The following is a 122,069-nucleotide window of genomic DNA, read 5'->3' as shown; positions in this document are numbered from 1 at the left end:
GCTGGGATCAATCACTGCACTGGGCTGGGATCCCTCACTGCACTGGGCTGGGATCTCCCTCTCTGCACTGGGCTGGGATCTCCCTCACTGCACTGGGCTGGGATCTCCCTCAGTGCACTGGGCTGGGATCTCCCTCTCTGCACTGGGCTGGGATCTCCCTCACTGCACTGGGCTGGGATCTCCCTCACTGCACTGGGCTGGGATCTCTCTCACTGCACTGGGCTGGGATCTCCCTCACTGGGCTGGGATCCCCCTCACTGCACTGGGCTGGGATCAATCACTGCACTGGGCTGGGATCTCCCTCACTGCACTGGGCTGGGATCTCCCTCACTGCACTGGGCTGGGATCTCCCTCACTGCACTGGGCTGGGATCTCCCTCACTGCACTGGGCTGGGATCCCCCTCACTGCACTGGGCTTGGATCAATCACTGCACTGGGCTGGGATCTCCCTCACTGCACTGGGCTGGGATCTCCCTCACTGCACTGGGCTGGGATCTCCCTCACTGCACTGGGCTGGGATCTCCCTCACTGCACTGGGCTGGGATCCCCCTCACTGCACTGGGCTTGGATCAATCACTGCACTGGGCTGGGATCTCCCACACTGCACTGGGCTGGGATCTCCCTCACTGCACTGGGCTGGGATCTCCCTCACTGCACTGGGCTGGGATCCCCCTCACTGCACTGGGCTGGGATCCCCCTCACTGCACTGGGCTTGGATCAATCACTGCACTGGGCTGGGATCTCCCTCACTGCACTGGGCTGGGATCCCCCTCACTGCACTGGGCTGGGATCCCCCTCACTGCACTGGGCTGGGATCCCCCTCACTGCATTGGGCTGGGATCAATCACTGCACTGGGCTGGGATCTCCCTCTCTGCACTGGGCTGGGATCCCCCTCACTGCATTGGGCTGGGATCAATCACTGCACTGGGCTGGGATCTCCCTCACTGCACTGGGCTGGGATCCCCCTCACTGCACTGGGCTGGGATCAATCACTGCACTGGGCTGGGATCTCCCTCACTGCACTGGGCTGGGATCTCCCTCTCTGCACTGGGCTGGGATCTCCCTCACTGCACTGGGCTGGGATCCACCTCACTGCACTGGGCTGGGATCCCCCTCACTGCACTGGGCTGGGATCAATCACTGCACTGGGCTGGGATCCCCCTCACTGCACTGGGCTGGGATCTCCCTCACTGCACTGGGCTGGGATCCACCTCACTGCACTGGGCTGGGATCCACCTCACTGCACTAGGCTGGGTTCTCCCTCACTGCACTGGGCTGGGATCCCTCACTGCACTGGGCTGGGATCTCCCTCACTGCACTGGGCTGGGATCTCCCTCACTGCACTGGGCTGGGATCTCCCTCACTGCACTGGGCTGGGATCTCCCTCACTGCACTGGGCTGGGATCTCCCTCACTGCACTGTGCTGGGATCTCCCTCACTGCACTGGGCTGGGATCCCCCTCATTGCACTGGGCTGGGATCCCCCTCACTGCACTGGGCTGGGATCTCTCTCACTGCACTGGGCTGGGATCCCCCTCATTGCACTGGGCTGGGATCCCCCTCACTGCACTGGGCTGGGATCCTCCTCACTGCACTGGGCTGGGATCTCCCTCACTGCACTGGGCTGGGATCTCCCTCACTGCACTGGGCTGGGATCCCCCTCACTGCACTGGGCTGGGATCCCGCTCACTGCACTGGGCTGGGATCCCCCTCACTGCACTGGGCTGGGATCTCCCTCACTGCACTGGGCTGGGATCACTCACTGCACTGGGCTGGGATCTCCCTCACTGCACTGGGCTGGGATCTCTCACTGCACTGGGCTGGGATCTCCCTCACTGCACTGGGCTGGGATCTCCATCACTGCACTGGGCTGGGAACTCCCTCACTGCACTGGGCTGGGATCTCTCACTGCACTGGGCTGGGATCTCCCTCACTGCACTGGGCTGGGATCTCACTCACTGCACTGGGCTGGGATCTCCCTCACTGCACTGGGCTGGGATCCTCCTCACTGCACTGGGCTGGGATCCCTCACTGCACTGGGCTGGGATCTTCCTCACTGCACTGGGCTGGGATCCCCCTCACTGCACTGGGCTGGGATCCCTCACTGCACTGGGCTGGGATCTCCCTCACTGCACTGGGCTGGGATCTCTCACTGCACCGTGCTGGGATCTCTCACTGCACTGGGCTGGGATCTCTCACTGCACTGGGCTGGGATCCCCCTCACTGCACTGGGCTGGGATCTCACTCACTGCACTGGGCTGGGATCCTCCTCACTGCACTGGGCTGGGATCTCCCTCACTGCACTGGGCTGGGATCTCCCTCACTGCACTGGGCTGGGATCTCCCTCACTGCACTGGGCTGGGATCTCCCTCACTGCACTGGGCTGGGATCTCCCTCACTGCACTGGGCTGGGATCAATCACTGCACTGGGCTGGGATCCCTCACTGCACTGGGCTGGGATCTCCCTCTCTGCACTGGGCTGGGATCTCCCTCACTGCACTGGGCTGGGATCTCCCTCTGCACTGGGCTGGGATCTCTCTCACTGCACTGGGCTGGGATCTCCCTCACTGGGCTGGGATCCCCCTCACTGCACTGGGCTGGGATCAATCACTGCACTGGGCTGGGATCTCCCTCACTGCACTGGGCTGGGATCAATCACTGCACTGGGCTGGGATCTCCCTCACTGCACTGGGCTGGGATCCCCCTCACTGCACTGGGCTGGGATCCCCCTCACTGCACTGGGCTGGGATCCCCCTCACTGCACTGGGCTGGGATCAATCACTGCACTGGGCTGGGATATCTCACTGCACTGGGCTGGGATCTCCCTCTCTGCACTGGGCTGGGATCCCCCTCACTGCATTGGGCTGGGATCAATCACTGCACTGGGCTGGGATCTCCCTCACTGCACTGGGCTGGGATCCCCCTCACTGCACTGGGCTGGGATCAATCACTGCACTGGGCTGGGATCTCCCTCACTGCACTGGGCTGGGATCTCCCTCACTGCACTGGGCTGGGATCTCCCTCACTGCACTGGGCTGGGATCTCCCTCACTGCACTGGGCTGGGATCTCCCTCTGCACTGGGCTGGGATCCCCCTCACTGCACTGGGCTGGGATCCCTCACTGCACTGGGCTGGGATCCCTCACTGCACTGGGCTGGGATCTCCCTCACTGCACTGGGCTGGGATCCCTCACTGCACTGGGCTGGGATCTCCCTCACTGCACTGGGCTGGGATCTCCCTCACTGCACTGGGCTGGTATCTCCCTCACTACACTGGGCTGGGATCCCCCTCACTGCACTGGGCTGGGATATCTCACTGCACTGGGCTGGGATCTCCCTCACTGCACTGGGCTTGGATCTCCCTCACTGCACTGGGCTGGGATCTCCCTCACTGCACTGGGCTGGGATCTCCCTCACTGCACTGGGCTGGGATCCCTCACTGCACTGGCCTGGGATATCTCACTGCACTGGGCTGGGATCTCCCTCACTGCACTGGGCTGGGATCACTCACTGCACTGGGCTGGGATCTCCCTCACTGCACTGGGCTGGGATCCCCCTCACTGCACTGGGCTGGGATCCCCCTCACTGCACTGGGCTGGGATCCCCCTCACTGCACTGAGCTGTGATCCCCCTCACTGCACTGGGCTGGGATCTCTCACTGCACTGGGCTGGGATCTCCCTCACTGCACTGGGCTGGGATCTCTCACTGGGTTGGGATCTCTCACTGCACTGGGATCTCACTGCACTGGGATCTCACTGCACTGGGATCTCACTGCACTGGGCTGGGATCCTCACTGCACTGGGCTGGGATCTCCCTCACTGCACTGGGCTGGGATCTCTCACTGCACTGGGCTGGGATTTCTCTCACTGCACTGGGCTGGGTTCTCCCTCACTGCACTGGGCTGGGATCTCTCTCACTGCACTGGGCTGGGATCTCTCACTGCACTGGGCTGGGATTTCTCTCACTGCACTGGGCTGGGATCTCCCTCACTGCACTCGGCTGGGATCTCTCACTGCAATGGGCTGGGATCTCCCTCTGCACTGGGCTGGGATCTCCCTCACTGCACTGGGCTGGGATCTCACTGCACTGGGCTGGGATCTCCCTCACTGCACTGGGCTGGGATCTCACTGCACTGGGCTGGGATCTCTCTCACTGCACTGGGCTGGGATCTCCCTCACTGCACTCGGCTGGGATCTCTCACTGCACTGGGCTGGGATCTCCCTCTGCACTGGGCTGGGATCTCCCTCACTGCACTGGGCTGGGATCTCCCTCACTGCACTGGGCTGGGATCCCTCACTGCCCTGGGCTGGGATCCCTCACTGCACTGGACTGAATATCTCACTGCACTGGGCTGGGATCTCTCTCACTGCACTGTGCTGGGATCTCCCTCACTGCACTGGGCTGGGATCCCCCTCAGTGCACCTGGCTTGGATCCCTCACTGCACTGGGCTGGGATCTCACTGCACTGGGCTGGGATCCCCCTCATTGCACTGGGCTGGGATCCCCCTCACTGCACTGGGCTGGGATCTCTCACTGCACTGGGCTGGGATCTCCCTCACTGCACTGGGCTGGGATCTCTCACTGCACTGAGCTGGGATCCCTCACTGCACTGGGCTGGGATCTCCCTCACTGCACTGGGCTGGGATCTCCCTCACTGCACTGGGCTGGGATCTCCCTCACTGCACTGGGCTGGGATCCCTCACTGCACTGGGCTGGGATCCCCCTCACTGCATTTGGCTGGGATCTCTCTCACTGCGCTGGGCTGGGATCTCTCTCACTGCACTGGGCTGGGATCTCCCTCACTGCACTGGGCTGGGATCCACCTCACTGCACTGGGCTGGGATCCCCCTCACTGCACTGGGCTGGGATCTCCCTCACTGCACTGGGCTGGGATCTCCCTCACTGCACTGGGCTGGGATCTCCCTCACTGCACTGGGCTGGGATCTCCCTCACTGCACTGGGCTGGGATCTCCCTCACTGCACTGGGCTGGGATCTCCCTCACTGAACTGGGCTGGGATCCTCCTCACTGCACTGGGCTGGGATCCCCCTCACTGCACTGGGCTGGGATCTCTCTCACTGCATTTGGCTGGGATCTCCCTCACTGCACTGGGCTGGGATCTCCCTCACTGGGCTGGGATCTCCCTCACTGCACTGGGCTGGGATCTCCCTCACTGCACTGGGCTGGGATCTCCCTCACTGCACCGGGATGGGATCTCCATCACTGCACTGGGCTGGGATCTCTCACTGCGCTGGGCTGGGATCCCCCTCACTGCACTGGGCTGGGATCTCCCTCACTGCACTGGGCTGGGATCTCCCTCACTGCACTGGGCTGGGATCCACCTCACTGCACTGGGCTGGGATCTCCCTCACTGCACTGGGCTGGGATCTCTCACTGAACTGGGCTGGGATCCTCCTCACTGCACTGGGCTGGGATCCCTCACTGCACTGGGCTGGGATCTCTCACTGAACTGGGCTGGGATCCTCCTCACTGCACTGGGCTGGGATCCCTCACTGCACTGGGCTGGGATCTCTCACTGAACTGGGCTGGGATCCTCCTCACTGCACTGGGCTGGGATCCCTCACTGCACTGGGCTGGGATCTCCCTCACTGCACTGGGCTGGGATCTCACTCACTGCACTGGGCTGGGATCTCCCTCACTGCACTGGGCTGGGATCTCTCACTGAACTGGGCTGGGATCTCCCTCACTGCACTGGGCTGGGATCCCCCTCACTGCACTGGGCTGGGATTCCCCTCACTGCACTGGGCTGGGATCTCCCTCTGCACTGGGCTGGGGTCTATCTCAGTTTGATCTCTCTCACACGTGTCGCTCACTCTCTGTCTTACAGTCGGCTCATGGTCTATCTCAAGCTCCGCTGCGATTTGCCTCCTAAGAGGTGAGTAGATGATCTCCAATCGGGCCCCCGGGCAGGAACACGAAATGTCAGCACCAACACGCTGGGGGCTGACTGATCGAAGACTGAAGTTTATCCTTGTCTGTGTCACTAAACTGTTTTTTCTTTTGATTATAGTCAGGCTTTGAACGTCACTGTGCATGTCCCCGTGCCCAAGGCAACAACCAGGTTAGAAAGTACATCTTTACTCAGTTAGCATATCTTGGTCAATTGTACAATTTACACAGGATGTGGGAGTCGCTGATAAACACAGCATTTGATGCTCATCCCGAATTGCCCCTGGGTGATGAGACGCCTTCTTGAGCCGCTGTGGTGTAGGTACATCCTCAGTGCTGTTAGGGTGGGTGCTGAGGAAGCGCCGCACTGTCAGAGAGTCAGTACTGAGGGAGTGCCGCACTGTCAGAGGGTCAGTACTGAGGGAGTGCTGCAATGTCAGAGGGTCAGTACTGAGGGAGCTCCGCACTGTCAGAGAGTCAGTACTGAGGGCGCGCCGCACTGTCAGAGGGTCAGTACTGAGGGAGCATCGCACTGTCAGAGGGTCAGTACTGAGGGAGTGACGTACTGTCAGAGAGTCAGTACTGAGGGAATGCCGCACTGTCAGAGAGTCAGTACTGAGGGAGTGCCGCACTGTCAGAGGGTCAGTACTGAGGGAGCACTGCACTGTCAGAGGGTCAGTACTGAGGGAGTGCCGCACTGTCAGAGGGTCAGTACTGAGGGAGCGCCGCACTGTCAGAGGGTCAGTACTGAGGGAGCGCCGCACTATCAGAGGGTCAGTACTGAGGGAGCGCCGCACTGTCAGAGGGGCAGTACTGAGGGAGCGCCGCACTGTCAGAGAGTCAGTACTGAGGGAGTGACGTACTGTCAGAGAGTCAGTACTGAGGGAATGCTGCACTGTCAGAGAGTCAGTACTGAGAGAGTGCCGCACTGTCAGAGGGTCAGTACTGAGGGATTGCCGCACTGTCAGAGGGTCAGTACTGAGGGAATGCCGCACTGTCAGAGGGTCAGTACCGAGGGAGTGCTGCACTGTCAGAGGGTCAGTACTGAGGGAGCGCCGCACTGTCAGAGGGTCAGTACTGAGGGAGTGCCGCACTGTCAGAGAGTCAGTACTGAGGGAGTGCCGCACTGTCAGAGGGTCAGTACTGAGGGAGTGCCGCACTGTCAGAGGGTCAGTACTGTGGGAATGCTGCACTGTCAGAGGGTCAGTACTGAGGGAGTGCTGCACTGTCAGAGGGTCAGTACTGAGGGAGTGCTGCACTGTCAGAGGGCCAGTACTGAGGGAGTGCCGCACTGTCAGAGGGTCAGTACTGAGGGAGTGCCGCACTGTCAGGATCCAGTCTGGGGCCGGGTCGATCCCTGATTGGGATCCAGTCTTGTTCGCCTAAGAGTTTGTGTGTTGACTGTCGCTAATTGTCCATTTTTCCCCCAGCCTGTCCCAGGAACTGAGCAGTCCGGATCAGAGTGCCGAGCTGGACGCCAACACTCGGTCTGTGCACTGGGTGATCCCGCGATTCCACGGAGGCTCTCAGCTCTCTGCCCTGTTCAAGGTGAGAGTGGTCCCCGTCGGGGGGGGGGCGGCGCCGCGGTGACAGGCGGCAGAGGACTGGGGTCAGTGAGATTGGGGGCGAAGCGTTGACAATGTGAATGAGCTGGTCGGAGTGAGTGCTGCTGGGGTGAATTCAGCTGGATCGGGGAACAGCGGGGTGGGGGAGGTGGGCCGGGAGGAGACACTGCCGGCGATTGACAGTAAAAAAAATTTGAGAAAGGAGAAAATGCTGGATAAACTCAGGGGTCTGGCAGCAGAGAAACAATTAACGTTTTGAATCCCTAATGTGATCGATTATATAGTTGGAGAAGGAAGGGGGAGAGGAATAGGAGATCGAGAAAGATGTCACGGACATACTATAGAGACAGTATTAAGGACTAAAGAAGGTGCTAATGGTGGCAAAAAGATAAGAAAGATACAGATAAGGAGAATGTGTTATTTGGGGCAGCACGGTAGCATGGTGGTTAGCATAAATGCTTCACAGCTCCAGGGTCCCAGGTTCGATTCCGGCTTGGGTCACTGTCTGTGCGGAGTCTGCACGTCCTCCCCGTGTGTGCGTGGGTTTCCTCCGGGTGCTCCGGTTTCCTCCCACAGTCCAAAGATGTGCGGGTTAGGTGGATTGGCCGTGTTAAATTGCCCGTGGTGTCCTAAAAAGTAAGGTTAAGGGGGGGTTGTTGGGTTACGGGTATAGGGTGGATACGTGGGTTTGAGTAGGGTGATCATTGCTCGGCACAACATCGAGGGCCGAAGGGCCTGTTCTGTGCTGTACTGTTCTATGTTATTGGGACAACAGCTCTCAGTGAATACAAAGGTGAAGGAGGCCGTGATAGATTGGCCTTGTTAAACATTTTCTGGGATGGGAGTTGAGGATTACTTGGGCTGGGGGGGGATATTCTTGGCAGAATAAGAAATTTAAATGGTGGGAGCTGAGTGCCCAGGAGAAATTTGGCTGTTCTCGCACACTCAGGGTACAGGAATCATTGTGTTACACACCGATATGTTTGGGGGGATGATGCAGGGAGTTGGGGTGGGCCTCGTCCTGTTGCTGGGATGTGGGCGGGACGTTAACGTGTCGCCGTCTCCCTTCCAGCTGGATGTCCCCGGACTGAATGCCTCGTCCCTGCTGGAGCTGGGACCAGTCTGCATGCAGTTCGAGCTGCCCATGACCACCTGCTCGGGGCTGCTGGTCCGCTTCCTGCGCGTCTCCACCCAGCATTCTCCGCTGCCTCACCGCTGGGTGCGGTACGTCACGCACAGCGACTCCTACGTCGTCCGCATCTGAAGACCGCGGCGGGCGCCAGCTTTGCGTCAACGCAGCCCGTGGCCGGGAACCGCGGCGGCCCGCCACGAACCAGTCCGGGTGAAGATTACCCCGGGGTCGAAGACAGGGTCACAGCACCCAGTCACAGGAACCCGGTCATGGTACACGGACTTGGCAACGTGGGGAAGCCCTTCAACTCCCATCCCCCTGCCCCCCCCCCCCCCCTCCAGTCTGCTCTGCCCTTGACTCAGATTAAGGCTGATCTGTATGTTAACTCCACTGTGACTATTAAGAGCGGTTCAGGGGTGACTCCATTTCCATTATCAAAATATATCAATAAAAACCTTCAACAAAATGGACAGCAGGGTGCGTGTCGAGAGTTTAAACAAACATTCTTTCACGTTGTTGTCAATACGGCCTCTGGCAACATTTATTACCCTTCCCCTATTGGCCTTGAGGGCAGGAAAGAGTCGGCCATGTTGCTGTGGGTCAGGGGTCAGATGTAGGCCAGACTGGGTCAGGGTGGCAGATTTCCTTCCCTAAAGGACATTAGGGAACCAGGTGGGTTTTACGGTTTCTATTTCTGAGACTAGCTTTCATTTCCAGAATTATTTTTTTAAATTGATGAATTAATTGAAGTTAAATCCTGCGGAGGGGTTTGTACCAAGCTGAGGCTCCTCCCATTAATGACATCATCATACCCAGCTGAAGCTCCTCCCATTAATGACATCATAACAAGCTGATGCTCCTCCCATTAATGACGTACCAAGCTGAGGCTCCTCCCATTAATGACATCATTGTACCAAGCTGAGGCTCCTCCCATTAATGACGTACCAAGCTGAGGCTCCTCCTATTAATGACATCATCACACCAAGCTGAGGCTCCTCCCATTAATTACATCATCGCACAAAGCTGAGGCTCCTCCTATTAATAACATCATCACACCAAGCTGAGGCTCCTCCCATTAATTACATCATCACACCAAGCTGAGGCTCCTCCCATTGACTACATCATTGCACCAAGCTGAGGCTCCTCCCATTAACTACATCATCGCACCAAGCTGAGGCTCCTCCCATTAATTACATCATCGCACCAAGCTGAGGCTCCTCCCATTAATTACATCATCGCACCAAGCTGAGGCTCCTCCCATTAATTACATCATCGCACCAAGCTGAGGCTCCTCCCATTAATTACATCATTATAACAAGCTGAGGTTCCTCCCGGCTGGGAAAGTTTTGGAATTGTGATAATGGGAGTGAAGGGTCTCAACCCGCAGTCAGCGAATCGCCGGGAGGGGAGGTGCCGAGATAAAGTGAAAGTGCTCACCGACCATGGCCGCCAGGCATACGGGGTGGTTGACCCGGTGCTGGGATCACCTTGTACATTAGAAGGAGGCCACTCGGCCCCTCGTGTCTGTTCTGCCATTCAATACCAACTTGGCTGATTTGTTGAAACTTCAACCCCACATAACCTTCTCACCCCCTCGTTAATCGGGATTCTATCCAGCTCAGCCTTAAAAATATCCAAAGATTCTGCTCCCGTCGCCTTTTGAGGAAAAGATAATTCCAGAGACTCCGCCCTCTGAGCGAAAATATTTCCACCCCCCCCAGGTTCTAGATTCTCCCACAAGAGGAAACATCCCCTTCACATCCACCCTGTCAACACCCCCTCAGAGTGATTGTAAAAGTTTCCATCAAGTTGCCTCTCACTCTTCTAAACTCAACCTCTCCTCCCAAGACAACCCGCCCATTGCTGGTATTAGTCTGATATACATTCTCTGAACTGCTGCCAACACATTGACATCGTTCTTTAAACCAGGAGACCGATTCTCCAGCTGTGGTCTCACCATTGCCCAGTACATCAGAAGCCTAAACCTCCGCCCTCCTCCTGTAATTACTCACATTAAAACAGTTTCTCTGGTGGAAAGCCCGAGAGAGTGACGTGGCAAGCGTATTTTTTAAATGTATTTTATTACCAACATGTATCAAAACAGGTAACAACACAGAAACACCCCAGGAAACACACTTCCCAGCAATCAACTCTACAGTCTGTACAGATTTTCCCACCTTTTCAACTCTTCATCCCCCCCCTTTCCCGGCGACGAACAACCCCTCAAACACGGTCACAAACATCCCCCACCTTTTCTCAAACTCCCCTGCTCAGCCCCTTAACTTATACTTTATCTTCTCTAACCTCACCCAGCCATGCTGCTACCCCCGGTGGCGATGCCGACCGCCACTCCAGCAAAATTCGCCGCCGTGCAATCAGAGAGGCGAAGGCCACAACATCAGCCGTCCTCCTCTCCATGAGCTCCGGCTTCTCTGAAACCCCAAATATCGCCATAAGGTCCGGGTCCACCTCCTCCTCCACTATCCTGGCTAAGACTACGAACACTCCCGCCCAGAATCTTCCCAACTTTCCGCAACCCCAAAACATGTTTGCGTGATTCGCTGGCCCCCGCCCACACCTCTCACACTCATCTGCTACCCCCTGAAAGAACCCACTCACTCTCACCCGAGTCGTATGACCCTGTGCACCACCTTAAACTGTATCAGGCTCATCCTTGCACAAGAGGAGGTCCCGTTTACCCTTCGCAGTGCCTCACTCCACACTCCATTCCCAACTCTGCTTCCCATTTCTCCTTGATCTTCATCAACCGCTCATCTCCCTGCTCCCCCAGCCACTTATACATATCCCCAATTCTTCCCTCCCCTTCCACATCCGGAAGCAGCAGTCGCTCCAGCAGGGTGTATCCCGGCAATCTAGGGAACCCCCTCCAGACCTTTCGTGCAAAGTCCCTAACCTGTAGATACCTGAATTCACTCCCCCTCGGCAGCTCTATCCTCTCCCTTAGCTCCTCCAGACTGGCGAACCCTTCCTCCAAATACAGATCCCTCACCTTGACCAGCCCCACTTCCCTCCACCTCCTGTATACACTATCCATCTCCCCCCCCCCGGGCTCAAACTTATGATTCTCGCACAGTGGCGTTAGCACCGACATCCCTTCCACCCTAAAATGCCTCCTCAGCTGATTCCATATCTTCACCGTGGCCTGCACCACTGGGCTCCCTGAATACCTACTCGGAGCCATTGGCAACGATGCCGCTACCATAGCCCTCAAACTAAATTCCTTAGAAGATTCCTCCTCCACCCTCACCCACTCTACCCCTTTTTTTAATAATCTTTATTGTCACAAGGAGGCTCGCATTAACAGTGCAATTAAGTTACTGTGAAAATCCCCTCGTTGCCACATTCCGGCGCCTGTTCGGGTACACAGAGGGAGAATTCAGAATGTCCAATTCACCTAATAGCACGTCTTTCGGGACTTGTGGGAGGAAACCGGAGCACCTGGAGAAAACCCACGCAGACACGGGGAGAACGTGCAGACTCTGCACAGACAGTGACCCAAACTGGGAATCGAACCTGGGACCCTGCCGCTGTGAAGCCACAGTGCTAACCACCGTGCCGCCCTCCTCCTTCCATGTGGCAATGATATTCACAGCCTCCTGTGTTGGTTCACGCACTCGGAGAGACAGGGAAGTTGTCCAGCTGGTGTCGGAGACTTGTGATGAATTTTGTTTGGATTAAAGGGGATTCCCCGTGGAGTTAATTAGATTTCAGTTTGGTAAAATTATGTAATTACTGGGAGGAGCTAGGGTATTAGGCATTTTGCAGAAAAGCAGTTTGTTGAGTTTTCGATGGAGATGTGAGCAGAAGTCAAGAATCTGCTCTCAGTACAGCTCAGTTGTACAGATGTCTGTAGACAGATCAGCAATTTCTTTCCCAACAGTTCAGAATTGTCTGTTTGGAAGATGAGCTGAAACAAGCTGGTAAGCAGCTTCTGAAGAAACAGCCAGAGTTTCTGCATGGTTCTGAACAGGATTCAGGACTTTTCTTTAAAGAATGTCTCAAAGAACAAAGTGAGCCTGAGTCTGCTAATTGCATTTGAAAGTGGATTGAGAGCGGAAATGGTTTTGTTGTTTGAATGGGAATAAAGAGAGCAGTCGGGGGTCATTGTAAGCTATTTTCTTGTGTGATGTTAAAGATGTTTTGATCCTGTGTCAGTAATAAAGTTTGTTTTAATGAACCGCATCCCTGTTTTGTGTGAAATCCCGCCTGAAGCAAGGAATCCTTTCCTCACCCTCTTGCAAAATTACAATAAAATCTTGGGGTTTCTGTCCAGGATCCTGATACTACCCTTCAGCCAGGGGGTGAGTGTGATGCAATGATGCAGCTTTACTAGACAGAGTCAATCAAATTAAAGTTCTGTAGAAGGGACTTTAGTTAGTGGATTAGTTGCCTTAATACTCTGTATTCATTTTAACCAGCTGCTTGACTATATTTCATGGAAATAGGCACTTGGCAAAGCATGATGGATGTTTAGCCTTATTTTTAGTCAAGAAGTTCCGTATGAAACAGTCAGAAGGTCATACAATGTGAACAACCGTACAGCTGCACATTGTTTTGCTGACAGCAGACAATTATTATTTTTGTTAGGTGAGGAACTCGAGGCCTGTTATTAAACTCTAACTAAGGGCAGCACGGTGGCGCAGTGGGTTAGCCCTGCTGCCTCACAGCACCGAGGTCCCAGGTTCGATCCCGGCTCTGGGTCCCTGTCCGTGTGGAGTTTGCACATTCTCCCCGTGTTTGTGTGGGTTTCGCCCTCACAACCCAAAGATGTGCAGGGTCGGTGGATTGAACACGCTAAATTGCCCCTTAATTGGAAAAAATTAATTGGGTACTCTAAAAAAAATTTTTTTAATTAAACTCTTAACTTCAGCCTGCTCGCTTTTCAGTCTTTTTGCAAATCGAAAGAATGCCTTTTGTCCAAGATATTGCTTACAGGATCATATAAATTGTTTGCCTTACTTTTGTAAAGTGGGGACATTTGGAATGACTGTGGTCTCTCTAATCCCCCCACGAACTTCGTGTTAATAAAGGACCTTTGGCGAAAACTCAAAGTGCTGACTTATAATTTCTTCAACAAGTTCGAATGACACAAAACACTGAGAAATATCAGCGTTCGGGTCTGGCAGCAGCGGGGGTTGTGGTGGGGGGGGGGGGGGGGGGGGGGGGGTCGTAGTAGTCCGGGAATAGATTATAGTCCGTACGATTCTATTTCAGCGTTCGAGATCCAAGAGGGTAGATATTGAAAGGATGTTCCCCCCCTTTTACGGGAGAGTGACCAGAAGGAGGGTGACAATAAGGGGGTCGCTCGTTTCAGACAGATCTGATGGCGGAGCTCTCTTCAGGGGAGAGGCAGGGTGGTTGGACGTGAGGCAGAGGTGGACGAACTCCCTCGTTCGTCAAGAATGTAAAGTGATCGGGGGTTAGGCCGAACGTGGAGGAGACGTGAGGGGCCGAGTCCACTCCTGCTCCGGATTCGTATGTCCGCGTGGCTGTGCCCCAGAGAAACCAGGAGCGGTGAGACTTTTAAAAGGACATTGAAGAGTCCTCGCCAAATGACGAACACTAAAAGGCAGACGTTGCCATGGCAAGCAGCCACATCAGAGATCAGTCAGTAAATATCCCTGTTCACTGAAATACTCTCCACACTTAGCACTTCAGCAAGAGGATTAGATAATAATAAATAATCTTTGTTGTCACAAGTAGACTTACGTTAACACTGCAATGAAGTTACTGGATGTCAAGACAGAGAGCACAGAGATACTCGAGGGGTAGTGGTGAGGCAGGGTCAGTCATCGTCAGCCTCATCAACACCTCCGCTTGCTGACTGCCATGTCGAGGGAAGATCCCAGGCCACGCTGGAGGAGGCGTCTGAAATTTCTCATCCAGTTTCCTTCATTAGCCGAGGCATAGACTATAAGAGCGGGGAGGTTATGATGGAGCTGTATAAAACGCTGGTTAGGCCACAGCTGGAGTACTGTGTGCAGTTCTGGTCACCACACTGCAGGAAGGATGTGATTGCACTGGAGAGGGTGCAGAGGAGATTCCCCAGGACGGAGCGCTTCCTCAGTACATAGGAACAGGAGGAGGTCAGTGGTTAGCACTGCTGCCTCACGGTGCCGAGGACCTGGGTTCAATCCCGGCTCTGGGTCACTGTCCGTGTGGAGTTTGCACATTCCCCCCCTCTGCCTGCGTAGGTCTCACTCCCACAACCCAAAGATGTGCAGGGTAGGTGGATTGGCCATGCTAAATTGCCCCTTAATTGGAAAGAAACTGCATATACCTACCTTTGGCCCAGATCCCTTTATACCTTTGCTGAACAAAGATTAATCTATCTCAGATTTAAAATTAACAACAGATCTAGCATCAATTGCTGTTTGTGGAAGAGATTCTTCCCGATACCAATTCTGGCCCTCATTTCTCAGACCACGTCCTCTAGTTCTAGAATCTCCAACCAGTGGAAACAGTTTATCTACCTTGACTTTGCCTGTTAATATCCTGATCAGATCTCCCCATAACCTTCAGGGTGAGCACGTTAGAGTGAAGGGTAAGGCTGGGAGAAGGATGGAATCCTGGATGACTCGGGATATTGAGGCCACGGTCAAAAGGTAGGAGGCATCTGACCTGCATAGGCAGCTGGGATCAAGTGGATCCCTTGAAGGGTATCGAGCTTGTCGGAGTAGAGTTGAGAGAGAAATCAGGAGGGCAAAAAGGGGACATGAGATTGTCTTGCTTTTACAGATACATAAAGGGTGACTAGGGAGAGAGGGCCTCTTAAGGATAAACAAGATCATCTATGTGCAGATCCACAAGGGATAGGAGAGGTCCTAAATGAATATTTCTTGTCAGTTTTTTTTTTCTGGGCTGAGAGGTGGCAAATGGAGTTTAATACAGAAAAGTGTGAGGTGATTCATTTTGGAAGGAATAACAGGAAGACAGAGTACTGGGCTAATGGTGAGATTCTTGGTAGTGTAGATGAGCAGAGAGATCTTGGTGTCCATGTACATAGATCCCTGAAAGCTGCCACCCAGGTTGAGAGGGTTGTTAAGAAGGCGTACGGTGTGTTAGCTTTTATTGGTAGAGGGATTGAGTTTCGGAGCCATGAGGTCATGTTGCAGCTGTACAAAACTCTGGTGCGGCCGCATTTGGAGTATTGCGTGCAATTCTGGTCGCTGCATTATAGGAAGGATGTGGAAGCATTGGAAAGGGTGCAGAGGAGATTTACCAGAATGTTGCCTGGTATGGAGGGAAGATCTTATGAGGGAAGGCTGAGGGACTTGAGGCTATTTTCGTTAGAGAGAAGAAGGTTAAGAGGTGACTTAATTGAGGCATTCAAGATGATCAGAGGATTAGATAGGGTGGACAGTGAGAGCCTTTTTCCTCGGATGGTGATGGCTAGCACGAGGGGACATAGGCGCAACATCGAGGGCTGGAGGGCCTGTACTGCGCTGTTATGTTCTATGTTTTTGCTGTTGCGAAGGGCACGAATGTTAGGGAAATAAAAAGTGATGTTTGAGGAGTGTACATATTTTTACATAGATACATAGAATTTACAGTGCAGAAGGAGGCCATTCGGCCCATCGAGTCTGCACCGGCTCCTGGAAAGAGCACCCTACCCAAGATCAACACCCAATCCACAAACTGAGTAACCCCACCCAACACTAAGGCAATTTTGGACACTAAGGGCAATTTATCACGGCCAATCCACCTAACCTGCACATCTTTGGACTGTGGGAGGAAACCGGAGCACCCGGAGGAAACCCACGCACACACGGGGAGGATGTGCAGACTCCGCACAGACAGTGACCCAAGCCGGAATCGAACCTGGGACCCTGGAGCTGTGAAGCGATTGTGCTATCCACAATGCTACCGTGTTGCCCCAGAGAAGGAGGTGCTGGAAGTATTAAAGCGCATCAAGATAGATAAATCCCTGGGACCTGATTAAATGTATCCCAGGACGTTGTGGGAGGCGAGGGAGGCAAATTGCCGGCCCCCCTAGCTGAGATATTTAAATCATCGACAGAGAGGTTCCTGAAGATTGGAGGGTAGCAAATGTTGTGCCCTTGTTGAAGAAGGACTGTAAAGGCAGCACGGTGGCGCAGTGGGTTAGCCCTGCTGCCTCACAGCGCCGAGGTCCCAGGTTCGATCCCAGCTCTGGGTCACTGTCCATGTGGAGTTGCACATTCTCCCCCTGTCTGCGTGGGTTTCGCCCCCACAACCCAAAGATGTGCAGGGCAGGTCAATTGGCCACATTAAATTGCCCCTTAATTGGAGAAAATGAATTGGGTATTCTAAATTTATTTTAAAAAAGAACTGTAGGTATAAGCCTGGGAACTACAGACCGATTAGCCTTACTTCTGTAGTGAGTAAATTGTTTTATTTGCCTTATCTCTCGCTCATAGATAAGTCAGTCCAGTTGAATGAATTTCAGTCATGTTTATTTCTTTAAGAACACATTTTGGTACATTCACATGAAATTAACTGGAAAATACTTTTTTCCTGGTCTCTCGAAATGTCCTCGAGATATCAACGAGTGGAAGCAAAAAACTTCAAGATAGAAGTGACTTCAGATTCACAAAATTAAAAGTCATTTCAACAAGGCCTTTAAAAGTATTTTTTACCAGTGCCTCAAGGATTCTCCAACGGCTATAATTTCTCTGCTAATCAGTTAAACGGATCACATTCTTAAGGGAATCCTTATCTGGGTTTAGCCCCTTCTTAGTTTCATTGGTTCTCATTCTCAGCTGAGACCCCCTAGATTTGTTCAGGAAAGTGTCACTCACTTAACAGGTGATTGGTCAATTAGACATTAATCAATTACTCCAAATTTATTAATTAACTGCCCCACGACTTTTCTCCCACGTTCAAACTCCCTACGTCATGTCTGGTCTCAGCTACCATATTGTTTCAAGTTTGTTGAATGTGCCTTCATATCAATACTTGTAGTACATTATTTGTCTCCTTACCTGAGAAAGGACGTACTGGTGCTGGAGGGTGTGCAGAGGAGATTCACTGGGTTAATCCCAGAGCTGAAAGGGTTGGATTATGAGGAGAGGTTGAGTAGACTGGGACTGTACTCGTTGGAATTTAGAAGGATGAGGGGGGACCTTACAGAAACATATAAAATTATGAAGGGAATAGATAGGATAGATGCGGGCAGGTTGTTTCCACTGGCGGGTGAAAGCAGAACTAGGGGGCATAGCCTCAAAAAAAGGGGAAGTAGATTTAGGACTGAGTTTAGGAGGAACTTCTTCACCCAAAGGGTTGTGAATCTATGGAATTCCTTGCCCAGTGAAGCAGTTGAGGCTCCTTCATTACATGTTTTTAAGGTAAAGATAGATAGTTTTTTGAAGAATAAAAGGACTAAGGGTTATGGTGTTCGGGCCGGAAAGTGGAGCTGAGTCCACAAAAGATCAGCCATGATCTCATTGAATGGCGGAGCAGGCTCGAGGGGCCAGATGGCCTACTCCTGCTCCTAGTTCTTATGTTCTTATGTAACATTTGAGACAGTCATGGACAGTCTTCAAATAATTATAACTTACTCATATTTCTACAAATTCAGTAATTTTCAAGAATCATTTTAGCTGATATTTTAAAGAACCTCCCCTCTATAATTGTTGAATCTAACAGAAGGTATTCTGAGGGACTGGCTCTACAGGCATTTAGACAGGCAAGGGCTAATTAGGGAAAGTCAGCAAGACTTTGTAAGGGGAAAGTCATGTCTCACGAATTTGATTGAGTTTTTTGAAGGGGTAACCAAGAAGGTCGACGTTGTCTACATGGACTTTAGCAAGGCCTTTGACAAGGTATTGCATGGTAGGTTGTTGCAAAAGGTTAAATCTCACGGAATCAGGATGGGGTAGCCAATTGGATACAGAATTGGCTTGGCGACCGAAGCCAAAGGAAGGTGTGGAGGGTTGTTTTTCAAACTGGAGGCCTGTGACCAGCGGTGTGCCTCAGGGATCGGTGCTGGGTCCACTGTTACTTGTTACATATATTGATGATTTGTGTGAGAATGTAGGAGGCATGGTTAGTAAGTTTTCAGATGACACCAAGATTGGTGGCATCGTGGCTATATAAGATTGCAACAGGATCTATTTTTAAATAAATTTAGAGTAGCCAATTATTTTTTTTCCCCAATTAAGGGGCAATTTAGCGTGGCCAATCCACCTAACTTACAGATATTTGGGTTGTGGGAGTGAAACCCACGCAGACATGGGGAGAATGTGCAAACTCCACACGGATAGTGACCCAGGGCAGGGTTTCAAACCTCGGTCCTCAGCGGCGTAGTCCCAGTGCTAACCATTGCGCCACATGTGGCCCCTTGCAATAGGATCTTGACTAGTTGGGCCAGTGAGCCGATGAATGGCAGATGGAGTTTGATTTGGACAAATGTGAGGTGATGCATTTTGGAAGATCAAATCAGGGCAAGACCAGTTTCTGATTCAGTTAAGATTCAGTTAATCGTAGGGAGTTAGGGAGAGTTACAGAACAAAGAGATCTCGGGGTACAGGTTCAGAGCTCCTTGAAGGTGGAGCTGCAGGTGGACAGGGTGGTGAAGGCGGCTGGGTTTTATAGGTCAGAATATTGAATACAGCAGTTGGGAAGTCTTGTTGAAGTTGTACAAGACATTGGTAAGACCACACATGGAATACTGTGTTCAGTTTTGGTCACCCTATTATATGAAGGATATTGTTAAACTAGAAAGAGTGCAGAAGAGATTTACGAGGATGCTACCAGGACTTGATGGTCTGGGTTATAAGGAGAGGCTGGATAGGCTGGGACTTTTTTCCCTGGAGTGTAGGAGGCTTAGGGGTGATCTTATGGAGGTCTATAAAATAATGAGGAGCACAGATAAAGTAGATAGTAGGCATCTTTCCCCAAAGGTAGAGGAGTCTAGAACTTGAGGGTATAGGTTGAATTTGATTTGATTTGATTTATTATTGTCACATGTATTAGCGTACAGTGAAAGGTATTGTTTCTTGCATGCTGTACAAACAATGTATACCGTACATAGGGAAGGAAGGTGTTGCACGTTTTACTTGAGTGTAATTCGCGTTTATTGGAGTGTATTAACACGCCTCCGTTTAAAGGCCGTGTGCTTAACACTGCTAGGCTCTATGTATGTATTTTCAGCTCGGGAGTCGCCAGGTGCCGTATCTAGACACCTCACAAATATTCCAAGGTCAGGTTCAAAGTAATAAAACGATACACCGATTAGTAAGTTCCAAACGATCAATATTTATTATACAAATATAATAAATACGCATGCACACGCTAAAGGACTAAGCTATAACTAAACTAAGCGATCAGAATACTTAACTAAACAGGAACAGGCAAGGTCAGGGAGCGAGGCCTTCGTTCCGATCTTGGTCTGTAACCTTCAGAGAGTGTGCGGGTCGCTGGGGGTCTAGTGGGCCTGGTTCGCGTAGCGAGCGTCGTATTGTCACTTACGGTTCGGCGGCTGGTGCTCAACGGCTGGAGTCAGGATACAATTCGAAGTTCTTGGTCGAAGTCAAAGCCGGAGCACGAAACAACAGACAGGACCATGTGTGGGGGTCTATCTTTATAGGGCCCCAATGTCCGTGCCTCTTTTGGGGCGGGCTTTACCTTCCATGCATTGATTGGATCGATTCTCAATCGATGTCTCATTAATTCCCCAATCTGAGGGTCTCTCCTCGATGGAGGGGCGGTCTCTATGGTCTTTTGTGGTGGATACCTCTGGTGCCGCTCTGTCTGGACATCCACTTAAAGTATCTATTCAAACCTGAATGTTGCCATTGTGTGTGCCCAGATCTGGATTGCCTCATTAATATGCAAAGCGTTTTGCTATTAACACCTTTGGTTTGAGATCTTGCACCTGGCCAGAAACTGGTTTTGCTGCTTGCAAAATGCTAATCAGCCTTTGCAGACTGCTGTCTTGGCTAAACTGCTTTTTCCCTGCAGTCTTAGCAATTCTCCATCTTGTTAGTCCAGTGTCCATTTTAGGTGGCTACATTCCCTCCTTGTGATCCTCACAATCAAAATATTGTGAAGGATCACCTATGCACGTTGCTTCGAGTGCTTCTGGGTGCCTTCTTTGTGTTCCCTGACCTCGGCAAGCTCCTGAGCGTCTACTCTGTCCTTGACTATGGGAAGAAAAATTTTTACCTGACATCTCTACTTGGCGCTATGTCAAAAGGGGACATGCATTACCAAAAAAACCGGGAACCTCTACCTATCACAACTATCCTTATCTTACCTTAAACATTTCATTACAGACTAAACCTCATCCATTCATACCACATTACATAACATTTCCTGACTCGGCAGTCGAGTTCAGGACAATATAATACATGGGTATATTTTATTTTATTCACACAGTGCTTTATTATTCATTGAGGGGCTGGGGGGATTGGTGGAAACCGAAGATAGGAGATTGAACTCCATAGACGGTTGAGGGGCAGGAACGGGAGGCTCTCCTCTTCCACTTCCTCAACCTGAGGGTCTGTACGATGATGACGAGGATTGCAATCACTAGCAGTGATTCAATCACATATGACATGGAGTACCATGTCATAAATTTTGTGCACCAGGTCTGAACCTCACTGATCAAAGCTGAGCACGGGGGGGTTGTTGTGAGTGAAACATTTACGGCGGGGGTTGTGGGGGAAACGTGTCTTGCTTGGACATAAACAAATACAACATTTAAGAGCAATAAGTAGGCTTCCATCATCTTCTCTTTGTTCTTTTTCTCTTCCTCCTGTACGGCTGATCCTTGCTGTGACCCCTTTTTCGTCCTTCGAAAGCTATGGGATCAAGCACAGTATCTGTCAATACAGCTTAATATCCGTATTTGTTATTGTATCTGTCCTCTAATTCCAATTGACCCATTAAAATGACTGGCCAAGTCACACCCTGTGACTCCCCTCATTTTTTTTTTCAAAAGCGAATTTAATGAACACAATACACCTAACAACTCTCCTCCTGCGAGCCGTCTCGCAGGCTTTGCTCATTTACCATCCAAATGTTCCTGGATGTAAATAGCATGTGGGATGGCGGCCTAAGGGCTGCCTAACGAAAAATGAAAACAAATTTGAAAGGAAAGGTCGAATGGGTTGCGTATGGGCCGCTATGGGTACGATGTGAATGGGATCCCCGGGTAGGGCGTGCTGTGCCATACCCGAGCTTGGCTGACCAAAGTGGGTTCTCAGACAGGGCGGGTCCTCAGTGCCGTTTGTCCACTGCCTGAGTAACCTGGAGTAAACGGGCAAGAATGTGTTTACCGTGGATTTGCAGCCTCTATTCGCCGAATAGAGGGGCACCTAAAAACCAAGGGAGGAGCCAAGATGCTCCTTTTGAAAAATGAGCTGGGCTTCAGACATTTTAACTGATAAGGTGAGCTGCTCACCATAGAAAGTTCTCAGAGGTATCTGCAGACAAACTAAAGAGCGTGCGAGGTGGTCACAATCTTTTCGGCTGAAAAGAAGGTGTCCAGCCTCCAACTGAATCAATAACATTGAAACAAACAAACAAACTGACAAACAAAAACATGCGTGCAGGTCCCATCAGAGTCGCCACTAAATGTTGCACGTTTTACTTGAGTGTAATTCGCGTTTATTGGAGTGTATTAACACGCCTCCGTTTAAAGGCCGTGTGCTTAACACTGCTAGGCTCTATGTATGTATTTTCAGCTCGGGAGTCGCCAGGTGCCGTATCTAGACACCTTACAAATATTCCAAGGTCAGGTTCAAAGTAATAAAACGATACACAGATTAGTAAGTTCCAAACGATCAATATTTATTATACAAATATAATAAATACGCATGCACACGCTAAAGGACTAAGCTATAACTAAACTAAGCGATCAGAATACTTAACTAAACAGGAACAGGCAAGGTCAGGGAGCGAGGCTTTCGTTCCGATCTTGGTCTGCAACCTTCAGAGAGTGTGCGGGTCGCTGGGGGTCTAGTGGGCCTGGTTCGCGTAGCGAGCGTCGTATTGTCACTTACGGTTCGGCGGCTGGTGCTCAACGGCTGGAGTCAGGATACAATTCGAAGTTCTTGGTCGAAGTCAAAGCCGGAGCATGAAACAACAGACAGGACCATGTGTGGGGGTCTATCTTTATAGGGCCCCAATGTCCGTGCCTCTTTTGGGGCGGGCTTTACCTTCCATGCATTGATTGGATCGATTCTCAATCGATGTCTCATTAATTCCCCAATCTGAGGGTCTCTCCTCGATGGAGGGGGCGGTCTCTATGGTCTTTTGTGGTGGATACCTCTGGTGCCGCTCTGTCTGGACATCCACTTAAAGTATCTATTCAAAACCCAAATGTTGCCATTGTGTGTGCCCAGATCTGGATTGCCTCATTAGTATGCAAAGCGTTTTGCTATTAACACCTTTGGTTTGAGATCTTGCACCTGGCCAGAAACTGGTTTTGCTGCTTGCAAAATGCTAATCAGTCTTTGCAGACTGCTGTCTTGGCTAAACTGCTTTTTCCCTGCAGTCTTAGCAATTCTCCATCTTGTTAGTCCAGTGTCCATTTTAGGTGACTACATTGGAGAGACTGCAGAATATAATGTTACAGTTATAGCAAGGTGTCGGGGAAAGATCAACTTAATACGAGGTAGGTCCATTCAAATGTCTGATGGCAGCAGAGGAGAGGTTCTTGAGTCAGTTGGCACCTTTTAGAAACCCCTCCCCTGTCAGCGGTTTCCCCCTCCCCCCCCCCCCCCCACAAACCAATAACCCTAACCCTCATCAACACCTGCGCACCCCCCACTGCGCTTCCATGGACTAGCCCGCCCAGCTAGCCTGGCAGTCCCTGCCCATGGAATCTAGCATCCAACCCCCCCCCCCACTGATTCCCCTCCCTCCCCCCACTCAACCATCCTCCCAATGCAACCGTAACAACCTCCCACCAAACACACAGAAAAGATCCCTCCACCATCAAGAAAAAACAAACCCAAAACTAAAACAATGGCCCCAAACACAGTGCAAAAGTGACCCAAACAAACCACAAAGGAACATCTCCCCCAAAGTTCGATGTCCTCCTTCACCTGCCCAGTTCATTGTCTCTGACAAACTCCATCACCTCCTCTGGCGTCCCGAAATGGAGTGCTGGTGTTTTCCACAGGAGATGCCAATAATGTTGCTCTGTTTTGATCCCAACAGCATCGCCAATACTGTGGGTATTTCTATTTATCTTGGTGAACCACAAGCTTTCCCTTATATTGATCAAAGGACCACACAACCAGTTAGTTAGTTCAAAAGGTGGTTTAATTACACACACAAGAGTTATCTCAACATGCAAACACAATATCTACTACGAGTTAAACTGCACCTATCCGCTACAATAACCTATACTTAACTTCAGGGCGACCAGCACTGTGCAAATGGATACGGCCTTTATCTGGATTCCACTCGGCTGGTTCGAAGAAATTGGCTCTGTCTCTGCTGGGCTAATCCGTCAGGTGGCGATCGTTAATCTTGAACTTGGCTGGCTGTTCCTGCTGCAATTGGGTTGGCGCAGGCCGGATCCAAAAGAGACAGAACACATGGCTGCGCTCTCTTTTATCCCCCGGGATTTTGCACTCTTTGGGGCGGTCCTTAACCTTGGGCCCAATAGTTCGACAGGGCTCTGATCACTCTCTTCGATTTCGGCCAATAAATGGGCGGGTGCCTTGGTAGCTGGGCGGGTCCGTAGCGGCCATTGACCTGGGCAGTTGTGCTTTCTGAGTAAGGGGAGTAGCGCCGATCAGTCTGTGGCTGTACCGGTTGCTTGATTGGAGTTTGGAGTCCTGGGAAAATGGGCCATTGAAATGTAAACGAGCGGGGGTTTCGGTCAGGTCTGGTTACCTGTGTTTTAGATACACACAGGCTGTGTATCTGTCTGAGTCCTGGGTTGGCCATAATTCCCATGGTCCTTTGCAGGTGGCCATCTTAGATGGCTACAGGAGCTCTCGCCCGTTGTAGGTCACCCACAGGCGCACCACGTACAACATTCCAAATTATATCCCCTTCTTAAAGAGGCTGGCCTTTACCTGATTAAAACTCGCTCAGCTCTTGGCCAGCTCAGCACCCAGGTCCCGATAAACGCACAGCTCACTACCTTCCCAGGTGCAGAGCCTCGTCTGCCTGACCCCCCTCAAGGTCTACTCTTTATCCAAATATTGGTGCAGCCGCACCACTAGCGCCCTCTGCGGCTCGTTCTCCTGTGACTTCCTCATCAGCGCCCTGTGCGCCCGGTCCACTTCCAAGGGCCGTGCAAATGCCTCCTCTCCCAGCAGCTTCTCGAACACCCGCGCCACATACGCGCCGGCGTCCGCTACCTCACTTCCCTCTGGCAGGCCCACGATCCTTAAGATCTGCCTACGCGACCGATTCTCCAGATCGTCCACTTGCCCCTGCAGCCGCCTCCGTTGATCCCGCATCAGCCCCATCTCCGCTGCCATCGAGGCAAACTGCTCCTTGTGCTCCCCCACCACCTCCTCCACCTTCTTGATCGCCCGGGCCTCCAACCTCGACTCCATGCAGTCGATTGGTCCCTTTATCGGGGCCACCACCCTGGCCAGGTCCTCCAAGTTCTCTTTCCTCTGCTGGGTGAACTTCTTGTTCAGGAGGCCCACCAGCTGCTCCGTTGACCACTGAGAGGGTAGGATCGGTCCCTGACCCTCCGCCATCTTCACACGTGTCGCAGGCTCCACACCAGCTATCACCGACTGCTCCCTTCTTTTTCGACCACTTCTGGTCCACAAATCCATGCACCGGTGGGACACTCTCTCCCTCCACCCCTCCTGCACCTTTTTCAATCACACAATCCACCCGTTAGCCGGGAAAAAGGTCCGAAAGGTCCACCACAAGCGGGAGCTACTGTGGTGATATGATCTGCATACTCGTCTGCCATTGGGCCAGAACGTCGGCTTACCATTGGCCCTGGTCGGTCATGTGCCTCTCGACCGATTGGCCGAGAGGCTGAGTTAACCACGCCTCTATTAACGAGGTATAAATGCTCAGACGCCTGACGATCGTCCCTTTCCACTGTAGACGATCGCAGAGCTGTGTTCTAGTCAATTAAAGCCAGACTTTGGTAAATCACTCGCCTCGCGTGCAATCGATGGTACATCAGCTACCAAATGTGCGACCAGCATGGCCGCCACTGGAAGTGGGGGCTGACACGGTTGAAGGTGGTGCACCGGGTGCACTTAACTAGGGCTTGGATGAGTCGGTTCGTTGAGGGGATGGAAGATAAGTGTGAGCGTTGTGGGAGGCGCCCGGTGAATCATGTTCTGGGCATGTCCTGAGCTGGAGAGATTTTGGGTCCTCTTCTTCGGCACCGTGTTCCCGATTCTACAGATGGATTTAGAACATAGAACACACAGTGCAGAAGGAGGCCATTCGGCCCATCGAGTCTGCACCAACCCACTTAAGCCCTCACTTCCACCCTATGCCCGTAACCCAATAACCCCTCCTAACCTTTTTGGACACTACGGGGCAATTTATCACGGCCAATCCACCCTAACCTGCACAACTTTGGTCTGTGGGAGGAATCCGGAGCGCCCGGAGGAAACCCACGCAGACACTGGGAGAACGTGCAGACACCGCACAGACAGTGACCCAGCCGGGAATCGAACGTGGGACCCTGGCGCGGTGAAGCCACAGTGCTAGTCACTTGTGCCACCGTGCTGCCCACGAATTGGAGCATGGTTTGCTGGTGGCCATATTTGGGGTGCCGCAACTGCAGGCGGGGGGCGGATGTCTGAGCCTTCGCCTCGCTGACATTTGCTGTTGGGGGTAGACGTCAACCTCTCCCCCCAGTGCCTCGGTGTGGGTGGGGTGGGGTCGACCTTATCGATCTTTGCATCTTGATTTGTTTTATTTTATTGTTTTGCAGTGACTAGAAAATGTTCAATAAAAATATTGTTAAAAAAATTGCAAGGGTCATAGATCATAGAATTTACAGTGCAGAAGGAGGCCATTCAGCCCATCGAGTCTGCACCGGCTCTTGGAAAGAGCACCCTACTCAAGGTCAAAAACTCCACCCTAGCCCCATAACCCAGTAACCCCACCCAACACTAAGGGCAATTTTGGACACTAAGGGCAATTTATCACGGCCAATCCACCTAACCTGCACATCTTTGGACTGTGGGAGGAAACCGGAGCACCCGGAGGAAACCCACGCACACACGGGGAGGATGTGCAGACTCCGCACAGACAGTGACCCAAGCTGGAATCAAATCTGGGACCCTGGAGCTGTGAAGCGATTGTGCTATCCACAATGCTACCGTGCTGCCCCACGATGCTGAGGTCCAAGGTTCGATCCCGGCTCTGGGTCACTGTCCGTGTGGAGTTTGCACATTCTCCCCGTGTTTGCGTGGGTTTCGCCCCCACAACCCAAAGATGTGCAGGTTAGGTGCATTAACTAGGCTAAATTGCCCCTTAATTGGAACAAAATGAATTGGGTACTCTGAATTTATTTTTAAAAAATTTCAAGTGTGGTTGCACTAAGTGGATGGTGAAGGATTTCAATCCTCAAGAACCTGAGGCACTGGCCAGTCACAAAGATGGCGGAGGCCGCCCAGTGTCGGAGTGCCGGCCAGTCAGAAAGATGGCGGCGGCCGCGGCGGACGCGGGGGCCAAGCAGAGAAGCCGACCACTCACAAAGATGGCGGCGGCCAGGCCCGAGTGCAGTTACCGCCCCTCACAAAGATGGCGTCAGAGGGCGGGACCGGCATCAAGGGGAGGTGACATCGCCGTTGGATCATCTGGCGCCAAATTCGGAGCGCGGGAAAGAGAAAAACATCGGAAGCAGAGAAGCAGGTAAAAATACTGAGAGAGAAACTGAGGGAAAAATACTGAGAGAGAGAAACTGAGGGAAACATACTGAGAGAGAGAAACTGAGGGAAAAATACTGAGAGAGAGAAACTGAGGTAAAAATACTGAGAGAGAAACTTAGGGAAAATACAGAGAGAAACTGAGGTAAAAATACTGAGAGAGAGAGACTGAGGTAAAATACTGAGAGAGAAACTGAGGGAAAAATACTGAGAGATAAACTGAGGGAAAAATACTGAGAGAGAGAAACTGAGGGAAAAATACTGAGAGAGAGAAACTGAGGGAAAAATACTGAGAGAGAGAAACTGAGGGAAAATACTGAGAGAGAGAAACTGAGGGAAAAATACTGAGAGAGAAACTGAGGGAAAATACTGAGAGAGAGAAACTGAGGGAAAAATACTGAGAGAGAGAAACTAAGGGAAAATACTGAGAGAGAAACTGAGGGAAAAATACTGAGGGAGAAACTGAGGGAAAAATACTGAGAGAGAAACTGAGGGAAAAATACTGAGAGAGAAACTGAGGGGAAAAATACTGAGAGAGAGAGACTGAGGGAAAAATACTGAAAGAGAGAGAAACTGAGGGAAAAATACTGAGAGAGAGACTGAGGGAAAAATACTGAGAGAGAAACTGAGGGAAAAATACTGAGAGAGAAACTGAGGGAAAAATACTGAGAGAGAAACTGAGGGAAAAATACTGAGAGAGAGACTGAGGGAAAAATACTGAGAGAGACTGAGGGAAAAATACAGAGAGAGAAACTGAGGGAAAAATACAGAGAGAAACGGAGGGAAAAATACTGAGAGCGAGACTGAGGGAAAAATACTGAGAGAGAAACTGAGGGAAAAATACTGAGAGAGAGAGAGACTGAGGGAAAAATACTGAGAGAGAGAAACTGAGGGAAAATACTGAGAGAGAGAGAAACTGAGGGAAAATACAGAGAGAAACTGAGGGGAAAATACTGTGAGAGAGAAACTGAGGGGAAAATACTGAGAGAGAGAAACTGAGGTAAAAATACTGAGAGAGAGAAACTGAGGGAAAAATACTGAGAGAGAGAAACTGAGGGAAAAATACTGAGAGAGAGAAACTGAGGGAAAAATACTGAGAGAAACTGAGGGAAAAATACTGAGAGAGAGACTGAGGGAAAAATACTGAGAGAGAAACTGAGGGAAAAATACTGAGAGAGAGAGACTGAGGGAAAAATACTGAGAGAGAAACTGAGGGAAAAATACTGAGAGAGAGAAACTGAGGGAAAAATACTGAGAGAGAGAAACTGAGGGAAAAATACTGAGAGAGAGAAACTGAGGTAAAAATACTGAGAGAGAGAGACTGAGGGAAAAATACTGAGAGAAACTGAGGGAAAAATACTGAGAGAGAGAAACTGAGGGAAAAATACTGAGAGAGAGACTGAGGGAAAAATACTGAGAGAGAAACGGAGGGACAAATACTGAGAGAGAAACTGAGGGAAAAATACTTAGAGAGAGACTGAGGGAAAAATACTGAGAGAGAAACTGAGGGAAAAATACTGAGAGAGAGAAACTGAGGGAAAAGTACTGAGAGAGAGAAACTGAGGGAAAATACTGAGAGACTGAGGGAAAAATACTGAGAGAGAGAAACTGAGGGAAAAATACTGAGAGAGAAACTGAGGGGAAAATACTGAGAGAGAGAAACTGAGGGAAAAATACTGAGAGAGAGAGACAGGGAAAAATACTGAGAGAGAGAGACTGAGGGAAAAATACAGAGAGAGAGAAACTGAGGGAAAAACACTGAGAGAAACTGAGGGAAAAATACTGAGAGAGAGAAACTGAGGGAAAAATACTGAGAGAGAGAAACTGAGGGGAAAATACTGAGAGAGAGAGACTGAGGGAAAAATACTGAGAGAGAGAAACTGAGGGAAAATACTGAGAGAGAGAAACTGAGGGAAAAATACTGAGAGAGAGAAACTGAGGGAAAAATACTGAGAGAGAGAAACTGAGGGAAAAACACAGAGAAACTGAGGGAAAAATACAGAGAGAGAGAAACTGAGGGAAAAATACTGAGAGAGAGAAACTGAGGGAAAAATACTGAGAGAGAGAAACTGAGGGAAAATACTGAGAGAGAGAAACTGAGGGAAAAATACTGAGAGAGAGAAACTGAGGGAAAATACTGAGAGAGAGAGAAACTGAGGGAAAATACAGAGAGAGAGACTGAGGGAAAAATACTGAGAGAGAAACTGAGGGAAAAATACTGAGAGAAACTGAGGGAAAAATACTGAGAGAGAGAAACTGAGGGAAAATACTGAGAGAGAGAAACTGAGGGAAAAATACTGAGAGAGAGAAACTGAGGGAAAAATACTGAGGGAGAAAATGAGTGAAAAATACTGAGAGAGAAACTGAGGGAAAAATACTGAGAGAGAGAAACTGAGGGAAAAATACTGAGAGAGAAACTGAGGGAAAAATACTGAGAGAGAGAAACTGAGGGAAAATACTGAGGGAGAAAATGAGTGAAAAATATGGAGGGGGAGAGGGAGAGACGGGGGAGAGAGAGAGAGACTGGGGGGGAGAGAGAGAGAGAGATGGGCGGGTAGGGGGAGTGACGGCGGGGGACGAGTGGGAGAGACGGCGGGGAGGAGAGCGAGAGCCGGGTGGGGGAGGAGAGACCCGGGGAGGGGGGGGGAAGAGGGAGAGACGGGGAGGGGTGGGGCAGAGGGAGAGACGGGGGAGCAGAGGGAGAGACTGGGAGGGGGGGGGGAGAGAGAAAGAGACGGGGTGGGGAGGGGAGAAGGAGACTCGGAGAGAGAAGGTGGGGTGGGGAGAGTGAGATTGAGGGGGGCTGCGCGATGAATGGTGAGAGAAGGAAAGGAGGGGGCGAGGGGTGGGATTGGCCGGGGGGGGGGGGGGGGGGGGGGTGTTGTGGGGAGAGGTAGAGAGCGTGGGTGAGTATGTCGGCAGGCGGGAGAGGAAGGTGGGCTTGCGGGAGATGAGTTGAGGAGAGGGCGTTGGCAATCTGGGAGAGGGTGTAGGCAGATGGTACGGGAGAGAAGAAGAGAGGGTAGTGCAAGAGACGCATAGAAGGGGAGTGTGGAAGGGAGAGAGAGAGGGACAAGATGTGACAGACATAGAGTCTGACCACCTCCCATTCTCATCCCCGTATCTGTGAATCTGCGTTTCTCCTTATTTTCCAGCTTTCGCAAGTATGCCGGTGCTGAGGTCAATGAAAGCCTCCCCCAGCTCTGAGAGGGTGGCGTCAACGTCTCCGTCAAGTGGTTCCGGACTCCCGAGATCGCAGTATTCCAGCCCAACCTATTTCCGTGGGGAGCAGGTGGCGGAATTGCTGGTTGGACAGGATTCGGATACTGAGTAAGTAGCGTTAGTGTTTGGGAAAGTAGTATATGGTATGTTAAAACAATCTCCTATTACTAACACAGGATTAAACCAACTTTTACACCCTACAAGAAATAGTTTCAAGTTAATCATTTCTGCAGAGAATAATGTATTAGAGTCTTTGGAGGAAGTAACACAGAAGGTGGATAAATTAAAGGGGAATCTGTGGATGTGTTGCACTTGGATTTCCAAAAGGCAGTTGATAAGGTGCCACAGGGTGAAAGCACATGGTGCTGGGGTTAACATGATAGCACGGATAACAGCATTGGTGGATCTATCAGGAAGCAGAGAGCGACGATCGGTGCTGAGGGTCTTGACAATGTGCAATCCAAGTCAAAGACTTGGCCGAAGGAACCAAATAAACGTGTTGCCGACAGCGGGGTTAGGTGGGAAAGTAAGTAGTCAGGGGGCGATGCATATGGTCTTCCTGGGGCATGCATCGCAAAACAATAGTGTCCAGCTGCGGCGAGTGATTTCAGAGGGAACGTGGGTGACCCACCAGTTCCCACCTTTCCCAGCACCCCGCCCCCTGGTCTCTGCACCTTGTCCTCCATTTGGAACGGGAATGTCGAATCCTGTCCCTCGGGATCTAACGCCCCACGCACCTTTGACAAAAGAGTCAGCCACAGTGAAAACGTCAGCTGCTTCTCTCTCCTGTTAAGGGCCAGGGTTTAGAGAACCCCAAAGTGTATCATGGAGTTCACCTGACCCACAACTTTTAATAGATTGTGGTATGGGGAGCAAACGGCCCACTCTGCAGGTGTGGTACAGCAGAAATGGAAAAGTATTTTTTAAAGCAAAACAATGTGTATTCTATGAACTCAAGTGAACCTTTCAAAAACATACAGTGACCATCTTAGCAACCATTAATTCAAATACAACCCCCAAAGACTATAACATCAAGTAATCCTTTAAGCTTTCCTTTTAGCATCCATAAGACTTAAAAACCAAAACCTTTAACAGAAGCACATCAGGTTAAATTCACGACTGAGAGCAGTTATTAGTTTTAAATCTTCAAAGGATCGATTTACCGTTTTTAGATTACAGAGAGAGACGAATACCCCTTCTGGCTGTGACTGCAGCTATCCAGCTCTGAAAACAAAACTAAAATACACCCTGCAGCAACAGCCTAAAACAAAAGTAAAAAGCTGACACAGCTCAGCTCCACCCACTCTCTGACATCGCTGACATCTACCATGTGGAGTTAGTGGCACTTGCATACACTAAAACTCAGAAGAAATTTGAGTTAACACTTCTCAGGTCTAACACTTGTCCATTTTGGAAGGACAAATATGAATGCGGAATACAGGGTTAGCGTTAGGGTTCTTGGCAATGTGGAGGAGCAGAGAGATCTTGGGGTCTATGTTCTTAGACCGTTGAAAGCTGCCACTCAAGTGGATAGAGCTGTGAAGAAGGCCTATGGTGTGCTAGCGTTCATTAGCAGAGGGATTGAATTTAAGGGCCGTGAGGTGATGATGCAGCTGTACAAAACCTTGGTATGGCCACATTTGGAGTACTGTGTGCAGTTCTGGACGCCTCATTTTAGGAAGGATATGGAAGCTTTGGAAAAGGTGCAAAAGAGATTTACCAGGATGTTGCCTGGAATGGAGAGTAGGCCTTACAAGGAAAGGTTGAGGGTGCTAAGCCTTTTCTCATTAGAACGGAGAAGGATGAGGGGGGAGTTCATAGAAGTTTATAAGATGATCAGGGGAATAGATAGAGTAGACAGTCAGAGACTTTTTCCCGGGTGGAACAAACCATTACAAAGGGACATAAATTTAAGGTGAATGGTGGAAGATATAGGGTGGATGTCAGAGGTAGGTTCTTCACCCAGAGAGTAATGGGGGCATGGAATGCACTGCCTGTGGAAGTAGTTGAGTCAGAAACATTCGGGACCTTCAAGCGGCTATTGGATAGGTACATGGATTACGGTAGAATAATGGAGTGTAGATTAATTTGTTCTTAAGGGCAGCACGGTAGCATTGTGGATAGCACAATTGCTTCACAGGTCCAGGGTCCCAGGTTCGATTCCGGCTTGGGTCACTGTCTGTGCGGAGTCCGCACATCCTCCCCGTGTGTGCGTGAGTTTCCTCCCACAGTCCAAAGATGTGCAGGTTAGGTGGATTTGCCATGATAAATTGCCCTTAGTGTCCAAAATTGCCCTTAGTGTTGGGTGGGGTTACTGGGTTATGGGGATACGGGTGGAGGTGTTGACCTTGGGTAGGGTGCTCTTTCCAAGAGCCAGTGCAGACTATCAGTCTTTAGCCATTTAGCTATACCCCTGTGTAATAAGAACATAAGAACTAGGAGCAGGAGTAGACCATCTGGCCCCTCGAGCCTGCTCCACCACTCAACGAGATCATGGCTGATCTTTTGTGGACTCAGCTCCACTTTCCAGCTCGAACACCATAACCCTTAATCCCTTTCTTCTTCAAAAAACTATCTATCTTTATCTTAAAAACATTTAATGAAGGAGTCTCAACTGCTTCACTGGGCAAGGAATTCCATAGATTCACAACCCTTTGGGTGAAGAAGTTCCTCCTAAACTCAGTCCTAAATCTACTTCCCCTTATTTTGAGGCTATGTCCCCTAGTTCTGCTGTCACCCGCCAGTGGAAACAACCTGCCCGCATCTATCCTATCTATTCCCTTCATAATTTTAAATGTTTCTATAAGATCCCCCCTCATCCTTCTAAATTCCAACGAGTACAGTCCCAGTCTACTCAACCTCTCCTCATAATCCAACCCCTTCAGCTCTGGGGTTAACCTAGTGAATCTCCTCTGCACACCCTCCAGTGCCAGTACGTCCGTTCTCAAGTAAGGAGACCAAAACTGAACACAATACTCCAGGTGTGGCCTCACTAACAATTTATACAATTGCAGCATAACCTCCCTAGTGTTAAACTCCATCCCTCTAGCAAGAAGGACAAAATTCCATTTACCTTCTTAATCACCTGTTGCACCTTCAAACCAACTTTCTGTGACTCATGCACTAGCACACCCAGGTCTCTCTGCATAGCAGCATGATTTAATATTTTATCGTATTAAATAATAATCCCGTTGGTTTGGGTTAGAATCAAATAAGTTTGATTCGACGTTTAGCTGTCTGTCTGTAATGTGCAACATTAACTTGAATGTATTCTTGTATGAGCTATGGAATGCGATTCGTCTTCCTTCTCGCATACAGCTTGAACCAGTTTCTTGCTGACTTGCTTGTTAGGACAATGGTCTCTATGCTGTTGCCATGGAGCTTGCTTTGTCCTTGGGTTACTTTATCTTGTCAGCTGCACAGGAATGTGGTTTTTAATCTATAATGCTGTGGTCTGTTGAAGCAATGTTTTGAAATGCTGAATGTGTGTTTTGAAATGACCTGAGGTTATGAGTGAGATTTAAAATGGGTATTTAATAGACTGGGGCTTAATGCTGAATAGTTATCTTTTACCGATCACTTTTACCTATAGAAAATAGCTGGCTTCTACAGTCACTGCAGTAATAAACACCCATTTCTTAAAGGTACTCTCACTACAGATAGTTATATGCACACCCATTTATAAACACCCATTTCTCACATGACACCTCCCCCCAAGAAAAAAATAAACCATCAACTTGAAGATGGTTTCATTTTTCACCACTCTTTAAGAAATGCACACAGTAAATATACTTTCTCGTTTTAAAAAAAAAACAACACATGCAAACAGGTACACCAATATAGTTCAGTTTTGTTCTTTTTCCTCCAACTGGAATCCTTCTCAATTGAGTCTCTTTGAACAAGAAGGTCTATGCACGATCCGACCATTTCTCCCTGCCTCGGCATTTCTCTTTAAAGTCAGATTCTTTAGTTCAATCTGATCACAGAGTCCCTTGTAATTCTCCAACACAGGAGCATTGGTTATCACAGCTTTCAGGCAGTCAAATGGCTGTTGAAACTCCACTGTCCATTGAAATTTTCGACATTTCTTCAGCAAGCCCATCAGTGGAGCAACCACGCTACAAAACCTTTGCACAAATGTTCGATCAAATCCACTCATGCCAAGAAATCGCATTACTTCCCTTCGTCTTGAGGGTATTGGAAACTCCCAACAGGGTAGCATGGTGGTTAGCATAAATGCTTCACAGCTCCAGGGTCCCAGGTTTGATTCCCGGCTGGGTCACTGTCTGTGTGGAGTCTGCACGTCCTCCCCCTGTGTGCGTGGGTTTCCTCCGGGTGCTCCGGTTTCCTCCCACAGTCCAAAGATGTGCGGGTTAGGTAGATTGGCCATGCTAAATTGCCCGTAGTGTCCTAATAAAAGTAAGGTTAAGGGGGGGGGTTGTTGGGTTACGGGTATAGGGTGGATACGTGGGTTTGAGTAGGGTGATCATGGCTCGGCACAACATTGAGGGCCAAAGGGCCTGTTCTGTGCTGTACTGTTCTATGTTCTATGTTCTAACTTTAGTTTTCGCATCCCGTGGGACCATTCGACCCCGTCCGATTGTATAGCCAAGGAAAGTGACTTGGGCTTGGGCTTTTCCAAATTCACTTTTGGCTAGGTTTATCACCAAACCCGCCTCCTGAAGTCGATCGAAAATAACTCCATCAGATGTTTCAAATGTTCTTTCCATGTCTGGCTGAAAATTACCAGATCGTCTATGTATACCGCACAATTGGGTAATCCTGCAACGACTTTGTTAGTTAACCGTTGAAATGTGGCTGGGGGTATTTTCATGCCAAATGGCATAACTTTGAATTGGTATATACCATCTGGAATCACAAAAGCTGAAATCTCCTTCGCCCTTTCGGATAAAGGTACCTGCCTTAAAGTAACCTTTAAGTAAATCCAGTTTGGAAATAAAATCTGATTGTCCCACTTTCTCAATGCAATCCTCCAAATGTGGGATAGGATAAGAGTCCGTTCTTGTAACTGCATTAACCTTTCTATAGTCCAAACACAACCGTTGGGTACCGTCTGGTTTTGGTACCATCACTGTGGGTGAGCTCCATTGGCTGCAACCCACTTCATTTCAATAACTCTTTCAGGTCAGTCCGTTTTCCTTTGGAAGGCAACTCAACAATTTATCCCAATTTTTAAGAACATCCTCATTTTCCAATTTAATTTGAGGTATATCAAATTCAGTCATCTGAATTTGGTTCGTCACTTTGAGTTAGAATCATTAAAACCTCCTTTTTCTCTCCTTCCCTTTCAAAGTACCTTTAAAGCATATTCACATGACCCACTCGGTGAGTCTTCCTTCTATTTGGTGTTTTTAACCAAATAATTCACCTCACTTAATTTCCTTTCAATCTGATAAGGTCCACAAAACCTAGCTTTTAAAGGCTCACCTACCACTGCTAAACAACATTAAAACTTTATCTCCACTGGCAAAACTACAAACTTTGGATTTCTTGTCACCACCCGTTTCATCACATTTTGTGCAACTTTTAAATGTTGTCTATCCAATTCCCCTGCTCTATTTAATTGTTCCCTAAAATTTGACACGTAATCCAATAATGTAATTTCCGATTTCTCACTCACCAATTTTTCCTTAATCAATTTAAGTGGACCTCTTACCTCATGATGAAAAATTAGTTCAAAAGGACTGAATTTGGCTGACTCATTAGGCGCATCCCTAATTGCAAACAGTACGAATGGAATTCCTTCATCCCAATCCTCTGGATAATCGTGACAATAAGCACTCAACATTGTCTTTAATGTCTGATGCCACCTTTCTAACGCTCCCTACGATTCTGGTTGTACGCATTTGATTTAAATTATTTTATTCCTAAACTATCCATAACTTTTTTGTATAACTTTGAGGTACAATTTGATCCTTGATCCGATTATATTTCTGTGGGTAGTCCATATCTAGTAAATAATTTAAGTAAGTCCTCCACAATCTTTTGAACTGTACTATTACGTACTGGAATGGCCTCTGGAAACCCCGTAGACACATCCATTATAGTTAAAAGATATTGATTCCCACTTTTTGTTTAAGGAAACGGTCCTACGCAATCAATTCGGACCCTTGTAAAAGGTTCCTCAAATGCTGGAACGGGTATTATCACTGCTTGAGGTTTCCCTATCACTTGACATATGTGACATGATTGACGAGATTTAATTATAGAATAGAACAGTACAGCACAGAACAGGCCCTTCGGCCCTCGATGTTGTGCCGAGCAATGATCACCCTACTTAAACCCACGTAACCCGTATACCCGTAACCCGACAATCCCCCCATTAACCTTACACTACGGGCAATTTAGCATGGCCAATCCACCTAACCCGCACATCTTTGGACTGTGGGAGGAAACCGGAGCACCCGGAGGAAACCCACGCACACACAGGGAGGACATGCAGACTCCACACAGACAGTGACCCAGCCGGGAATCGAACCTGGGACCCTGTAGCTGTGAAGCATTGATGCTAACCACCATGCTACCGTTTAACTACATCTTTATGTCGTCCAGGCCAATAAAAATGTTTCTGGATTTTAGCTTGAGTTTTCTTTATTCCCAAATGACCTCCTACTGGTACTGCATGTGCAACTCACAACACCAAATCACCAAAGGATTGATTTATGGCCTTTAGATTACAGAGAGAGATTCAGACACCTTCTGGCTGTGACTGCAGCTACCAGCTCTGAAAACAAAACTAAAACACACCCTGCAGCAAACAGCCTAAAACGAAAGTAAAAAGCTGACAGCTCCACCCACTCTCTGACATCACTGCAGTAATAAACACCCATTTCTTAAAGGTTCTCTCACTACAGATATTTATATACACACCCATTTATAAACACCCATTTCTTAAAGGTACACACATGACACTCCATAGATGTTGTCAGCCCTGCTGAGATTGTCCAGTGTTTTCTGTTTTTGTAACCCCCCTGTCCCTCCCTCCTGCTTTCTCCCAGTGAGGTGTCGAGTGAATCGGAGTCGGACACCGGGAGCGATTTCGAGGAGACCTTGCAGAAAGGGAAGAAGAAGTTGGCCTCAGTTCCGCCTAGGGCTCCGGTAGGTGTGGCAGCCGGTGGTAACGGGGGTGGGGGGCTTGCAGCTCTCAGTTGGTGTTGGATCCCCCCCCCCCCCCCCCCCCCCAGTCCCAACCAGTTTGAGTGTTCTGGATGTAAATGGCATTGCTGGGTTTAATTCCCCATCAGAACCTTCATCGCGAAGCTGAGCGTCCAGTCCCGCCAATTCAGCAATCAGTGGCACACGGAAACTGGCCGACAATTGTACCCACAACTGCTTCATTTAGGCTTCTCTCCCAGTATTTCTACTCCTATCCCCCACCCCCATCCCTCTCCTTCCATTCCCTGCCTTCCCCCCCCCCCCCCCCCCCCCCCCGGGGCCTCCCTCAGCTATGTCTGCCTCTCACTTTCTCATTCTCTCTCACAGACACACTCTCTCTCTCTCTCTCTCTCTTTCTCTTGCCCCACCCTCCTCGCCCTGTCTGTCTATCTTTTCATCTCTCTCTCCACTCCCCTCCCCTCTCCCCCCCCGTCTCCCCTCCCCCCGTCTCCCCTCCCCCCGTCTCCCCTCCCCCCGTCTCCCCTCCCCCCGTCTCCCCTCCCCCCGTCTCCCCTCCCCCCGTCTCCCCTCCCCCCGTCTCCCCTCCCCCCGTCTCCCCTCCCCCCGTCTCCCCTCCCCCCGTCTCCCCTCCCCCCGTCTCCCCTCCCCCGTCTCCCCTCCCCCGTCTCCCCTCCCCCCCGTCTCCCCTCCCCCGTCTCCCCGCCCCCGTCTCCCCTCCCCCGTCTCCCCTCCCCCGTCTCCCCTCCCCCCGTCTCCCCTCCCCCCGTCTCCCCTCCCCCCGTCTCCCCTCCCCCCGTCTCCCCTCCCCCGTCTCCCTCCCCCGTCTCCCCTCCCCCCGCTCCCCCTCCCCCCGTCGCTCCCTCTCCCCTCCCCCCGTCGCCCCTCCCCCCGTCGCCCCTCCCCCCGTCGCCCCTCCCTCTCCCCTCCCCCCGTCGCCCCTCCCCCCGTCTCCCCTCCCCCGTCGCCCCTCCCCCCGTCGCCCCTCCCCCGTCTCCCCTCCCCCCGTCCCCTCCCACCGTCGCCCTCCCCCGTCGCCCCTCCCCCCGTCGCCCCTCCCCCCGTCGCCCCTCCCCCCCGGCGCCCTCCCCCCGTCGCCCCTCCCCCCGTCGCCCCTGCCCCCGTCGCCCCTGCCCCCGTCGCCCCTGCCCCCGTCGCCCCTGCCCCCGTCGCCCCTGCCCCCGTCGCCCCTGCCCCCGTCGCCCCTGCCCCCCGTCGCCCCTGCCCCCCGTCGCCCCTGCCCCCCGTCGCCCCTGCCCCCGTCGCCCCTGCCCCCGTCGCCCTGCCCCCGTCGCCCCTGCCCCCCCGTCGCCCCTCCCCCGTCGCCCCTGCCCCCGTCGCCCCTCCCCCCGTCGCCCTCCCCCCGTCGCCCCTCCCCCCGTCGCCCCTCCCCCCGTCGCCCCTCCCCCGTCGCCCTTCCCCCCGTCGCCCCTCCCCCCGTCGCCCCTCCCCCCGTCGCCCCTCCCCCCGTCGCCCCTCCCCCCGTCGCCCCTCCCCCCCCGTCTCCCCTCCCCCCCCCGTCTCCCCTCCCCCCCCCCCCGTCTCCCCTCCCCCCCCCCGTCTCCCCTCCCCCCCCCCGTCTCCCCTCCCCCCCCCGTCTCCCCTCCCCCCCGTCTCCCCCCCCCCCCCCCCCGGTCTCCCCTCCCCCCCCGTCTCCCCTCCCCCCCCCGTCTCCCCTCCCCCCCCCGTCTCCCCTCCCCCCCCCCCCCCCCCCCCCCGTCTCCCCTCCCCCCCGTCTCCCCTTTCCTCTGCCTCCCTCCCTCCTCTGTTGTCCCTCTCTGGCACCGACACTCGTAATGAAACTGCCCTGACCAGCATTGTTGCCAAAATTTGATGGGCTGGGATTTTAGCAGTTGTACAGTGTATGTATGTATCAACTATTCTGTTTGGGCAGTGTGGTAACTGACAACCAGTGATGGGGGTGGTGGGGTGGGTGACTGAGTGACTGACTGCAACGGGCATCCCATTCATCGCCGGGGATACGGTGCAGATGGGGGAGAGAGATGGTCACCGGACCAGTATTCCAGAGACTCGCGAATTGTCTGGGGACCACGGAAGTTGTTGACTGAAGGCATTACACGGGAGAGCTGTTACAGAGGCATCAAGCTCAATGTTTGGCCTTTACAATCTGCTTGTGTTGCTGGTATACTTCCAGGAGCCCAAGAGGCCAAGGTATGCACCGGCGGAGTTGACGGAGACCGTTGAAAAGAGCCATCGTGGGATACAGCAAGCGGCCAGCCCTGTTGCCATGACCGTGAGCGTGGCTAAGAGTGCCCCGCAGGTGGGTGTTGGTGTAACGGCAGCTTGGTGGCAGACTTCAGTCAAAGTCTTGCGCCCTCTCCCGTGTGTGCCCTCTCCCGTGTGTGCCCTCTCCCGTGTGTGCCCTCTCCCGTGTGTGCCCTCTCCCGTGTGTGCCCTCTCCCGTGTGTGCCCTCTCCCGTGTGTGCCCTCTCCCGTGTGTGCCCTCTCCCGTGTGTGCCCCCTCCCGTGTGTGCCCCTCCCGTGTGTGCCCTCTCCCGTGTGTGCCCTCTCCCGTGTGTGCCCTCTCCCGTGTGTGCCCTCTCCGTGTGTGCCCTCTCCCGTGTGTGCCCTCCCCGTGTGTGCCCTCTCCCGTGTGTGCCCTCTCCCGTGGGGGCCCTCTCCCGTGTGTGCCCTCTCCCGTGTGTGCCCTCTCCCGTGTGTGCCCTCTCCCGTGTGTGCCCTCTCCCGTGTGTGCCCTCTCCCGTGTGTGCCCTCTCCCGTGTGCGCCCTCTCCCGTGTGCGCCCTCTCCCGTGTGCGCCCTCTCCCGTGTGCGCCCTCTCCCGTGTGCGCCCTCTCCCGTGTGCGCCCTCTCCCGTGTGCGCCCTCTCCCGTGTGCGCCCTCTCCCGTGTGCGCCCTCTCCCGTGTGCGCCCTCTCCCGTGTGCGCCCTCTCCCGTGTGCGCCCTCTCCCGTGTGCGCCCTCTCCCGTGTGCGCCCTCTCCCGTGTTGCGCCCTCTCCCGTGTGCGCCCTCTCCCGTGTGCGCCCGCTCCCGTGTGCGCCCTCTCCCGTGTGCGCCCTCTCCCGTGTGCGCCCTCTCCCGTGTGCGCCCTCTCCCGTGTGCGCCCTCTCCCGTGTGCGCCCTCTCCCGTGTGCGCCCTCTCCCGTGTGCGCCCTCTCCCTGTGCGCCCTCTCCGTGTGCGCCCTCTCCCGTGTGCGCCCTCTCCCGTGTGCGCCCTCTCCCGTGTGCGCCCTCTCCCGTGTGCGCCCTCCTCCCGTGTGCGCCCTCTCCCGTGTGCGCCCTCTCCCGTGTGCGCCCTCTCCCGTGTGCGCCCTCTCCCGTGTGCGCCCTCTCCCGAGTGCGCCCTCTCCCGTGTGCGCCCTCTCCCGTGTGCGCCCTCTCCCGTGTGCGCCCCTCTCCCGTGTGCGCCCTCTCCCGTGTGCGCCCTCTCCCGTGTGCGCCCTCTCCCGTGTGCGCCCTCTCCCGTGTGCGCCCTCTCCCGTGTGCGCCCTCTCCCGTGTGCGCCCTCTCCCGTGTGCGCCCTCTCCCGTGTGCGCCCTCTCCCGTGTGCGCCCTCCCCCGTGTGCGCCCTCTCCGTGTGTGCCCTCCCCGATGTGCCCTCCCCGTGTGTGCCCTCCCCCGTGTGTGCCCTCCCCCGTGTGTGCCCTCCCCGTGTGTGCCCTCCCCGTGTGTGCCCTCTCCCCGTGTGTGCCCTCCCCGTGTGCGCCCTCCCCCCTGTGCGCCCTCCCCCCTGTGCGCCCTCCCCCCTGTGCGCCCTCCCCCCTGTGCGCCCTCCCCCCCTGTGCGCCCTCCCCCCTGTGCGCCCTCCCCCCTGTGCGCCCTCCCCCCTGTGCGCCCTCCCCCGCGCGCGCCCTCCCCCGCGCGCGCCCTCCCCCGCGCGCGCCCTCCCCCGCGCGCGCCCTCCCCCGCGCGCGCCCTCCCCCCGCGCGCGCCCTCCCCCCGCGCGCGCCCTCCCCCGCGCGCGCCCTCTCCCCGCGCGCGCCCTCCCCGCGCGCGCCCTCCCCCCGCGCGCGACCTCCCCCGCGCGCGACCTCCCCCGCCGCGACCTCCCCCGCGCGCGACCTCCCCCTCCCCGTGTGTGCGCCCGCGCCTCCCCCCGAGTGGACCCGCGCCTCCCCCCGAGTGGACCCGCGCCTCCCCCCGAGTGGACCCGCGCCTCCCCCCGAGTGGACCCTCGCCTCCCCCCGAGTGGACCCTCGCCTCCCCCCGAGTGGACCCTCGCCTCCCCCCGAGTGGACCCTCGCCTCCCCCCGAGTGGACCCTCGCCTCCCCCCGAGTGGACCCTCGCCTCCCCCCGAGTGGACCCTCGCCCCCCCCCGAGTGGACCCTCGCCTCCCCCCGAGTGGACCCTCGCCTCCCCCCGAGTGTACCCTCGCCTCCCCCCGAGTGTACCCTCGCCTCCCCCGAGTGTACCCTCGCCTCCCCCGAGTGTACCCTCGCCTCCCCCGAGTGTACCCTCGCCGCCCCCCGAGTGTACCCTCGCCTCCCCCCGAGTGGACCCTCGCCTCCCCCCGAGTGGACCCTCGCCTCCCCCCGAGTGGACCCTCGCCTCCCCCCGAGTGGACCCTCGCCTCCCCCCGAGTGTACCCTCGCCTCCCCCCGAGTGTACCCTCGCCTCCCCCCGAGTGTACCCTCGCCTCCCCCCGAGTGTACCCTCGCCTCCCCCCGAGTGTACCCTCGCCTCCCCCCGAGTGTACCCTCGCCTCCCCCGAGTGTACCCTCGCCTCCCCCGAGTGTACCCTCGCCTCCCCCCGAGTGTACCCGCGCCTCCCCCCTAGTGTACCCGCGCCTCCCCCCGAGTGTACCCGCGCCTCCCCCCGAGTGTTACCCGCGCCTCCCCCCGAGTGTTACCCGCGCCTCCCCCCGAGTGTTACCCGCGCCTCCCCCCGAGTGTACCCGCGCCTCCCCCCGAGTGTACCCGCGCCTCCCCCCTAGTGTACCCGCGCCTCCCCCCGAGTGTACCCGCGCCTCCCCCCGAGTGTACCCGCGCCTCCCCCCGAGTGTACCCGCGCCTCCCCCCGAGTGTACCCGCGCCTCCCCCCGAGTGTACCCGCGCCTCCCCCCGAGTGTACCCGCGCCTCCCCCCGAGTGTACCCGCGCCTCCCCCCGTGTGTACCCGCGCCTCCCCCCGAGTGTTACCCGCGCCTCCCCCGAGTGTACCCGCGCCTCCCCCCGATGTAACCCCGCGCCTCCCCCCGAGTGTAACCCGCGCCTCCCCCCCGAGTGTACCCGCGGCCTCCCCCCGAGTGGTACCCGCGCCTCCCCCGAGTGTACCCGCGCCTCCCCCCCCGAGTGTACCCGCCGCCTCCCCCCCGAGTGTACCCGCGCCTCCCCCCGAGTGTACCCCAGCTCTCCCCCCGAGTGTACCCTCGCCTCCCCCCGAGTGTACCCGCGCCTCCCCCCCATTGTACCCGCGCCTCCCCCCGAGTGTACCCGCGGCCTCCCCCCGAGTGTACCCGCGCCTCCCCCCGAGTGTACCCGCGCCTCCCCCCGAGTGTACCCGCGCCTCCCCCCGAGTGTACCCGCGCCTCCCCCCGAGTGTACCCGCGCCTCCCCCCGAGTGTACCCGCGCCTCCCCCCGAGTGTACCCGCGCCTCCCCCCGAGTGTACTCACACCTTCTCCATGTGTTACCAGCCCTCACGAAGACCCAGGCGGGTGCTGACCGAGAGTAGCCAGAACTTGGGGAACGAGACCGGCACAACGTGGCTGGACAGCGATCGGGACGCCAGTCACCTGAGCGTGACCATCACGCAGTCTAAAAACAGGGCGCAGGTGAGTGAAGCACGTCGGCCATTTTACTTGGAAACACCACAGCACAGTGGAGGCCATTTGGCCCATCGCATGAATGCCGACTCTACAGAGCAATCCAATCATTCCCCCCCCCCCCTCCCCCCTAGCTTCAGCTGTAAAAGTCCTCCCAATCTGTTGGCAGGTTTCCAGGCGACCAAGGCAGGTGCGGGCAGAGGGTAACCGGACGGCTGGGAAAGAGAACAGCTCGCTGTACCTGGACAGCGATCGGGAAACAAGTAACGTATCGGCGGGCGGCAGGCGGCCAAAAGGCGTGGCACAGGTGAGTGTCGGAGGTGGGCAGAGACCGGCATCTTGAACTTTGAGCCCCCCCCCCCCCCACACATTTTCTTTGACCTGGTTTCCGTAAATATAGTGCGCCACACGGTTACAGAAGGATGAGAGGGAGTGTTGTCAGAGGTGGAGGAAAGTCAGGGCAGCTGGAGGGTCAGGCAAACCTGACTTGCTCTTATCACGATGGAAAGTTGTCCAAACTTATTCCTGACCCATCCTCAACATTAACTGAGCTTGGCGGGGGGCGGAGGTGTTACTGGGCTAAATATCCAAAGGCCCAAGTCTGGGAGAGTGTGGGGCATTACACGACTACGAATCCCACCACAGCAGCTGGTGGAATTAAAATTCGGGTAATAAATGATAAAGCTCATCTCCGTAGTGGTGACCATGACAACTGTCATCCATTGTAACAAAAGAAAATCCCTCGACGAAGGAAATCTGCCGTCCTTGCCCCGGTCTGGCCGACGTGTGACTGCACACAGCAATGCTGTTGACTCTCTTAACGGCCCCTCTGTAATGTCTCAGCGGACCCACGCAGTTAGAACATAGAACATTATGTTATTGTCCTTGAACTGCGTGGGTCCGCTCAGACATTACAGAGGGGCCGTTAAGAGTAATGTCTGAACGGACCCACTCAATTCAAGGGCAATGAGGGCTGGCCAATAAATGCTGGCCCAGTCCGTGACACCCTCGACCCCTGGAAGATTACATAAAATCGGCCTCTGCCTGGACCCTCTATCACTCCCGGTGCACTTCAGCCCAGTCCCTGCCAACTGCTATGGGTCAGGTTGTAGCAGAGTAAAGCCCGTAATGGGTGGTGCTCAGTGTGTGTGTCTTGTGGGGGTGCTGGGCAATTGACGCTATTTTCAAAAATCGTTCTGGCAACTCTTTTTGTTTTCCAGCAGCCCAGGAAAGCGAGGCAGGCGCCGGGCGGGAAGGCTGCTGCTTCGGAGCAGCAGAAGGAAGCCAGCAACCTGTTTGAGGCAGTGAAACTGGCCAAGAGCGCCATGCAGGTCAGTGCTTGCCACTTCTGAATGAGGTGGGGGGGGGGGGGGGGGGGGGGGGGGGGTGTGACTTCTGAAGGGGAGCATCGCTAGGGGCCTGTGGAGGGTTGGGGGAGGTGAAGGAAGAGACACCATTAATACTGGAGGTGAGTGAACACAGTGACGTTGGTGAGTGTAACTGATGTCTGTCAGTGTTGTGGTGGGGGGGGGGGGGGGGGGGGGGGGTGGCGAGGGTGTCTAGTGGTTTTAAAAAATTTTTTTAGAGTACCCAGTTTTTTTTTCCATTTAAGGGGCAATTTAACGTGGCCAATTCACCTACCCTGCACATCTTTGGGTTGTGGGGACGAAACCCACGCAAAAACGGGGCAAATGTGCAAACTCCACATGGAGAGTGACCCAGAGCCAGGATCGAGCCTGGGACCTCAGTGCTGTGAGGCAGCAGCACTAACCACTGCGCCACTGTGCTGCCCAACATGTGACAGTGTTGGGGTGTGTATAGTGAGTGCACTAACAATGCTGGGGTGTAATTGATGTGTGTCAGTGTCGGGGGTGGGGAGGGGGGTGGGGGGTGTATAGTGAATGCACCAAGGGTGTAACTGATGTGTGTCTCTCCAACAGACGCTGGTTGATGAGTGGCTGGAAGTTTACAAGTTGGACAGAGAGGCCGGTCTGCTGGAACTATTTAACTTCATCATCCACTGCTGTGGATGTAAAGGTGAGAGGGTCAGAGGCCACACTCGGTGCCAGAGAGCAAGGCTGATGCTCAAGAGCTGAATTCCCAAGATCGCGAGAAAAGGAAGCAGGAGGCCATTCATGGGAGACACCCCCCCCCCCCCCCCCCCCCCCCCCCCCCCCCAAATACCTGGAGTGAGGAATCATTTCCTCACAGTCTTACAAATTTTACTAAAATACCCACGCAGACACTGAGAGAATGTGCAAACTCCACATGGACAGCGACCCCAGCACTTGTGCCAGCGCCCCATCAATCAAAACCTAATTTCTCCCACGCAGGGCAGCACGGTGGCGCAGTGGTTATCACTGCCGTCACAAGGCACCAAGGTCACAGGTTCGATCCCGGCCCTGGGTCACTGTCCGTGTGGAGTTTGCACATTCTCCCCGTGTTTGCGTGGGTTTCGCCCCCACAACCCAAAGATGTGCAGGGTAGGTGGATTGGCCACGCTAAATTGCCCCTTGGAAAAAATGAATTGGGCACTCGAAATTTATATTTTAAAAAATAATAATTTGGGAGCCATGCATTCGACTGTCTGATCTTACCTATCCCGTGCCAACCCACTCGTGGCTTATGAAGTAATCCAGAGGTGGTTATGTTTTGTGAATGGGCTTTTTCATTTAGTCCCGATTGATATACTGGTACCCACATGGACGTAGACAACTGCCTCCTTTCCCACCCGTTCTCTCAGGCTCCTCTCCACCCCAATGGTAACGTCTTCAACCCTGGCACGGGGCAGACAACATGGCCTTTGAGAGCCACACGCTTAGCTGCAAAGAACAGTGTCTGTCTCCAACCGCCCCCCCCCCCCCCCCCAATTATACTGCCTCCTACTACATTTCCTTTTACTTGTTCCACCACTTGGATGCTCAAAGGGGTTAAAATGAACACCACCTGTTCCTGCATAACAGGCTCGAGGGACTGAATGGCCTCCTCCTGTTCCTGAATATTACGATCCCAGACCAGCCTCCCAACAGTTGCTGGGATATCGGACAGAAACCCCAATATTTTATTCAATTTGTAAAACTGTGAGGAAAAGATAATTCACTCCAGAAGTGACTGCAGGCACAAATAGGGATAGTCTATTAAAACAAACTTCATTACTAACGCAGGATTACTAACTTTAATATCATAAAGATAATAGCCTACAATTACCAGTAAAACAATGCTCAACAACAACATGAAACACTAAATCCTAACTGCTATCTTGTATCTCCTATCAAGCAAAACCCATGTCCGGTCAGAATTCACTTTTTTAAATACAGTTCTCCCACCCCGGCACACTTGCTGTAAAGAGATGTCTTGGATGAACCGCTGAGGAAGAGAGGGAAGTGGAGAGATGGCGAGATAGATAAGATCCTGCAGGGAGCAGCCTGCAGAATCTTGCCCGTCAAACTGGCCGTTTAACCTGGCGGCCTTGTCGGATAAAATCATTGAAAACTAGACTGCGTCGCGAGAGGAGCTGGTCTGCTCACAGACAGATCCAAACTTTTACGATGCTTTAATTATCCCGTTGTAGGGAAATTCCTACATTCGTCACGCGTGTAACAGGCTTGAGGGCCTGAATGGCCTCCTGCTTCCCCGATCGGGCATTGTGAGATCGGTGGTGAGGGGAGGGGGAGGGGGGGGAAAGGTAGTAGAGTTATAGTTGTTCAGAATATTTTGGTTCACTCGCCCGATGACCTCTCCGTTCCACCAGGTGTGGTTACTTCGCAGATGTTCCGAAAGCTGCAGAACGCGGAGATAATCCGGAAGATGACTGAGGAATTTGACGAGGTACGAGTTGGGGTGGGCGGAGGGGGGGGGGGGGGGGGGGGGGGAATGCTGGCTGCCTTGTCCGTGCTCCGGAACACCCTAACTAGGGTTTCGACTGTTCACCAGTTAACCAACCGCGAATATGAGAATCCAGAGCTGCTATTAATCATGCCAGCCGAGGCTATTAGAGTTTATGGGCCCAAAGTGGGTACATGGTGTTAGGCCCCAACCACCTTCAGCTACTTCATCGAAGACCTCCCTTCCATCATAAGGTCAGAAGTGGTGATGTTTACTGATGACGGCACGATGTTCAGCATCATTCGCAACGAGTCGGATACTGAAACAGTCTCATGAGGCAGCACGGTGGCGCAGTGGGTAACACTATTGCCTCATGGCGACGAGGCCCCAGGTTCGATCCCGGCTCTAGGTCACTGTCCATGTGGAGTTTGCACATCCCCTGGAGTGCGCCCTCCCTTTGGGGTGACACGCGCCGCCCCCTCCCTCTGGGGTGACGACGCGCGGCGCCCCCTCCCTCCATCCCCGCCGCATCTGCACTGTCTGTCTTGTTGTGTTTCCAGCGTTTGCAGTCCATGCCTGGGAAGAGCTGCTTCTTGTGCAATTGCTATGCAAAGAGGGCGTAATGAGTGATTGATATCCTGTGATTCCCTCTCCCCTGCTTCAGGATAGTGGCGATTACCCTCTGTCGATGGCCAGCCCCATGTGGAGGAAGTTCCGGCAGAATTTCTGTGAATTCATTGCTGTGCTGATACGCCAGTGTCAATACACCGTCCTGTATGATGAATATATGGTGGATACACTGATCTCTCTGCTGACCGGACTCTCTGATTCGCAGGTCCGAGCATTCAGACACACCAGCACGCTGGCCGGTGAGTATGTAGCCACATCCGTCCGCAGCTCATAGGGAAGGCAAAGGGAATGATGGCCTTAATTTCAAAGGCTATGGAGCATAAAAATAGGGAAGTCCTGCTAAAACTATACAAGGCACTAGTTCGATTGTTCTATATTCCAGGTGCAAAGAACAATACAGCACAGGAACAGGCCCTTCAGCCTCCAAGCCTGTACCGGTCATGATACCAACCTTTGCCAAAACCCTCAGCACTTCCTTGTGCGCATCCCTCTATACCCATCCTTTCCATTTGTTTGTCAAGATGCCTTTTGAAGGGGCAGCAGGGTGGCGCAGTGGGTTAGCAGTGCAGCCTCACGGCGACGAGGTCCCAGGTTCGATCCCGGCTCTGGGTCACTGTCCGTGTGGAGTTTGCACATTCTCCCCGTGTTGGCGTGGGTTTCGTCCCCACAACCCAAAAATGTGCAAGCTAGGTGGATTGGCAACGCTAAATTGCCCCTTAATTGGAAAAACTGAATTGCGTACTCTAAATTTTAAAAAAAAGATGCCTTTTGAACGCCGTTAATGTGTCTGCTTCCACAACCTCCCCTGGCAACGCGTTGCAGGCACTCGGCACCCTCTGCGTGAAAAACCTGCCTCGCACATCTCCTCTAAACTTTGCCCCATGGACCTTAAACCTTCGTCCCCTGGTGAGTGACCCCTCCACCCTGGGAAAGAGTGCCTGTCTAGCCACTCTATTCATGCCCCTCATAATTTTGCAGACATCTATCGGGTCGCCCCTCAACCTCCGTCGTTCTAATGAAAACAGTCTGAGTCTGTTCAGCCTCCCCACATAGCTAACACCCTCCAGACCAAGCAACATCCTGGTAAACCTCCTCTGCACCCTCTCCAAAGCCTCCACATCCTTCTGGTAGTGTGTCGACCAGAATTGTGTGCAATATTCCAAGTGCGGCCTTACCAAGGTTCTATACAACTGTAGCATGACTTGCCAGTTTTTATACTCTATGCCCCGTCCAATGAAGGCAAGCATTCTGTATGGAATGGACCTGCATGCCCAGACCTCTCTGACTTTTTATATTCCGAAGAATTTTGCCATCAGACTACAGAAGTCAGATAAATGATTTGGTTGCATGGTGTACCGAAAACAACTTCTCTCTAAATGTCGGAAAGACTAAGGAACTGATCATCGACTTCAGGAAGCGCAGCATGACACACACTCCCGTCTGCATCAATGGCTCCGAAGTGGAGATGGTCGATAGCTTTAAGTTCCTGGGGGCGTCACCATCACCAACAGTCTGTCCTGGTCCACTCACGTTGATGCAACAGTCAAGAAAGCCCAACAACGTCTCCACTTCCTATGGAAGCTAAATAAATTTGGCATGTCAGCATCGACTCTCACAAACTTCTACAGATGTGCCAGAGAGAGCATCTTATCCGGCTGCATCGCAGCCTGGTATGGCAACTGCTCCGTCCAAAGTGTGGTGAACTCAGCCCAACGCATCACACAAACTTGCCACCCTCACATTGATTCTGTCTACACCTCCCGCTGCCTCAGGAAGGCAGGCAGCATTATCAGAGACCCCTCCCACCCAGGCATTGCCCCAGACCCTTACATCAGGTAGAAGGTACAGAAATCTGAAGACCCGCACATTCAGACATTGGAACAGCTCCTTCCCCACAATCTATATAAGACTCCTCAACGACTCTTCCTCGGACTTATCTGTTCCCTGTAAGAACACTATTCACGATGCCCTATGCTGCTCTTGCTCATGTATTTGCTTTGTTTGACCCCTTGTTCCGCATTATAACCAATCACTGTTTGTCGATGTATCATTTGTCAATGTTCTCTGTTGATTATTCATTTTGTGTACTGTGTACACTCCCTCGGCCGCAGAAAAATACGTTTCACTGTACTTCGGTACATGTGACAATAAAATCAAATTTACAGTATATTTCCCCTCTATGTTCAACCTACCAAAAAGCATCATCTTGCATGATGAACAGTTTTGGTCTCCTTACCTAGGGAAAGATATACCGGCATTGGAGGCCGTCCAGAGAAGGTTCACTGGGTTGATCCCGGGTAGGGAGGGATTTTCTCATGAGGAGAGGTTCAGTAGGTCGGGCCTGTCCTCATTGGAGTTGATAAGAATGAGAGACATATCGGATTCTCAGGGGGTATGACAGGGTCGATGCTGAGAGGTAGTTTCCCCGTGTGGGAGAGTCTGGGACCAGAGGGCAGAATCTCTGAGTGAGGGGGGGGGGTCGCCCATTTCGGGCAGAGATGAGGAGGAATTTCTTCTCTCGGAGGGGAGTGAATCTGTGGAATTCTTTGCCACAGAGAGCTGTAGAGACTGGGCCGTTAAGTATGTTCAAGGCCGAGATTTTTAATCGTTGAGGGGATCGAGGATTACGAGGATAATGTGGGAAAGTGGAGTTGAGGATTATCATAGATCAGTCACGATTTCATTGAATGGCGGACAGGCGTGATGGGCTGAATGGCCCACTCCTACGTCTGATGATCTGTGTTGAGTGTTGCACGGTGATGTCAATGGAAACACAGGTGCTGAGTCTCACTATCCTGGACTCCCATTTGGGGATGTCTTGGGATGAGGAGGGAGGCTGGGGTTCCCTCCCGGGGAGGGAGGCCGGTGTTAAGTTTCCCCAATGGAGAAGACGTCCTGCTCTCCGTCTAATGCCCAGTTTTGATGTCCGCAGCGATGAAGCTGATGACCGCTCTGGTGGATGTGGCCTTGAATCTGAACGTCCATCAGGAAAACCTCCAGCGCCAGTACGACACCGAGAGGAACAAAGCTGCGGGGAAACGGGCCAATGACCGCCTGGAAATGCTGCTGCAGAAACGCAAGGAGGTGAGGAGCAAGGATGGGAAGGGCCTGCGTGTGCTCCATGCGTGCGGGGGTGGATGTGTTTGAGTGTGACCATGTGCCCACGAGAGAGGTGCTGTGAGCCACAGTGTCGGTGTGTGTGTTGCCTCTGCAGGCATATTGCCAGTAACCCACTGGGGCCATGCTCGTAGACATCGTTCCATTCGGGGGACAATCCAGGCAGCAGTGACATTCACAGCGACAATCTCCCCAGCTGCCAGGGTGAGAGTGTTGGTCCACAGTATTGACAGGCTGCAGAGCTGCCCTGTGCTCTCAGACTAACCCAAACTCTGATGTGTCCATTGGATGTTGTTTGAGCTCTTCATTTTTACCACTTCTCTCCCTGTGCAGCTGCAACAGAATCAGGAAGAGATTGAAAATATGATGAATGCAATCTTCAAGGGAGTATTCGTCCACCGGTATCGGTAAGTTGTTGATGCTCTCGTGCAGAAGCCGACATTTGCATGAGGCCCTCGTTGTGTGTGTGTGTGTGTGTGGGGTTGTGTGTGTGTGGGGTTGTGTGTGTGTGGGGTTGTGTGTGTGTGGGGTTGTGTGTGTGTGGGGTTGTGTGTGTGTGGGGTTGTGTGTGTGTGGGGTTGTGTGTGTGTGTGGGGTTGTGTGTGTGTGTGGGGTTGTGTGTGTGTGTGGGGTTGTGTGTGTGTGTGGGGTTGTGTGTGTGTGTGGGGTTGTGTGTGTGTGTGGGGTTGTGTGTGTGTGTGGGGTTGTGTGGTTTGTGTGGGGTTGTGTGGTTTGTGTGTGTGTGTTTGTGTGTGTGGGGTTTTGTGTGTGTGTGTGTGGGGTTTTGTGTGTGTGTGTGTGGGGTTTTGTGTGTGTGTGTGTGGGGTTTTGTGTGTGTGTGTGTGGGGTTTTGTGTGTGTGTGTGTGGGGTTTTGTGTGTGTGTGTGGGGGGTCGTGTGTGTGTGTGGGGGGTCGTGTGTGTGTGTGGGGGGTCGTGTGTGTGTGTGTGGGGGGTCGTGTGTGTGTGTGGGGGGTCGTGTGTGTGTGTGTGGGGGGTCGTGTCGTGTGTGTGGGGGGTCGTGTCGTGTGTGTGTGTGGGGGGGGTCGTGTGTGTGTGTGGGGGGGTCGTGTGTGTGTGGGGGTCGTGTGTGTGTGGGGGTCGTGTGTGTGTGGGGGGGTCGTGTGTGTGTGTGGGGGGGTCGTGTGTGTGTGTGGGGGGGTCGTGTGTGTGTGTGGGGAGGGGTCGTGTGTGTGTGTGGGGGGGTCGTGTGTGTGTGTGGGGGGGTCGTGTGTGTGTGTGGGGGGGTCGTGTGTGTGTGTGGGGGGGTCGTGTGTGCGTGGGGGGGTCGTGTGTGCGTGGGGGGGGTCGTGTGTGTGCGTGGGGGGGGTCGTGTGTGTGCGTGGGGGGGGGTCGTGTGTGTGCGTGGGGGGGTCGTGTGTGCAGGGGGGGGGGGGTCGTGTGTGCGGGGGGGGGGTCGTGTATGTGTGGGGGGGTCGTGTGGGTGTGGAGGGGGGTTTGTGGGGGTCATGGGTGTGTGTGTGGGGGGGGGTCGTGGGTGTGTGGGGGGGGTCGTAGGTGTGTGGGGGGGTCATGGGTGTGGGTGGGGGTGGGTTGTGGGTGTGGGGGGGGGTTGTGTGTGTGTGGGGGGGGTTGTGTGTGGGTGGGTTGTGGGTGTGTGGGGAGGGGTTGTGTGTGTGTGAGGGTGGTGAGTGTGTGGTTTTGTGTGTGCCTGTCGGTTACGCTGTCGCGTGTGTGTGCACGCAGCTTCGGTGACCGTTTTATACCAAGCCTTACTCTCCATCCCCGCGAGTCTGATCTTTCACTTCTTCTTCGGTAGGGATTTGATAGCGGAGATCCGGGCTCTCTGTATGGAGGAGATCGGCGTGTGGATGAAGCGTTACAGCGACTCCTTTCTCAACGACAGCTATCTGAAGTACGTCGGCTGGATGTTGCATGACAAGGTACGGACAATGCAGACGTGATCACATAGCGAGAGAGAGAGATCGTGACCGTGTGCATTAGGGGGTGACTGCAGGTTAGATAGTGAGCGTTGGCCTGTGGGATGTTCAGAAAGGTAAGATGGCAGACTCCTTAAATGGATGAGGAGACTCAAACATGACTTTTCACCAGACACACACACAAGCTTTGGACAGCTCAGCAGTGAAGCTTTGAAGAATGGGTGGATACGAGAGGTTTGGAGTGAGGAGCGGTTTGTGTGTTAGATTCCCGTGCGTGAATCACTGTAGTCCCAACGAAGTGGCCGCTCAGAGGATAGACCTGGAACGTTAACCCGGAGGAGGGAGGGAGAGGGTGCGGTGGGAACAATAACCAGGAGCCTGGTCATTAGGACTGAGTTGGCCTTTTACATTCCTTCAGTACAGAAACCTTGGCCTCGGGTGAAAATGTGCTCCCTGACATTAGGAAGGAAGAGTGTCACGCAGTGCGGGAACGACGGTCAGTTGACCAAGGATGCTTGGGCAGAGAGCCTTGCGTTTTCGTGTACTCTATGTGAAACTTGCTGAACCACTCGCCCCATTGAGCCTGCTCCACCCTTCGATAAGACCGTCCATGATCGTCTACAGGCATGAGGGGCTGAAGGGGCTCGTTTTGTGTTGTAAAACCCGATGACTCGATATTAACTCCGCCCAGAGAATCTCCATGGTGCAGAAGGGGCTGGTTTAGCACAGGGCTAAATCGCTGGCTTTTAAAGCACACCATGGCAGGCCAGCAGCGTGGGTTCAATTCCCGTACCGGCCTCCCCAAACAGGCGGCAGGAATGTGGCGACTAGGGGCTTTTCACAGTAACTTCATTTGAAGCCTAATTGTGACAATAAGCGATTTTCATTTCGTTTTCATTTTCAAGGAGGCCGTTTGCCTCATCGAGTCTGCAGCACCAACCCCAAAAAGAGCACCCTGCCGAGGCCCACTCCCACCGCCCCACCCCCCGATCACCATAATTCCGCCTAACCTGTACGTCTCCGGCCACTTGGGGCAATTTTAGCATGGCCAATCTACCTAGGCTGCACACCTCTGGACTGTGGGAGGCACCCGGAGGAAACCCACACAGACATGGGGAGAACATGCAAACTACACACAAGACAGTCCCATAAGGCCGGAATTGAACCCAGGTCCCTGGCGCAGTGAGGCAGCAGTGCTAAACACTGTGTCACCATGCCTCCATTTTGCCTCTGTCGTCCCATACAGACCCGTTCAATAAATCACTGAAATATTATTGCGATCGTGGAACAGACTGCAATGATTTCTAGAATACCGAACAAAAACCCCAATATCTTTTACTTTGTAAGACTGTGAGGAAAGGATACTTTGCTCCTGTAGCGACTCCACGCACAAATATGGATGTCTTGTATTAAAACGAATTTTATTATTAACAATATTAAACTAAATTTAACATCATAAAAGAAATAGCTTACCATTACCAGTTAAACAATGCTTAACAATAAAAAAAACACTTTATCCTCTAACTGTCATCTTCTCTTTACCTCCCATCAAGCAGAACCCATCTCTGGTCAAAACCCACTTTTAAATACAGTTAGCAAACACAGAAATAAATACTTGCTCGTCTTCAGATAAAGAATTCCTCCAAAAACTACTGCTTCCCTAATGCCCCCTTCAGGGAACGAACTGAGTGAGAATTGAACTTTGCTGTTGACCATTCTGGTCACGCTCTGTCATGAATCCCATTGAGTCGCCTCTTTCTCTCGCTCCTTTTCAGCAACGGGAGGTGAGGCTGAAATGTTTGAAGTCTCTCCAGCGCCTGTACGAAAGCAGAGATATCTCTCCGAAACTGGAACTCTTCACCAACCGATTCAAGGTAAATGTCTCCTCCCGGTGAATCCAGAGAGAGGGGGGGGGGTTGCTGGTTTGGGTTGTGGGCCGGGCGCTGGCTTGGGCTGTGTCTGTGGACTAGGTGCCGGCTTTGGGCAGCGTCTGCGCATCTGGTGCCAAGCTGGGCTCCTCTGATGGAATTGACAACCGTGCGTTTTTGATGTCTGTTTAGGACAGAATGGTCTCTATGGTCCTGGATGTGGATTATGATGTTGCCGTGGAAGCAGTCCGTCTATTGACTCTCATTTTTCAGTAAGTACTTTACTTTATTGATTTATGGGACGTGGACATTACTGGCAAGACCAGCAGTTATTGTCCCTCCAAATTTCCCAAGAGGCAGTGGTGGGGATATTCCCACCGTGCTGTTAGGGAGGGAGTTCCAGGGTTTTGACCCAGCGACAGTGAAGGAACGGCTGATATATTCCCTAGTTGGGGTGGTGAGAGACTTGGAGGGGAACCTCCAGATGGTGGGGTTCCCCATGCGTCTGCTGCCCTTGTCATTCGGGATGGTAGTGGTGGTGGGTTTGGAAGTTGCTGTCAAAGGAGCAATGACAAGATAGGGCAGTGAAGCTGAGTTCTTCACGCTCACAATGGGCTTGTGCTGGAGACTGTGCAGTGACTGCAGGGCCTGCGGGTCCGCCAGCCCGGGGTCCGTCTGTGCACTAACTAGATCCGTCGCTAACTAGTCGTCTTGCTCTTTCTGATGCTCCCTTCTGTCAGATGGTCATGGGTCCACCTCCCCCTCCCCCTCAAGAGACCTCAGCATATAATCTCGGCCGAATCTCCTGCTGCAGTACTGAGAGAGTGCTGCTCTGTCGGAGGAGGCTGTCTCGCGGACGTGGTGTGGATTCTGGCTTCTCTGTGAGGTTACGGAGCCTGTGGGCTGCTATTTGAAGTTGCACTCTTGGGACAATCTTTTTTTTAAATAAGCATTCTTTGGCATTTTAACAGCAACAAAATCAACAATATAAATAACAAGAGAAATATATAGATATTGCAAATTCCGCCACCCTCTCCCACAGGTCTTGCCATTACTTACCCCCATCCTACATTAGCCTAGTCCCCACCCCCCCTGCTGCTGATTAGTTCTCTGCGAGGAAGTCAACGAATGGTTGCCACCTCCGGGCGAACCCCAACAGAGACCCTCTTGTGGTGAACTGAATTTTCTCCGGGCAGAGGAAGCCTGCCATGTCTGAAAGCCAGGTCTCCAATTTCGGGGGTTTAAGTCCCTCCACGCCAGCAATATACGCCTCCGGGCTCCCAGGGAAGCAAAGGCCAGAACATCCGCCTCTCTCTCCTCCTGGATTCCGGGGTTCTGCGATACCCCAAAAATCGCCACCTCCGGACACATTGCCACCCTCGTATTTAATACCGTGGACATGGTGTCGGCAAACCCCTGCCAAAATCCTCTCAGTTTTGGCCCCCCCCCCCGCACACTTTGCACACCTGTCCTCCACCCCAAAGAATCTACTCATCCGGGCCACCGTCATGTGAGCCCGGTGAACCACCTTAAACTGGATCAGGCTGAGCCTGGCACATGTTGCTGTAGCATTGACCCTTCCTAGCGTGTCCGCCCAAAGACCCCCCTCATCTCTCCCCCCAGCTCCTCCTCCCACTTACGCTTCAGCTCCTCGGTCTGCGTCTCTTCCGAACCCATAAGCTCTTTATACATGTCCGAGACGCTCCCCTCCCCTATCCATCCTCTAGAGACCACCCCCTGTCCTGAATCCCCCTGAACGGCAGGAGTGGGAAGGTTGGCACCTGCCTCAGCAAAATGTCCCATACCTGTAAATATCGGAGATCGTTCCCTCCAGCCGGTGCAAACTTCTCCTCCAGCGCCCCAATGCTCGGGAAGCGACCTTCCAAGAAGTCCCCCATCCTCTCTATCCCCGCTCTCCGCCAAATACGGGATTCCCCCCATCCATCCTTCCCGGGGCTCTTGGATAACCTTTGACCCTTAACCAACACCGCGAAATGCAGATGATCTCGTTAATCTCACTGCTGACTGTAGAATCTTGCTGTGTGTGGATAGGCTGCCTCGTTTCCCAAATCTCAACAACAGCTGCACTCCGGGAAGTGAATCGTGGCTTGCAAAGGGGTGAGGGGAGGGGGTGGATTTGGGACCACCTCCCGTCCGTGAAGGCGTAAATACCAGCCTTTCTTTGTGTGACTTCCTCTGACCCCCCCTGTAGGAATGCTGATGATGTGCTGAGCAACGAAGAGTGCGAATGTGTCTACCCCCTGGTTTATGCCTCTCACCGACCCACTGCAGCGGCTGCCGGGAACTTTGTGCACATGAAGTAAGTTGGAGTTGGCCTTTCCGTTAACTCACCAGTTTTATTAAGCAGTCCGTGCCTGAAGGGGCAGCTTATTGTGATGAATGTAAGACATTTTGTATAAATTGTATTATCTGTTGAAGTAATATTTTTAAAAAATCCTGGGTTAACACGCATGTAGACTCTGTGTCTGCAATTAAGATGCTGTAAAAGTGAGATCATCATTCATTCTAACCATTTATGTCTTTACAAAGAGAGGCCTGATGGAATTGTGTTATGATTGCTGGTGATTCCCTGGAGAGCAGATCATTTGAGACATTGGGGCTGATAGGGGCTGGTTTAGCCCACAAGGCTAAATCGCTGGCTTTTAAAGCAGACCAAGCAGGCCAGCAGCACGGTTCGATTCCCGTACCAGCCTCCCCGGACAGGCGCCGGAATGTGGCGACTAGGGGCTTTTCACAGTAACTTAATTGAAGCCTACTCGTGACAATAAGCGATTTTCATTTCATTTTGTGTTTAGATTTTGGTAAGCAGGCCATGGGATCTGAGTGGGATAAAGATGATGTCATTAATGGGAGGAGCCAGGTCTGTTGTTTGATATGGGTTTAGTTGTCAGCTCGGTGTTTTTAAGTTGAGCAGCAGTTCTTACTGAATGCTGCCAGGTTGAGCAGGAGTGTGACAAAGGCAGGAGGATCTGAAGGCTGTTTCCTGAAAGGGTCTTGGTCTCTCTCTTCAACCAGTCTTTCCAATAAATATCTATACCAGTACAAAGCAAGTAATCCTGTGCTTGATAACTTTATTTATAAGTGGCTTTTGACCTGTAATGGACTTTGCTTGATTGGAGATAGAGAAGGTACAAGTTAGTTGTAAAAAGTGTTTCCATATTATTATGGTCCCGCACCAGACCCCAACAGTTACTCGGAGACCGGACAGAAACCCTAATATTTAATTTAATTTGTAACACTTAAGGAAAGAATACTTCGCTCCAGGAGTGATTCCACACACAAATAGGGATATGGTATATTAAAACAAACTTTATTCCAACACGATATGAAACTCTCTTTAACGTCAAACAAGAAAATAGCTTAAATGCTATCTTTTTATCTCTAATCAAGCAAAACCCATCTCGAGTCATCATAACAGGGGCAGCACGGTAGCATGGTGGTTAGCATAAATGCTTCACAGCTCCAGGGTCCCATGTTCGATTCCCGGCTGGATCACTGTCTGTGTGGCGTCTGCACGTCCTCCCCGTGTGTGCGTGGGTTTCCTCCGGGTGCTCCGGTTTCCTCCCACAGTCCAAAGATGTGCGGGTTAGGTGGATTGGCCATGCTAAATTGCCCGTAGTGTCCTAATAGTAAGGTTAAGGGGGGGGGAAGTTGTTGGGTTACGGGTATAGGGTGGATACGTGGGTTTGAGTAGGGTGATCATTGCTCGGCACAACATCGAGGGCCGAAGGGCCTGTTCTGTGCTGTACTGTTCTATGTTCTATGTTCTATAACAGAGAGAGACATAGAGCATACAGTGCAGAAGGAGGCCATTCGGCCCATCAAGTCTGCACCGGCCCACTTAAGCCCTCACTTCTTCCCTATCCCCGTAACCCAATAACCCCTCCTAACCTTTTTGGTCACTAAGGGCAATTTATCATGGCCAATCCATCTAACCTGCACGTCTTTGGACTGTGGGAGGAAACCGGAGCACCCGGAGGAAACCCACGCAGACACGGGGAGAACGTGCAAACCCTGCACAGACAGTGACCCAGCTGGGAATCGAACCTGGGAACTTGGAGCTGTGAAGCCACAGTGCAGTACCACTTGTGCTGCCCAGAGAAAAATCAAAGAAGCTTCTTCCAGCTTCTGAACCCAAAGCGGAACTACCATCCGGCCTTGCTGGGGAGAGAGACATTCCGGAGAAATCACAACAATCACCATGGGCTATCGGCAAAGCCCAACATCTCGAGCCAGTTGATTGGCCGCCAGCCAAGTCAGTCAAACCGAGTGATCACTGATCTCGCCTAGCTGAATTAAAGGCAATGTCCGCATTAAAGGCCACAAGCCCATTAATTGTCCATGGATAAATATAGTAATAGCAAAGCAAAACAAAAGAACGGGAAAAATAAAGAATAAATGGTTTAAACGGGAGGGTCCTTGCTATATATAATATATAACAATAATAATCTTTATTAATGTCACAAGTAGGCTTACATGAACACTGCACTGAAGTTACTGTGAAAATCCCCCAGTCGCCACATTCCGGTTCCTGTTCGGGTACACTGCGAGAGAATTCAGAATGTCCAATTCACCTGACAAGCAAGTCTTTCGGGACTTGTGGGAGGAAACCGGAGCACCCGGAGGAAACCCACGCAGACTCGAACGTGCAGACTCCGCACAGGCAGTGACCCAAGCCGGGAATCAAACCCGGGTCCCTGACGCTGTGAAGCAACAGTGCTAACCATCTTCCGAATTGCTTAACTGTTAATCGGAAAGCTATTTTCTGCGATGTCAATGTGTTTAATCCTATTTTAATAAATGTGGGGGCAGCACGGTGGCGCAGTGGTTAGAACTGCTGCCTCACGGCGCCGAGGTCCCAGGTTTGATCCCGGCTCTGGTTCCCTGTCCGTGTGGAGTTTGCACATTCTCCCCGTGTCTGCGTGGGTTTCGCCCCCACAGCCCAAAGCTGTGCAGGTTAGGTGGATTGGCCACGCTAAATTGCCCCTTAATTGGAAAAAATGAATTGGGTACTTATTGGGTACTTGGGTACTAAAAATTAATGCTTTTTTAAAATATAAATTTGGAGTGCTCAATTCGACGCGGGGAGAATGTGCAAACTCCACACGGACAGTGACCCGGGGCCATGATCCTTGGCGCTGTGAGGCAGCTGTGCTAATCCACTGCGCCACCGTGCTGCCCCCACATTATTAACATAGGATTAAACACATTGACATCACAGAAAATAGCTGTTCGTGCCACTCAAATGTTCGTCTTTAATATAAAAGATCTGTTGGTCAGAGTCAACACACCTGGGGGTGAAGTGTCCTCTCCTCACACTTTTACAAATCGTTTGGGGGGGCTTCATCCGGTCCGGGGTCTTAACTTAATTAAAATACCCGCGATTGAAAGATGTGAAAGCATTGGAAAGGGTGCAGATGAGATTTACCAGGATGTTGCCTGGTATGGAGGGAAGATCTTATGAGGAAAGGCTGAGGGACTTGAGGCTGTTTTCGTTCGAGAGAAGAAGGTTAAGAGGTGACTTAATTGAGGCATACAAGATGATCAGAGGATTAGATAGGGTGGACAGTGAGAGTCTTTTTCCTCGGATGGTGATGTCTAGCACAAGGGGACATAGCTTTAAATTGAGGGGAGATAGATATAGGACAGATGTCAGAGGTAGGTTCTTTACTCCGAGAGTAGTAAGGGCATGGAATGCCCTGCCTGCAACAGTAGTGGACTCGCCAACTTTAAGGGCATTTAAATGGTCGTTGGATAAACATATGGATGATAAGGGAATAGTGTAGATGGGCTTTAGAGGGGTTTCACAGGTCGGCGTAACATTGAGGGCCGAAGGGCCTGTACTGCGCTGTAATGTTCTATGTGTGTCAGTGTTGTGATCCGGTGCCGTTCTCTCTTCCCCTTTAGGCTGCGGAGACATTACGATGTAGAACACGAGGAGACGATGGCTAAAGAGCGAGGAAAGCGCAGTGTGAATGGAGAATTCATTAAGTTGCTGCTCACCTTTTTCTTGGAGAGTGAGGTGTGTCACAATCATCGAGTCTTTACCGTACAGAATGAGGCCCTTCGGCCCATCGCGTCCGCGCCAGCCGTCCAGCCCCGATCTGTTCTAATCCCATTTCCCAGCACTTGGTCGGTAGCCTTGTCTGCTGTGGGAGTTCCAATCGCTCATCTCAATGCTCCTTAAATGTAATGAGGGTTCCCGCCTCTCCCACCTTTTCAGGCAGCGAGTTCCAGATTCCCACCACCTCTGGGTGAAAAGGTTTTTCCTCAAATCCCCTCTAAATCTCCGCCCTCTTACCCCGAACAGGCCCTGGAATGTGGCGACTAGGGGCTTTTCACAGTAACTTCATTGAACCTACTTGTGACAAGAAGCGACTATTATATTATATATTTAAATCTATGCTCTCTGGTTATTGACCCCTCCACTAAGGAGAAAAGTTCCTTCCTATCCACCCTATCCACATCCCTTGTAATATTGTCCACCTCGATCTGGTCCCCTCGGCCTTCTCTGCTAAAAGGAAAACAACCCCAGCCTCTCTTCACAGCAGAAACGCTCCAGCACGGTAGCATTGTGGATAGAGCAATTGCTTCACAGCTCCAGGGTCCCAGGTTCGATTCCGGCTTGGGTCACTGTCTGTGCGGAGTCTGCACATCCTCCCCGTGTGTGCGTGGGTTTCCTCCGGGTGCTCCGGTTTCCTCCCACAGTCAAAAGATGTGCAGGTTAGGGTGGATTGGCCGTGATAAATTGCCCTTAGTGCCCAAAATAGCCCTTAGTGTTGGGTGGGGTTACTGGGTTATGGGGATAGGGTGGAGGTGTTGACCTTGGGTAGGGTGCTCTTTCCAAGAGCCGGTGCAGACTCGATGGGCCGAATGGCCTCCTTCTGCACTGTAAATTCTATCCATCTATGAAACAGGCAGCATCCTGGTGAATCTCCTCTGCCCCCCTCTCCAGTGCGATCACAGAGTTGCTATTCACTGAGTAACCCTGCAACCACACGATGAGCTGTGCGACTCGGAGGTAATGGCTGTGTGCCAGGTTCGATGGAGCCCCGGATGACCTCGTTTGATCTGTGCTGAGTGAATTGGTCAGAACTGGCAAACGGAGCCTGTGCTGCAGTGGACCCTGTGATGATTATTGACAGTACGAATCAGTGCCTGTGCTCAACGGCAGACAAGGCAATTGGGGTTGTCTAAGGAATGAATTAAAATGCAATATTGAGCCATGCTCCCACGTGTTGGGATAATTTTTTAAAATGAGCTATTATAGAATCCCTACAGTGCAGAAAGAGGTCATTCGGCCCATCAGGTCTGCACTGACCCTCTAAATAAGCACCCTACCTAGGCCCAATCCCTCGGCCCATGCCCATAAGCCCACCTAACCTGTACATCCTTGGACTGTGGGTGGAAACTGGAACATGCTCTCGCTCTCTGCCGCGCGCTTTCTCTGGTGTGTGCGCTCTTGCTCGTTCTCTGGCGCTCGCTCTCTCTCTCTCTCTCTCTCTCTCTCTCTCTGGCGTGTGTGCTCTCTCTCTGGCGTGTGTGCTCTCTCTGGCGTGTGTGCTGTCTCTGGCGTGTGTGCTGTCTCTCTGGCGTGTGTGCTGTCTCTCTGGCGTGTGTGCTGTCTCTCTGGCGTGTGTGCTGTCTCTCTGGCGTGTGTACTGTCTCTCTGGCGTGTGTACTGTCTCTGGCATGTGCGTGCACACTCTGTCGTGCGCTCTCTCTCGCTCTCTTGCGTGTGTGCTCTCTGGTGTGTGTGCTCTCTCTCTGGTGTGTGTGCTCTCTCTCTGGTGTGTGTGCTCTCTCTCTGGTGTGTGTGCTCTCTCTCTGGTGTGTGTGCTCTCTCTCTGGTGTGTGTGCTCTCTCTGTGGCGTGTGCGTTCTCTCTGTGGCGTGTGCGTTCTCTCTGGCGTGCGCTCTCTCTGGCGTGCGCTCTCTCTGTCGTGCGCTCTCTGTCGTGCGCTCTCTGTCGTGCGCTCTCTCTGTCGTGCGCTCTCTCTGGCGTGTGCGCTCTCTCTGGCGTGTGCGCTCCCTCTGGCGTGCGCGCTCCCTCTGGCGTGCGCGCTCCCTCTGGCGTGCGCGCTCCCTCTGGCGTGCGCGCTCCCTCTGGCGTGCGCGCTCCCTCTGGCGTGCGCGCTCCCTCTGGCGTGCGCGCTCCCTCTGGCGTGCGCGCTCCCTCTGGCGTGCGCGCTCCCTCTGGCGTGCGCTCTCTCTGGCGTGCGCTCTCTCTGGCGTGCGCGCTCTCTCTGGCGTGCGCGCTCCCTCTGGCGTGCGCGCTCCCTCTGGCGTGCGCGCTCCCTCTGGCGTGCGCGCTCCCTCTGACGTGCGCGCTCCCTCTGACGTGCGCGCTCCCTCTGACGTGCGCGCTCCCTCTGACGTGCGCGCTCCCTCTGGCGTGCGCGCTCCCTCTGGCGTGCGCGCTCCCTCTGGCGTGCGCGCTCCCTCTGGCGTGCGCGCTCCCTCTGGCGTGCGCGCTCCCTCTGGCGTGCGCGCTCCCTCTGGCGTGCGCTCTCTCTGTCGTGCGCTCTCTCTGGCGTGCGCTCTCTCTGGCGTGCACGCTCTCTCTGGCGTGCGCGCTCCCTCTGGCGTGCGCGCTCCCTCTGGCGTGCGCGCTCCCTCTGGCGTGCGCGCTCCCTCTGGCGTGCGCGCTCCCTCTGCCGTGCGCGCTCCCTCTGGCGTGCCGCTCCCTCTGACGTGCGCGCTCCCTCTGACGTGCGCGCTCCCTCTGACGTGCGCGCTCCCTCTGGCGTGCGCGCTCCCTCTGGCGTGCGCGCTCCCTCTGGCGTGCGCGCTCCCTCTGGCGTGCGCGCTCCCTCTGGCGTGCGCGCTCCCTCTGGCGTGCGCGCTCCCTCTGGCGTGCGCTTTCTCTGGCGTGCTCTCTCACTCTGGCGTGCGCTCTCTCACTCTCTGGCGTGCGCTCTCTCACTCTCTGGCGTGCGCTCTCTCACTCTCTGGCGTGCGCTCTCTCACTCTCTGGCGTGCGCTCTCTCACTCTCTGGCGTGCGCTCTCTCACTCTCTGGCGTGCGCTCTCTCACTGTCTGGCGTGCGCTCTCTCACTGTCTGGCGTGCGCTCTCTCACTCTCTGGCGTGCGCTCTCACTCTCTGGCGTGCGCTCTCTCACTCTGGCATGCGCGCTCTCTCTGGCGTGCACTCTCTCACTGTCTGTCTGGCGTGCGCTCTCACTCTCTGGCGTGCGCTCTCTCACTCTGGCGTGCGCTCTCTCACTCTGGCGTGCACTCTCTCACTCTGGCGTGCGCTCTCTCACTCTCTGACGTGCGCTCTCACTCTCTGGCGTGCGCTCTCTCACTCTGGCGTGCACTCTCTCACTCTGGCGTGCACTCTCTCACTCTGGCGTGCGCTCTCTCACTCTCTGACGTGCGCTCTCACTCTCTGGCGTGCGCTCTCTCACTCTGGCGTGCACTCTCTCACTCTGGCGTGCGCTCTCTCACTCTCTGACGTGCGCTCTCACTCTCTGGCGTGCGCTCTCTCACTCTGGCGTGCGCTCTCACCCTCTGGCGTGCGCTCTCTCTCTCTCTGGCGTGCGCTCTCTCACTCTGGCGTGCGCTCTCTCACTGTCTGGCGTGTGCTCTCTCACTCTGCGTGTGCTCTCACTCTCTGGCTTGCGCTCTCTCTCTGGCGTGCGCTCTCTCACTCTCTAACGGCGCTCTCATTCTCTCTGGCGTGCGCTCTCTCACTCTCTCTGGCGTGCGCTCTCTCACTCTAGCGTGCGCTCTCTCATTCTCTCTGGCGTGCGCTCTCTCTCTCTCTCTGGCGTGCCCTCTCACTCACTCTGGCGTGCCCTCTGTCACTCACACTCTCTCTCTCTCTCTGGCACATGCGCTCTCGCGCGCTCTCTCTCTCTTTCTCTCTCTCTCTTCAGCGCTCGCTCCCTATCTCTGGCGCGCTCCCTCTTCCTGCCCTGAATGCTAATCCATTTCTGTTCTGCCAATGTATTCTTCTCCTCAGCTCCATGAGCACTGTGCCTACCTGGTGGACAGTCTGTGGGACCACGCCGGCCCAGTCCTGAAGGATTGGGAAGGGATGACGGAGTTGCTTCTGGAAGAGATTGGCGAAGATGAGGAGGGTGAGTTCCCGGTGTGGGCGGTGTGTGCGTGTGGGTTGGTGCAGTAACGCGAGGCGGTGTGTGGCAACGGGAATGAGATCCACGATAGAGCTCTCAGCCCACAAGCCGTGTGTGCGTGGGGGGGAGTGGCGTGTGTGAATGCGCTGGATTCGGCTGAGGTGTTATTGTATTCTGCGATTGAGGGCTGCTTCCTTCCTTTGTGACCATACTTGCTGTGTATTGTAGGGCTCACTGATCAAGAGGAGAGTGCTCTGATTGAACTGATGGTGTGTTCGATGCGGCAGGCGGTGGAGGGTCACCCACCGATTGGCAGGACTTCCGGCAAGAAGGTATTTCCTCACCGCGAGGTGTCTGGGACATTCGCTTAACAGCCTGGCAGCGGCAAGAGGAGACTCGGGCTTGGGAGAGTGGTCGGGGGAATCAACGGAGGAGGATCTGGGAGTCTGGGCCCTCAGTGAGGGGAGCAGAGGGTGGGAAAGGAAATGAAGTTTAACAGCGATCTGGATCAGGTCACCTTAGTATGAGGGGTCAGGAACTTGGATGTGGATCAGGTGACCCTGGGGGTTAGGGGGTCAGTGTGTGGATCAGGTGACCCAGGGATAGGTGCCAGGGTGTTGATCAGGTGACCCTGGGAGTTAGGGGTCAGGTTGTGGGTTAGGGTGACCCGGGGGGGGGGGGGGGGGGGGGGGGGGTTAAGAGTGTGGATCAGGTGACCCAGGGGCAGGTGTCGTCGACCCAGGGATAGGGGTCAGGGTCTTGATCAGCCGAACTTGGGGGTTAGGGTGTGGGTTGTGGGTTAGGGTGTAGGTTAGGTGACCCTGGGGGTTAGGGGTCAGGGTATGGGTTAGGTAACCCGGCGGTTAGGAGTCTGACCCAGTGGTTAGGGGTCAGGGTGTGGGTTAGGTGACCCTGGGGGTTAGGGGGTCAGGGTATGGGTTAGGTAACCCGGCGGTTAGGAGTCTGGGTGTGGGTTAGGTGACCCTGGGGGTTAGGGGTCAGGGTATGGGTTAGGTAACCCGGCGGTTAGGAGTCTGGGTGTGGGTTAGGTGACACTGGGGGTTAGGGGTCAAGGAGTGGGTTCGGTGACCTTGCGGTTGGCGGTCAGGGTGTGGATCTGGTGTCCCTGGGGGTTAGGGGTCAGGGTGTGGGTTAGGTGACCCTGGGGGTTAGGAGTGAAGATGTGGGTTAGGTAACCCAGCGGTTAGGGGTGGGTTAGGTGACCTTGGGGGTCAAGGAGTGGGTTCGGTGACCTTGCGGTCGGTGATCAGGGTGTGGGTCAGGTGACCCTGGGGGTTAGGGGTCAGGGTGTGGGTCAGGTCAGATTTTGAAACCTCTAATTCTCTTGTGTTAAAACAGCTGCTGACTGCGAAAGAGAGGAAGCAGCAAATGGACGACCGAGTCAGACTGTCGGAGCATCTAATCGTCGTCATCCCGCAGCTCCTTGCCAAGGTGAGGGAAGGGGGGGGGGGCATCACCCTACAGCACGGGAAGAGGGGGGGCTCCCCACAGCACAGGAGGAGGGGAGGGCCTCCCACAGCCCGGGAGGATGGGGGGCCGGGGCGGGGGGGGGGCCTTTGTTGCACCGCTCCTGGTTAGGGTGACGTTACTTGCCATGAGTTGTGTTTCTAGAACATAGACATATCGAGTTCTCTGGACAGTACTGGTCTCCCTAAAGGATTCAAACAAGTTGGAAGCAGTTCAGAGAGCATTTACTAGGTAATACCAGGGGTGGGCAGGTTGTCTGATGTTAGAGTTTGAAGAGTGAGAGGTGACTCGATCGAAACCTTTAAGATCCTGAGGGGGTGTTGACAGGGGCGGGCGTGGAGAGGATGTTTCCTCTTGGAGGTGAATCTAGAATCGGGGGTCGGGGGGGGGGGGTCACTGTTTAAAAATAAGGGGGTCACCCGTTTAAGACGGAGATGAGGAGAAATATTTTCTCTCATGAGGGAGGAAACACTTTGCGGAAGCCGGATCTTTGAGTATTTTTAAGGCCGAGCTGGGTAGATTCGTGATTGATGAGGGGGGGGGTGAAAGGTTATAGGGGGGTCGGTAAGAATGTGAAGTTGAGGTTGCAATCCGATCCGCCACGGTCGTATTGAATGGGGGAGCAGGATCGAGGGGCCCCTCCTGCTCTGGTTCGTGTGTTTGTATCGAGGCGAGTGGTGGGTGGTTATTGGTGGATGGGTGTTGTTTCACAGAGGAGGTGGGAGGGACTATTCGTAGGGGACGTGTCTGGCACCGAGGAGCCACTGGCTGAAGCCCGTCCTTTATTCTGTTCCAGTATTCTGCCGATGCTGAGAAAGTGGCAAATCTCCTGCTGATTCCCAGTTTCTTCGACCTGGACATTTACTGCAGCCGGCGTCTGGAGAAGGTGAGACTGGGTTGGGGAGGGATGGGCGGTGGGGTAGCTCTGCCATCCAGCGACCTCTCATTCTCATCCCCCTGTCATGGGACTGTCCCTTTAAGAAATGTTTTTGTCTTGTCACATGGCTTCAGTGATGTCGTCGTGTGGGTGGAGCTGGGCTGTGGCCCTGAGTTGTTACTTTCGCTTTGAGTTTGACCTGGTTTTGTACAGCACCGGTTGGAAAGACGTGTCTTCTCTATCTTCAGTTTAAAAGCTGCTTCCAGACTACTTGATTACTGAAAAGTGATAGTTGTTTCCTGGAAGGAATTCAAACATCCTGTTTTGGAAAGGAGACGGGTATATCCATACCAAGTCTGAAAGATATGTAAGAGTGCCGTGTGTTGGGCCACACCTTTGAAACGGGGTTTGTGGTTTACTGGATCTTGTTATTGAATTGGAACAGTTAAAGGGGGGAATTTATCAAGGGTGACACATAGATTACTGTAGCTGAGCGGGGTATTTATGTTTGTAGTTGATAAAAATGCTTACTGTGGGCGGGATTCTCCCCTACCCGGCGTGACGGAGGGTCCTGGAGTAGGGGAGTGGCGCCAACCACTCAGGGGTCGCGTCTCCCCAAAGGTGGGGAATTCTCCCCACCTTTGGGGGCCAGCCCCGCGCCGGAGCGGTTGCCACCAGAAGACCGGCGCCCCCGGCAGCGGGGCTGGCTGAAAGGCTTTCGCCGGCCCGCGCATGCGCCGGCAGTGATGTCAGCGGCAGCTGGCCGCTGACGTCACTGCCGGCGCATGCACGATGTGGGGTTCTCTTCCGCTTCCGCCATAGCGTAGGCCGTGGCGGACGCGGGAGAAACTAGTGCAGCCAGGGCACTGGCCCGGACTCTGAGGGGGGGGCCCCGATCGCGGGCCAGGCCACCGTGGAGGCCCCCCCAGGACCCCAGGGGCCTGCTCGCGCCGCTGAGCCCGCCGTTCCAGAGGTGGTTTAAACCTCGGCGGCGGGACTTGCCTCCCAGCGGCGGGACTTCGGCCCATCCGGGCTGGAGAATTGCCGCAGGGGCCTCTCCGATCGGAGTGGTGAGATTCATGCCCCCGCCACTTCCCGGGTGGCGGAGAATCTCTGCCACGGCGGGGGCGGGATTTTAGGCGCCCCCAGGCGATTCTCCGACCCTGCTGGGGGTCGGAGAATTTCGCCGTGTGTGTGTTTATAAAAATGTTAACTAAATTTGTCGAATAAAGCTTGATTTTGCTTAAAAGTGCTTAACGCCGCTGTTGAATAACACCTGAAGGGCCCTTGTCCTCACCGTAACCAAAATCAATAAACAGTTGTAGGTCAGGTGAACTCCATGATATACTTTGGAGTTTTCTAAACCCTGGCCCATAACACTCCATCTAACGTCAGCCCTACTCTCCAAACAGCACGCTCCCCGCCGGCCCGCCCGTGAATCTCACTCTCTCTCTCTCTCTCTCTCTCTTGCCAGTATCTGGACCTCCTGCTGAAGCAGATCCGGGACATTGTCGAGAAGCACACAGAGAAGGACGTGCTGGAGGCCTGTAGCCGGGCGTACTACACCCTGTGCAATGAGGACTACACCATCCGGAACCGCGTGGACATCGCTCGCAGCCAGATCGTCGACACGCTGGTCGAGATATTCACCCAGTCCGTGGAGGAGCTGCTACATGAGGTCAGTCTTCCCTGCCGTCTGCGAGAGGGAGCAAGAGTTGACCCAAAGTCTTCAAAATACAACCCTCCACTTTATATTTCTCATCCTTATTTTAAATTCCTTCCATGGCCTCGTCCCTCCCACTGTATCCCTCTGCTCCACAACCCCCCGCGATCCTTTGCACCTCTTTAATTTTGACCACTCAATATGGATCGCTCCACCGTTGTGAGACCATGCCTCCAGTTCTGGTCTCTAAACTAAAATCTTCTGCACGTCCTGGAAAGCTCTGGAACTCCCTGCCTAAACGTCTCAATGGTAAGTCACTCAAGCCAGACCTGTTTGTCCAAACCTTTGGCCCCCCGATCTTGTTCGCTGTCGAATGCTCTGATTACATTCCTGTGGAGAACCTCGGCGTGGATTGCCATGGTAACGATACAATCTCAATACAGGTTGCTGTGTTTGGGACATTCAGGGTGTGAGCCCTGGATGTTTGCCGGGGGGGGGGGTGGTTAAGCAGTGGAGGAATTGAGTGATGGAAAGGGCTTGGGAGGGGTGCTGTGAGCGGTGAGGGACTGCGCTGCGATGGGTGTGACCTGTTTGGGTGAGGAACGGTGGGGGCTCCAATGGGCAGGACTGATGTTGGGGTGGGGGAGCAACAAGGGTGAAGGGTGGATTAGGGAGCAGTGGGGACACGGCACCAGCGGATGTATGGGTGTGGGAGCAGTGAGGGCCAGGGGTGGGGAGCCGTGGGGACCACTGTGCAGTGAGGACGATGACATTGGGTGGGGGGGGGGGGGGGGGGGGGGGGGGCACTGGGTGTAGGATATGAACAAAGAACAGAACAGTACAGCACAGGAACAGGCCCTTCGGCCCTCCAAGCCCGTGCCGACCATGCTGCCCGTCTAAACTAAAATCTTCTGCACGTCCTGGGTCCGTATCCCTCTATTCCCATCCTATTCATGTATTTGTCAGGATACCCCTTAAACGTCACTATCGTCCCAGCTTCCACCACCTCCTCCGGCAGCGAGTTCCAGGCACCCACAACCCTCTTTGTAAAAAAAACTTGCCTCGTACATCTCCTCTAAACCTTGCCCCTCGCACCTTAAACCTATGCCCCCTAGTAATTGACCCCTCAACCTTGGCAAAAAGTCTCTGATCAGCCACTCTGTCTATGCCCCTCATAATTTTGTCAGGTCGCCCCTCAACCTCCGTCATTCCAGTGAGAACAAACCGAGTTTATTCAACCTCTCCTCATAGCTAATGCCCTCCATACCAGGCAACATCCTGGTAAATCTCTTCTGCACCCTCTCTAAAGCCTCCACATCCCTCTGGTAATGTAGCGACCACAATTGAGCACGATACTCCCAAGTGTGGCTGTTCAGTTCTATACAGCTGCAACATGACTTGCCAATTTGGCAGGGGGGGGCGGGACACTGGTGTAGGTTGTGGGGGGGGAGCATTGGGGATGAAGATTGGGGATCAGTGGGGACACTGATGGGTGTACACTTGTGGAGGTGGAAAACTGAGGAGACAATGTGCTGTGGAAGGGTCAATGTGCTCCGGGGGGTGTGACGGATGTTGCTCTCTGGTTACAGGTGGGAGAGACGGACGAGGATAATTTGTACACGGTGGCCACGTCCCTGAAGAGAATCACTGCCCTCTACAAGTAAGTGTGACACCAGGTCAACGCCGGGTATATCCCAGCCAGCCTGAACCCCGGGTATATCCCAGCCAGCCTGAACACCGGGTATATCCCAGCCAGCCTGAACACCGGGTATATCCCAGCCAGTCTGAACCCCGGGTATATCCCAGCCAGCCTGAACACCGGGTATATCCCAGCCAGCCTGAACGCCGGGTATATCCCAGCCAGCCTGAACACCGGGTATATCCCAGCGAGCCTGAACGCCGGGTATATGCCAGCCAGCCTGAACACCGGGTATATCCCAGCCAGCCTGAACGCCAGGTATATCCCAGCGAGCCTGAACGCCGGGTATATCCCAGCCAGCCTGAACGTCGGGTATATCCCAGCCAGCCTGAACGCCGGGTATACCCCAGCCAGCCTGAACGCCGGGTATATCCCACCCAGCCTGAACGCCGGGTATATCCCAGCCAGCCTGAACGCCGGGTATATCCCAGCCAGCCTGAACGCCGGGTATATCCCAGCCAGCCTGAACCCCGGGTATATCCCAGCCAGTCTGAACGCCGGGTATATCCCAGCCAGCCTGAACCCCGGGTATATCCCAGCCAGTCTGAACACCGGGTATATCCCAGCCAGCCTGAACGCCGGGTATATCCCAGCCAGCCTGAACACCGGGTATATCCCAGCCAGCCTGAACACCGGGTATATCCCAGCCAGCCTGAACCCCGGGTATATCCCAGCCAGCCTGAACGCCGGGTATATCCCAGCCAGCCTGAACTGCGAATGCTGTGTACAACAGGGCCGCGTGGGGAGAAATACACTGGCCTGCTGCCTCCAGACCCGCAGTTCTCTGTTCAAGGGGCAATTAGGGATGGACAATAAATGCTGACCCAGCAGTCGACACCCGCAGCCCCTGATAAATTAAGTAAAAAATAATAATCCTGGCGTGCCAGATTTGATCTCGTTTAGCTCAGCGGGCTAGACAGCTGGTTTGTAATGCAGAACAAGGCCAACAACACGGGTTCAATTCCCGTACCAGCCTCCCAGAATGGGCGCCGGAATGTGGCGACTAGGGGCTTTTCACAGTAACTTCATTGAAGCCTACTCGTGACAATAAGCGATTATTACTATTTGCGCCCGAGGTGAACTCCTATGCACAGGTCCCCGCCATCACTGAGATCGTCTGTATCCGCCTCATGCCTCTGCCTCGGGATCCCCTTTTCACCCTTTCCAAAGCTCCTTTAAAACCTACCTCAGCGATCAAGCTTCCGGTTGTCCACCCGACCATGACAGAACAGTACAGCACAGGAACAGGCCCTTCGGCCCTCCAAGCCTGTGCCGAGCATAGTACCTGCCTAAACTAAAACAGTCAGCACTTACGGTGTCTGTATCCTTCCATTCCCACCCTATTCACATATTTGTTTAAATGCCGCTATCATACCTGCTCCCACCACCTCCCCAGGCAGCGCGTTCCAAATATTTACCACCCTCTGGGTAAAAACACTTGCCGCGTGCATCTGTTCTAAACTTTCCCCCGCACACTTTAAACCTGTGTCCCCGAGTACTTGACTCTCCTGCCCGAGGAAAGAGCATCTGACTATCCGCTCTGTCCATCTTGTATGCTTTGGGGCCTGATTGGTTTTTTAATGCTCTGTGAAGTGCCTTCTGGATGTTGCGTCGCGTTGAGGATGCCATGTAGATCCAAGTTGTTGTTGGCTGCCTGACGGTGTTCTCGACTGCTCACCGCGCCCTGTCTTTTCGCAGTGCCCACGACCTTACCCGATGGGATTTGTTCGACAGCTGCTGCCGTGTCCTGGAGCGAGGGATTGACACAGGAGAGATCCCGGAACAGGTAAAGCAACACGACCTGGTTTGACTCCCGCGTGGAATTTCTCGGGCTTGCCGCTCCGGGGCAGAGACCAGGCGAGAGAGAGGGCTGAGCCCGCGAGCTGACCTGGAGATCCAAGTTGCTCGGTCGGCAATTCTGGGCATTCCCGGGGCGATGGGCTGTTATCCATCATTGAGCAACAAAGCCTCCGAGTGTGGGCCCAGGACCTGCGTCAAGGCTTCGAGGCCTTGCACTTGACACAGATTCGGCTCGATAAGTCATCAGTAATGGCAAATAACCACAGATGGCCAGTGTGAGACTGGACAAGAGTCTCGGAACGGGCGGAAGTGCTTTGCAGCCACTGAAGCTTTTTAATGGTGTTTCCCTTTGTCGTGCAGGAAATGGGGCAACCTATTTGTGCATAGCAGGATCCCATGAATAGGAATGAATTACTTATCCAAATCATCTGATTTAGATGTGGATTAAACAATGCTTGTGCCGAACATGCCACACGGAGCTCCTGAGCCCTTCAAAATAATACCGCGACATCTTTGACATCCGCAGGTTCCAGCAGACTTCAAATCTCATCTCTAAATTGGCCAGTGCAGCACTCCCTCAGTACTGACCCTCTGACAGTGCGGCGCTCCCTCAGTACTGGCCCTCTGACAGTGCAGCACTCCCTCAGTACTGACCCTCTGAGAGTGCAGCACTCCCTCAGTACTGACCCTCTGACAGTGCAGTACTCCCTCAGTACTGACCCTCTGACAGTGCAGCATTCCCTCAGTACTGACCCTCTGAGAGTGCGGCACTCCCTCAGTACTGACCCTCTGACAGTGCAGCGCTCCCTCAGTACCGACCCTCTGACAGTGCAGCACTCCCTCAGTACTGACCCTCTGACAGTGCAGTACTCCCTCAGTACTGACCCTCTGACAGTGCAGCACTCCCTCAGTACTGACCCTCTGACAGTGCAGCACTCCCTCAGTACTGACCCTCTGACAGTGCAGCACTCCCTCAGTACTGACCCTCTGACAGTGCAGCACTCTCTCAGTACTGACCCTCTGACAGTGCAGCACTCCCTCAGTACTGACCCTCTGACAGTGCAGTTCTCCCTCAGTACTGACCCTCTGACAGTGTGGCACTCCCTCAGTACAGACCCTCTGACAGTGCGGCACTCCCTCAATACTGACCCTCTGACGATGCAGCACTCCCTCAGTCCTGAACCTCTGACAGTGCAGCACTCCCTCAGTCCTGAACCTCCACCAGTGCGGCGCTCCCTCAGTACTGACTCTTTGACGGCTCGGCCCTCACTCCATAGTCTAGTGGCTTCATGCGTTGATGCACAGGGCCCTGTTGTTTGCAGTCAGAAAGAAGATTTGTACAGATTGCGCCTGATTCAGTTAATCAAAATAAGTGACAGCATTTTGCTGGTTCATTCGTTAGGGAAATGCTTTGTTTAATCAGAATCATGCTGCCTGGGTTAAACGTGAAACATTGCTTGGCAGTTAACTGTCGGTCACCATCAACTTGTGCATTCTCCATGGAAATGGCTCTACCAATCAGAGGTCACTTACCAACCAATCAGTGCCCCCTTCTCATACCGTAAACGTTTGTTGCTTCCCCTGACATTGCTATTTTTACGAATTGTCCTGCAGAGTGCAAGTAGAAAACCTTCGACAAAAGGTCACCCCTCTTTCAGCAATCCACAACTCCCTGGGGTAGAGCTCTCCCCACTCTGGGGAAGCACGCCTGTGTAATCCACCGTGTCGAACCCTCTTGGAGTCTATCACGTTTCAGCGAAATCACCGATCATTCTTTGATACTCCAGAGATTGTTCTTCAGTTTACTATCTCAGGAGCCCAGACTGCTGTGTCAGCTGCATGTGAAGGTATCGTGGTTATGCTCATTCCTTTCCTCTTTCTCGTTCACCAGATTATCATTCAAGCATTGCTCTGTGCTCACTTCCATATTCTCTGGAGACTGGCCGTCATCTCCGAGTATCCAGCGACCAAGGTAATATTGGCCGATCCCGTCTGCTGCTGCGTGCAGTACATGTCCTGGGAGTGTTTGCTGGGGACAGTGTAGAGGGAGCTTTACTCTGTATCTAACCCCGTGCTGTACCTGTCCTGGGAGTGTTTGATGGGGACAGTGTGGAAGGAGCTATACTCTGTATCTAACCCCGTGCTGTACCTGTCCTGGGAGTGTTTGATGGGGACAGTGTGGAAGGAGCTTTACTCTGTATGTAACCCTGTGCTGTACCTGTCCTGGGAGTGTTTGATGGGGACAGTGTGGAAGGAGCTTTACTCTGTATCTAACCCCGTGCTGTACCTGTCCTGGGAGTGTTTGATGGAGACAGTGTAGAGGGAGCTTTACTCTGTATCTAACCCATGCAGTACCTATCCTTGGAGCGTTTGATGGGGACAATGTAGAGGGAGCTTTACTCTGTATCTAACCCCGTGCTGTACCTGTCCTGGGAGTGTTTGATGGGGAAAGTGTAGAGGGAGCTTTACTCTGTATCTAACCCCGTGCTGTACCTGCCCTGGGAGTATTTGATGAGGACAGTGTAGAGGGAGCTTTACTCTATATCTAACCCCGTGCTGTACCTGTCCTGGGAGTGTTTGATGGGGACAGTGTAGAGGGAGCTTTACTCTGTATCTAACCCCGTGCTGTACCTGTCCTGGGAGTGTTTGATGGGGACAGTGTAGAGGGAGCTTTACTCTGTATCTAACCCCGTGCTGTACCTGTCCTGGGAGTGTTTGATGGGGACAGTGTAGAGGGAGCTTTACTCTGTATCTAACCCCGTGCTGTACCTGTCCTGGAAGTGTTTGATGGGGACAGAGTAGAGGGAACTTTACTCTGTATCTAACCCCGTGCTGTACCTGTCCTGGGAGTGTTTGATGGGGACAGTGTAGAGGGAGCTTTACTCTGTATCTAACCCCGTGCTGTACCTGTCCTGGGTGTTTGATGGGGACAGTGTAGAGGGAGCTTTACTCTGTATCTAACCCTGTGCTGTACCTGTCCTGGGAGTGTTTGATGGGGTCAGTGTGGAGGGAGCTTTACTCTGTATCTAACCCCGTGTTGTACCTGTCCTGGGTGTGCTTCGTTCTTTGTTGGGCATCTGAATTGGCGAAGTGCTCCATTCCATTAGTGACATTCTTCTCGCGTTAATAGAATGAGGAATGATGTTTCACTGCGAGAATTTGAGTAGTTAGGTTCCAAGTTAAAAATCAGAAGGTCAGATTGTGAGCTTACCCATGTGGCATTTGGCATTGGGATAATCGGATGAGGGTAAGTGTGTGGCTGAAGGCGTGGGCCTGGGAAAGTTCCATTGCCACAGTTTCCATGTCAACCGGGCTGGTGCAGGGAGTCCTGGTGAGTGGAATAACTGGGACTGTCAGCAGGACTTTGAACCAATAAAAGGATCACAGATAGAAACTAAGAGTAGCCGTAGGCTATTTGGCCCTGAGAGGCTGCCCCACCATTCAATATGATATTCTCACTTCCTCCCCATGTCCCTTCATGCCATTAAAATTTTAAAAAGCTTATAAGAACTAGGAGCAGGAGTAGGCCATCTGGCCCCTCGAGCCTGCTCCGCCATTCAATGAGACCATGGCTGATCTTTTGTGGACTCAGCTCCACTTTCCGGCCCGAACACCTTAACCCTTAATCCCTTTATTCTTCAAAAAACTATCTATCTTTACCTTAAAAACATTTACTGAAGGAGCCTCTACTGCCCTCTACGGGGCAGCAGGGTAGCATGGTGGTTAGCATAAATGCTTCACAGCTCCAGGGTCCCAGGTTCGATTCCCGGCTGGGTCACTGTCTGTGTGGAGTCTGCACGTCCTCCCCCTGTGTGCGTGGGTTTCCTCCGGGTGCTCCGGTTTCCTCCCACAGTCCAATGATGTGCGGGTTAGGTGGATTGGCCATGCTAAATTGCCCGTAGTGTCCTAATTAAAGTAAGGTTAAGGGGGGGGTTGTTGGGTTACGGGTATAGGGTAGATACGTGGGTTTGAGTAGGGTGATCATGGCTCGGCACAACATTGAGGGCCAAAGGGCCTGTTCTGTGCTGTACTGTTCTATGTTCTATGCTTCACTGGGCAAGGAATTCCATAGATTCACAACCCTTTGGGTGAAGAAGTTCCTCCTAAACTCAGTCCTAAATCTACTTCCCCTTATTTTGAGGCTATGTCCCCTAGTTCTGCTTTCACCCGCCAGTGGAAATAACCTGCCCGCATCTATCCTATCTATGCCCTTCATAATTTTATATGTTTCTATAAGATCCCCCCTCATCCTTCTAAATTCCAAAGAGTACAGTCCCAGTCTACTCAACCTCTCCTCATAATCCAACCCCTTCAGCTCTGGGATTAACCTAGTGAATCTCCTCTGCACACCCTCCGGTGCCAGTATGTCCTTTCTCAGGGAAGGAGACCAAAACTGAACACAATACTCCAGGTGTGGCCTCACTAACACCTTATACAATTGCAACATAACCTCCCTAGTCTTAAACTCCATCCCTCTAGCAATGAAGGACAAAATTCCATTTACCTTCTTAATCACCTGTTGCACCTGTAAACCAACTTTTTGCGACTCGTGCACTAGCACACCCAGGTCTCTCTGCACAGCAGCATGTTTTAATATTTTACCATTTAAATAATAATCCCTTTTGCTCTTATTCCTACCAAAATGGATAACCTCACATTTGTAAGGTTATCTCTTTCCTGAATACATTGTGACTTGCCCTCCTAGCCTTCTGTGGGAGGGAGTTGTACAGGTTCACCACCCTTTGCGATGGAGTGTTTCCTCATCTCAGTCCTAAATGGTCTACCCCAGTATCCTGAGAGTGTGCGCCCTGGTTCTAGATTCCCCAACCAGGGAAAATATACTCCCTGCGTCTAGTCTGTCCAGCCCTGTTTAGAATTTTTGACGTTTCAATCAGATCTCCTCTCGTCCTTCTGAACTCGAGTGAAGAAAGGCCCTGTTGAACCAATCTCTTCTCATCGTATTGCCCCCAACCCCGGTCTCAGCCTGGTGAACCTCTGCTGTACTCCCTCTTGTGGCAAATCTATCCTTTCTTCGTTTTTTAATAATAAATTTAGAGTACCCAATTCATTTTTTTCCAGTTAAGGGCCAATTTAGCGTGGCCAATCCACCTAGCCTGCACATCTTTGGGTTGTAGGGGCGAAACCCACGGTAGCATGGTGGTTAGCATAAATGCTTCACAGCTCCAGGGTCCCAGGTTCGATTTCCGGCTGGGTCACTGTCTGTGCGGAGTCTGCACGTCCTCCCCGTGTGTGCGTAGGTCTCCTCCGGGTGCTCAGGTTTCCTCCCACAGTCCAAAGATGTGCGGGTTAGGTGGATTGGCCATGCTAAATTGCCCGTAGTGTCCTAAAAAGTAAGGTTAAGGGGGGGGGGGGGGGGGGGGGGGGGGGGGGGGGGGTTGTTGGGGTTACGGGTATGGGGTGGATACGTGGGTTTGAGTAGGGTGATCATGGCTCGGCACAACATCGAGGGCCGAAGGGCCTGTTCTGTGCTGTACTGTTCTATGTTCTATAAACATGGGGAGAATGTGCAAACTCCACACGGACAGTGACCCAGAGCCGGGATCGAACCTGGGACCTCGGCGCCGTGAGGCAACAAGGCTAACCACTGCACCACCGTGCTGCCCATCCTTTCTTAGTTAGGGAGACCAAAACCGTGCGCAATACTCCAGGTGTGGCCTCACCAAGGCCCTGTATAGAAGGCACATGCAGTAAGACATCTCTACTTCTGAACTCAAATCCTTTTGCAATGACGGCCAACATACCATGTGCCTTCTTAATTCATAGAATTTACAGTGCAGAAAGAGGCCATTTTGCCGATCGGGTCTACACCGGCCTTTGAATGAACACCCTACTTAAGCTCCCATCTCCACCCTATCCCAGTAACCCCACCTAACCGTTGGACATTACAGGGCAATTTATCGTGGCCAATCCACCTAGCCCGCCCACCTTTGGACTGTGGGGGAAAAAACAGGAGCATGCGGAGGAAGGCCGCGCAGGCACGGGGAGAACGTGCAGACTCTGCGCAGACAGTGACCCAAGCTGGGAATTGAACCCTCATCCATGGAGCTGTGAAGCAACAGTGCACAGAGCAGTCTGCCGTTCTCCCCGTGTGTGTGTGTGTGTGTGTGGGATTCCTCCGGGTGCTCCGGTTTCCTCCCACAGTCCAAGTATGTGCAGATTAGGTGGATTGGTTGTGCTAAAAATTGCCCCTTAAGTGTCCAAAGATGTGCAGGTTAGATGGAATTATGGGGTGGGGGGCTAGGTAGGGCGCTCTTTCGGAGGGTCAGGGCAGACTGAAGGGGCTGATTGACCTCCTGCATTGTCGGGATTCTATGGATGTCGGCAGCTGCTCGCGTGAGTGGGCAGGAAGATGGCAGGTGGAATACAATGGGCTGGATTCTCCACACCCCGAAGGCAAAATCGCGGCCGGCGCCTGGGGCGGAGAATCTATTTCTCCGCACGGAATCGGGACCGGTGCCGGTTCCCCGATTCTGCGGGGCCTGAAAGGCCGCACAGCACCTACCTGGAGCCATTGCTGGAGGCCCACTCACGGTCCTGATGGTCGGGAAACTAGAGTGGCGCTTGCAGGCCGATCGGAGGGCAGGGGGAGGGCATTATATGCGGTCGAGCAATGTTTGGGCGAGCGGCCAATCGCGTGGTCTATTTTCAATGTCCAGCTCCGCGGTCTTGAGCTCGCCATGGAGCACGGCGTGGCCGCTGGAGGGGTCCGTACCTGCAGCAAAAGCTGCTAGTTTTACGCTGGGCCCCTGCTAGCCCCCTGCAGGGCGAGAAATACGTGGCCCTTTTACACCAGTTTTTCTGGCGTGAAAGTCCACAGTTTTTACAACGGCGTGGGGACATAGTCCCAAAAACAGAGAATCCAGCCCAATGTGTGTGAAGTTATCCACTGGTCAGAAAAGCAGAATTTTGTTTTTGCCATGTGTTTGAATTCAGAGGAATCTGGGTGTCTGTGAATCACACCTGCCGGTGCAGCAGTCAAATATGAAGGCAAAAAGGCGTGGTAACCTTCGTTAATCGATTAAATTGCTTCATCATTTCTTTCTGCCAATCATCGTATTTTCCTCCCCCATTAGTTTTCGCTATTACGATCCCAGACCAGACCCCAACAGTTGCTGGGATACCGGACCAGAAACCCCAATATTTTTAATTTGTGAGACTGATGAAAGGATATTTCGCTCCAGGAGTGACTACACGGTCAAATAGGGACATGGTGTACTAAAACAAACGTTGTTACTAATACCGTATTAATAACTAACATCAAGAAGTAGCTTGCAGTTACCAGTTAAACAATGCTTAACAATAAAATGGAACACTTTAATTCATAACTGCTAGCTTCTTCCTTTCCAATCAGGCAAAACCCATCTCTGGTCAAAACCCACTTTTAAATATAGTTAGCCAGCCTAGCAATATTTGCTGTATAGAGATGTCTTTGAGAGAGAGAGAGATAGATCCTTCAGGAAACAGCCTGCAGATTCTTGCCTGTGAAAGCTACTGTTTAACATCCTAGCATTTGAAAAAAAGCTGCTGGTCTGATCACATCTCCGATCTAAACTGAACTGAAACTCAACACCTGACTGCTTCAGCCCTAATAACTACTACATCTTATTATGTCTCCTTACCTACTCCCCAGGGAATCTTCTTTATATAGACAAAATTTCATTAACGCAACTTCAGGCAAATAATATACATGGTTGGAATGAATGATGATCTCATGTTTACGATGCTTTAATTGCCCCTCTTGAACTCAAGTTTCTGGTTTTTAAACCAGGACTTTAAAATAAAAAGGTGATTGCAACTGGTGCACACTAACCCAGGATTGCAACCCTTGCTGCATCAAATACATACAATGCATATCTTTTTAAAAAAATTTAGAGTACCCAATTCATTTTTTCCAATTAAGGGGCAATTGAGCGTGGCCAATCCACCTCGCTTGCCCGTTTTTGGGTTGTGGGGACAAAACCCACGCAAACGCGGGGAGAATGTGCAAAATCCACACGGACAGTGACCCAGAGTCGGGATCGAAACTGGGACCTCGGCGCCGTGAGGCCGCAGTGCTAACCCACTGTGCCACTGTGCTGCCCTCTCCAATGCATATCTGAAATTCCTCCACTCCTCACCTAGCAGGGAAGGCGCATTTTGGTTTACCGCATACTGTTTACGATCCAGGAACTCCTCAAAACCTCTGCCACCTGAGCACGTCTGTCGGACTGCTTCCCAAATGCAGCCAGGTGACATCGTCGACCAGACCCTCACCTGTGAGATTGTTTGTTTCCCCTGCTGCACAGCGCACTGACTGTCGGCGTTGGGGGTCTGTCTTGCAAGCTGGTTAAGGAGAGGAGGAACGAGACTGGGGGTAGAGATTGGCTTGTTGTCGTCACTTGACGTGCACTTTGTTGCCGCCCGCAGGAACAGCTCATCAGACTGAGGAAGCAACGGAAAACGGTCTTCGCGGTGTGTCAGCACAGCCTGTCGAACGCAAGCACCAGAGTGAGGGAACAGGTGAGTGAGCTCGGGCGGAGTACGCTGGGAGATGGTTGGATGACAGATTCTCATTCCCCCCTCAGACCTGCCCTCTGCTTCTGCTGACTGGCGCCCCAGTGACCACCCAGGACAAAGCAGTCCCGCTTGATTGGCACCCCTTCTACAAACGTTCAAACCTCTCCACCACCAACGAACAGTGGCATACAACATGCTTGCCTTCATGGGCCGGGGCATTGAGTATAAAAATTGGCAAGTCATGTTGCAGCTCTATAGAACCTTATTTAGGCCACACTGGGAGTATAGTGTTCAATTCTGGTCGCCACAGTACCAGAAGGATGTGGAGGCTTTAGAGAGGGTGCAGAAGAGGTTTACCAGGATGCTGCCTGGTATGGTGGGCATTAGCTATGAGGAGAGGTTGATAGAGAAATACAGCACAGAACAGGCCCTTCGGCCCACGATGTTGCGCCGATCTTTTGTCCTAGGTTAATCATAGAATTTTGGACAATTTTTCATGGCCAATCCACCCAACCTGAGGTTGAATAAACTCTGTTTGTTCTCACTGGAATGACGGAGGTTGAGGGGCGACCTGATAGAGGTCTACAAAATTATGAGGGGCATGGACAGAGTGGATAGTCAGAAACTTTTCCCCAGGGGAGAGGGGTCAATTACTAGGGGGCATAGGTTTAAGGTGCGAGGGGCAAGGTTTAGAGGAGATATACGAGGCAGGTTTTTTTACACAGAGGGTAGTGGGTGCCTGGAACTCGCTGCCGGAGGAGGTGATGGAAGCAGGGACGATAGTGACATTTAAGGGGCATCTTGATAAATACATGAATAGGATGGGAATAGAGGGATACGGACCCCAGAAGTGTAGAGGATTTTAGTTTAGACGGGCAGCATGGTCGGCGCGGGCTTGGAGGGCCGAAGGGCCTGTTCCTGTGCTGTACTGTTCTTTGTTCTTAGAAGGACAAGAGCAGCAGATACCTGGGAACCCCACCACCTGAAGGTTCCCCTCCAAGTCACTCACCATCCCGACTGGGAAATATATCGGTCGTTCTTTCACTGTTGCTGGGGCAACATCCTGGATCTCCTTCCCTAACTGCACAGTGGGTGTACTTACAGCTCAAGGACTGCAGCGGTTTAAGAAGGCGGCTCACCACCACCTTCCAATGGGTAACTAGAAATGGGCAATAAATGCTGGGTCTAACCGGCGACACCCGCATCCCGTAACTTAATAATTATTTTATAAAAGTGACCATCAGCTGCCCTGTTGACCGCCCCCGCCCCAATCGAAGAAGTCAGCGCAGACTGGAACGCTCGCATCTGTGGGTCTGTTCCTCGAGACACGGCAGCGGAGAGGAAGGAAACAGATGCCATTAGGAGACTCCCAACACAGTCTGAGAATGATTGCTCACCAAGTATGGGACAACGAGCATCAGTCTGAGGATCTGATGAAGTGGTGTTGAGTTGCGCTGTATCTCTGTGTGTACAATGGCTTTGCGTGCTGAGAGACTGCCCACTGGGATTAGTAGCTCCGTCTCATTCTCATCTTTTAAAATAAATTGAGTGCCCAATTCATTTTTTTTCCAATTAAGGGGCAATTGAGCGCGGCCAATCCACCTACCCTGCACGTCTTTGGGTTGTGGGGGCGAAACCCACGCAAACATGGGGAGAATGTGCAAACTCCGCACGGACAGTGACCCAGAGCAGGAATCGCACCTGGGACATCGGCGCCGTGAGGCAGCAGTGCTAATCCACTGCGCCACCGTGCTGCCCTCTCTGTCTCATTCTCCGGGTGTAGCGCGATGGCTTGGCGCTGTGTGGTAACCTGCTGATCGCTCTTGTTTCATTCCTGCTGCAGTCCTTCGTCCTGCTGTGCGACCTGCTGGTGATTTTCAGCGCTCAGTTGACAAAGGATGGCCGCGAGGAGTTGCAGCCCCTGGTCTTCACCGCTGACCTTCCGCTGGTGTCTGAGCTGTTGAGCTTTGTCATGGACCATGTGTTCGTCGAACCAGAGGAAGACGGAGATGGTAAGGAGAGACTTTCCTCCAGCTGTCTTTCACCCGGCGACGTTTTACCTACCTTGTTGAAACATATCCTAATCTTGTACACCTCGGTTAAATCGCCCCTCAACCTCCTTTGCTCCCAGCTTTTCCAAACTAACCTTGTCGCTTATCCCTGGAACCCAGACGAGGACATTCACCTCCTTCCTGGAACTAGACACCGCACTCTAGTTGGGGTCCAACCAATAAATGATTTGCAGGAAAATGTAACCGATCCGATTAGTAAGTTTGCAGACGACACAAAGGTTGGTGGAGTTGCGGATAGTGATGAGGATTGTCAGAGGATATAGATCGGTTGGAGACTTGGGCGGAGAGATGGCAAACCTAGTTTAATCCGGACATACGTGAGGTAATACTTTTTGGAAGATCTAATACAGGTGGGAAGTATACAGTAAATGACAGAGGTTTGATAGGCAGAGAAATCTGGGTGCACAGGTTTACAGGTCACTGAAAGTGGCAACGCAGGTGGAGAAGGTGGTCAAGAAGGTTTACAGCGTGCTTGCCTTCATTGGTCAGGGCATTGAGTGAAAAAGATTGGCAAGTCATGCTGCAGCTGTACGGAATCTTACTTAGGCCACATTTGGAATATTGTGTACAATTCTGGTCGCCACACTACCAGAAGAATGTGGAGGCTTTGGAGAGGGTGCAGAGGAGGTTCACCAGGATGTTGCCTGGTCTGGAAGGTGTTAGCTATGAGGAGAGGTTGGATAAACTCGGTTTCTCACTAGAACAACAGAGATTGAGGGGCGACCTGATAGAAGTCTACAAAATTATGAGGGGCATCGACAGAGTGGATAGCCAGAGACTTTTTCCCAGGGTGGAAGAGTCAATTACTAGAGGGCATAGGTTGAAGGCGAGGGAAGTTTATTTTTACACAGAGGGTAGTGGGTGCCTGGAACGCGCTGCCGGAGTAGGTGCTGGAAGCAGGTACGATACTGACGTTTAAGGGGCACCTTGACAAATACAGGAATAGAATGGGAATAGAGGGATACGGACTCCAGAAGTGCAGAAGGTTTTAGTTTAGACAGGCGTCATGATCGGCGCAGGTTTGGAGGGCCAAACGGCCTGTTCCTGTGATGTACTGTTCTTTGATATGTCAGCCATATATGCACATGGACCCCCAGATCCTCTGTGTGAAGAATGTAGGAATTTTGGAGATATTGTATGATACAGTAGTCCCCCGTTATACCGCGCTCCGCAATACCGCGGTTCGCGATATACCGCGGGGGGGCTTATGGACCCCAACTGTCAGTTGTGTCAATTTCAGCGGCCGGCTGATTATTTCAGTGAGAGCAGCTTCCCTCTCTGGATCAAAGTGAGCCGGCCGCTGAAATTGACACTGCCGGCTGCTCTCTCCCTCCAATCAGAAACATTAAAACTTAAAAGTTGGATTGGAGGGAGAGAGCAGCCGGCAGTGTCAATTTCAGCGGCCGGCTCACTTTGATCCAGAGAGGGAAGCTGCTCTCACTGAAACAATCAGCCGGCCGCTGAAATTGACACTGCCGAGGGGGGCGGGTGTTGGGGGGGGAGAGGAGGGGGGCGGGTGTTGGGGGGGGAGAGGAGGGGGGCGGGTGTTGGGGGGGGAGAGGAGGGGGGCGGGTGTTGGGGGGGGGAGAGGAGGGGGGCGGGTGTTGGGGGGAGAGGAGGGGGGCGGGTGTTGGGGGGGAGAGGAGGGGGGCGGGTGTTGGGGGGGGAGAAGAGGGGGGCGGGTGTTGGGGGGGAGAAGAGGGGGGCGGGTGTTGGGGGGGAGAAGAGGGGGGCGGGTTTTGGGGGGGAGAAGAGGGGGCGGGTGTTGGGGGAGAGGAGGGGGGCGGGTGTTGGAGGAGAGGAGGGGGGCGGGTGTTGGGGGGGAGAAGAGGGGGGCGGGTGTTGGGGGGGGGAGGAGAGGGGCGGGTGTTGGGGGGGAGAAGAGGGGGGCGGGTGTTGGGGGGGAGGAGGGGGGCGGGTGTGGGGGGAGACCCCCCTGTGGGTGTGGGGGCGACCCCCCTGTGGGTGTGGGGGAGAGAGGGTGGACCTGCGGGTGTTGGGGGAGAGAGAGGGGGGCCCTGCGGGTGCTGGGGGGGAGGAGAGGAGGGGGGCGGGTGTTGGGGGGGGGGGAGAGGAGGGGGCGGGTGTGGAGGGGGAGAGGAGGGGGGCGGGTGTTGGGGGGGGAGAGGAGGGGGGCGGGTGTTGGGGGGGAGAGGAGGGGGCGGGTGTTGGGGGGGGGAGAGGAGGGGGGCGGGGTGTTGGGGGGGAGAGGAGGGGGGGGGGTGTGGGGGAGACCCCCCTGTGGGTGTGGGGGAGACCCCCCTGTGGGTGTGGGGGGGAGAGAGGGGGGCCCTGCGGGTGTTGCGGGAGAGAGGGGGGCCCTGCGGGTGTTGGGGGGGGAGAGGTGGGGGGGCGGGTGTTGGGGGGGAGCGGGTGTGGGGGAGACCCCCCTGTGGGTGTGGGGAGACCCCCTCTGGGTGTGGGGGAGACCCCCCCCGGGGGTGTGGGGGAGAGAGGGTGGACCTGCGGGTGTTGGGGGAGAGAGGAGGGCCCTGCGGGTGTTGGGGGAGAGAGGGGGGCCCTGCGGGTGTTGGGGGACGGGGGAAGGAGAGGGGGGGGGAGGGGGGAGCCGGAGGGTGTGGGGAGGGGGCGAGCTGGAGGGTGTGGGGGGACAGGGGGCGAGCTGGACGCTGTGGAGGAGAGCAGGAGGGTGTGGGGGAGAGGGGGAGAGGGAGCGAGCCGGAAGGTGTGGGGGGAGAGGGGGCGAGCTGGACGCTGTGGGGGAGAGCAGGAGGGTGTGGGGGAGAGGGAGCGAGCCGGAGGGTGTGGGGGGAGAGGGGGCGAACCGGAGGGTGTGGGGGGAGAGGGGGCGAACCGGAGGGTGTGGGGGGGAGAGGGGTCTAGTTGGAGGATGTGGGGGGAGAGGGGGCGAGCCGGAGGGTGTGGGGGAGAGGGGTCTAGTTGGAGGATGTGGGGGGAGAGGGGGCGAGCCGGAGGGTGTGGGGGAGAGGGGGCGAGCCGGAGGGTGTTGGGGGGAGAGGGGGCAAGCCGGAGGGTGTGGGAGAGAGGGGGCGAGCCGGAGGGTGTTGGGGGGAGAGGGGGCGAGCCGGAGGGTGTGGGGGGAGAGGGGGCGAGCCGGAGGGTTGTTGGGAGGGAGAGGGGGCGAGCCGGAGGGTGTGGGGGGAGAGGGGGCGAGTCGGAGGGTGTGGGGGGGAGAGGGGTCTAGTTGGAGGATGTGGGGGGAGGAGGGGCGAGCCGGAGGGTGTGGGGAGGGGGCGAGCGGAGGATGTGGGGGGAGAGGGGGCGAGCCGGAGGGTGTGGGGGAGAGGGGGCGAGCCGGAGGGTGTTGGGGGGGGGGGAGGGGGCGAGTCGGAGGGTGTGGGGGAGAGGGGGCAAGCCGGAGGGAAAAAAAAGAAATTGACACTGCCGGCTGCTCTCTCCCTCCAATCAGAAACATTAAAACTTAAAAGTTGGATTGGAGGGAGAGAGCAGCCGGCAGTGTCAATTTCAGCGGCCGGCTGATTATTTCAGTGAGAGCAGCTTCCCTCTCCGGATCAAAGTGAGCCGGCCGCTGAAATTTTAATTGGATCCACGATGGGGATTTCTATGCTAGCGCTTCCCATTGTGAGTCTACGGGGGTCTGACCTCTCCCCCCGCCCCCCGTAGACTCACAATGGGAAGCGCATGCATAGATTTTTAAATAAATTTAAAACCCCCATCATGGATATCCGCGGCTCGGATACAACGCGGGTGGCTGTCTTGGACCCCAACACCCGCTTTACAAAGGGGGACTACTGTATGTATTTGCTGCAGTAAGGGTTCATGTGTGTACGGCCGCTGCAGTCACATTTTTTAAAAATCCTGATCTGCAAGACAGCGAGCCTTTTTGGGAGCCAGAGGTGCAAATAATGCATCGTAAAAGATTGGGCTGGTGGATTGACGTTTGGATCGAGAGGTTACCCTGTGGAGTAGATAGTTGGAGACATTGTGTTTCAGCTTGGTAAGGTGCCATAACCAGTGGGAGGAACTGGAGTACCAGGCATTTTAGCCGGGAAGCAGAGATTGTTCAGTTGATTCCTGGAAGTCAAAACATGAAGACAGTTTCCGAAGACTTCAGCGAGACTTCCTGCATCGTTCTGACAGGATTTAGTTAAAACAGTCTAGAAGAACATCTCTTAGTTATGCCTGGGTCTGCTAACTGTATTTGAAAGTGGATTGAGATCTGAGATGGTTCCGTTGTTTGAATGGAAGTAAAGGTAACAGTTAAGGGTTATTGTGTCACTGTATCGATTAGCATTGTGTCAGGGGGTCATTGTAAGCTATTTTCTTGTGAGATGTTAAATATATTTTAATCCTGTGTTGGTAATAAAGTTTGATTTAATATAACACATCCGTATTTCTTCATGCAATCACTGCTGGAGCAAAGTATCCTTTCCTCACCGTCTTACAAAATGAAACTAAAATATTGGGGTTTCTGTCCACTATCTTTGCCACTGTTGGGGTCTGGTCCGGGATCGTGATATCTGTCTCCGAGCTCTCTGCAGAGCTTGCCGTTAACTCTATATAGCCTCACATTCTTCCCCCCCCCCGTGTCCTATTACAGCCGATTGGTATCGTCCTCACTGCTCGACGCGTCTCCCGAGTTTGCCGTCATTGGCAAATTATCTCATTTTACTCCCCATTCCAACGTCCAAGTCATTCAACTGTATCAACCGAAAAGGGGTGGATCCCAGCACCCACCCGTGGGGAACGTCACTGTCTACCGCGCTCCAGTCTGAAAAAAACAACCATTTACCACAACTCGCTACTTGCTTTTTCCGTCCGTAAGCCATTTTATTTCCTTTATCCAAGCTGACACTCGCCCACTTATGCCATTTTATTAACCAGCCTTTTGTGTGGTACTTTTGTCAAAGGCCTTCTTAAAATCCACATAGACAACATCCACCACCTTCCCTTCATCGACCTTCATCCAAAATTGAATTAGATTAAGTTGAGCGTGATTCGTCTTTTACAAATCCCTGTTGGCTCTCCTTCAGTAACCTCTCAGAGTTCCTGTTGATTTCGATCCTTGTAAGTTATTTATTCTCTCATGGGGCATGGGTGTGTTGCCCCCAACCCTAATTGCCCTCGTATACGAGGCTATTTAAAAAAATTATTTCATGGGCGGTGGGCGTCGTTGGGCAAGGCCAGCCTTTGTCCCCTAATTGCCCCTTGCGCCGAGTGGCTTGCTCGGCCACCCCAGGCCCACTCCCCCTGCCCTCAGCCTGTACCTAACCTGTAAACCGTAGGACTGTGGGAGGAAACCGGAGCACCCGGAGTAAAACTCACGCAGTCACGGTGGGAGAACGTGTCCCGACTCCGCACAGACAGTCACCCGAGGCCAGAATTGAACCCGGGTCCCTGGGGCTGTGAGGCAGCAGTGCTAACCACTGTGCCAATCCTGCCGCCCCAAGACGACCACAGTGCTGTGGATCTGGAGTCGCATGTAGACCAGACCGGGTAAGGACGGCCGATTTCCTTCACCAGTGAACCAGATGTATTTTTACAACAATCGGAGATGGCTTCGTGATCATTGCCGGGGCTGGCTTTCAATTCCGGAAATTGGGTTGGAATCGCACCAGCAGCCTTGGTGGGATTTGAACCCCTCAGGATTACTAGCCCACTGGCATAACCACTAGGCCACCATCAGCACGGTAGCATAGTGATTTGCACAATTGCTTCACAGCTCCAGGGTCCCAGGTTCGATTCCGGTTTGGGTCACTGTTTGTGCGGAGTCTGCACATCCTCCCCGTGTCTGCGTGGGTTTCCTCCGGGTGCTCCAGTTTCCTCCCTCAGTCCAACGATGTGCGGGTTAGGCGGATTGGCCGTGCTAAATTGCCCTTAGTGTCCAAAATTGCCCTTAGTGTTGGGTGGGGTAACTGGGTTATGGGGATAGGGTGGAGGTGTGCAGTTGGGAAGGGTGCTCTTTCCAAGAGCCGGTGCAGACTCGATAAGCCGAATGGCCTCCTTCTGCACTGTAAATTCTATGAAATCTCGCACTCCACCTTACACCTGGCCTGTCGTTATCATTCCGTCCACCCTTTCTTGAATACAGACTCTCTCCAATCTCGAGGAGGGAGGGAGATTATGGCCACCCCCTCGCCTGAACTGGTCTGCCTCCTGCGCCCCCTCATCCCAAATCCAGGTCTTCTGTGACGCTGCGGGAAGCCCTCCCCGTCCGGGTTTATCTCTTAATGTCCTGCTGTCTTTGAACTTAGATGAGTCGCTGAAGATTGAGATGTTGCACAAGAGGAGGAATTTCCTGGCTGGATTCTGTAAACTCATAATCTACAACATGGTGGATCTGAGGTCTGCCGCCGACATCTTCAAGAACTATATGAAGGTAAGAGGGAGGAGGGGGAGCGGGGGGCAGTGCTGAGCGGCACTGGCTGTAGATGTGCGAGTTACACTGATTGTTCACCAAGTACGCAGAGCTTTGTTACCGCAGCTGGTTGTCCAAACTGGCCCCTACGCCACGATGGCCCCTCGGGCCGATTGGTCAGAAACCTCGCACCAGCCAAGTGGTAGCAGAACCCCGGACAGTCCGGGTTGACCGTCTGGAGGGAGAGAAGGCAGTGTCCAGGGTCCGGTTTAGCTCAGTTGGCTGGATGGCCTGTTCCTGATTCAGAGTGATGCCAACAGCGCGGGTTCAATTCCCGTACCGGCTGAGAAGGCCCCGCCAGTCACCTCTCTCCCAAGGGGAAAGCAGCCTCAGGTCACCTGGGACTACGGCCGACTTGGACTTTCAAAGTGTCCAGGTAGAGACGGGGTGGTGATGGGAGCAGAAAGGTACAGGAGGCCTTGGCATGAGGGGAACAGGGTGAGCGGGTGGGGGAGGAGGGGATTGAACGCTCTGGAGGAGGCAGGGAGAGGAGGGTCTGGGGAATGTGGGCTGAGTATGGTGTTCCGGGGTCATGACAGGGGTGCAGGGGTCAGAGAGCATGCATCCCAATGACTTCTCCAGACTACCCGACCTTGCACCCCCTCTCCCACCCCCAACTTCACCCCAGATCGATACCCCCTCACCCCAGACCCTGCCCACCTCCCCCCGGTGCGCCTCCCAAACATGCCCACTCACTCAATCTGAGTGCTGTATCCCTCACACAGCCCCGCTGTACTGTGTACCCCAGAACTGCGCTGGCTCAAGAGAAGTGAGGGTGGGTATATAAGGGGTGCAAGCAGTCCGGGGAACAGTATTCTGGGATGGGGTGGGTATAGGGTAAGAATGAGCGGGTCAGAGGATGCTGGTCGCCTGGGGAATGGGTAAGAATGGGGGGGGGGGGGGGGGGAGGACAGGGTGCTGGTTGCCTGGGGAATGGGTAAGAATGAGGGGGGAGGACAGGGTGCTGGTCACCTGGGGAATGGGTGAGAATGAGGGGGACAGGGTGCTGGTCACCTGGGGAATGGGTAAGAATGAGGGGGAGGACAGGGTGCTGGCCGCCTGGGGAATGGGTAAGAATGAGGGGGGAGGACAGGGTGCTGGCCGCCTGGGGAATGGGTAAGAATGAGGGGGGGTGGCAGGGTGCTGGTCGCCTGGGGAATGGGTAAGAATGAGGGGGAGGACAGGGTGCTGGTCGCCTGGGGAATGGGTAAGAATGAGGGGGGAGTGGCAGGGTGCTGGTCGGCTGGGGAATGGGTAAGAATGAGGGGGAGGACAGGGTGCTGGCCGCCTGGGGAATGGGTAAGAATGAGGGGGGGTGGCAGGGTGCTGGTCGCCTGGGGAATGTGTAAGAATGAGGGGGAGGACAGGGTGCCGGCCGCCTGGGGAATGGGTAAGAATGAGGGGAGGACAGGGTGCTGGTCGCCTGGGGAATGGGTAAGAATGAGGGGGGAGGACAGGGTGCTGGTCGCCTGGGGAATGGATAAGAATGAGGGGGGAGGACAGGGTGCTGGTCGCCTGGGGAATGGGTAAGAATGAGGGGGAGGACAGGGTGCTGGTCGCCTGGGGAATGGATAAGAATGAGGGGGGAGGACAGGGTGCTGGTCGCCTGGGGAATGGGTAAGAATGAGGGGGGAGGACAGGGTGCTGGTCACCTGGGGGAATGAGTCAGCTGTGAGGAATGGAGCATATGTTTTCTGGGGGATATTGTGACGGGATGCAGGTGATCTAGTGGACTTGGTTTTGAGCTCTGTACCCTCCTTGTTGCAGTATTACGGTGACTATGGCGATATTATCAAGGAGATGTTGGCGAAAGCGCGGCTCATTGACAAAATCGAATGTGCCAAGACTCTCCTCCTCAGCTTGCAGCAGGTGAGTGAGTCAGCACAATCACGGTGTTACACCACAGCAGCAGCCCATTCGGCCCATCAAACCCTGCACCAAGTAGCCAACCTAACCCCATTCTCACACCCAGAGTTCATCCACCTTAACCCATTATGATATCCAGAATCATCCCAGTGGGGTGGGGGGGCAAGGCAGGATCATAATGAATGGCGGAGCGGGGCCGAATGGCCTCCTCCTGCTTCTATTTCTATGTAACTCCATTCTCGCACCCAGAGTTAATCCAGATTAAACCCATTTTCACATCCGGTAAATCCCGATTAACTCCATTCTCACATCCAGAATTAATCCAGATTAACCCCATTCTCACGTACGGAGTTAATCCAGATTAACTCCATTCTCGCACCCAATGTGTTAACCCAGATTAACCCCATTCTCACACCAAATTAATCCAGATTAAAACCGTTCTCACACTGAGTTAATCCCGATTAACCCCGTTTTCACACCGTGTTATAGAGTCATAGATGTTTACAGCATAGAAACAGGCCCTTCGGCCCAGCTTGTCGATGCCGCCCAGCTTCTATCACGAAGCTGGTCCCATTTGGCCCACATCCCTCTATACCCACCCAGCCCATGTAACTGTTTTTTAAAGGACAAAATTGTACCCATCTCTACCACTGCCTCTGGCAGCCCGTTCCAGATGCTCACCACCCTCTGTGTGAAAATTTTTCCCCTCTGGTCTGTTTTGTATCTCACCTTAAACCTATGCCCTCTAGTTCTAGACTCCTCAACCTTTGGGAAAAGATGTTGACTATCTTCCTTATCGATGTTCCTCATTATTTTATAGGCCTCCATAAGATGACCCCTAAGCTTTCCACGCTCCAGGGAAAAAAAGTCCCAGCCTCTCCTTATAACTCAGACCATCAAGTCCTGGTAGCATCCTCGTAAATCTTTTATGCACTCTTTCTAATTTAACAATATCCTTCCTATTATAGGGTGACCAAAACTGAACACAGTATTGCAGAACTGAACACAGTGGTCTTACCGATGTCTTGTACAACTTCAAAAAGATGTCCAACCACTGTATTTAATATTCTGACCAATAAAACCTTGCATGCTGAATGCCTTCTTCACCACCCTGTCCACCTGCGACCTTCAAGAAGCTATGAACCTGTAACCCGAGATCTCTTTGTTCTGTAACTCTCCCCAACTCCCTACCATTAACTGTTCCTGTCCCAGCCTCCCGAACAGGCGCCGGAATGTGGCGACTCGGGGATTTTCACAGTAACTTCATTGAAGCCTAATTGTGACAATAAACAATTATTATTATTATTATTAACCGAGTAGGTCCTGCCCTGATTTGATCTACCAAAATGCATCACCTCACATTTTTCCAAATTAAACTCCCTCTGCCATTCTTCAGCCCACTGGCCAATTGGTCAAGATCCTGTTGCAATCTTCTATAACCTTCTTCACCATCCACTATGCCACCAATCTTGGTGTCTTCTGCAAACTTACTAACCATGCCTCCTACATTCTCATCCAAATCATTAATATACAACAAATAACAGTGGACCCAGCACCGATCCCTGAGGCACACTGCTGGTAACAGGCCTCCAGTGTCAAAAACAACCCTCCACAACCATCCTTTGGCTTCGGTCGCCAAGCCAATTTGTATCCAATTGGCTACCTCACCCTGGATTCCATGAGATTTAACCTTTTGCAACAAACTACCATGCGGTATCTTGTCAAAGGCTTTGCTAAAGTCCACGTAGACAACGTCGACTGCACTGCCCCCATCTATATTCTTGGTTACCCTTTCAAAGAAAATCCAATCAAATTCATGAGACGTCACTTTCCCCTTCCAAAGCCATGCTGACTTTCCCTAGTTAGCCCTTGCCTGTCTAAATGCCTGTAGATCCTGTCCCTCAGAATACCTTCTAACAATTTACTCACTACAGAAGTAAGGCTAACCGGTCTGTAGTTCCCAGGCTTTTCCCTACAGCCTTTCTTAAACAAGGGCACGACATTTGCTACCCTCCAATCTTCAGGCACCTCTCCTGCGGCTGTCGATGATTCAAATATCTCAGCTAGGGGGGTCGGCAATTTGCCTACCTCGCCTCCCGCAACGTCCTGGGATACATTTCATCAGGTCCCAGGGATTTATCTATCTTAATGCACTTTAATACCTCCAGCACCTTCTTCACTGTAATATGTACACTCCTCAAGACATCACTTTTTATTTGCCTAACATTCGTGCCTTTGTCAACAGTAAATACTGACGAGAAATCTGCACATAGATGACCTTGTTTATCCTTAAGAGGCCCTCTCTCCCTAGTCACCCTTTTACCCTTTCTGTATCTGTAAAAGCTCTTTGGATTTTCCTTTGCCCTATCTGCAAGACAATCTCAAAGAAAATTACAGCACAGGAACAGGCCCTTCGGCCCTCCCAGCCTGCGCCGATCCAGATCATTTATCTAAACCTGTCTCCTATTTTCCAAGGTCTACTTCCCTCTGTTGCCGCCCGTTCATATACGTGTCTAGATGCCTCTTAAATGATGCGATCGTCCCTCCTCTCCCAGAACCGGTTCCAATGTCCCAAATATGTAAATCCCTCCCTCCTGCACCATTTCACGAGCCACGCATTCATCCTGTCTGTCCTGTCATTCCTGCTCTGATTTGCACGTGGCACTGGTAGCTATCCCAAGATTACTACTTTTGAGGTCCATTTTAGTCCAGCTCTTAACTCCCAACATTCAGCATGTAGGACCTCATCCCGTTTTCACCTATATCGTTGGTGGCTATGTGCACCATGACAGCTGACTGTTCACCCTCCCCCTTTAGAATGTCTTGCATTCTCACACCGAGTTAATCCAGATTAACCCCATTCTCACACCGAGTTAATCCAGATTAACCCCATTCTCACACCTGATTATTCCAGATTAACCCCGTTCTCACACAGAGTTTTGCCCTGTGTGCGTTTTGTCTGACTGCGTCTTCTCCATCTCCAGTTGTTCAATGAGCTGCTCCAGGATCATGGCTCCGCCGTCAATCGCTCCTCTCATAATTTCTGCACCATTAAGGATCTGGGCAAGCGGTTTGCCCTGACGTTCGGGCTGGACCTGATCAAGAGCAGACAGCCCGTCGTCTCGCTGCATTTGTGAGTACCAGCAAGCACAGGCTAACGGATAATGCTCATTCTGGCTAAACGTTATATAAACGTGTCGGGAAACCTTCTGAGCATTTACCTCGCATCTGGAGTTTGATTTAATTTATCACCCGTGCATTTGGGGCCTGATTTATTTGCCTGTATTCAATCACTTGCTTGTGTTTCTGGTCTGCTGGTTGTAGGGACGGGATAAAGTTTGCCTTCCAGGAGTATCAACCCAGCGCAGTGGCATCAGCACCAATCAACCTGCCATTCCTCGATGTCCTCAGCGAATTCTCCACCAAACTGTTGCGACAGGACAAGAAGGCAGTGTGAGTGAGCGCAGCATAGGCGAGAGGAATCGGGGCCTGTGTGTGCGCGGGGCGGTGGTCTGTGTGTGCGCGGGGCGGTGGTCTGTGTGTGCGCGGGGCGGTGGTCTGTGTGTGCGCGGCGCGATGGTCTGTGTGTGCGCGGCGCGATGGTCTGTGTGTGCACGCGGGGCGATGGTCTGTGTGTGCGCGGGGCGATGGTCTGTGTGTGCACGCGGGGCGATGGTCTGTGTGTGCGCGGGGCGATGGTCTGTGTGTGCACGGTGCGATGGTCTGTGTGTGCGCGGGGCGATGGTCTGTGTGCACGTGCGGTCATCTGTGTGTGCGCGGTGTGATGGTCTGTGTGTGTGGGGCGACGGACGGGATTCTGGGTCAGGTGGGGGGGATTCGGGGTCTGTGCTGGTGGGGGGGGGATTCGGGGTCTGTGCTGGTGGGGGGGGGGATTCGGGGTCTGTGCTGGTGGGGGGGGGGATTCGGGGTCTGTGCTGGTGGGGGGGGGATTCGGGGTCTGTGCTGGTGGGGGGGGATTCGGGGTCTGTGCTGGTGGGGGGGGGGATTCGGGGTCTGTGCTGGTGGGGGGGGGGATTCGGGGTCTTTGCTGGTGGGGGGGATTCGGGGTCTGTGCTGTGGGGGGGGGATTCGGGGTCTGTGCTGGTGGGGGGGGATTCGGGATCTGTGCTGGTGGTGGGGGGGGATTTGGAGTCTGTGCTGGTGGGGGGGGATTCGGGGTCTGTGCTGTGGGGGGGATTCGGGGTCTGTGCTGGTGGTGGGGTGGATTCAGGGTCTGTTAGTGGTGGGGGGGATTTGGGGTCTGTGCTGGGGGGGGGTTTGGAGTCTGTGCTGGTGGGGGGGGATTCGGGGTCTGTGCTGGTGGTGGGGGGGGGATTCGGGGTCTGTGCTGGTGGTGGGGGGGGGATTCGGGGTCTGTGCTGGTGGTGGGGGGGGATTCGGGGTCTGTGCTGGTGGGGGGTGGGATTCGGGGTCTGCTGGTGGTGGGGGGGGATTCGGGGTCTTCTGGTGGTGGGCGGGGATTCGGGGTCTGTGCTGGTGGTGGGGGGGGATTCGGGGTCTGTGCTGGTGGGGGGTGGGATTCGGGGTCTGCTGGTGGTGGGGGGGGGGATTCGGGGTCTGCTGGTGGTGGGGGATTCGGGGTCTGTGCTGGTGGTGGGGGGGATTCGGGGTCTGTGCTGGTCGGGGGGGGATTTGGGGTCTGTGCTGGTGGTGGGGGGGGGGGGGATTCGGGGTCTGTGCTGGTGGTGGGGGGGGATTCGGGGTCTGTGCTGGTCAGGGGGGGATTTGGGGTCTGTGCTGGGGGGGTGAGACATTATCTGTGTGTGTTTGTGTGTGTGTGTGTGGAGGACTGGCCAATCTCTGGTAACCGTCTTGTCTGATCGCAGCCTCACCTACCTGGACAAGACGTTCCCAGCGCCCCTCACTGCGATCATTGAAGCTTGGATGCCGCTTGCTTCATACCGCCGCTCACTGCTGACCCGTGGGGAAGACGACACCATGTCCATGATCAGCGGCAGAGCAACCAGTGTGCGGAGCAAGAGAGCGCCAGCGACCTCTGCCAAGAGGAGGAAACTGGAAGGTAATGGCGGGCACTGCACCGAGGGGGGGGGGGGCGAGGGGTGGTGGGTCGGAACGCTTTTATTTTCTCCCCACCCGCCCCCCTCGAATCTCACCCCACTCCCTTCGAATCGCACTTCCCCCCCCTCCGTATCTCACCCCCCCTCCGAATCTCACCCCCCTCCGAATCTCACCCCCCCCCTCCGAATCTCACCCCCCCCCTCCGAATCTCACCCCCCCCCTCCGAATCTCACCCCCCCCCTCCGAATCTCACCCCCCCCCCCTCCGAATCTCACCCCCCCCTCTGAATCTCACCCCTCCTCCGAATCTCACCCCACCCCCTGCTAATCTGACCCCACCCCCTCTGAATCTCACCCCACCCCCTGCTAATCTGACCCCGCCTCTCCGGATCTGACCCCGCCTCTCCGGGACTGACCCTGCCTCTCCGGGTCTGACCCCGCCTCTCCGGGTCTGACCCCGCCTCTCCGGGTCTGACCCCACCTCTCCGGGTCTGACCCCGCCTCTCCGGGTCTGACCCCGCCTCTCCGGGTCTGACCCCGCCTCTCCAGGTCTGACCCCGCCTCTCCGGGTCTGACCCCGCCTCTCCGGGACTGACCCCGCCTCTCCGGATCTGACTCCGCCTCTCCGGGTCTGACCCCACCTCTTCCGGGTCTGACCCCGCCTCTCCGGGTCTGACCCTGCCTCTCCGGGTCTGACCCTGCCTCTCCGGGTCTGACCCCGCCTCTCCGGGTCTGACCCCGCCTCTCCTGGTCTGACCCCCCCTCTCGGGTCTGACCCCCCCCTCTCGGGACTGACCCCGCCTCTCCGGATCTGACTCCGCCTCTCCGGGTCTGACCCCGCCTCTTCTGGGTCTGACCCCGCCTCTCCCGGGTCTGACCCCGCCTCTCCGGGTCTGACCCCGCCTCTCCCGGGTCTGACCCCGCCTCTCCGGGTCTGACCCCGCCTCTCCGGGTCTGACCCCGCCTCTCCGGGTCTGACCCCGCCTCTCCGGGTCTGACCCCGCCTCTCCGTGTCTGACCCCGCCTCTCTGGGTCTGACCCCGCCTCTCTGTGTCTGACCCCGCCTCTCTGTGTCTGACCCCGCCTCTCTGTGTCTGACCCCGCCTCTCTGTGTCTGACCCCGCCTCTCTGTGTCTGACCCCGCCTCTGTGTCTGACCCCGCCTCTCTGTGTCTGACCCCGCCTCTCTGTGTCTGACCCCGCCTCTCTGTGTCTGACCCCGCCTCTCTGTGTCTGACCCCGCCTCTCTGTGTCTGACCCCGCCTCTCTGTGTCTGACCCCGCCTCTCTGTGTCTGACCCCGCCTCTCTGTGTCTGACCCCGCCTCTCCGGGTCTGACCCCACCTCTCCGGGTCTGACCCTGCCTCTCCGTGTCTGATCTCTTTCCCCCCCACCCCCTCTCAAGTTGTTTATACTTTGTGGTTTCTGGTCCTCAGATTGAAAGCTGGGCTGCTCCCTTTGGGGGGAGGGGGCAGTTTAAGGGGTGCTCTTGTCAGGGTCTTGCCTCTTTCAGGCTCTCTGCCGGGGCTCTGGGTGTCGCTGACCCTGGTTTGTGTCCAGTTTCAGCCGTGAGCTCGGACGGATCGTGGCCGCAGAGTGCGGGCAGCTTGCAGATCCACGGCAAACTGCGGACCCCGATGCTAACCTCGACCATCCTGAGACCACCCCAGTGGGACACGGGCAGCCTGCAGAGCTCCGACGACCAGGATTCGGAGAAGGGTTCCGACTCGGAGTTTACAAACAGGTAGGCCCGGGGTGCGAGTGCGTCGAAAACAGGCAGTGCGATGCCACCTTTGGTTGCGGTGCTGGTCTCATTGTGTCAGTGTCGAGGGTCCCAGACCCCACTGATTCCAGCTTTGTTGTGCCGATAGCCCATGTTATCCGTGTGCAATGCACCGAGGCCTGTCACTGAATAATTAAACACAATCAGCTCCCTCAGCGTACGTTTCCTGCCTTACAGCATCCCTCCAGCACCGCCTGATTCCTGCAGCTGCTGGTACTGTCCTCATTCTGTCCTGAACAACCAATCTCAAAACACCGCATTATCAGAACACAGTCCAGGGCTGGTGCTGAGGGAGTGCTGCACTGCCGGCGGGTCACTACTGAGGCAGTGCTGGACTGTCAAGAGGCTCAGTACTGAGGGAATGCTGCACTGTTCGAGGCTCATTACTGAGGGAATGCTGCACTGCCAGAGGGTCACTACTGAGGCAGTGCTGGACTGTCAAGAGGCTCAGTACTGAGGGAGTGCTGCACTGTCAGAGGGTCAGTACTGAGGGAGTGCTGCACTGTCAGAGGGTCAGTCCTGAGGGAGTGCTGCACTGTCAGAGGGTCAGTACTGAGGGAGTGCCGCACTGTCAGAGGGTCAGTACTGAGGGAGTGCCGCACTGTCAGAGGGTCAGTCCTGAGGGAGTGCCGCGCTGTCAGAGGGTCAGTACTGAGGGAGCGCCGCACTGTCATTGGGTCAGTACTGAGGGAGTGCTGCACTGCCAGAGGGTCAGTACTGAGGGAGTGCTGCACTGTCAGAGGGTCAGTACTGAGGGAGTGCTGCACTGTCAGAGGGTCAGTACTGAGGGAATGCTGCACTGTCAGAGGGTCAGTACTGAGGGAGTGCTGCACGGTCAGAGGGTCAGTACTGAGGGAGCCGCACTGTCAGAGGGTCAGTACTGAGGGAGTGCTGCACTGTCAGAGGGTCAGTCCTGAGGGAGTGCCGCACTGCCAGAGGGTCAGTACTGAGGGAGTGCTGCACTGTCAGAGGGTCAGTACTGAGGGAGCCGCACTGTCAGAGGGTCAGTACTGAGGGAGTGCTGCACTGTCAGAGGGTCAGTACTGAGGGAGTGCTGCACTGTCAGAGGGTCAGTCCTGAGGGAGGTCTGCACTGTCAGAGGGTCAGTGCTGAGGGAGCCGCACTGTCAGAGGGTCAGTACTGAGGGAGTGCTGCACTGTCAGAGGGTCAGTGCTGAGGGTGTGCTGAACTGTCAGAGGGTCAGTACTGAGGGAGTGCCGCACTGTCAGAGGGTCAGTCCTGAGGGAGTGCTGCACTGTTAGAGGGTCAGTCCTGAGGGAGTGCTGCACTGTCAGAGGGTCAGGACTGAGGGAGTGCCGCACTGTCAGAGGGTCAGTCCTGAGGGAGTGCTGCACTGTTAGAGGGTCAGTCCTGAGGGAGTGCTGCACTGTCAGAGGGTCAGGACTGAGGGAGTGCCGCACTGTTAGAGGGTCAGTCCTGAGGGAGCCGCACTGTCAGAGGGTCAGTACTGAGGGAGTGCCGCCCTGTCAGAGGGTCAGTACTGAGGCAGTGCTGGACTGTCAAGAGGCTCAGTACTGAGGGAGTGCTGCACTGTCGGTCAGTACTGAGGGTGTGCTGAACTGTCAGAGGGTCAGTACTGAGGGAGCGCTGCACTGTCAGAGGGTCAGTACTGAGGGAGTGCTGCACTGTCAGAGGGTCAGTCCTGAGGGAGTGCTGTACTGTCAGAGGGTCAGTCCTGAGGGAGTGCCACATTGTGAGGGTCATGAAAGCTTGAACTAAGGCATTGCCATAAGCAAAGTTGTGATGTTCTGCTATTGACCTGTCGAATAGCATCATGACAATGGATTAAGTAGTCGTTTTTTAGATTGTTCATTGTGTGATTCCGCTGTTCTTTTGTTTTATAATTTTAAAGTACCAAATTCATTTTCTCCAATTAAAGGGCAATTTGGCGTGGCCAAATCCACCTACCCTGAACCCTGGGTTGTGGGGGCGAAACCCATGCAGACATGGTTAGGTGGATTGGCCATGCTAAATTGCCCGTAGTGTCCTAGGAAGTAAGGTTAAGGGGGGGGGGGGGGGCAGCGCTCTCTCAGTACTGACCCTCTGACAGTGCGGCACTCCCTCAGTACTGACCCTCTGACAGTGCAGCGCTACGTGGGTTTGAGCAGGGTGATCATTGCTCGGCACAACATCGAGGGCCAAAGGGCCTGTTCTGTGCTGTACTGTTCTATGGGGAGAATGTGCAAACTCCACATGGACAGTGACCCAGAGCCGGGATCGAACCTGGGACCTCGGCGCTGTGAGGCAGCAGTGCTAACCATTGCGCCACTGTGCTGCCCTTTGAGTGCACTGTTCTCAAAGTGACGGCAGTTTTCACTGTTGGCAATAATGTATTTTTCCTCATGACTTCCTGCGCATGTGTGGAAAAGGTGTTGTTGAAATGAGTCACTTCTGCCATTGAATCAACGTTCTCTTCTATTTTCCCATCCAGTTCACCCCCTTCCTTTATCGCAAGGCGCTTTGCAACTTCCTCTGGTGATCGTTATTTTCTAAAAGCTCTGATCATTTCCTTTTGTCAATGAAGAATATATATTTTATGCCTTTTCCCGAAAGCCGGGACTGGGTGGCACGGTAGCACAGTGGTCAGCACTGTTGCTTCACAACGCCGGGGTCCCAGGTTCGATTCCCGGCTTGGGTCACTGTCTGTGCGGAGTCTGCACATCCTCCCCGTGTCTGCGTAGGTTTCCTCTGTGTGCTCCGGTTTCCTCCCACAAGTCCCGAAAGACGTGCTTGTTAGGTGAATTGGACATTCTGAATTCTCCCTCTGTGTACCCGAACAGGCGCCGGAATGTGGCGACTAGGGGATTTTCACAGTAACTTCATTGCAGTGTTCATGTAAGCCTACTTGTGACACTAATAAAGATTTATTATTGTTAAGCAGTTAAGCGGAGTACGTGGCTTTTGTGCTTCCGGTGCGGAGAATCTAACCTCCTCTTCCTTTCCCCCCCTCCCCCCCCACTTCTCCAGTCAATCCTGGCTAGCTTCGCAACAGAATAAGCGACAGAGTCAGAGGATTCAGAAGAACCAACAGCAGAAGAATCAACTGCGAAAGAGAGTCAAGAAACAACAGCTGTGAGTGACGAGGCTTTTGTCATTGGCTCAAACCGCTCAGTGTTTTGGTGTTTCAGTCTGGTCAGGGACTGGGACAGGCGGGCCGGGTGTACCGGTCCAGACGGGCAAATGGTCTGGACTGTCTGTGAGGGTCTGTTTAATGCGCGATTCTGTTGTTTGTCTCTCACAGCCTCAGTCTGATGGAGGAAGATGGAGAGGAGTCTGAGGGAGGAGAAATGATATCAGACGCCACGAGCGAACGTTCGGATACAAACAGCGAAATCAGTCTGGTCAGTAACTGAAGACTAGTAGAGGAAGCAGTGTGGAATAAAACAGTGCGGCCCTCTGACAGTGCGGCACTCCCTCAGTACTGACCCTCTGACAGTGCGGCACTCCCTCAGTACTGACCCTCTGACAGTGCAGCACTCCCTCCGTACTGACCCTCTGACAGTGCAGCACTCCCTCAGTACTGACCCTCTGACAGTGCGGCACTCCCTCAGTACTGACCCTCTGACAGTGCGGCACTCCCTCAGTACTGACCCTCTGACAGTGCGGCACTCCCTCAGTACTGACCCTCTGACAGTGCTGCACTCCCTCAGTACTGACCACCTGACAGTGCGGCACTCCCTCAGTACTGACCCTCTGACAGTGCGGCGCTCCCTCAGTACTGGCCCTCTGACAGTGCAGCGCTCTCTCGGTACTGACCCTCTGACAGTGCAGCGCTCCCTCAGTACTGACCCTCTGACAGTTCAGCACTCCCTCAGTACTGACCCTCTGACAGTGCGGCACTCCCTCAGTACTGACCCTCTGACAGTGCAGCACTCCCTCAGTACTGACCCTCTGAGAGTGCGGCACTCCCTCAGTACTGACCCTCTGACAGTGCAGCGCTCTCTCGGTACTGACCCTCTGACAGTGCAGCGCTCCCTCAGTACTGACCCTCTGACAGTTCAGCACTCCCTCAGTACTGACCCTCTGACAGTGCAGCACTCCCTCAGTACTGACCCTCTGACAGTGCGGCGCTCCCTCAATACTGAGCCTCTGACAGTGCAGCACTCCCTCAGTACTGACCCTCTGACAGTGCAGCACTCCCTCAGTACTGACCCTCTGACAGTGCGGCGCTCCCTCAGTACTGAGCCTCTGACAGTTCAGCACTCCCTCAGTACTGACCCCCTGACAGTGCAGCACTCCCTCAGTACTGACCCTCTGACAGTGCGGCACTCCCTCAGTACTGACCCTCTGACAGTGCAGCACTCCCTCCGTACTGACCCTCTGACAGTGCAGCACTCCCTCAGTACTGACCCTTTGACAGTGCGGCACTCCCTCAGTACTGACCCTCTGACAGTGCGGCACTCCCTCAGTACTGACCACCTGACAGTGCGGCACTCCCTCAGTACTGACCCTCTGACAGTGCGGCGCTCCCTCAGTACTGACCCTCTGACAGTGCAGCGCTCTCTCGGTACTGACCCTCTGACAGTGCAGCGCTCCCTCAGTACTGACCCTCTGACAGTTCAGCACTCCCTCAGTACTGACCCTCTGACAGTGCGGCGCTCCCTCAGTACTGACCCTCTGACAGTGCAGCGCTCTCTCGTACTGACCCTCTGGCAGTGCAGCGCTCCCTCAGTACTGACCCTCTGACAGTTCAGCACTCCCTCAGTACTGACCCTCTGACAGTGCAGCACTCCCTCAGTACTGACCCTCTGACAGTGCGGCGCTCCCTCAATACTGAGCCTCTGACAGTGCAGCACTCCCTCAGTACTGACCCTCTGACAGTGCAGCACTCCCTCAGTACTGACCCTCTGACAGTGCGGCGCTCCCTCAGTACTGAGCCTCTGACAGTTCAGCACTCCCTCAGTACTGACCCCCTGACAGTGCAGCACTCCCTCAGTACTGACCCTCTGACAGTGCAGCACATCCTTAGTACTGACCCTCTGACAGTGCGGCACTCCCTCAGTACTGACCCTCTGACAGTGCAGCACTCTCTCAGTACTGACCCTCTGACAGTGCGGCACTCCCTCAGTACTGACCCTCTGACAGTGCAGCACTCCCTCAGTACTGACCCTCTGACAGTGCGGCACTCCCTCAGTACTGACCCTCTGACAGTGCAGCACTCCCTCAGTACTGACCCTCTGACAGTGCAGCACTCCCTCAGTACTGACCCTCTGACAGTGCAGCACTCCCTCAGTACTGACCCTCTGACAGTGCGGCACTCCCTCAGTACTGACCCTCTGACAGTGCAGCACTCCCTCAGTACTGACCCTCTGACAGTGCGGCACTCCCTCAGTACTGACCCTCTGACAGTGCGGCACTCCCTCAGTACTGACCCTCTGACAGTGCGGCTCTCCCTCAGTACTGACCCTCTGACAGTGCGGCGCTCCCTCAGTACTGACCCTCTGACAGTTCAGCACTCCCTCAGTACTGACCCCCTGACAATGCGGCACTCCCTGAGTACTGACTCTCTGACAGTGCGGCACACCCTTAGTACTGATCCTCCGGCCTGGACAACCATCGTCCGTTATGTGCTGAGCTGTCCGGGGTGCGAGCCCCTGACCCACGGACAGTGTACAAGGTGGTTGGGGGCTCTCCACCTGTTCCCCTCGTGCCGATGGGCCATGATTGGTTTTCAGGAGCGTGTAGATTTCTCAATTCCTGGGTGGCAGGATGTCTCTCTGACTGTGGGTGTCTCTCACTCTTTTAGCCCGCACCCCTCAGTCGGCGAGGCAGAGCTGGAATGTTACAGGACCTATTCGACTCCAGTATCCTCGACATTGATGTAAGTAACTGTGTCTATTCGCAGTCAACCCCTCGGGGATGTCAACGCAGGAACAGGAGGAGGCCATTCTTTCTTCCCCCCCCCCCCCCCCCCCCCCCCCCCCCCCCCCCCATAACCTGTCATAGGAACAGGAGGAGGCCATTCTCTCTTCCCCCCCCCCCCCCCATAACCTGTCATAGGAACTGGAGGGGGCCGTTCAGCCCATTCCCATGGGGGGAGGGAGAATGCGGTAGGCAATAGCGAACAATGCCAGATGTTCCCTTTTTATGGGTTTGTGCTTCCTGACCCCACCCCCGAACTACCTGCCCTCCAAGGCGCCCCCTATCCTATCCAGGGATGAGAGGCCCGGTACTGAGCTGAGTTACTCTGAGGTGGGGTCTGACTGGAGCTCGGTACGGCTGGAGCGTCATTCTCTCCCCCACCCCCCCATATATTCCATTCCCCTATCTGATGATTTTATGCCTGTCAGTGATTTGCGCCTCTCTCTCGCTCTCCCTCTCTCTCTCTTTTCTCTCTGCTCGTCTGGGTCTTCATCCTTTAGGAAATACTCTGATCTCTCTTCCCCGAATGCAAAATTGATGGTGTCATGAACTCCGAGACCACAGTGTCGGTGTAAACACTTTATTGAAGGGAGTGTATCGTGGCTGCCTGGACACGGTGGTGCAGTGGGTTCGCACTGCTGCCTCACGGCACCGAGGTCCCAGGTTCGATTCCGGCTCTGGGTCACTGTCCGTGTGGAGTTTGCACATTCTCCCGGTGTTTGTGTGGCTTTCGCCCCCACAACCCAAAGATGTGCAGGGTAGGTGGATTGGCCACGCTAAATTGCCCCTTAATTGGAAAAAAATAATTGGGGACTTTAAATTTATATTAATGAAACAGTATGGCTGTCTGTAGCCCCCCCCCCCCCCCCCCCTCCCCCACACCTCCAGCCAGGCATTTGAGATTGCCTTTCAAAGCCCAGGGAGGTGACTTTGCACCGCCCCTCGTAAAATAGTGCAGCCATTTGGGGAGGCCATTCAGGCTGCTGGAGTCTTTGCTATCTCTATTGAAGAGCAGTGAGTCTCCCTCCATAATCCCTGCTCTCCCTCATGCACGTATCCTGTTCTCTTTTGAAAACTGCCCCATCCCCGTCTCGGGTGGGGCATTCAGGTTACCGTTTGTCTCTTTTGCCTCCTACTTTAAATCTCTTTCCTCTGGTTATCGAATCCTTCAGCCATTTTACCCCAGCTGAACTCTTCCTCGGAGTACAAACCTCGGTATATCGGCAGATAAGGCTGGATGCTACGCAAGTAATAAAAGGACAGAACAAAAGGTTCTCTATCCGGAGGCACCTAGCAATCGAAACAAAATTGATGGAAATGATAGCACAAATAGAAATGAATAAGTGCGATTTGATGGGTCAGTGCAGAGACATGGCTACAGGATGACTCAGATTGGGACCTGAATACTGAGGGCATGTGCCGTTTAGGAAGGACGGGAAGTTGAGGACACGTGGAGGGGTGGCTCAATTCAATGGTGGTAGTGGCACAGTAGAGCGGGGTGACCCAAGTTCAGAAAGCCAGGCCGCAGAAGCAGTTTGGGCTGAGATGAGGAATTGAAGGTGAAATGAAAAGTTGCCAGAGGCTGCTCTCCACTTTGGGGGGGGGGGGGGGGGGGGGGGGGGGGAGGAGAGAGAGAGAGAGAGAGAGAAAGAGAGCTGAGTGATTTAACCAGAGGGTCACCGCACCACAGGCGAGGGACAAGGTTGCAAGGTTGTAACTCCACGGTGGGGCAGAGTATAAAGAGATACTGGCTGCTTGCCACAAAGGTACTGCAATAATAGAACATAAGAACTAGGAGCAGGAGTAGGCCATCTGGCCCCTCGAGCCTGCTCCGCCATTCAGTGAGATCATGGCTGATCTTTTGTGGACTCAGCTCCACTAACATAGAACAATACAGCACAGAACAGGCCCTTCGGCCCTCGATGTTGTGCCGAGCAATGATCACCCTACTCAAACCCACGTATCCACCCTATACCCGTTACCCAACAAAACAGCACATCCTGGTGTCAGCAGGTTATACTCGACCTGGTATTGTGCAATGAGATAGGATTAACTGATTACCTCGTAGTGAAGGTAACAGTGATCATAATATGGTTGAATTTTACATTTGGTTTGAGGGAGGGAAGAGTGGGTCCAAGACCAGTATTTTAAACTTAAATAAGGGCAAATAGGAGGGCATGCAAGTAGAGCCAGCTAAAATGCATTGGCAATTATGTTTTGTGGGATGGATCAATCAAGGTTCGGTGGCAGACATTTGAAGGGATATTTCGATGGGCTGAATGGCCTCCTTCTGCACTGTAGGGATTTGCTCATTTATAGTTGACTAAAAAGTCAAATACAGTATTAAACTTCAAAGCACATATTTGCACAAAGAAAAGTGGCAGGTCAGAGGATTGGAAAGAATATGAAGAGCGACAAAGAGTGACAAAATGGGAAGAGAGTGCGAGAGAAAGCTAGCCAGTGATACAAAAATGGACAGTAAGGGTTTCTGTAGAGATTTAAATAAGTAAAGAGTTTTGGTACAGGAGAAAGTGCATCTGGAGAATGAATAATGGATAGTCGGGCTATGGCGGATGAAGAGAGGACACAAGTAACATCCCAGAAAGAGCTGAGAATCAGGAAATGCTAGGAGGGAGGAACTCAGGAAAATTGCAATCACCAGGGAAGTGGTACTGAGCAAATATTTGGGTCTGCGGGCTGGGAGATCTTCACCCAAAAGTTTTGAAAGAAGTGGCTCGTGAGATAGCTGAGGTGTTGCTTTTAATTTTCCAGATTTCCCTGGATTCGGGGAAGGTTCCATTAAATTGGGAAGTAGCGAATGTAACTCCTTTTACCCCAAGAGGGAGACCGAAATCAGGAAACTACAGGCCAGTTAGCTTGACATCTGTCATATGGACAATGTTAGAAGCCATTGTTAAAGACGTTCCCGCAAGGCACTGAGGAAAAACTCACGGCAATCAGGCAGAGTCAACAGGGTTTTGTGAAAGGGAGATCGCATTTAGCTAATTCTTTTGGTAGTTTTGTGAAGGAGCCTCATGTTTTGTGGTTAAAGGTGAACCGGTGGCTGTACTGTACTTAGATATCTGGAAAGTATTTGGTAAGGTGTTGCGTAAAAATGTAACGCTCGTGGTGTTGGGGGGTAACATTGGTACGGATTGAAGATTGGCTTGCTGACGGGAGACAGAGTTGGCAGAAATGGGTAATTTTCTGGTTGGCAAGATGTGACGAGTGGTGTGCCACAGGAATCGGTGCTGGGGTCTCAACTCTTCACAATTTATATAAACGATTTGGACGAAGGGATGGTCGCTGAATCTGCTTGCGACAAAGTTAGATAGGAAAGTAAATTGTGAGGAGGACGTAAGGAGTTTGGTTACAGTGGGACATGGGTTAAATGGCCTATAATGTGGTCAAATGTGAAATGGTCGATTCCGGCAGGAAGAATTCAAAAGAAGCTCATTATTGAAATTGGTGATTGCAATTGGTGAGTGCTCTTTCGGAGGGTCGGTGCAGACTCGATGGGCTGAATGGCCTCCTTCTGCACTGTAGGGATTTGCTCATTTATAGTTGACTAAAAAGTCAAATACAGTATTAAACTTCAAAGCACATATTTGCACAAAGAAAAGTGGCAGGTCAGAGGATTGGAAAGAATATGAAGAGCGACAAAGAGTGACAAAATGGGAAGAGAGTGCGAGAGAAAGCTAGCCAGTGATACAAAAATGGACAGTAAGGGTTTCTGTAGAGATTTAAATAAGTAAAGAGTTTTGGTACAGGAGAAAGTGCATCTGGAGAATGAATAATGGATAGTCGGGCTATGGCGGATGAAGAGAGGACACAAGTAACATCCCAGAAAGAGCTGAGAATCAGGAAATGCTAGGAGGGAGGAACTCAGGAAATTGCAATCACCAGGGAAGTGGTACTGAGCAAATATTTGGGTCTGCGGGCTGGGAGATCTTCACCCAAAAGTTTTGAAAGAAGTGGCTCGTGAGATAGCTGAGGTGTTGCTTTTAATTTTCCAGATTTCCCTGGATTCGGGGAAGGTTCCATTAAATTGGGAAGTAGCGAATGTAACTCCTTTTACCCCAAGAGGGAGACCGAAATCAGGAAACTACAGGCCAGTTAGCTTGACATCTGTCATATGGACAATGTTAGAAGCCATTGTTAAAGACGTTCCCGCAAGGCACTGAGGAAAAACTCACGGCAATCAGGCAGAGTCAACAGGGTTTTGTGAAAGGGAGATCGCATTTAGCTAATTCTTTTTGGTAGTATTGTGAAGGAGCCTCATGTTTTGTGGTTAAAGGTGAACCGGTGGCTGTACTGTACTTAGATATCTGGAAAGTATTTGGTAAGGTGTTGCGTAAAAATGTAACGCTCGTGGTGTTGGGGGGTAACATTGGTACGGATTGAAGATTGGCTTGCTGACGGGAGACAGAGTTGGCAGAAATGGGTAATTTTCTGGTTGGCAAGATGTGACGAGTGGTGTGCCACAGGAATCGGTGCTGGGGTCTCAACTCTTCACAATTTATATAAACGATTTGGACGAAGGGATGGTCGCTGAATCTGCTTGCGACAAAGTTAGATAGGAAAGTAAATTGTGAGGAGGACGTAAGGAGTTTGGTTACAGTGGGACATGGGTTAAATGGCCTATAATGTGGTCAAATGTGAAATGGTCGATTCCGGCAGGAAGAATTCAAAAGAAGCTCATTATTGAAATTGGTGATTGCAATTGGTGAGTGCTCTTTCGGAGGGTCGGTGCAGACTCGATGGGCTGAATGGCCTCCTTCTGCACTGTAGGGATTTGCTCATTTATAGTTGACTAAAAAGTCAAATACAGTATTAAACTTCAAAGCACATATTTGCACAAAGAAAAGTGGCAGGTCAGAGGATTGGAAAGAATATGAAGAGCGACAAAGAGTGACAAAATGGGAAGAGAGTGCGAGAGAAAGCTAGCCAGTGATACAAAAATGGACAGTAAGGGTTTCTGTAGAGATTTAAATAAGTAAAGAGTTTTGGTACAGGAGAAAGTGCATCTGGAGAATGAATAATGGATAGTCGGGCTATGGCGGATGAAGAGAGGACACAAGTAACATCCCAGAAAGAGCTGAGAATCAGGAAATGCTAGGAGGGAGGAACTCAGGAAAATTGCAATCACCAGGGAAGTGGTACTGAGCAAATATTTGGGTCTGCGGGCTGGGAGATCTTCACCCAAAGTTTTGAAAGAAGTGGCTCGTGAGATAGCTGAGGTGTTGCTTTTAATTTTCCAGATTTCCCTGGATTCGGGGAAGGTTCCATTAAATTGGGAAGTAGCGAATGTAACTCCTTTTACCCCAAGAGGGAGACCGAAATCAGGAAACTACAGGCCAGTTAGCTTGACATCTGTCATATGGACAATGTTAGAAGCCATTGTTAAAGACGTTCCCGCAAGGCACTGAGGAAAAACTCACGGCAATCAGGCAGAGTCAACAGGGTTTTGTGAAAGGGAGATCGCATTTAGCTAATTCTTTTTGGTAGTTTTGTGAAGGAGCCTCATGTTTTGTGGTTAAAGGTGAACCGGTGGCTGTACTGTACTTAGATATCTGGAAAGTATTTGGTAAGGTGTTGCGTAAAATGTAACGCTCGTGGTGTTGGGGGGTAACATTGGTACGGATTGAAGATTGGCTTGCTGACGGGAGACAGAGTTGGCAGAAATGGGTAACTTTCTGGTTGGCAAGATGTGACGAGTGGTGTGCCACAGGAATCGGTGCTGGGGCCTCAACTCTTCACAATTTATATAAACGATTTGGACGAAGGGATGGTCGCTGAATCTGCTTGCGACAAAGTTAGATAGGAAAGTAAATTGTGAGGAGGACGTAAGGAGTTTGGTTACAGTGGGACATGGGTTAAATGGCCTATAATGTGGTCAAATGTGAAATGGTCGATTCCGGCAGGAAGAATTCAAAAGAAGCTCATTATTGAAATTGGTGATTGCATATTCTGAGATACAGAGGAATCTGGGTGTCTTAGTGCATGAGCCACAAAAGGCTAGTATGCAGGTATAGCGAGTAATTAGGAAAGCTAATAAATTTATTGCTTATTGCGAGGGGAATTGAATATAAAAGTAGCACGGTTCTGGTTCAGCTGTACAGGGCATTAGTGAGAACACATCTGGAGTACTGTGCGCAATATTGGTCTCCTTATTTAAAGAACGATGCAAATGTGTTGGGAGCAGTTCAGAGAGGGTTTACTTGACTAATACCAGGAACGGGCGGGTTTTCTGATGAGGAAAGGTTGGTGAGTTTGGGTTTGTATCCGCCGGAGTTTGAAGAGTGAGAGGCGACTCGATCGAAACCTTTAGTGTTGTCAGGGTGGATGTGGAGAGGATGTTTCCTCTTGTAGGAGAATCTAGAACCGGGGGTGGGGGGGGGGGGGGGGGTCACCGTTTAAAAATAAGGGGGTGACCCCTTTAAGACGGAGATGAGGAGAAATATTTTCCCTCAGAGGGGAGAAGAGTCTCTGGAACTCTCTTCCTCAAAAGGGCAGCACGGTAGCATTGTGGATAGCACTAATGTTTCACAGCTCCAGGGTCCCAGGTTCGATTTCCGGCTTGGGTCACTGTCTGTGTGGAGTCTGCACGTCCTCCCCGTGTGTGCGTGGGTTTCCTCCGGGTGCTCCGGTTTCCTCCCACAGTCTAAAGATGTGCAGGTTAGGTGGACTGGCCATGATAAATTGCCCTTAGTGTTAGGTGGGGTTGCTGGGTTATGGGGATAGGGTGGAGGTGTTGACCTTGGGTAGGGTGCTCTTTCCAGGAGCCGGTGCAGACTCGATGGGCCGAATGGCCTCCTTCTGCACTGTAAATTCTATGAAAAGGCGGCGGAAGCAGAACCTTTGAATATTTATAAGGCAGAGCTGGACAGATTCTCGATTAATGAGGGGGGTGAAAGGTTATCGGGGGGGGGGGTGTTGGCAGGAATGTGGGGTTGAGGTCACGATCTACATTAATGATCTGGAAGAAGGTACTGAAGGCACGGATGCCAAGTCTGCAGATGATACAAAGATCTGTAGAGGGGCAGGTATATTGAGGAAGCAGGGGGGCTGCAGAAGGATTTGGACAGGCGAGGAGAGTGAGCAATGAAGTGGCAGATTAAATACAATGTGGAAAAGTGAGGTTATGCACTTTGGAAGGAGGAATTTTGGCATAGACTATTTTCCAAATGGGAAGATACTTAGGAAATCAGAAGCGCAAAGTGCTTGGGAATCCTTGTTCGCAATTCTCTTCAGGTTAGTGTGCAGGTTCAGTCGGCAGTTAAGAAAATAAATGCAATGTTAGCATTCATGTCGAGGGGGCTGGAATACAAGACCAGGGATGTACTGCTGAGGCTGTATAAGGCTCTTGTCAGACTCCATTTGGAGTATTGTGAGCAGTTTTGGGCCCCGTATCTAAGGAAGGATGTGCTGGCCTTGGAAAGGGTCCAGAGGAGGTTCACAAGAATGATCCCTGGAATGAAGAGCTTGTCGTATGAGGAGCGGTTGAGGACTCTGGGTCTGTACTCAGAGCAGCACGGTAGCATTGTGGACAGCACAATTGCTTCACAGCTCCAGGGTCCCAGGTTTGATTCCGGCTTGGGTCACTGTCTGTGGAGTCTGCACATCCTCCCCGTGTGTGTGTGGGTTTCCTCCGGGTGCTCCGGTTTCCTCCCACAGTCCAAAGATGTGCAGGTTAGGTGGATTGGACATGATCAATTGCCCTTAGTGTCCAAAATTGCCCTGAGTGTTGGGTGGGGTTACTGGGTTATGGGGATAGGGTGGAGGTGTTAACCTTGGGTAGGGTGCTCTTTCCAAGAGCCGGTGCAGACTCGATGGGCCGAATGGCCTCCTTCTGCACTGTAAATTCTATGTACTCTTTGGAGTTTAGAAGGATGAGGGGGGGGGATCTTATTGAAACTTACAGGGATACTGCGAGGCCTGGATAGAGTGGATGTGGAGAGGATGTTTCCACTTGTAGGAGAAACTGGAACCTGAGGGCACAATCTCAGACTAAAGGAACGGTCCTTTAAAAGAGATGAGGAGGAATTCCTTCAGGTGGTGACTCTGTGGAACTCTTTGCGAAGGTTGTGGAGGCCAAATCACGTTGTGTCTTTAAGATAGAGATAGATAGGTTCTTGATTAATAAGGGGGTCAGGGGTTATGGGGAGAAGGCAGGAGAATGGGGATGAGAAAAATGTCAGCCATGATTGAATGGCGGAGCGGACCCGATGGGCCGAGTGGCCTAATTCTGCTCCTATGTCTTATGGCCTTATCATATCAGCCACGATTGTATTGGAGCCGGGTTCGAGGGGCCGCTTCCTGCCCCTAATTCGTGTGCAAGTGCAGCGTGTCTCCGAGTCTAATGCACGCAACTTGTAACCCGTCAACCCTGGTCCTGTTCCGGGAGGAAATCACCTCTGGTCCCTTGCACCCAACCCCACCTCACCTCTCAATGTCCCTGTGCAACTATCCGATGACAACCGCTGGACCGTTCGGGGGGGGGGGTTGAGGTGCGCGGGGTCAGTCGGTCGCGGTTTCTGAACTCTCGCTGTCTGTTTACGTATACAGCTGGTTGACCCCCCGGTTTCTCTTGCCTTTTGTGTCCTCAGGATTTTTGAAGCGGCTATGAACAGAACAAGATTGTGGACTCTCTCTCTCTTCGGACCCAAGTCATTGGGTGGAATTAATTTGAGTTTTGGGATGGTGTGTTTGTGCCAGGGCGGGGCGTGAGGGGGCGAGGGGGGTAAGAGCTCGTCCCCAGTATCACAGCCAAAGCTGCTGTTTTTAAGTTGTATTTGTTCCGTTCTTTACGAAGCGATTTCGGGGCATTTTGTTTAGCCTCGAGGTTAGATGGGGGTCTTCATCTTGAGCAAGGATCCAGACCAGGCCGCTCTGTTGTACAGTTGAGCTGTTTCTTTTTGTATATTTCTGATGTAAAGAGATGTTTTTTCCTGCTTAGTTTATCATCTGTTAATAAAAAGTTATATCAAGTTAAATCTTCACCAATATCTGGGGTGTTTTCACTTTTTTTTTTTTTGTATTTTGTTGACCGGGAGGGGTTGGTGCACCGTTTGAACACCAGAAACATTAGCAGCAGCGAGGACGTTTTGACACCCCGCGGATCTTCAGTCATACAGCCCACCCTGTCCACGCCGTCCAGCGCCTATCCGTACTAATCCCATTTTCCCCCTCTTGGTCGGTAGCCTTGCTTGCTGTGGAGTTTCAGTCGCTTCTCTAAATGCTTCTTCGATGTTGTGAAGGTTCCCGCCTCTCCAACCCTTTCAGGCAGAGAGTTCCAGGTTCCCACCAGCCTCTGGGCGAGTCTTCAAGATATTAACAGGCAAAGACAGGGTCAATAAAGATAAACTGTCTCCACTGGTTGGAGATTCTAGAACTAGAGGACGTGGTCTGAGAAATGAGGGCCAGAATTGGTATCGGGAAGAATCTCTTCCACAAACGGCAATTGATACTAGATCAGTTGTTAATTTTAAATCTGAGATAGATTAACCTTTGTTCAGCAAAGGTATTTAGGGATATGGGCCAAAGGCAGTTTTATTTTTCCAATTAAGGGGCAATTTAGCGTGGTCAATCCACCTACCCTGCACATCTTTGGGTTGTGGGGGCGAAACCCACGCAGACACGGGGAGAATGTGCAAACTCCACACGGACAGTGACCTGGAGCCGGGATTGAACCCGGGTCCTCGGCGCCGTGAGGCAGCAGTGCTAACCACTGGCCTCCTCCTGTTCCTATGTACTGAGGAAGCGCTCCGTCCTGGTGAATCTCCTCTGCGCCCTCTCCAGTGCAATCACATCCTTCCTACAGTGTGGTGACCAGAACTGCACACAGTACTCCAGCTGTGGCCTAACCAGCGTTTTATACAGCTCCATCATAACCTCCCCGCTCTTATAGTCTATGCCTCGGCTAATAAAGGAAACTGGATGAGAAATTTCAGACGCCTCCTCCAGCGTGGCCTGGGATCTTCCCTCGACATGGCAGTCAGCAAGTGGAGGTGTTGATGAGGCTGACGATGACTGACCCTGCCTCACCACTACCCCTCGAGTATCCCTGTGCTCTCTGTCTTGACATCCAGTAACTTCATTGCGGTGTTAATGTAAGTCTACTTGTGACAATAAAGATTATTTATTATTATCTAATCCTCTTGCTTCAGCTGTGTTGTGTGCAGAGAGTGTTGAGGCGAATGGAGATGTTTACTGACTGATCGACCCAGGCCCCAGACTGGATCCTGATCAGGGATCGACTGCCCCAGATTGGATCCCGATTAGGGACTGACCCTGTCCCAGACTGGATCCTGATTAAGAACTGACCCTGCCCCAAACTGGATCCCGATCAGGGATCAACTGCCCCAGACTGGATTCCGATTAGGGACTGACCCTGTCCCAGACTGGATCCTGATCAGCGATTGACCCTGTCCCAGACTGGATCCTGATATGGGACCGACCCTGTCCAAGACTGGATCCTGATCAGGGATCAACTGCCCCAGACTGGATCCTGATCAGGGATCAACTGTCCCAGACTGGATCCTGATCAGGGATCGACTGCCACAGACTGGATCCTGATCAGGGATCGACCCTGTCCCAGACTGGATCCCGATCAGGGCTCGACTGCCGCAGACTGGATCCTGGTCAGGGACCGACCCTGTCGCAGACTGGATCCCGATCAGGGATCGACTGCCGCAGACTGGATCCTGATCAGGGACTGACCCTGTCGCAGACTGGATCCCGATCAGGGATCGACTGCCGCAGACTGTATCCTGATCAGGGACTGACCCTGCCCCAGACTGGATCCCGATGAGGGACTGACCCTGCTCCAGACTGTATCCTGATCAGGGACCGACCCTGTCCCAGACTGGATTCTGATCAGGGATCGACTCTGCCCCAGACTGGATCCCGATTAGGGACTGACCCTGCTCCACACTGGGGGCGGAATTCTCCGCAAGGCCCGACGCTGTCGTGAAACCTGGAGAGGTTCACGACGGCGTCGGAAGCCTCTCCCGGTCCCCGATTCTCCCCTCCCCGGGGGAATAGGAGGGCCGTACCGGGAAACCCGGCCGCCGGGCCTTTCCCCTGGCTTCAAGGCCCGGCGTGCCAAGAATGACGCCGCGGCGGTGCCTAATGATGTCAGCCGCGCAGGCGCGGGTTGGGCAGCTCAAACACGCGCATGCGCAGTTGCCGTCTTTCCCCTCAGCTGCCCCGCAAGACGTGGCGGCTTAATCTTGTGGGGCGGCGGAGGGGAAAGAGTGCGTCCCCTTGAGATGCCGGCCCGACGATCGGTGGGCACCGATCGCGGGCCCGTCCCCTCCAGAGCACGGCCGTGGTGCTCGATCCCCGATCCGCCCCCCACAGGCCCCACACTTACCTGGCGCGCCATGTTCACGACGTCGTGAACAGGTCGGGAATGGCAGCCCGCTCGGCCCACCCAGGCCGGAGAGTCGCCGTTCGCCGTGAAAAACGGCGGCCCGCGTTTCTCCGAGCTGCGTGTCGCAAAATCGGACACGCCGTTTTGGGGGGTGTGGGAGAATAGCGGGAGGTGCGGGAGCGGAACTCCCGCTATTCTCCCACCCATCGCGGTTGCAGAGAATCACGCCCTGGGTCCTGATCAGGGATCGACTCTGCCCCAGACTGGATCCTGATACTCTCTGAAACCAGCTCCGCCCTGCCATTCTCGGGTATTATTCTCTTTTGCACCTTCTATGACGTCAAGTTTCAGAATGCGTTTTTAAAACCCTTCACAACCAATGAGAGCCACTGAGTGTCTCCGTTTATATATTGTAAACCTGGGGGCCATTACCTCAATCCAGAATGTGACAACAAACAAATCATTTATTTTAGTGATGTTGCTGATGCGGGAAATCCTGTCAACAACATCGGACAGGACAGACATCTTAAAAATCGCACCACAGGGAGAGGACAGCACTCCCTCAGTACTGAGCCTCTGACAGTGCGGCTCCCTCAGTACTGAGCCTCTGACAGTGCGGCGCTCCCTCAGTACTGACGCTCTGACAGTGCGGCACTCCCTCAGTACTGACCCTCTGACAGTGCGGCACTCCCTCAGTACTGTCCCTCTGACAGTGCGGCACTCCCTCAGTACTGACCCTCTGACAGTGCGGCACTCCCTCAGTACTGACCCTCTGACAGTGCAGCACTCCCTCAGTACTGATCCTCTGACAGTGCACCACTCCCTCAGTACTGACCCTCTGACCGTGCAGCACTCCCTCAGTACTGAGCCTCTGACAGTGCAGCACTCCCTCAGTCCTGACCCTCTGACAGCCTGGCACTCCCTCAGTACTGACCCACTGACAGTGCAGCACTCCCTCAGTACTGACCCTCTGACAGTGCAGCACTCCCTCAGTACTGACCCTCTGACAGTGCAGCACTCCCTCAGTCCTGAGCCTCTGACAGTGCGGCACTCCCTCAGTACTGACCCTCTGACAGTGCGGCACTCCCTCAGTACTGACCCTCTGACAGTGTGGCACTCCCTCAGTACTGACCCGCCGACAGTGCAGCACTCCCTCAGTACTGACCCTCTGACAGTGCGGCACTCCCTCAGTACTGACCCACTGACAGTGCAGCACTCCCTCAGTACTGACCCTCTGACAGTGCAGCACTCCCTCAGTACTGATCCTCTGACAGTGCAGCACTCCCTTAATACTGACCCTCTGACAGTGCAGCGCTCCCTCAGTACTAACCCTCTGACAGTGCGGCACTCCCTCAGTACTGACCCTCTGACAGTGTGGCACTCCCTCTACTGACCCTCTGACAGTGCGGCGCTCCCTCAGTACTGACCCTCTGACAGTGCAGCACTCCCTCAGTACTGACCCTCTGACGAGTGCAGCACTCCCTCAGTACTGACCCTCTGACAGTGCAGCGCTCCCTCAGTACTGACCCTCTGACAGTGCAGCACTCCCTGAGTACTGACCCTCTGACAGTGCAGCACTCCCTCAGTACTGACCCTCTGACAGTGCAGTACTGACCCTCTGACAGTGCAGCACTCCCTCAGTCCTGACCCGCTGACAGTGCAGCACTCCCTCAGTACTGACCCTCTGACCGTGCAGCATTCCCACAGTACTGACCCCCTGACAGTGCAGCACTCCCGCAGTACTGAAACTCTGACAGTGCAGCACTCCCTCAGTACTGACCCTCTGACAGTGTAGGACTCCCTCAGTACTGACCCTCTGACCGTGCAGCACTCCCTCAGTACTGACCCTCTGACAGTGTAGCACTATCTCAGTACTGACCCTCTTGACAGTGCGGCACTCCCTCAGTACTGACTCTCCGACAGTGCAGCACTCCCTCAGTACTGACCCTCTGACAGTGCAGCACTCCCTCAGTCTTGAGCCTCTGACAGTGCGGCACTCCCTCAGTACTGACCCTCTGACAGTGCGGCACTCCCTCAGTACTGACCCTCTGACAGTGTGGCACTCCCTCAGTACTGACCCTCCGACAGTACAGCACTCCCTCAGTACTGACCCTCCGACAGTGCGGCACTCCCTCAGTACTGACCCACTGGCAGTGCGGCACTCCCTCAGTACTGACCCTCTGACAGTGCTGCACTCCCTCAGTACAGACCCTCTGACAGTGCAGCATTCCCTCAGTACTGACCCTCTGACAGTGTAGCACTCTCTCAGTACTGACCCTCTGACAATGCAGCACTCCCTCAGTACTGACCCTCTGACAGTGCAGCACTCCCTCAGTACTGACCCTCTGACAGTGCGGCACTCCCTCAGTACTGACCCTCTGACAGTGCAGCACTCCCTCAATACTGACCCTCTGACAGTGTGGCGCTCCCTCAGTACTGACCCTCTGACAGTGCGGCACTCCCTCAGTACTGACCCTCTGACAGTGCGGCACTCCCTCAGTACTGACCCTCTGACAGTGCGGCACTCCCTCTGCTAACCCTCTGACAGTGCGGCGCTCCCTCAGTACTGACCCTCTGACAGTGCAGCACTCCCTCAGTACTGACCATCTGATAGTGCAGCACTCCCTCAGTACTGACCCTCTGATAGTGCAGCACTCCCTCAGTACTGACCCTCTGACAGCCTGGCACTCCCTCAGTACTGAACCACTGACAGTGCAGCACTCCCTCAGTACTGACCCGCTGACAGTGCAGCACTCCCTCAGTACTGACCCTCTGACCGTGCAGCATTCCCACAGTACTGACCCCCTGACAGTGCAGCACTCCCTCAGTACTGACCCTCTGACAGTGCAGCGCTCCCTCAGTACTGACCCTTTGACAGTGCAGCACTCCCTCAGTACTGACCCTCTGACAGTGCAGTACTGACCCTCTGACAGTGCAGCACTCCCTCAGTACTGACCCTCTGACAGTGCAGCACTCCCTCAGTACTGACCCTCTGACAGTGCAGCACTCCCTCAGTACTGAGCCTCTGACCGTGCAGCATTCCCACAGTACTGACCCCCTGACCGTGCAGCACTCCCTCAGTACTGACCCTCTGACAGTGCAGTACTGACCCTCTGACAGTGCAGCACTCCCTCAATACTGACCCTCTGACAGTGCGGCGCTCCCTCAGTACTGACCCTCTGACAGTGCGGCACTCCCTCAGTACTGACCCGCCGACAGTGCAGCACTCCCTCAGTACTGACCCTCTGACAGTGCGGCACTCCCTCAGTACTGACCCTCTGACAGTGCGGCACTCCCTCAGTACTGACCCTCTGACAGTGTGGCACTCCCTCAGTACTGACCCGCCGACAGTGCAGCACTCCCTCAGTACTGACCCTCTGACAGTGCGGCACTCCCTCAGTACTGACCCACTGACAGTGCAGCACTCCCTCAGGACAGACCCTCTGACAGTGCAGCATTCCCTCAGTACTGACCCTCTACAGTGTAGCACTCTCTCAGTACTGACCCTCTGACAATGCAGCACTCCCTCAGTACTGACCCTCTGACAGTGCAGCACTCCCTCAGTACTGATCCTCTGACAGTGCAGCACTCCCTCAATACTGACCCTCTGACAGTGCAGCGCTCCCTCAGTACTAACCCTCTGACAGTGCGGCACTCCCTCAGTACTGACCCTCTGACAGTGTGGCACTCCCTCTACTGACCCTCTGACAGTGCGGCGCTCCCTCAGTACTGACCCTCTGACAGTGCAGCACTCCCTCAGTACTGACCCTCTGACAGTGCAGCACTCCCTCAATACTGACCCTCTGACAGTGTGGCGCTCCCTCAGTACTGACCCTCTGACAGTGCGGCACTCCCTCAGTACTGACCCTCTTACAGTGCGGCACTCCCTCAGTACTGACCCTCTGACAGTGCGGCACTCCCTCTGCTGACCCTCTGACAGTGCGGCGCGCCCTCAGTACTGACCCTCTGACAGTGCAGCACTCCCTCAGTACTGACCCTCTGACAGTGCGGCACTCCCTCAGTACTGACCCTCTGACAGTGCAGCGCTCCCTCAGTACTGATCCTGACAGTGCAGCACTCCCTCAGTACTGACCCTCTGACAGTGCAGCACTCCCTCAGTACTGACCCTCTGACAGTGCAGCACTCCCTCAGTACTGACCCTCTGACAGCCTGGCACTCCCTCAGTACTGAATCACTGACAGTGCAGCACTCCCTCAGTACTGACCCGCTGACAGTGCAGCACTCCCTCAGTACTGTCCCTCTGACCGTGCAGCATTCCCACAGTACTGACCCCCTGACAGTGCAGCGCTCCCTCAGTACTGACCCTCTGACAGTGCAGCACTCCCTCAGTACTGACCCTCTGACAGTGCAGCACTCCCTCAGTACTGACCCTCTGACAGTGCGGCACTCCCTCAGTACTGACCCTCTGACAGTGCAGCACTCCCTCAGTACTGACCCTCTGACAGTGCAGTACTGACCCTCTGACAGTGCAGCATTCCCACAGTACTGACCCCCTGACCGTGCAGCACTCCCTCAGTACTGACCCTCTGACAGTGCAGGACTGACCCTCTGACAGTGCAGCACTCCCTCAATACTGACCCTCTGACAGTGCGGCGCTCCCTCAGTACTGACCCTCTGACAGTGCGGCACTCCCTCAGTACTGACCCTCTGACAGTGCGGCGCTCCCTCAGTACTGACCCTCTGACAGTGCAGCACTCCCTCAGTACTGACCCTCTGACAGTGCAGCGCTCCCTCAGTACTGACCCTCTGACAGTGCAGCACTCCCTCAGTACTGACCCTCTGACAGTGCAGCACTCCCTCAGTACTGACCCTCTGACAGTGCAGTACTGACACTCTGACAGTGCAGCACTCCCTCAGTACTGACCCTCTGACAGTGCACCACTCCCTCAGTACTGACCCACTGACAGTGCAGCACTCCCTCAGTACAGACCCTCTGACAGTGCAGCATTCCCTCAGTACTAACCCTCTACAGTGTAGCACTCTCTCAGTACTGACCCTCTGACAATGCAGCACTCCCTCAGTACTGACCCTCTGACAGTGCAGCACTCCCTCAGTACTGATCCTCTGACAGTGCAGCGCTCCCTCAGTACTAACCCTCTGACAGTGCGGCACTCCCTCAGTACTGACCCTCTGACAGTGTGGCACTCCCTCTACTGACCCTCTGACAGTGCGGCGCTCCCTCAGTACTGACCCTCTGACAGTGCAGCACTCCCTCAGTACTGACCCTCTGACAGTGCAGCACTCCCTCAGTACTGACCCTCTGACAGTGCAGCGCTCCCTCAGTACTGACCCTCTGACAGTGCAGCACTCCCTCAGTACTGACCCTCTGACAGTGCAGCACTCCCTCAGTACTGACCCTCTGACAGTGCAGTACTGACCCTCTGACAGTGCAGCACTCCCTCAGTCCTGACCCGCTGACAGTGCAGCACTCCCTCAGTACTGACCCTCTGACCGTGCAGCATTCCCACAGTACTGACCCCCTGACAGTGCAGCACTCCCTCAGTACTGAAACTCTGACAGTGCAGCACTCCCTCAGTACTGACCCTCTGACAGTGTAGCACTCCCTCAGTACTGACCCTCTGACCGTGCAGCACTCCCTCAGTACTGACCCTCTGACCGTGCAGCATTCCCACAGTACTGACCCTCTTGACAGTGCGGCACTCACTCAGTACTGACTCTCCGACAGTGCAGCACTCCCTCAGTACTGACCCTCTGACAGTGCAGCACTCCCTCAGTCTTGAGCCTCTGACAGTGCGGCACTCCCTCAGTACTGACCCTCTGACAGTGCGGCACTCCCTCAGTACTGACCCACTGGCAGTGCGGCACTCCCTCAGTACTGACCCTCTGTCAGTGCTGCAATCCCTCAGTACAGACCCTCTGACAGTGCAGCATTCCCTCAGTACTGACCCTCTGAGAGTGTAGCACTCTCCCAGTACTGACCCTCTGACAATGCAGCACTCCCTCAGTACTGATCCTGACAGTGCAGCACTCCCTCAGTACTGACCCTCTGACAGTGCAGCACTCCCTCAGTACTGACCCTCTGACAGTGCAGCACTCCCTCAGTACTGACCCTCTGACAGTGCACCACTCCTTCAGTGCTGACCCTCTGACCGTGCAGCACTCCCTCAGTACTGAGCCTCTGACAGTGCAGCACTCCCTCAGTACTGACCCTCTGACAGTGCAGCACTCCCTCAGTACTGACCCTCTGATAGTGCAGCACTCCCTCAGTACTGACCCTCTGACAGCCCGGCACTCCCTCAGTACTGAACCACTGACAGTGCGGCACTCCCTCAGTACTGACCCCCTGACAGTGCAGCACTCCCTCAGTACTGACCCTCTGACAGTGCAGCGCTCCTTCAGTACTGACCCTCTGACAGTGCAGCACTCCCTCAGTACTGACCCTCTGACAGTGCAGCACTCCTTCAGTACTGACCCTCTGACAGTGCAGTACTGACCCTCTGACAGTGCAGCACTCCCTCAGTACTGACCCTCTGACAGTGCAGCACTCCCTCAGTACTGAGCCTCTGACCGTGCAGCATTCCCACAGTACTGACCCCCTGACCGTGCAGCACTCCCTCAGTACTGACCCTCTGACAGTGCAGTACTGACCCTCTGACAGTGCAGCACTCCCTCAGTACTGACCCTCT

At 53.7% G+C, this 122,069-nt stretch overlaps 2 protein-coding genes across 5 annotated transcripts; both read left to right on the top strand.

Moving 5' to 3' along the window:
* Positions 1 to 5,825: 5,825 nt before the first annotated feature.
* LOC119958446 (AP-4 complex subunit mu-1-like) lies at positions 5,826 to 9,076 on the top strand. Of its 2 annotated transcripts, XM_038786988.1 has the most exons (4): positions 5,826 to 5,895; positions 6,031 to 6,081; positions 7,340 to 7,457; positions 8,547 to 9,076. In XM_038786988.1, exons 1-4 carry the CDS (start codon positions 5,855 to 5,857, stop codon positions 8,736 to 8,738), a joined length of 402 nt encoding a protein of 133 aa, XP_038642916.1. In that variant the 5' UTR covers positions 5,826 to 5,854; the 3' UTR covers positions 8,739 to 9,076. The 2 variants fall into 2 exon arrangements, with proteins under 2 accessions (XP_038642916.1, XP_038642917.1); XM_038786989.1 differs by lacking the exon at positions 6,031 to 6,081 and having other exon boundaries at positions 5,830 to 5,895.
* Positions 9,077 to 27,318: 18,242 nt separating this feature from the next.
* On the top strand, positions 27,319 to 113,026 carry LOC119958389 (cohesin subunit SA-2-like). 3 transcript variants are annotated; one of them, XM_038786887.1, is made up of 37 exons: positions 27,319 to 27,422; positions 30,592 to 30,766; positions 37,678 to 37,777; positions 39,948 to 40,073; positions 43,409 to 43,546; positions 43,707 to 43,844; positions 44,761 to 44,868; positions 45,478 to 45,574; positions 47,289 to 47,365; positions 48,027 to 48,231; positions 50,925 to 51,076; positions 51,443 to 51,516; positions 52,888 to 53,011; positions 54,784 to 54,882; positions 55,069 to 55,148; positions 57,089 to 57,196; positions 60,805 to 60,919; positions 64,864 to 64,981; positions 65,207 to 65,310; positions 66,338 to 66,430; positions 67,263 to 67,352; positions 68,818 to 69,021; positions 70,596 to 70,666; positions 72,404 to 72,491; positions 74,397 to 74,477; positions 80,933 to 81,025; positions 82,866 to 83,034; positions 89,292 to 89,416; positions 91,223 to 91,324; positions 94,306 to 94,454; positions 94,646 to 94,774; positions 96,169 to 96,362; positions 97,919 to 98,102; positions 101,130 to 101,234; positions 101,404 to 101,503; positions 103,909 to 103,983; positions 112,634 to 113,026. In XM_038786887.1, exons 2-37 carry the CDS (start codon positions 30,603 to 30,605, stop codon positions 112,640 to 112,642), a joined length of 4,188 nt encoding a protein of 1,395 aa, XP_038642815.1. In that variant the 5' UTR covers positions 27,319 to 27,422; positions 30,592 to 30,602; the 3' UTR covers positions 112,643 to 113,026. The 3 variants fall into 3 exon arrangements, with proteins under 3 accessions (XP_038642815.1, XP_038642813.1, XP_038642814.1); XM_038786885.1 differs by having other exon boundaries at positions 44,758 to 44,868; XM_038786886.1 differs by lacking the exon at positions 27,319 to 27,422 and adding an exon at positions 27,506 to 27,532 and having other exon boundaries at positions 44,758 to 44,868.
* The last annotated feature ends 9,043 nt before the right edge of the window (positions 113,027 to 122,069 follow it).

This window comes from Scyliorhinus canicula, chromosome 29 (genome assembly GCF_902713615.1).
Source record: "Scyliorhinus canicula chromosome 29, sScyCan1.1, whole genome shotgun sequence".
Lineage (NCBI taxonomy): Eukaryota > Metazoa > Chordata > Chondrichthyes > Carcharhiniformes > Scyliorhinidae > Scyliorhinus > Scyliorhinus canicula.
The sequence above is the reverse complement of the archived record's forward strand: the minus strand, read 5'-3'. Positions and strand labels throughout refer to the sequence as shown.

What these genes read in the sequence shown, in the direction of transcription:
- LOC119958446 (XM_038786988.1), top strand. Translation starts at nt 5,855, where the DNA reads ATGGTCTATCTCAAGCTCCGCTGCGATTTGCCTCCTAAGAG. An exon ending in GTGCCCAAGGCAACAACCAG is followed by an intron (nt 6,082 to 7,339) that starts GTTAGAAAGTAC and finishes TTTTTCCCCCAG; the next exon opens with CCTGTCCCAGGAACTGAGCA. An exon ending in AGCTCTCTGCCCTGTTCAAG is followed by an intron (nt 7,458 to 8,546) that starts GTGAGAGTGGTC and finishes TCTCCCTTCCAG; the next exon opens with CTGGATGTCCCCGGACTGAA.
- LOC119958389 (XM_038786885.1), top strand. Translation starts at nt 30,603, where the DNA reads ATGCCGGTGCTGAGGTCAATGAAAGCCTCCCCCAGCTCTGAGAGGGTG. An exon ending in TCCCGCAGCTCCTTGCCAAG is followed by an intron (nt 66,431 to 67,262) that starts GTGAGGGAAGGG and finishes ATTCTGTTCCAG; the next exon opens with TATTCTGCCGATGCTGAGAA. An exon ending in AGAATCACTGCCCTCTACAA is followed by an intron (nt 70,667 to 72,403) that starts GTAAGTGTGACA and finishes GTCTTTTCGCAG; the next exon opens with TGCCCACGACCTTACCCGAT.